The 144179-nt window shown below is 43.2% G+C and overlaps 2 protein-coding genes across 2 annotated transcripts in view; one reads left to right on the top strand and one right to left on the bottom strand.

The window, feature by feature from the left end:
- Nucleotides 1-579, top strand: part of LOC117750424 (sterile alpha motif domain-containing protein 9-like) — a 10573-nt gene extending 9994 nt beyond the window's left edge. Inside the window, exon 4 of the mRNA XM_034561646.1 lies at nucleotides 1-579. This exon is cut by the window's left edge and continues 4643 nt beyond it. The gene's annotated coding sequence lies outside the window, so the exon portion shown is untranslated.
- A 19227-nt stretch (nucleotides 580-19806) lies between these two features.
- Nucleotides 19807-81958, bottom strand: gli2a (GLI family zinc finger 2a). Its single transcript, XM_034562400.1, has 13 exons — nucleotides 81823-81958; nucleotides 53100-53205; nucleotides 45548-45753; nucleotides 41739-41930; nucleotides 33626-33827; nucleotides 32516-32714; nucleotides 30276-30386; nucleotides 29690-29830; nucleotides 27467-27616; nucleotides 25951-26115; nucleotides 25455-25736; nucleotides 24022-24388; nucleotides 19807-23816 (listed from the first exon to the last, which is right to left on the bottom strand). Exons 1-13 carry the CDS (start codon nucleotides 81935-81937, stop codon nucleotides 21520-21522), a joined length of 4533 nt encoding a protein of 1510 aa, XP_034418291.1. The 5' UTR covers nucleotides 81938-81958; the 3' UTR covers nucleotides 19807-21519.
- Between the last annotated feature and the right edge of the window lie 62221 nt (nucleotides 81959-144179).

The raw sequence follows: 144179 nt of genomic DNA on the forward strand, positions 1-144179 counted from the left end.
TTTTAGTGTATGTTTGTGCACGTGAGCAAGCTAGCTGATGCCCGCCACTCTGCACTGCTCTTATACGGAGCATACAGCTAGCTGTTAGCATTGCCAGCGCTGTTAGCACCATTAGCTGCGAGACACCGTCTCAGCTGTCGCCATGTTCAGAACGGTTAGGACGCAACAGAAATGCCGTTAATTTTTTATACAGAACTAAATCATAATTTAGATTTTCACTCAAATTATATTAACTACTTTTACCTTTTGTCATGTTCTCCAGTCACTAAATAAATGTGTACAGCAACTTCATAATATTGTTCCATGAAATTAAATATTCTGCATCATAACATTACATTTACTTAATGTGCTTTAACAACTACTGTATATTAGAATTTACAATGTTTTACATGTAGTATATTTGACTATTGATATTACAAATTTATTTTCTTTGTGTTTGAATTACCGTACAATAGTTGTTACCCTTTGTCATTATGTGTTATGATGTGATCATTGTGCTTAATTCTTTCATACCATGAAAAACCATGATGAACATTGCTTTTTGCATTACCTTTTTAATAAAGTTGAAGTGTAAAATGACCACGTAAGAAGTTATTTAAATTGCACTGCACTATGTGCTTAGTTGTAAAAGTACAACACACATTAATATGTATATTACAGTACTTCATTGTGTCAACTTACAGTATATTGTCCAGTTAAGGAGGTATTACCTGTATCACACACAGGGGGGCGCCACAACCTCAGAGATGATGTGTTTGACACAATGCCCATCATACAACTTAAGCTAAACAATAATTGACTCAGACCAATAAACAAGATGAAGATATCTAGAGGAAAAATATCTATTTCAACCTAACCTAAATTAATTTTGTATTTTGTTCCCCTATCGCATAAAATGTATCCCTATATTAAACAGCATACTTATGCAACTTATTTACATATATGGCATATGCCCCTTATATGAGTGTTATAGTTTCATGTTTTGAAGACCAACAAGTATGTTCAGACCAAAGGCTGAGGTGCAAAAAAGCAGTTCACAGGATGCCACTACATTATAAAATCCCCTCATTTAAGGTGCGTGGCAGCAACAGACAGATGGTGAGAGGTGAACTCGAGGGTGGGGGAGGAGGACGGTGCGTCCCTGTGGCCGGCGATGGACTCGCAGGGTCGCCAAACAGGAGAACTCCCACCTCCCTGGTTGATGGACAGTCTGACTTGCTGTGCCATCTGAGGCTCGAATGGTTATGAAGGGGCATCTTCTGTTTCTCACTCTGCCGTGGACAGACTAGCCTGCAGGATTGCCGCAGATGCCGTGTTGCCATGTGGGTCGTGATGATTAGCGGGGTGTGGAGCCTGTTACTGAATATGGATGTTGCTTTCTGGCCTGTGTGAGTGCAGGTTCTCCGCCTCAGGAGACGGGCCTAGTCTGTGTCACATTGATGTTATAGCAGCAGATGGCTCAACGAGGGACAAACATCTGTACGGAACCGTATTGAGAGAGAAAGCATCTATACTATATAGTTTTAATATCTTCTGTTACATCGAATTCCATGATATACAGCATGTTAGGATAATGGAGATACGTTTACACGTGCAAACATTGTTATTGCCTAAGTATCGCCGTAGTTTGGCAGGTTTACAAAATGGCAATAAAACAAGCTAATTTGGTCATTGCTATGCAGTGTGTCTGTCTGTCTGCTGTGTCAGTCAAGATAAACTGAGTCAGATGTTAGCCATTAGTATATGTGGCTGAAAGCAATCTTCTGAGGGTCATTTTTCTGGGGGTCAAAGGTCATTCCGCCAATACGTGTGTCCTTCCTTCAGCATATTGTAGTGAAAGGGAGCTGTGGATAATAAACAGGTGTAGATTCAGGAGAAGACTGGGATGCCATTTCAGTGCTCAAAGAAGGATGAAGGCTGACCACCTGGTTCGCTTATGAATGTACCGTATGGTCACCGTTTGGTCAAGTGACCGAAATAAACTTGATGCACCTGCTTACCCTGTCAGAGATGGGAATAATACAACATCTTCATTATGTTCGGGTTGGTAAAGTGAAGCAAGCATGCTATCCTGCTGTGTCTCTGCGGAGGCTAAATTCTAATTGTAGCACTTGTTGGAGAAGCAAGTCAAAGTTAAAGTCAAAGTTTTGGGAATATAAAAATAATCCAGTCACTGCAGTCAAACGAAAAGTGTACTCCACTTTTTTAATATTGTTATGCAATCAGCATTGAACCGCCGATCTCAGCTCACAGTCTCTCTCTCTCTCTCTGTCTATCTGTCTGTCCCTCTCTCTCTGTCTGTCTGTCTGTCTGTCTCTCTCTCTCCCTCTCTCTCTCAAGCATGTGTGTTCCTGCTGGTCAGTGTGGAGGAAAGTTATCCGGATTATCTTGCACCATTCTGCCATGAAGTGCAGCTGTTCACCGTACATTAACGCATCTGTGAAAAGCTGAGCCGGCTGAAAATTGGAAGAAAAACTCCGTCTGTTATGCCATCAGAGATTATGACTTCGGTAAACATTGTTCCCACTGCGATAATGCATCCCATTCATGGCACATTTTTACAGGGATCGTGGGCTGGACTTAGTGGATTGGAATAATTGTCTGTGAAATAATTTCAATGTTATACTTGCTTTATAGAATTTAATGCTTTTTCAGCTCGGTCATAGTAATCCAAAAGTTTAATAAATGGATCTGTCGGATAGTTTCCCACAATCCCCTGAGCAGTGGTTCTCATAGAGCCTAAAATACATGACCCTGATGACCTTCCTCCCAAAAGTCGACTACCACCCAACCCAACCTCCCAACTCTGTCTGCTAGCTTTGAATTATAACCTTTGCGCACTGGCGGGAGCACAATGTGACGATTGTGATTGTATTTTAATTCTGATGGCGGAGTGAAAAAAGATAGCTTCCTCTGAGAATGGGCTAGATTTATGGGCCCTGTCCTGGCCGCCGGCCCCACATCCTCTCTGATCTGCTTTTACTCCGACGACCCCTCGACCCTCGGGGGTCATTAGAGAGGCCCCAAATGGTCCGGCTGGCCACCAGCCCACCTCACGCTGCTTGTTTTCCAATCAAATCACTATATTTAACGGGGACACGAGCCCAGGGCCAAGTCCAAACAGACATCTGTTTGAAATTGTTCCTCGCAATTATTTCACACAGAAGTTCCTTCTCCGCACCCCTTCCGCTCTCCTCGCCCCCACTTTGGTCTTTTGTTTGTTGTTGTTTTGGGGTTTTTTCAGCAAAACCTCCCCCTCTGGATTGCTAATGGACAGAAATGAGAGGGTGGGAGGGGTTTTGGGGTTGAAAAGTGTGGTGGTGGCGAGGGTCTGGCTCCTGGATCCGCTGTCACCGAGACGCGCAGCCAGGAGGAGAATAGGAAAACCATTCAGCACAAAGCCGGCTGTTCCACAGCTTTTACACTCTGGGGCCCTGTGCTGCTGCCAGCTCCATGATGTCTCCATCGAGACCGCCAGGCAGTGTCTTTCATACCCCGATGGCAGCATGGATTCATCAACAAGGCTTATGTGAAAGAGGATAATTCAACTATTATTGTGATTATTGGTTAGGTTTGTTTTAATTTTTGGGCAAGGATAAGACTTCTAGGAAGTCCTTACAAAGATATCGTGTTTTGTGTGTGTGAAAAACATGCATTGCATTCTTATGCATTTAAAGGACTATCATCTTTATTACACCCCTCCGGATGGCTAAGGACCAAAAGGCCTCCCATCCTCTGAGACTTTGTTCAAACACTGACTGACAGGAAAAGGCCGTCAGCCACTCATAAGGCTGGTTTGCGGCTGTAGAACGATCTGAGGCCACAATAAGTGTTTTAAAAGGACGAAGAATCTAAAGCCATGCTAGTGGCTCTGTTAAACTTTACCCAGCTAAATATTAAAATGAGTTAATATCATAGTGAAAAGGTAACAAGTCACCAAATGTATTTCTTGTAGAAGCTTAAAAATGGAAACCAAGGTTCGTTAAAGTAGTACCTCCTGAGTACCTCCCACAAAAGTAAAAGCTTCTTTCTGGCTGGCAAGATGTAAAAAACACACCACACATTAATATCTTAAGATGGTGGCCAGGGTGGGAAAATGTTTTTGTGAAAATCAATTCTGTCATGTCTGCTTGATACAGAGTTTGTCGGTATTGTGAACACTTTAAGTACAACAGTGATACAAAAGAGGTCAGTTTGTCGATAAGAATACAGCACACTGTATAACGGTAAAGTACTTTGTACCACACAGCTTATGTTTTAGGAACTCAAGTTTTTTGTTTAAACATCAGAGTGTGGGGCAATGATTAGAAACTGATTACTATGATATCTGAGACACTTTAAATATAGAATATAATGGCAGATTTCAAAGCGGAATACATGGAACAACGTTATGTAATTGATACAAAAAGGTAACTGTATTCTGTTATGGTTACATGAAAAAATAAGTATCACATTACTGATACATTTAATACAAATTAAATGCCGGATTACGACCTTAAAATCACTTTTTAAATAAAGAGCAATATACTACCCATGGACGTATGACGACCTGGCCTTCACCTATAAAATGTTACTCCAAGAGACACAAACCATATCCCAACCAAGAAGAGACTCAGAATGACCACAAATAAACATATAACAAAAAGACAAAAAAGAGATGCAGAGTAGCTGCAAAGAGACTCTCAACGACTATAACAAGGGGCAAAACAACCGCAAAGAGACACAAAACAACCGCAAAGAGACACAAAACAACCGCAAAGTGACACAAAACAACCGCAAAGAGACACAAATCAACCGCAAAGAGACACAAAACAACAGCAACGATCACAAAATGAATAGAAAAAAGACTGGGATGGAAATCTGGCATTCTTTCATATGTAAAGCATGGAAGGGAACATCACAGTTCAAGTGTCTTCTATATGTGAATATGCTGTCATCATCCAGGGAATTCATGTCATTTAAAGAAACCTGTGCAGGTGAGCCCAACCGCTAACGTTAGCTAATCATAGTTAGCTGAAGCTAACAGTTAGCTAGCCAAGCTAACTACTAATACGACTACTGAAAAATATTGTGGCACTGTTGGTGGTCATGCTGGTGACCAAGATGCTGTATTAGGTATTGAGATAATCTGAAAGTAACGTTAATATTAGGATACTTACATTTTTTTTAACACATAGGCCTTATTAGTTTTTGTATTAGAACACATTCATAAAGTAGGTCTCCTTCCAACCCAGCTGGGATCAGAATGATCATGATGGGTTTACCATAAGTAGACAGCTAAATGCGTTTGCATTATTGTTTCATACTTAAATCATTGTTTTCTGTAATACATCTGTGATAATAGCTATCCAGCTGTGTGGGGTATGTCGGCGTATGAGCATATAGCAGGAGTGTCCTGCTGTCACTCAAAAGGATGCTCTTAGTCGCCCCCACCCATGCAGCCGCAGATTAGATGTGTGATAGTGCATTGTCACCTAAAATGGGACATTTTGACACTTTGGGGTGCTAAAAGCAGGAATCTCATCGAGGACTTTAACACTGTACCTGAGTTACACTAAAAGCCAAGTGAGTGGTTTTCCTTCAGTCATTTGGTAAGGATGCTACACACAACCAAATACATGTATGGTACTCATTTACACATTTGGGTTTTCTTATTTGATTCAATGAGTATATTTTATGGCACAAAGATGCCAAACAGCTGCTACAAAGATATTTTAACTGTGTGCACATGGATATCAAATTTGCATCAGAAAGGCATCTAATCTTTCCACATTTTTAACCCAATTACAGCACCAGATTATTGAGGTTCCATGTGTTATTGTGAGTTGACCACAAAATCCATTGTCACATAATATTATATTAAATACAGTGTTGCTCTACATAGACTCCTCATACAAACAAGTTAATAAATATGTTTTGATTATTATTGTTATTAATATTAATACTAATAATATAAATTTGTCCTGCAGCTCCAAGCTACTTCACTGGTGACTGCCATGTACGAGTTCATATTTCAGTTACATTATTATCTTTACACCCATTACTGTGTTGTCTATTGTATTTCCTGTTGGGTTTTGTGTAACATTCTTTTGTTGTGAAGCATCTCTCCACGATGATGAGTCTGTGTACAGACGGGAGGGAGAACAGCTGACCAGCTTACTCTGGTGTGGTCAGAACAACCCGGAGCTGAACAAGCTCCAAACTGTGGAGACGACAGTGGACCTAAGGAGGAGCCCCCCAACTCTGCCCCCCCTCACCATACTCAACAGCACTGTGTCCGCTGTAGAGACCTTCAGGTTTCTGGGATCCACAATCTCCCAGGACCTGAAGTGGGCCTCCAACATCGACACCATCAGGAAAAAGGCCCAGCAGAGGATGTACTTCCTGCTTCAGCTGAGGAAGTACAACCGGCCTCAGGAGCTGCTGATCCTGTTCTACTCCATCATCCAGTCTGTTCTCTGCTGTTCCATCACTGTGTGGCCATCCAACAGGACAGGACCAGACTGTCAGGTCTGCAGAGAAAGTAACTGGTGCCGGACTTGTACATCTCCAGAGTGAGGAAATGGGCTGGAAAGATCACTGCAGACCTTCACACCCCGGACACAAGCTGTTCCCACTCCTCCCCTCTGGTAGGCGCTACAGAGCACTGTACGCCAAAACCACCTGACACAGGAACACATCTGTCATACTGCCCTATTACCTCCATCTCATTGTCATTGTTGTCGTGTCTTTATGTTCATATATATACTTTTGTATATTTATATTTGTACATAGTCATTAAATATTTATAATTACTTCTGTTCTACTTTGTTGTTTTTAGTTTATTGCCTATTTCTGTGTATGTATGTTCAGTATATAGAGCAATAAAGCTGATTCTGATTCTGATCAATCTTTACTTACAGTTCTCCATTCCTTACGTTGGTCGCTGTGAGGAGAGTCATGTCCACAGTGCCAGAGAGCATCATGCTACAGCTGCAGTCCACAGTTTGCCAAGCGTTGCCGTGTCCATCGGGAGCACGATGCCACAGACATATACTCGTATCACAATAAGCACACATGATATTTACAGTACACTTTCCAGAACATCTGTGCGTTTCACAATTTTAAAACAGGAAGAACATTAAGCTAAGAACACCTCATGTGGTCTTGATTACATCATCAGAATCAACTGAGACGTCATCAAGGCGCATGAGGCCATGGACATTTGAAATGTTGGGAAAATAAATCCCAGTGGCACTGACCTTCATGTCTTTGACAGAAAGTTACATTTTCATAACAAAAATATATTTTCATTTGCAGTGTAGACCATAACAGTGCTGCCCTCATTTGCATTTACAATAAGAAACATTTATTAATATATTGCCATCTTTATCTGCAAACACAAAAACAGTATTCAATGACTAGATGAAATACTTTCTGGTCTCATGGGATATTTAAGGTGTAGCCATCACCTGGGAAATCTACTGACATGAAATCCGCAGTTGAAGAAGCATTTGTCACCCGTCCATCTTGGAGGGTGTGAGAGGTTTTTACTATGCTAACCAGTTTATCTATCAGGCAATGGTTAAGGTCCTTCCATTAGACAGTAATGAGCAACGTTCTATGCATTTCCAGATGTGGTTTGACCAAATTCCAGTGGTTCAAATTGATATAAGAAGATGACAGAATAAAAGAGAAAAGCAGTAGTTCCTCAAAATAGCGAACATCTCACGTGCTGGCATTATGTCCAGAAATATATGCTTGTTCCTTCCTTCTAACAGCGCCTCATTGGTTTGACATTCTACATAGACCTGCTGTGTTTGCTAAACAGAGGTACTTTATTTGGAAAGTGGACCATTGTGCATTGTATGGAAGGAAACAATCTGTGTGTTGTCTGGGCTGATGCTTTTGCTGCATCAGACTCTCTTTCCTGCCTCCAGCCCCTGGGGGTGTGGGGGGTGGGGGGAGGAATATATGATACTTGTGAGATGGTAAGGCCTCATGTTAAACTCAAGTGAACAGCTGGGTCTCTTGCTGCAGTTAAAAGTAACTGACCCCAGAGTAACATGTTGTGGTTAGTTTCTTTAAACCAACATCCTTTGATGGTGGTATGCAGATTATACCAGTGCTGAACGCTTGTATAGGATTGCAGCCCTGTATTATTAAGGAAAAAAACACATTAAAATATCTGTTTGCAAACTCTGCTTTTGTTTTTTGAAGCCCAGTCCTTCCACCGTCTCTCAGCTGTACTCAGATACTCAAACTGTAGTTACAGTCGGCATTTCTACGACATAATTACAGTGTTATGGATGTGAAAACACTAGTTCATCCACAAGAGCTTTTATGTAGCAACATCAGCCTCAGTCCGGGTCTCCCAACCCCTCTACAAGGTCAAGGGTTCAGGTTTAGGGTGGGAAACCTCCTTTGGCCTATGAGAGGCTGTGCTCCAGAAGAACTGCTACATTGGGAGTGTTTTCACAGTGTTGGGGAGGTGCTCGGGTCAGTGGCTCGGAGAAATATGTGAGTGAGCCAAACCAAAGGAACTGCCCATACTGCCTGTGGTCTTAACCCACTATAACAGTTCTATCTTTAATTTTTTTAATGCATCTTGGAATATAAAAGATTTTTTAAATGTTTTATTCCACTCGTATCGTATTCAGCAGACAAAAAGTAAATGATGCGTTTGTGTCAAAGGGAAAGTGCAGCAGTTGAGTGGGTGTACATTCCTTGTGCCAGCTACAACAGGAAAAGGAAAAGTTAAATAGAAGCTCAAAACGTTGCTGACAAAGAGCTAAGAGGAGGTCATCCCCTCACAACACTCACTCTTACTCACATAAGCCTTTAATCAGAAGATCCCTCTGACTTCAATCAAATGATGGCATTCCTCAACGGCCTACTCATGACGAAGCTCTCAGAGCATCTGACCTCCAGTCTGGTTGGCAATGGAGGATAACCTAAGAGAGGTCATCATCCGGGTTAAGGACTGACCCTGGACTCTCACTCCCCCGAGGAAGGCCACAATGCAGGCCTTCATCACAAACATCCCTGAGGCTCTGTGCGGGTTGATCATAATTCTTGCACTTCCAGAGTTTAGTGGGGCACGCTCTGCCCTTGGGCCAGCAGCAGCAGCGGGATGGGCAACTACTCTATTGGAGCAGTAGGTAACCCTGACTCGGACACGGGTCACGGCCCTCTGATCTCCGTGGGCACAGAGCTCGACGCAGGAAGCCTTTGATGAGAAACTGAGCCAAGACTGGAGAGAAAGGCACAACAGCCCCAGCCAGTGAATAGCTTTATTATGATGACCCGACCTCAAAGGTCAAAGAGCAAAATGCGACACACTCCGATACTTCTTCAAATACCCTCTGATACATTGAGGATACATTTCAAACCAAATTTTGCCACATTTCAATAAATAAAAGAAAAAAGTAGTGCCAATAGCAGCAGGTCTAATCAAACAATGAACTACTATTCACACTCCGCTGGCAACTGGTGAGCTGCTAAGAAACTAAATTATCTCTTAAGTGGTGAAGAATACTTTGGGGACCTGATGGATCTGGGTGATTAAAGAAATGGATGAACAAATGGAGTTACATTAAAACGAGAAAAAAAAGAAATGCGCTAAGTTTAGTACACAGGATCACTGATGGGGTTGTAATTTGTCAGTTGTGTCAGTATTTTTAGTTTTACACTAAAGTATTGGACAAGCTGAAGGTTTGACCTGATGATGGCACATGATGAAACGTAAGTGGATCACTAAAGCTATTACAATTCACCCTGGGTCTGTCAAACTGCTGGTGGGGCTATTTGAATAGACAGGTCCCCACCAAAGACCTCATCTGGGAACCATGAATGTCCTAACAGGATTATGTGCCTAATCCATCCAGTAGATGTTGAGATATTTTGCTGGGAAAACTTGACATGATGCCGCTACTTAAAAAAGTCAGAGGATCGCCCAAGTAATTATAATTAATTCTCGAGGGACCTCGGAAATACATACAACATTTCTTGGAAATCCATCCAATGTGGGAATAACCAAAGGTCAGTGGGGTCAAACCTCCAACAGCAACCTCTGGAGCTGAAATATGAAGAATGCTGAAATGCCAACAACCGAATGGCTCCAAAAGGGAGTCAATCCCAATAGACCCCCCTGTGTTTACAGTCTGGTTAAAAAAAGATGTTTGGTTTCTATGGTTAATATTCTTTTTAATCATTATTTTAAGTCTTAAAACTATGCATGATAAAGGGCCTGGCCACTTTGAGTAACATATCGGTGCCGGCACTGCTGCTAGCTGATTGCTAAGGTCACCTTGGTTAATTTAAGTTAGCCCGACCTCTCAACATGTGTTTGTGGTGTTGCTGCCATTTGGAGAATGATTCATGCAACATCGGACACAATGTGGCTTGCTGTGCGATGAGTTGTACTCAAGGCATCTTACTGGCCAATGTTGGATGATGGTCTGGATGATGTCCATTCTCTAGATTGCATTTCACTGGAGTTGTGCCTTGTCCAATGTCTCATGACTTTTTACCTTTCACTGTGACTACGTCCATATTCCAGACGGTCAATGGCTCCAACCAACATTGCCGTCCTTGAGTCATGCAGCTACTGTAGCTAAAGAGAGACGATTGTCATGTCCAGGAAACTGTAATGTTAAAGTTAATCAGTTTCATGTCTTGTATCGATGTTGTCTCGTGATTTCCTGTTTTTATTTTGAAAATCAACTATCCTCTTGTTTCAGGCAACTTGTTCATTCTTCTGTGTGTTTCCCCTCTGGTCTGATTGGCTGCCTCGCTCCTGATTGTTTCCACCTGTACCCTCACCCTGTGTATATATTGTCTGCGTCTCCCTTTGTCCTGGGCCAGTTCGTCTTGTCTTTTGTGCCAGAGAACCAGCCATTTTCATGGAATTCATCAGTCACCAGGTCACGATTTTATGTTACGTTGTTCATGTGGATTTTCTGTTTGTTTGTTTCCAGTTAATTAAAACTGAGATTTTTGTTGTTACTTTGCTTTGAGTCGTGCATTTGGGTTCTAGTCTTTGTTCGGTCATGACAGAACGAACTGGCCAGTAAGAACCCAGCCGACTCTGATCCCCTGACGATAACCATCATGGACTATTTTTCCCTCCTGTGTTCGGGTGGGCCTCATGGCCGAAGAAAGAGTTCATTGGAGTACAAGGTGGATCCAGCTCCGAACCCCTTTGAGGGGACCCGCCTGGCTCGGGGTGGTCCCCGGAGCCTCCAGAAGGGGTACTATCATCCCCATGGGGCAGGGGCACACGAGTCATTCGTGGGGAGCCGCCTGGCTTATGGGGGGCCTCGTAGCCTCCAGAAGGGGTACTATGATCCCCATGGGGCCGGGGCACACAAGTCATTCGTGGGGAGCCGCCTAGCTTATGGGGGGCCTCGTAGCCTCAGGGGCAAGGCCTTTCCAGCCCCGGACTTGGAGGTCCAGACCTCCGCACTGCGTCGGCGTCGGGCTGCTGCTTCTGGGCCGCGGCGGCGTACAGTTCCCGCTGCGGACTCCGCACCGCAGTCCACGCCTATTCCCGCTATCGCCAACACACCGCAGTCCACGCCAGTTTCCACTGCGGACTCCGCACCGCAGTCCACGCCGGTTCCCGCTATCGCTACCACGTCACAGTCCGCGCCAGTTCCCGCTGCGAACTCCTTCACGCCGCAGTCAACGCCAGTTCCCGCTGCGGACTCTGCACCGCAGTCCATGCCTGTTCCCGCTCCCGCCTCCGTGCCGCAGTCCATGCCAGATCCCGCTGCTGCTTCCGTGCCGCAGTCCATGCCAGATCTCACTGCTGACTCCCTGCCGCAGTCCATGCCAGTTCTGATTACCCGTGTCCTGTCGGCGCCCCGACCGATCCCAGCTCCACGTGTCCAGACTCGTGCTCCCCGTGTCTCGATTCGTGCTCCCTGTGTCCCGACTTGTGTTCCCCGTGTCTCGAGTTGTAATCTGCAACCTGACCGCTAAATTTTTTACCGCTTTTTCGTCCTGCACACACGCCTTGCCTTGAACGCATCGCTCTCTCTCTTCCGGTAAGCGTATTGCATCTCTTCCGGTTGCCAGCTTAGCAGCTCGCGATGTCTTTTTCTCCCCCTCCCGCTCCCTCTTGCTCAGTGTCTCATGTATAGCTATTCCTCTGCCTCCCTTAATGATAACGGTACATGGAACAAGTGTAGTTCATTTGCTAGGTTGGAGGCAGTTCTAAGTGGGTTAGATGCACGGCTCCGCACCATCGAAGCTCAGACAGTTACGCTAGTTAGCCCGCCTCCCCCCATAGCCGGTGCGGAGCCTTTAGCATTAGCCTCTGTTAGCTGTCCCCCGGCAGCCCCCGAGCAGCTGGGTGACTGTTCGAAGGGGTTTTAAGTCTAACCAGAAGCCCACTGAGCCCTGCCAACCTCTTCATGTTTCGAACCAGTTTTCCCCGTGGAGAAACCCACTCTGGTTATAGGTAGCTCCATAGTCAGAAACGTGAAGATAGGGAAGCCAGGGACTAAAGTCATATGGATCCCGGGGGCCAGAGCGGGCGACATTGAATCTTGTTTAAAACTGCTGGCTAAAGATGAGCGTAGTTACAGTAAGATTATAATACACGCCGGAGGTAATGACTCCCGACTGCGGCGGTCGGAGGTCACTAAAATTAATGTGGAATCGGTGTGTACTTATGCCAAGACAATGTCGGACACCGTAGTTTTCTCTGGCCCTCTCCCCAATCTGATCAATGATGACATGTATAGCCGCATGTCGTCATTCAACCGCTGGTTGTCCACGTGGTGCCCAGCAAACAATGTGGGCTACATAGATAACTGGCAGACTTTCTGGGGAAAGCCTGATCTGATGAGTCCAGACGGCATTCATCCCACTTGGGATGGAGCGCGTCTCATTTCTGCAAACATGGCCAAATTGATTAACGGACTTAATCCATGACCCAGAGTTCAGATCAGGAAGCAGAAACAGAGTTGTAGTCTTCCACCCTTCTCTGCACTTCCATTCGAGCAGTTACCAACCCTTAACCTTAACTCTATAGAGACTGTGTCTGTCCCACGGCCACTTAAATTAATTAAATCAAAAGTAACCAGAAGAGGAGTCATACAAAATAACCTCATACAGATTAACATCACTATTTCAAAAGTGCAACAAAACAAGAGAATTAAATGTGGACTCCTAAATATTAGATCTCTATCATCTAAAGCTGTATTAGTAAATTATTTAATATCAGACAATCCCATTGATTTATTGTGTCTTAATGAAACCTGGCTGAGCAATGAAGAATATGTCAGCCATAGTCATATTAATACACACATTCCTCGAGGCACCGGCTGAGGAGGTGGAATAGCAGCCATCTTTGACTCAAGCCTATTAATGAATCCTAAACCTAAACTACTACTCATTTGATAGCCTTGTTCTTAGTCTTTCACATCCAACCTGGAAAACATTACAGCCAATCCTATTTGTTATATTGTACCGGCCACCAGGTCCATATTCAGAATTTATATCTGAATTTTCAGAGTGTTTATCAAATTTAGTCCTTAAAACTGATAAGGTTATTATTGTAGGAGATTTTAATATTCATGTGGATATTGATAATGATTGCCTTAGTACTGCATTTATCTCATTGTTGGACTCGATTGGCTTCTGTCAGAGTACAGAAACCCACTCACTGCTTTGGCCACACCCTCGACCTTGTTCTTGCATATGGCATTGACAGAGCATTTGGAGGTCTTCCCACAGAACCCTCTTCTGTCAGACCATTACCTCATAACTTTTGAGTTTATACTCCCGGAGTGTACACCGTTAGTCAAAAGTTTCTACACCAGATGTCTAACTGACAGTGCTGTAGCTAAATTTAAAGAAGTGATTCCTTCTGCATTTGATTCAATACCACGTCTCAATGTGACAGAGGACTCCTGTGCTAACTTTAGTCCGTCCCAGATTGATCATCTTGTCGATAGTGCTACAGGCTCACTGAGAATGATACTAGACTCGATAGCCCCACTGAAGAAAAAGACAGTGAGGCAAAGGAGGTTTGCTCCCTGGTATAACCCTCAGACCCGCGACCTAAAGCAAACTTCACGAAAGCTCGAAAGTATATGGCGTTCCACCAATCTGGAAGAATCACGCTTAGTTTGGCGAGATAGCCTTAAAACATATAAAAAGGCTCTCCGTAATGCCAGAGCAGCCTATTACTCATCAGTAATAGAGAAAAATAAGAACAACCCCAGGGTTCTCTTTAGCATTGTAGCCAGGCTGACAGAGAGTCACAGCTCTGTGGAGCCGTGTATTCCTATAGACCTCAGTAGTAATGACTTCATGAACTTCTTCAATGAAAAGATTTTAACTATTAGAGGCAAGATTGATGATCTCTTGCCCTCAACTACTGCCGATCTGTCATCAAGAGGAGTGGCCTTGGAAACGGCTGTATGCCCTGGTGTATATTTGGATAGCTTTTCTCCCATTAACCTAGACCAATTGTCTTCAACGGTTTCTACTTCTAAACCATCTACCTGTCTCTTAGACCCCATCCCAACGAGGCTGCTTAAAGTCGTGTTGCCTTTAATTGGCACCTCTCTGCTGGATATTGTTAATGTGTCTTTGCTAACAGGGCATGTACCACATTCCTTCAAAGTAGCTGTAATTAAACCTCTCCTGAAAAAGCCCACTCTTAATCCAGAGGTGTTGGCTAACTACAGACCAATCTCTAACCTTCCCTTCCTCTCTAAGATCCTTGAGAAAGTAGTCACAAATCAGTTGTGCGACTTCCTACATCAGAATAGTTTATTTGAGGAGTTTCAGTCAGGATTTAGAAAACATCACAGCACAGAGACAGCACTGGTGAAAATTACAAATGACCTCCTAATTGCATCAGATAAAGGACTCTTCTCTGTACTGGTATTATTAGACCTTAGTGCTGCGTTCGACACCATTGATCATGACATCCTATTACAGAGACTGGATCAGTCGATTGGCATTTCAGGTACCGCACTAAGTTGGTTCAAATCCTATTTATCAGATCGAGCTCAATTTGTATTTGTAAACGATGAAGCCTCAATGACCACCAACGTTAATCACAGAGTTCCACAAGGTTCTGTGCTTGGACCAATTTCATTTACCTTTATATATGCTTCCTTTGGGCAATATTATCAGGAAACACTGCATAAACTTTCATTGCTATGCAGACGATACTCAATTATATCTATCGATCAAATCAGAGGAGACCAACCAGCTCGCTAAAATTCAAGAATGTCTTAAAGACATAAAAACATGGATGACCTGCAACTTCCTGATGTTAAACTCAGACAAAACTGAAGTTATTTTACTGGGCCCTGAACACCTCAGAGATCAATTATCTGGTGATGTGGTTTCTGTAGATGGCATTGCCCTGGCATCCAACACCACTGTAAAGAATCTATAGTTATCTTTGATTGAGACTTGTCCTTTAACTCCCACGTTAAGCAAATCTCAAGGATTGCATTTTTTCATCTACGTAACATTTCAAAAATCAGGCACATCTTGTCTAAAAAAGATGCAGAAAAGCCTGGTTCACGCGTTTGTTACTTCCAGACTAGATTACTGCAACTCCTTATTATCAGGCTGCTCTAATAAGTCTCTTAAACCCCTCCAGTTAATCCAGAATGCTGCAGCTCGTGTACTCACAAAAACTAAGAAAAGAGATCACATGACTCCTGTATTAGCTGCTCTGCACTGGCTCAAGAATCACATTTAAAATTCTTCTCCTCACCTACAAAGCCTTGATTGGTGATGCACCATCATATCTTAAGGAGCTTGTAGTACCATATTGCCCCACTAGAGAGCTGCGCTCACTAAATGTGGGGCTACTCGTGGTTCCTAGAGCCTTCAGTTATCAAGCTCCTCTTTTATGGAACCAGCTTCCACTTTCAGTCCGGGAGGCAGACACAGTCACCTCATTCAAGAATAGACTTAAGACTTTCCTGTTTGATAGTGCTTATAGTTAGGGCTGAATCAGGTTTGCCCTGGTCCAGCCCCTTGATATGCTGCTATAGGCTTATAGGCTGCTGGGGGATTTTTTAGGATACACTGAGCACCTATCTCCTCTTCTCTCTCTCCTTATGGATTAATTTACATCTCTCCATTGCACCTTATTCACTCTGCTTCCTCCCCGGAGTCGCTGTGACTTCACATCTCATAGGGTCCATTGGACCTGGAGGTGTCTGATGGCTGGTGAGCCGGCCTCCCGCGTTGGCCCTGCTGATGCCCCGCCCCCCCTCCTCTCTACCTCCTTCTGTTTCATGGATTGGAGTTCCATTCATACATTGTCATATTCATGTAATGTGTTTATGTAACTTTCTAATGCTGTTCATTCTGTACACATGACATCTATTGCTTCTGTCCATCCGGGGAGAGGGATCCTCCTCTGTTGCTCTCCTGAAGGTTTCTTCCCTTTTTTCCCTGTCAAAGGTTATTTTTGGGGAGTTTTTCCTGATCCGATGTGAGGTCCTGGGACAGGGATGTCGTATGTGTACAGATTGTAAAGCCCTCTGAGGAAAATTTGTGATTTTGGGCTATACAAAATAAACTGAATTGAATTGACTCCGGCTCCCCGTGTCCCGACTCAAGCTCTCCGTGCTCCCCGTGTTCCGTCGCTGCCTGGTGGCCGTCCTCCGGCCCGCCCCCCGGACTGCTTCTGCCATGCCCTTTGTGCCCGAGAACCAGCCATTTTCATGGAATTCATCAGTCACCAGGTCACGATTTTCTGTTACTTTGTTCATGTAGATTTTCTGTTTGTTTGTTTCCAGTTAATTAAACCTGAGATTTTTGTTGTTACTTTGCTTTGAGTCGTGCATTTGGGTTCTAGTCTTTGTTCGTTCATGACAACGATAAGATTATTATCAAAGCAGAGATCCATCACATACAACAGTAGTAATATCTATTTAATGATACATCAATACAAAGGTATTTTAAGAACATTACTATATTGCAGGATTGTAAACTTTAAAGCTATTTTTTTTTCAAGAAAAGTCAATGCTGCTCATCAATAACCTTTTTAACACTGCAGATTGTCTGGTACTGGGGGCCCATGGATCTTCTACTACTTTCACTCTCAAACTATGAGCGCATTACTGTTTATGAGAATCTATTTTGAAGCTTTGTGGCTTTGTAGTTTGCATTTGGGTCAGAGGGTCAGGGGTGTCGTGTGGATGAACGACTGCATTCCTTATAGCATATTGAATCGCTATTCATCAGGTTGCTAGATGTAAGAACAGGCAAATATGTACTTGTTAATAAGACCATTTTTATAAGGACATAGCATGTTGCTTGGAGCTTGTTGCAAAACATAATAATTGCTTGAGCACACAGATAAAGTTTGGGTGGAACACAGAGGGAGCCACCTCATTACCTGCTCTGGTAGACATTACTCCACGAAATATTCACTTATTCATAATAATGCTCTATGTCCCGTGTATAGAACTTTTTTAAAGTCTACATTTTGTGTTCAGCATTGTCAAGGAACCAGGGTGATTACGTATGGATACACTGCCCCGTATGTTACAGTATGAAGCTGTGCGCCTCAGAGCACACCATCTCTCCTCATCTGTGTGCTTTGTCTAATCATCCATTTCTGCCTCACTAACCTCTTGTTCTCTTCTCTGGAGACACTCCTTACCCTGGGGCTATTTTTCTCCCATCCTCTCTCTAAGAGAATAAGAAATTCCAGTGGCAAAAGCAATCAGTGGGCTCCACTTTGAACCAGTCCCCAGTTGCATTCGCTGTCAAATTAAAAGGGATTTGTTCTCTTTTCTTTTAGCGCTCTAGCATCTTCTCTGTTGCCCCCGTCCCCACTAGCTTTTTGCTCCGTTCAACTTGCAGCAGCTTTCTCTTTCTCAGATTGTTCCTCTCCTTTCCCTTTTCATTGTGCCACCTCTTCTCCTCTCTCTCCTGTTTTATGTTGCTATCAGGCTCATTTCTTCAGGGTCGGCCTGCCACTGTTAGTTTTGGACAACATGCCGTCTAACTGTAGGAACTGCTCTGTATGCATTTTGGGTCTAAGGAGTGTCCTTTTTCACATGCTCTCTTATGCAGAATCAAGAAAGAAAATGCACTACTAGGTAGTACATGACTTTTTCAATAGCAGAGCATCAAGAAAGATATGCAGATGTATGCAGAGGCGAGACAACAAATGTTGCTCCTCTATTTGAAACATATGCACTGCAGCAAAGAGCAATCTAAACAGACCTGACTGTGAAATGAGAGAAAGGCTTGTACAAAGAAATTGGTTTAATTCTGGTGTTATGTACTGTGTTTATGTTAAAGTTTTATTTACAGCAACAGTAAAATACAGCCCCGCAAACGGACAGTTTGAGGAATTATTTTTAAATCTTTCTTTCATTTATCCTCCAATAAAGCTGGAAACTTGTTTACATTCTGTCTGAATGATGTCACCTCTCATGATGCTGCTCCGCTCACTCAATTCATATCCTCAAAACTCTGCAGGAACATTTCTGAAGACCTGCCAACAAAACCTGAATTGTGCCAAAGTATGAGTAAGAAAATAAGATTCTTGATTTCAGTATCAGTGGAACATTCATGGTTTGGATGCAAGGAGGAACAGCACAGCGTCATTGATGCTGCTAATCAATACAGTTTTGAACCCGGCCCTCTATATGAAACATAGGTAGAGATAAAAAGTAACACTTATGGAAAAGAAAGCACAAAAAAAAAGAAAAGACACTTGAAAAAAACCTGAAAATAATTGCTCTAAGCTCCTTGTCCTCATAATGTAAATAAAGTATTACACCAATATAAAATGTAAGGCGTCATTGCCATTTGCCCCTAAATGTGGTCTAAATGCTCTCTTTGATGACTTGTTGTAGTCATTATACATCTTTAAAGGAATAGTCTAATTCAAGACTATTAGAGGACAAGATCAATAGTCTCCGTCTGTGTGTTAATGTGAAGCTAGAACAGAAGTGTAAAAAAGACTGAAGTGACTGATATGTACAGACTCCACGGTGTGATGACGTGCATTGATTCTTTCGCTGCAGCCCATCAGCAGCACTGCTTTGCTCTGACTGTCTGCCAGAAAGCACATTTCCAAAATGGTCTAACCTTAAAAGCCGCTATGCTTATTTTAGTAATAATAATAATAATAAATTACATTACATCAACTGATGCTTTTAAGCAATGTTAAAGGGGTCGCTCCTATTGATGAACCGAATTATTACCTGCATTTGAAGCTCCTCTACAGAGCTACCTGCTCCTCAGCAAACAGCTGACAGACTTGCTGTTGTTGAACATCGTGGAGCATCGATCAGCTAACGGATCCTCTTTCCCTCAGGCAGACCAAAGAGCAAAAAGAGACTTATCAGGGGGCTAGAACACGACTCCAAAGGAATAATAATGTTGCCCCATTGATTTTAATAATAAGTTTGCCATTTAAATGTAGTTATGTCAAGTGGCCAGCTATTTTTAGATGTTTAATGACGATACAAAACCAACAATTTTATTGATCAAAGTTATTGATCACACATAAGCCATAATTACTCGTCACCAAAGTGCTAGGAGATACCAATAATACTACTTCTTAAATATGGATTGGTTTGTGCAGCTCAGAATCCTCTTTATGTGTTCATATTGCTACAGTGAGTCTGCGGGTGTTTGCCCTTCCAGCCTTACTGACAGTGGTCTGAGAACATGAGGTTTCCCTTGTAACACACTGGCCCTACTGCCATGGCAACCACAGACTGCTCTATCAAAGAAGACACAACACAGGGATTTAAACAGAAAAAAGGAGATAGTTTATTTGAAATGTACAAAAGCTATATACACACACACACACACACACTCACACAAACGCGCACACACAGAGCATAGTACTAGTGAATGGTAGCATACACATAAACATTTTAAAGGCTACATAGAAATTCAGCATAACATAATACAACTGAGGGATTTACAGGCCAGGTTTGCCAATCCAGTCCGAAACAGGATTTCTTTATCAAAGTCCGTGTCCCTTCCTGGACTCTGCAGTTCATCCAGAGCCCATGGGAAGTATGTGGTGCAGCCAAGGGGGTGGTATGAATGTGTTAATTAGGATTGGATCACTACTGAGAACACACAGAGGTACTTGTATATTCTTTTAGAGAACACTATTCAGACACAGGGGTTCATAGGCCCTGATAGACTAACACAGAGACGTATCCTTGTCCTGTTCAATCATGTACCCTCGTGAGATGGGCCGTAGGGAGTTGATGCCTCTGATCCAGAGGGCAAAGAAGAAATCACATTTTACAGTGCCATCCCCGAGAGCTCAAACCATGATCAAAATGCACTTAATATCTGTGGACCATAATGTTGTACAACCACGTGTTCAAACTAAGGCTGTCAAATGCTTATTTCTGTGACTCAGTTCTAACTTCTTAGTTGAAGGGTATACATTACGTATTGAATTTCATGAAATGAAAGCAAAATGTGCTCAGAATCGCACGCCACCTTTATTCCTAAATCTATGTGTAATGGAAACTCTGCAATACAAAGACAGGCCACTGTTATGGCACTTATTTGTTTATTTGTTCTTCTGCAAGGTTGTATTAAGTGCATACATACATGTTTTTATGTATCAACTTCTACATGCATATTTTCTTTATGGTGCTGACAGTTCATTAACCTCAGTGCATTAAGTCCCTGCATGTATGGTGGTGAAGTGAACAGCGTAATAAACTGTCAGTTTGTCATAATTTACCTGCATAAAAATGACATGAATTGCTATGTTTGTCCTTCTGAGCCATGTGATAGTTATAAACCTCGTCACAAACAAAATGAAGCTTTCTCATTCATTTTCACAACATTTTGTGTTTTTTTTACACTGTTGTAAAGTCTTCACTTATCTCACATAACGTAACAAACTATAGTTCAATATTGTGAAAATATTATTTTGCAATCCACGGGGTTGGCACAAAGAAAAGAAAAATCTAGTTAAAAAATCATTAATATTTCATTGTGAATATATAGTAGGAGTCCATATGTTACTTTACCTTTGACAGCCCTAGTTTAAACATCAAAAGTCTATAGCATAATTTAAAGCAAATACCATACAGTATAATCTATACACATACAAGTCTTCATGAGAACATATGATCTGTTATCTACATGTCCATTTCCCGGTAACTCTGTTTTCATATCGTACTCAGATGTTAATGTGAACTGCTTCCAGTGCACCACTTTGTAAAAGGCTATTACACCAGCAAATACTGAATGGCAATCGTTTGTAAATGCATTTATATACCCATATATTTGTAGGTAAAATGTATGGCTTTTTAACACATGATAGAAATTGTCCTAAAGCCTAGCTATACTTACTATCATTTTGTCAAAGTAACATATTATATTCTGAAGCAAATATTACAGACAAGCATATTACTGTGGACAATGAAAAAAAAATCATGAAATAGCCAGTATTGCATTATTCAATCAGTGCTTTGTGTAGTCCATATATTCCTGATGTAGAAAGAGTTAAAACTGGATGGATGATGAGGTGTTTAATTGCTCTCAGCTTATCATGTTGAGGAACTTGCTTTCTTCAGCCAAGGCTGTGAGCATAGAGTTCATGTCACCGATGGCCATGTTGCCAATCCCTGCCGGTACAGACGGGAGGGTGACAGAGTTGCGGGGGGTTGTGAGACGTGAGGAACTCTGAGAGAGGCTCTGCAGGAGGCCGGGACTCAGGGTGCCTGACATTAGGCTGGAGTGGTCCCCATCATCTAGCATGGTGTCAAAATCAATCTGGGCATGCTCCGTGCCACCGGATCTGCTAGTGGAAGAATCCACAGTACTGCTGGAGACGTGGTTGACTCCTGGGGAGGCCATGTTGGCTGCAGCAGTGGTGTCGCTGGCAGGAGCCTGACTAGCACTGGGGGACATGGGGGCATCAGAGCTGGCTGAAGTTGGCTCAAAAATATGAATCTGACCCGTGTAGAGCACAGCAGAGTTTGGATTTGCAGAGTTGCTGTTGTGAGCTGCTGAGCCACTTGGCCTCTTTGGGCTCGCCTCTGAGGTGTCAGTACCACAACTAGGGTTCAAATCAGATGACTTGGGTATCCGGCTTGGTTGCATCATGCTAGAACCAGTCTGTTGTCTGGCAAAAGACTTGGGTTCTATGGGAGGCCTGGGTTGTAACATTCCTCTGCCTCCATTGTGGATACTGTGTTGCTGAGAGACAACACTGAAATGTTGCTGCTGATCATGAGAATACCCTTCATCCTGTGTCCTTGCTCTGCAACTTTGCAGTTCTGGAACTGCCATATTACTCCGGGTAGGTCTCACGCTCGTGCTCCCAGATATAGAATTTGGGATTGCCTCTTGGCCAAACCCTTGCTGAGGACTCATTTGCTCACTAAAGTTTGCAGTGGTGCATTGCCTCTGTTGCTGAGGCTGCTGGTGGGAGATGTTAATCGGCCTCTGGTTGATGTGGTTGTCATACCCCTGCATAGACATATTCTGACTCATAGGCACTACCTGCTGATTGCTGCCCAGGCCCTGACCTTGTCCCTGGAAGGAACCAAAATTATGCCTCTGCTGAACAACAGCTAGGTTCCCTCTCAGAGGATGCTGTTGTTGTTTGGAGAGCTTGTTAGTGGTATCCACAGTACCTGAGCTCACCTCGTTCCATTGCACCGGCATGTTGTTCTTGTTAATATTGCTGGGTGGTGCTGAGAAGGACGGATGGGAGCCACCGGGTCCCATCTGGCAAGATTGCATGTCCTGACCAGACATGGTGGCATCTGCCATGGCCATCCTCCTCTGAGCATAAAATGATGCCGGTGGGGCCATGCTTGTTTGATAGCCCTTAGTCTGATTGTTGGAATGGTAGTCCACTTGCCCCAAGTTGTGACCTGAAGGGCCAGAATTCTGGGACCTAAGGTACTGCACCACATCATCTGGAAGCACCATGTCCTCCTCTCCACCCTGCTCCCCCCCGATCATCATGCCATCCACTGCCATGTTTTCCATGGCTACATTCTCAGAAATGCTGGGTGGTCTGGGGGCAAATGGGTAGCGTTGCAGGCTGCCATCGGAGCGAGTGTAGCCCTGCATGGCCAGAGCCTGGTGGCGTTCAGCTGATGGACCATTCATGGGGTTCATGCTGTTCGTGCTGTGATAGCGCTGAACCCTAGGAAAAGACAGAGGGTCCAGAGTCGGACGACGCACTGGATCACTGGCACGACGTGGAAGGCTGCTGGGTACCTCATGGGGCATCATGCTCCGTGTGCCATATCCTACATCACTGCATCGCCGAGGCACAGTTCCAGGGTGTGGCTGATGGAATGGGTGCGACATGCCTTCCTGGGAGTCACTGTAGAGTGCCATGCGTGTCCTCAGGCTCATTCGATCCATATTGGGGAGAGGAGTAGGTGGAGCTCCACCAATGGCAGCAGCATACTTTGCCTTAAGTCGATAATGCTGAGCTGGTGTCAGACTAAGGATGCTGGGGAGACCTCCTCCGCCTCCTCCACTGACACCACCACCTCCACAGTGGCTGGCCTCGCTGGAGCGGCGAGACAGATCGGTGGAGATTGGGTCATAGGAGTCAGCCGAACTGATATTGTTGTGGCGGTTAGCACCAAACTGGGACGCCTCACTGGAGCGGCGGCTGGAGTAGCACGGTGAAATACCAGAGGAGCGGCGACTCATGGTGTAAGCTGAGCTCATGGTGCTGGTGGTGCTATCACGACGCTCATTCAGCTGGTTCAGCAGTGTTATCTCACATGAGGACAGGTCCCCCATGCGTTGGCCAGGGTACGGACCGCTTAGGTTGCTGATCACGTTGGAGTTCTCCAGCAGGGAACCTGGCAGATACAAAGGACATTATTACATGATGATAGCAACTCATTTTACAATTATTCAAATGTACAATATTTGACATACATGTGATTATAGACTGAGCATTACTGTATATGGCTAATGGATTCACTCTACATCTCGCCATCTTGCACCCTCATCACACTGTCAAGGACCTGAAATACAAACGGGTTCCCCTCCACCCACACTTACCGACTGCAGGTATGGGAGGCAGCTTCATGCTGTTTCGTTGACCCTGCAGTGGCTGTGGTGCCGAGTTGACCCAGGGGCAGGAGTCCCTCACTGTCTTCAGCCTTTCCTTTTTGATGTTCTCCAGCTTGATGGTGACCGCGCCGCCATGACCCACAGCTTTCCTCAACTGTAGCCCCACCCCAGCCTGCTGCCCCCCGGCGGTAACAGTGGAGTCAACCATGGGGCAGTCGTCCTGAGTGCTGAGGTCCCCGAAGCTGCCCCCGCTGTGCAGGGCCATCTCTACTCCACTGTCGTTGTTGTTGGCGCTGCTAAGAGGCGACGGCTCACTGCTACACGACGAGTGGCCACCAGGACTGGACTGATATGTCTGGTGGAGGATACCAGGGAGGAATTTGATGTAAGTGGAACAAATCAAACTATAGGAGCTACATTTTAAATGACAGAGCTACATTGTTAAATGTAAACAAGTAAATAAGTAATGTTCTGCCAAACTTTGGGAACACTGATAAAGATTTTCTAATCACAAAACAATTTAAAATAGAAAGTGAAATCATTAATTATATTGTGACATGCCAAGTTCAGAGAACTCCACTATGTATTCTTCAATATTAAATAATCACCACATTTAAGAGATTCTGATTGTAATGGCGTTTCAATAACTAATGTGTGTCTATCGTTCCATAATCTCATTAATCATAGATGAATTTGATTTATTTACAACAAGAAAACAAGTGGATAAAAGAAGAGTTCTGAGAGCAACAATCCAGCAGTGACATTAATTCAAACTGGACAAACATGAACTAGTCTTGATCACAGCTTGATGCTGGCACTATTTGTTCAACACACATGCTAAAACAGTCCCAGCCTCTGCATATTAATGTGACAATGACTTTTATCATCGACCGACCACAGAGGCTACTGCCAGAAAGCTTGTGGGCAGAAAAATATAGTTTTATGGTAATGTATGCGTCTCCAGACATGCATATATGGGCATCCCATATACAAAGGAGCATGTTTTACATTTGTGAAGATGGATAATCATGCAAAAAGAACTTTTTACATTGTGTCAGGATGCAGCGACGTAGCACGAAACATTCACACATCTTCCCATGCTGAGTTGTGAGACAGTTTGAGTGCTCACCTCAGTGAAGTCTGTCCATTAGAAAGGTTAACTTGAGAGAAGCAAGTTCAAGCAACAACCAGAGAGGTGAGTTAGGAAGGATGCAGGCAGTGAACCTCAGAGCAATGTTAGTAGTTGGTAAAACAGGAACACAGGTGACACTGATCAAAGTGGGACATTTCCTTCACAATGCAGTGCATCAAACTTCGAAGTCTAAATAAAAACAATCAATGTCCCGCATACAAATATTTTAAAGAATTAATAGAGAGATTTGTGTGGGATGGATTTCTTCATTGATGTGATGGGGACCCACCATAGAGTTCTCGGTCTTGATAGATTTGACTTGGAGGCAGTCTTCCACTCCTCGAGAGGTGCTGTTGGCCTCAATCCTGCCGTCCGCGCCTCTTGCACCAATCTTGGAATTTGCCTCGTTCTCGCCGTTTCCTTTGGGCGGCTGCGGTCTCGGTGGTGCGTCGCTTCGCTGTTTCTTGGTGACGTGGGCGTCGGGTCCGTGGACTGTCTTAACGTGCTTCCTGAGAGAGCTGGGGTCTGTGTAGCGCTTGGTACAGCCCGCAATCTTACACACATATGGTTTCTGCCAAAAAAAAGGATGAAATTAAATTCTATTTTTGGTTACAGCACACATAGCTGTGCAAAAAAAAAAGAAAGCATAATCATTTTTTGGTTTCATGATGGCACCCCATAGTTTTGCATAATTCCCACTAGACTAAGCACTAAGCAGACTGTGGGTCAAATGCATGACATTACGCTGAGTAAATCAGCTGATGGATGCATGTGTGTGAACATACCTCATTGGAGTGTGTGCGGTTCTGGTGCTTGGCCCGATCTGAGGCGTTGGAGAAGGCCTTGTTGCAGCCCTCGTGTTCACACACATACGGCTTCTCCCCGGTGTGAGACCTGAGGTGGGTCTTGAGGTTCTCCAAGCGGGAGTAGGCCTTTGCACAGCCCTCAAACTGCAGAGGGATGGAGACAGGCGGACAGACAGTGAGACAGGACGCCTGAGTGCTGTGCTGTTTTGTCTGCAGCTGGTTGGAGACATATTTCAGTTCTTAAAAGTAATCTACTGTTGGACTGGTGCCCGCCTACTGTGGCATGCCACACAAAAGCAAAGCAGTGCTAGTTTGGTAAAAAGGGCTGTTATGCGAAATATCTAAACTGAGTGTGAAGTGCGGTAGAGCTCTTTGGCTGGTGTGCTGTGTTGAGACAAAGAGAAGTCTGTGTTTAGCCTTTGTGTTCACTATTGCTGTACAAGCTATAATTTGGTATTCATTCTGAGCAGTCATTGTGAACATAATTGGCGTTGAAATTAAAAGAGAATCAAACAAGACTAGCTGAGAAATGGGATATGAAAGATTCTCCGCTAAAGCAGAGTTAGAGTGTTGTGAGAAGATGCTCGTAGGATTTGCACAGAGAATACACAGCCTGGTCTTATTAATAAGAACCCACGGCCCCCTGCTTGTCTGCAGATTTTAATTACACGTCCACGCTGTCAATCAGCTTTCTTCACAAGTCATCTGTTTTAATGCATTCACAAGAGAAAGCTTTGAAGCCGAGCAAACATGCCCTCAATTTGATCTTCACACAGCAAATGAAGGCTTCAAAAAAAAAACCTCTCATGATTTGGAAAATATCACTGATTCTAAGCACAAAGAAAACCACATGAACATGTTCTTTGGGCAAAGGGAGGCGTAGAGACTGGAGGGCTGCTATGAGATCTACTTCCAGTGGTTGGTCAACCATTAACCAGACGGCTAATCTTTAAATGCATGGTTGTTTTTTCAGACAATCTCTAATAACCCAGCATGTATTCTTTTTAAAGCACTTGTAAAAAGCCATATATCAAAATCATATCATTGGTAAAAACATTTAAAAAAAAAAATCATATTAACATAACAAGCACTCGAAAAGCTATTTTGTCAGGGATTTGTCAATATAGCCAGTTGTATAATGTCTATTGTTGCACTGGAGGAGCTTTGTCAAGTCTGGACAAAATAACCTTTATGATGTCATTGTGATGTCATCAGGGTCTGTCAGCGTGGGCTCAGAGACAAAAGCCTGCATTATAAATGGAGGCCGTGGGATTTGAAAGACAGGGAAGTTTAGGTAGGGAGCTTATATCAAAAGATGCAATGGGTTGCATTATGGGAAATGCAGGACCCAGTGCTTTTGAATAAAAGTTGGGATATTTCGGCCTCAGCTGCTTTGATTTTGACAATTCTCTTTTTTTTTTTATCCGCCCCCCAAAAGTTAATATTAAATTGCAGGTCAGTGAGTCAGATGATCAGTAGGTGAAGCAGTTCTTACGCTGCATTTATGCGGCTTCTCCCCCGTGTGACGCCTCATGTGGACCACCAGCATGTACTGGGCCTTGAAGGGCTTCTGCTCTCGTGAACACTCCTCCCAGCGGCACACAAACTCTTTCTTCTCACCGTGGATGTGGTCGTTGTTGATGTGCTGAGGAGACAATTCAAAAGTAAATCATCACAGTGATACAGACGTTGACATAAGTTGTCAGAATGGTGACAGGACACCAAGTGTGTGTGAGCATGTGTGCGTACTAATTCAAACGAGTCAGCAAATTCTTGTCTTTTTCCCACCAGAAGAGTCTCGCTCTTTTTACGTGTCCCCCCACCCACCCACACACACACACACACACACACACACACACACACACACACACACACACACACACACACACACACACACACACACACACACACACACACAGTGGGTGAAGATGCCATCCATTATGGCTGACAGTTATTATGCATCTGTCAACAGGAAACAAAAACCATAAAAGCTTGTTTTGTTTTTTCAGGCTGTGTGTGTCTCTCTTTCTATGTGTGTGTGTGTGTGTGTGTGTGTGTGTGTGTGTGTGTAACTTCCTCAGATCCCAGTAAAAGTGATCAGGAAGAGGATAACCGACTTGTTTTCCTTACTTTTAATGGATCAGGAAGTGAGGGACACACAGTTTCCTGTGCGACGCTTAAACTTAAAACTTTTTGGACCAGCTAGTGAAGTAGTTTCAGACAAATTACAATGCAAACCTTGCATCAATTGTAATTCTCATTTAAATGTTCCATCTACATTGCAAAATGACACACCTTTCTTTTTTGTCCTTTTAAAATGAATCATTAGACTGCTGGAGAAGGAGGCAGTCAGTTACTGCTACTGCAATGTGGCGACATACGAGAGAAAAACACGAGTGCCTTCACAGTTATCGTCCTCATTAAGCTCTCAGACACAACAGGTTTTTATCAAACTCAAAAGACTTACATTGCAGAGGAACCACTGTTACAGACATACACACACGGTTCTGAACAGACACACCAAAAAACCACACGCAAATATCCACACACCCAGAGGAACCACTTTGTTTCCTGAAGACATAGAGGCCCACAACGCTCCACTTATGTGGCCACTTCTCCACCAGCACAAAGGCTCAGTGGTTGTCGATTCCGCTGAGATCTATTTTGGGTGAAGGAGGAGAAATGGAAACGAGCAGAGGCCTCTATTTTCAGGTTGCACACTACTGTGAATCCATCATCTGGGGGCTCTCGACACAGGATTACTTTGGTTAAGCAGAAGCCAGAACAACCCGCAGGTGTGTGTGTTTGTCTTCTGATATTAACCTTGTGTGAAACCCTGGCTGCGCTTAGGGAGATGCTGTCAGGAGTTTTTGCAGAGAAAAAAAGCCTAGATTTCTTTTTTTAAGTTCATAGAAAGCAGAGGCCTTTAAATAAAAAACATCGTCCTGCGAGGAATTAAAAATGCGTTGGCCTCACATTGTCCACGATCAAACCGGCTCATCTGCTAGCCTACTCACTAATCCTGGCAAGCTCTCAAAGAGTTTTGGCTAGGGAGCTGGAGTTAGGGCAAAAGTTCTGAAAGGTAACTCTGGTCCTGACTTGCAGCCGCCCATGGCAACACGTTCCCCACCTCTCCACATCCGTCTGTGGGTCTGCGAACTTGACACTTGCCCGTCGCTCCGGCGTGATTGGAAAAGAGGGGGAGCGTGAGGTTCCGTAACTCCAGAGCTTCTGGCATGACGATGGATTTACGGCCGGCTCTGTGGGCTTCAGTGGTGGGGGTGGGGGTAGGTGGGTGTTGCTCGGAGTAAGAGGTTAGGGGTTAGGGGTCGTGGGGCTGAGGGTTTGGCGGGTGGGACGTGGGGGCACAGCTGCAGGGCTTGGGCTTGAATGTGGCGAGAGCCGACAGGCTCATTAACGTTGCGCGTGTCAACACAACAGGAAAGGATCAGTTAATGGACGACTTTCTGACTGGGGCTTAATCGCCATGGATTTAATGAGGAGCAGGAGAGCTGTTTGAACTTTTCACTTTTTACACAAACAAAACGCAATGTTTCTGATGGCACAGTTTGGAATTTACTTTCACCATGGAAACTCGTCATGTCGATGACGGCACCAAGAATAGCAAGATGAAACATCCCCGTGAAAGACTTGGCATTGGACCGTTTCCACTCCTCGCTGTTCGGTTCAAAGGGCTGTAATAAAACGGAGCACTCACATGAACAAGCTGGTCCTGGGTGTCATACTCCTTGGTACAGCCCTCCCAGTGGCAGTTGGTCTCGTATATAGCCTCGGGCTCCTGTTTGCACTCGTCTTTATCCAGGTCCTCACTCAGGTCCAAGATCCCCCCACAGTGGTCCTGGAGAAAGAGGACAGCACTTTGTCAGAACAACACTGATGTGTGCATCCAGTATGAATAACTCAAATATAAAGATACAGACACAGTCTGAAACTGTGTTCGATATGCCACAGAAGCATTCTGTAGTGTGTTGCATCTCTCTTATCTGGTGCTTGATCCTAATGAGTTGGTGCCTGATCTCGATGCGTGACAACACCTTTAGGCATTGATTAAAGCTGCATTCTTATTCGCTACCTATAATCAATAAGAGCTAAATTGCAGTTAGGAGGGGACTATTTTTGTCACTGTAAATGGCTGAAGGTGTGATAGAGATAGCTATTGTATCAACAAAAAAGAATCTACGCATATCAAGGACATGAAGTAAATTCTCCAAGAAAAGGAAATCAATCATGGTTTGGATTGTGCAACCTGGAAAAGTTATACTTAAGTTGTTTGATTGTCCTACCTGAGAGGATGGTGAGATGGGCAGCGGACCCTCTGCCTCCGTCTTAACCTTTGACCTCTTGGTGGTCAATGGGTTGACTGTGCTACTTACTGCTGGGTCTCCACTGGCATTCTGAAGGATGGACAAGATGGACTGGGTTTAATTGAAATTATTTTACTGTATTTTGAAGCAGGAAAGGAGGCAGAATAACATCATTTTCAACCATGTTCCTTTTGACATTCATGCATATAAATTGAAGGAAACCAAAAACAACCAATCACAGACACAACAACTCACTCATTCATACTCTATCAGTGAATCATTCCATTAATCATAATACATTAGCCCACCCACTCATTCTCCTATTAATTTGATCACTGCTTTAACGATCTCCACACCAGCGGCAGTTGGGAATCCGATAACAGAATCAACGAGATACCGCGCAATGGTTTTTTGGCTCACTAGCCACCACAATGAGATGTGTGGAGTCCTTGCTGCGCCAGGCACAGCGGTCCATAAGTCAGACTGGGACCCGCCGCCGAGACTAAACAGTTTAGACTGCTTTATGATCGCCAAAGCCACAAGGAAATATGAAAGAAGAGGAGTTATTGCCCTCGGTAGAGGGGGAAGGCGGCAGGGTCGGGGATTGTGGGGTGAGAGAGCTTTGATCTGCCAACAGATTCTAAGACGACAACATACAAGGCCTGTTAAAGCTCTAATGGACACGAAAAGAAAGGAAAGTTATCAGACGTAAAGCAGCTGAGAAATTATTCTGCGTGTGTGCGTGTGTCTGTGTATTAAGGTTCATTGGAGGGGGTCCAATACAAAAGGGGGGTCTCCTAATCCCACCCAGACGCTGCAGTGCAGTTCGGCAATTCTGGGGGCCTCCATGATTCATTCAGTTGGCTGAAAACCAAGAAGGAAACATGGTTCTGATCACCGCTGAAACGGAGCCGTGTGTTTGTGCACGTGTGTGAACCGGGCTGTGTGTGTCTTGTTTATGTGCGTGTGTGTCTTGTGTGTGTGTGTGTCTTGTGTGTGTGTGTGTGTTTGCATGTGTGTGTGAGAGTATGCAACAATGTGCAAACACACACTCCTGATACTCTTGTGTGTGTCAGTAGACTCCGTGCTGACACGGAGCTGGAGGCAGCAGATAGCAGTGTGAGGCAGAGTGATTCACTGAGTGGGAAGTTTACACTACGTTACGCTGTGGTGTACACAGAGGGCTGATAAAGAGACCGGGGAGACAGTAGGAAGTAAGACAGATGGCACTGGGTGGGAGCCTCATGCATATTTCTGACTTGAGACAATTTACAACAAATACTTCATTCACGACTACTTGTAAATTTAGGCTGCATATAATTCAGTTCCTTCGTCCTCAGTTCTGAATGAGTGCGAGGACAATTAGTCGATTTGTTGATTGACATAAAATGAACAATCAAAACCGTCATTTGATTACTTACGCCTGATTCCAATAGTAGTCAGTTCAATATATTGCTTTTAGGCCTATTTGTTGGAGAAAAGTATCCGTTTAAAGATGTCACCCGTTGGCTGTGAGCTTGTGATGGGCATTTTCTAATGAAGAAAATATATACATATATTTGTTGTCCTTGTCGTTCAACAATCCGTAATGTTTATTTTTTAATGTCTCATTGTTTTCCATTTGCAAACTTAGACAATATTGTCAAAACTACTGAATCGCTATACAAATCTCTTTAAATAAATCTCACTGACCACTGTTTCCCCGGTTGAAAAACACAGAGCCACTTGGAGTTGTACCGATACAATACCAGTATCAGAAAAGCCAGAGATACTAGAATGCTGGATCGGGTATTGCCGAGCACTTGAGTCTGTGCACCGATCCGATATCACGTTACCACATCATTTATCAGCTCATCTACGCTACCTCCCCCGATTGCTATTGCACATGTGCAGCTCTCACCAAAGATGAGAAAGAAGCAAGATGGCTCACTCCTTAGCTACTTTCAGCATTGATTTCTTCCCCCGAAGCTAACAATAGAGCCATCTTGCTTCTTCCCCATATCTGTTGAGGGATGCACATGTGGTACTTGGTATCAGCTGTTAGATCCGTTCAATGAAAGCCTCAATCTAACATTCACATTACTCATCCATATAAATGGGCTCTAAAGTGAGAAAGATTGAAAGTATATATGCCCTTGAATTTGTGCATATTATATTGGTGTGTAATGCACATTCTATACAAGTGTAACAGCCAAAGATTCAAACGCTCCCATTCCTACCTGGTTTGCTTCAGAGTTGGAGCTGTTGTGGGAGGTGGTCATAGGTGAAGCAGTGAGGGGGTGTTGGCGGGAAGAGAAAGAGGACGCTGACGGTTGAATGAGAGGAGGAGTGTGGCCGAAGGCGTTGAGACTCCTCTGCTGGGACAACAGGTGCTGGTACGCCACAGGGTTGATGGGATGAGGGAAGCTGAACGAGGGACTGAGCAAGAGAAAAAGAGAGAAGAAGTCATCCTATGGTAAATATGAATAGATCATTTTGTCTCGTGGCTAATAATCTAACATCAGTCTCACCATGTGCTAGGCTACTAGCATACTGATTGGCTGCAAATAGGATGCTTGGAGCATGTAGCATCACCTAGCAGTGTGAGCTATAGCATACTAGTTGTTATACTGGTAATTAAAACAAATCCCACTAAAAGACCAACACGTACCGTCTTCTCAGTACTTTCGGATTCTCCTACCAATTAGTTTTTACTGAACAGGAACATTTGAGCAATTTCCTTAAACAGCTGGGCGCTGTAGTTTTTATTATTCCTGACTCAAACAGGAGTAAAGAGCTCCTTTGTTGGCCGACGTCTGGTCATCGAGTCAGCGTGTAAAGTTCGGCCCTTTGGGTTAATGACAGTCCCACTCAAGTACCACTCACGGCGAGTGCCTGTACATATTCAGAGGAACCCGTAGTTTATTCAGCCATTGTTAAAAAACAAGCCAACAGAACTTGCTAGTGCGTTAGCTAACTTACAGAGAAGAAGAGAATTATTCTGCCTCCACCCACGAAAATACATCATCATGTCGACTAACACACGTGCCTGTCCACTTAAGGGTTTTGGCTTTACTGGATACACATACGGTTGTACTTCAAAAAGTAGAACTTGTTAAAGTACTACTAATTATTGTCAGTGGTTAAGTCTGCATCTTTGGATTCCAGTAAAAATAGTAATATAAGCTAGATATCGAGTTTTGTTTAATTGAATACTATGAACTAGTAATAAAAAGCTTTTTTTACCGGTATCTTTGATGGAAAGGGTACATTCCTGTAACTGTGCGTATATGCATGTTGGAGAATTGTTGGATATGTTGATATATATATATATATAATTGTCTAAATACCTGATCCCTCCGACTGAAAGGTGCCCATACGAGCTGCTGGCGGCCGAGCTGGAGCGGGAGTTGTTGATGTAGGCCACCAGGGAGTTGGGTGAGGTGCGGATCATGGTCTGCAGGTCAATGCTGGCGTCTGACAGCGGGGAGATAGACAGAGCCCTCTTCCTGCTCAGTCGGGGAGTCAGCCGGGGGCTGGAGAAACGGGAAACTGGACACAGACGCAAGGAGACACAATAGAGACAAGGTCAGCCATCTTGGCATTGCTACCTGGATGGACGGCTTCACAATGAATTGGACCACATGATGTCTAACATGCAGACAGGGCTGAGAGTCACCAGGTTGCAGAGCACACGTGTAGATTCCTCGTACTTCCACTAAACCTCTGCCTGGCCTCGATAGAGACCAGCAGTTACCCTGGACCGTGTTGGAAGAAACATTGTCGAGCCTTCTAGTAGAGGTCACATCCATGCTAAGCCACACTCTATCTCCTGCATCTCTCTCACACTGATCCCCTATTTAACATTTGCGTCCTCTTATGCATAATGAATCGCCCCCAATCATTCTCAGTAATTGCCGTGATAGCAATCTCTTTCAAACCGCTGTTCTTGGGCAAGTTAAATGGAGGCAATTTAAACAAATTGATCTCGGAATACCATTAAAAAAATAAAAGAACAAGGCTGACTCACAAAAGGTAGCGTTCACGGCCTTCCGCTGGACCTGGCTGGTGCACTATTTTCCCATTCTCATAGAAAAAGAGTACAAGAAAATGACGGGGGAGACTACATTCCCATGGACCTGGAGAGAAGGCTATTTGTTTTTCCATTCATACTGATAGTCCATAATTCATGTGTATTTATTTCTTTTGCATTTCTGGGGAATACGTCTCTCCCACTCCCACGGACACAGAGCTCTAGTTGGGACCAACAGGTGCTGCTTTGAAAGCAGGACCGGCATGTGTGTCTTTGTGGACGCGTGTAATTAGGTCTTACAGCAGACATCATCAGAGGCGCGAGAGGCAGGAAACTCCTAATGGGCCCATCACAACTCACCTACGCACACATTTGCTGCACGCCAGCTTCGCCGCTGTCAATGTGTAGTCCACACCCCGGCTTAGCTGGTGGAACTCACAAACCCTCCAGCAAAATGAGTCCAGGCACCGCCATAATCACCGCGCCAGACCTACAGCCATAAACCAGGATCTTACTTCCAAAACTATTATGTTTGGAGGTGGCGAGTTGTAAAGCAGAGGCATATGCACTTAGTTAAAAAGGCCCCCGGGACGACAGACGGCGGACGACAGTAGTTTGGGGCCTGGAAAAAGAAAAAAAGACTGGTGGAGATGATAGAGACGGGTATGAAAGAGTTGGCAGAAACAACAAACGTTCTTCAGGAATGTGCGTCTTTAGGGCTAATAAATAAATGTTCCTTCTTTGTTTAGCTACGTGGAAGAGTAGGTATGGAGTAAAGGAGGGAGATGGGAGGGGAGGAACAGAGGCAGGCGATCCTCCACTCGGCCCCGTCATGAACGAGGACTTCATTCTGATGAGCTACGCATGGCATACGGCGCAGCAGCAATAATTAGCAATTTATTTTGCAGTGAGGCGTGCTTGCCGTCTTGCCAACAGATTTAATGGGAGATACGTGTATTAATATTGCCCCTTTATTAAGCAGGAAACAGGCCTCATCGCCTGGCGGCGTGGTAGCCTGGCGCCTGCCTCACGCTTCTGGGCACCGTGCCCAAAACACCGCCCTCCGCCTCCGTCGTCAAAACCACCCCCTGAATCTATAAATCCACCTCAGCTCCTATGTGCCTATAATGTCCGTTCTTCTAAGAGTGTGAACAAGCTTGCTTTGTTTTCTCTCAGCGTTGTTGTTACTGGTCTAACCTACTTTTACCTGGAGCAAATGTTGACACAAATGTGCGCCCACAACTCTCACCACTTGGTAAAGGAGTTGTTTTATAGGTGGCGCTTATAATTGAAAGGGTGAGCAGGTTCCGGCAGGGAGTGAATAAACAGATGTTACACAGGCCATGGCGGCGCAGCTGTATGTGGTAACCTAGCATGTGTGTGTGTGTGTGTACGTGTAATATGGGAGTGTGTGTGTGTGTGTGTGTAGGACTGCATCATGGGCTGGTTGTAATTGTGGGATCTGGATTTATATAGAGAGTCATAATTACAGGCGGTCCAGTGCACATCGATACAGTCAAGTAAAAAAAAAAAAAAATCAAACAGGATGGGAGTGAAGAGAGTGTATATGTGTGTGTGACTATTTTAAGCATTTGCCCTTTGCCATTTTAACTGAAATGGCTTTGTGGAAAATGAAAACCCTTTAATTGGAGGGCTAGCTGTCGGTGTCATCCCGGCCCGAGCACACGGAGCAGCTCCTTGCAGGCAACGCAACTGCTCCCCTAATACGCTGTGGGGACTGTATGGTTATTTCTCAGAATAAAGAGTTAATACAATTCAAATGTAAATCTTTTAAATGCAGCAAATTCCAGTATTTACTGTATATAAACATTGAATTGAATGGGATCCCGATCTATTTGAGTCAGTGGTACTGATCCTGATATCAGTAAGCACTGATATCGGGCACTGATGGTTTTGCACAGGTTTGTGTGCACACAGTTCAGTAAACCCTCTGACCAAGACACCACTGAACCACTGGGGGAGTTCAAGTTAGTAACATCACACAGGTGATCATGAATCAATCATGATAAAATTTCTTCACAAAAAAATGGATACCAAGATATGTCAAATCCTTACGCGAGCAGAAAGCTTGCAGGTGAAGCAGGCATCACCAAAGTGAATGAATAGGAGAACCCCCCCCGCCCACCACCTCACTGCAGCTTGAGTCCGTGCCAGCAGGGCCCCAGGCCTCCACATCTTGAGCCAGCCTAGCCACCCCACAGGCCGGCCGCACTGGGACAAATGTTTATTTTCCCTGCTAAAGCTCACTAATAATAACACTGTGAATTTTATTAGCGAAGCGGCTCGCGCTGAATCCTCTATGAGCCCGTGTCCAGCCCAAAGCCGCCGTTGTGTTTGCCAGTGTGTTTAAGCACACACTTCCAGCCATGTGCTCATGAACCAACATATAGTTAAGTGCTTGTGTGTGCAGTCTGCCCCCCCCCCCCTCCCCCCACCTCCGGACCCCCTCACCACCACATCAGTACACAGATCTATCTCCCTCACTCCCTCCACTGCATCAACACTAAAGCCTTTTTCCTCGGGATGGCACACATTTACTTTGGCTGCTGCTTTTGTCGCGGGAGCTTCAGCGTTTTCCCGCAAGCCGCTCTGATATTTCTCTGCCCACCCACCCCTTCCATATACAAACAGTCTTTTGAATGCCTCCCAATGTGAAATACCATAATGGGACTTTATTGATACTTACAGTAGTGGTGGTGTACCAATGCTAATGCTAACCATGTTAACCTTTTCATTCATATGGGTTCAGACACCAGAATATTAATATGCATTAATTGAAGGTGAGAAGACTTCTCTGACAGAAACTAATGGAATCTATAAAAGTCAACTCTTCTCCGATTTAGTCTTAAAAGGGAACTACGCCCATTTTCAAAATTAAAAATTCATACAAGTATTCCTATGGTCTAACAGTATTAGAAAACATCAACAGCTTTCTCCCAAACTAGAGTGCTAATGCTGCGATCCATTGCCACAAATCAACTGGATGGAAATGACAGCTTTCGTTTTGTCCCAGCACTTTTCACTTCACAAACCCCGACATAAAACACTACAAAAAGTCAAAATTCATGAAAACATAATTATGCTAACAGTTCACTGTATGCACAGGCATTTTGCTGTCACTTCAAGTGTATCAAAGTCGGCTAACTCAGACTATACGGGTCTTGCACAAGTTTCCGATTTTAATGACCGTTCTATTTAACTTTTCCATGGCGGAGGTTGTTTTTGTTCCAAGTTTTGATAACAAAGCACTATTACAACTTACATTAGTGATGACATCAAGTATAAAGTGTGAAACTGCTCCATACTCGATGAATTGTGAAATATGTTCTCGATGATACTGAGAGCACACAGGGGGATGTAAATTATAGAGCATTAGCAATAGAATGAAGCACTTTTGGGCATAAACAAGAAAAGCGTCACCATAGACTTCCTTTTTGAGAGAGTAACTCATGTTCACAGATACTGGTCGGACATTCTAAGGTCATGGAACTAACATTTAGGACATCTTTATTTAGGAGGTGTCCCCCTTTAGAATGTTACTTTTTGGCCTCAAATGGCATTGAGAGCAAATGATCAGTGGAACATTGAAGTCATTGCAGGAATTCCATGTGGGATCCTGGACTTAATCCTCCAATTGTTACAACAAAGATCTTCCACAAATGAACATTTAGTTTTTCAAGTCCAAAGGAAATCAGCTTGTTTTTAACTCATTTGAAACAAGGCTCACACATGTGTGATTTAAGAACATTTTAACCAACATTTTCTTTTTTCTTTATCAAGACAAGATGACAGTACTTGATTTAGTGACGTGTTGCTCTTTGGAACAAAATGTATTGTTGTTGCTTTAGTCCAGTTTGCTCATCTCAGACTCCATTTTCATCAGATAAGAACAGGACATGATTGATGTGTGAAAAACACAATCCAACAGCGGCTTACAGAGGCAGCTAAGCGTTTCAGCGAGGCCTTTCGGGTGCTGGCCAACGCCATGTTTGCCTAGCAGTCCTGTCCATCACTTCTGTGGGAGCAAAACCCAGCAAGGGGAGTGTGGATCTTGAAACAGTCAGACTCAAACAACCATTCTGCTGCGTAGGTTTGTGTTATTACTGGGAACATGAAAAGAAATTCCACCAAAGTCTGTGGCAGTAGTAGTTGTGGCACTTCAAACAACATCTTCCTCATATAACGAAGAGGAGAGAAATTCCTACGTTTAAGTGTCTGACTTAAGGCAAACCCAACAGTAAATCCTAAAAATTCAAAAGTGGGACCTGTAGCTCTCACAACCACCATCCCCCAACCCACCCTGACACATGTGTCCACAACATTTCCACAAGCACACAGCAGCACTCAGTGTTTCATGGCTCAACCGTAAGCCTCAATTCACTTATCCAGAGGTAGAAGGGGGAGGCGGGAGGAGCCATATGGGTTCACTGAGGGCTCCCAGTTTTTGCGGTGGGTCTGCTGAATATTATTGCATAAATTGATTTTTAATATGGGTTTTAACTGCGCTGCTTTCCAAAACTAACGCTGAGGGATGAAGCGCATATTTGCCACCTCTGCCACTACTCCTCCTCCCACACTCTGGCAGTAAATGAGGGCTTTGATTCAGGCTGGGGCTGCCCGCGGTGACCATTAGCTGGCCGCCCTGGTCAATACGGGCCTTGTGTCTCGAGGCCGCAATGGAAGAGCCTCCAGGCTGGCAGAGTGGCCTAAACCTGACCACATGACTCCTAGCACGGTCCAACACTAAATAAAAGCTGCCGGGACGGCGGCAGCAAGTGTGGACGCTGCGTAGAGCGGAGGGGGTTGCGGCTATTTGAGCAAACAGCCTCGCCAAACAAGTGCGGGCGAGTCAGGACAGCGGCGGTCACTGAGGTGGCTGGAGCTCGAGAAGCAAAAGCTGGAGGAGGTCGGAGAGGTGGTCTACCGTTTCTGCAAGGCCCGTAGCCCGTCCATTTCAGCGGCAGTGTGGTTAACAAAGTGATTGAGCTCATTTTAAAGATGCATTGCAACCGCGCTTCCGCATCGGAATCAGTTCCTTCCCTCTCCGTTGTGTTTTCCTACCTGTGCTTGAGGACGGCTGTCTTTGCGGTGTCAGGCATTGACTTTGTGACATTGTAGCGGACCGATTTGTTTTTCTTTCTTTCTCTGGGTTGGTGGTTGGACGGGACGAAAGAAAGAGCGAGCCGGGTGGGCGTTGGTGCCAAGTGGAGCATCGAAATGGCTGACTTTCACGGACAGATTTCCACTCTGTGTGCTTTCTGTTCCCCATTCATGAGGGCTGAAGGTTTCTTGGATGCGTTTCGGTGTTGAGATCAAACGCCTGTTCTGGTGCCGGATCGTCATCTTGATAGAGGGCCCGGGTTCTAACCGGCATGAGCGAACAGGCTGGCCTCTGTGAGCTTGTGTGCAAACACGTTTGAGCATTGGCCTGCCTTATTTGCCTGGCTGTTCAATTTTTGTGTGCACCCCTGTGTGTGTGTGTAAGCTGCCTCATCCCCGTCGTTCAGTGGACAGCCGTGCAGCCCACGAGGTTAATCTCTGCCTTAACTGCCCGACAAAAGAAAGTGCAGACAAAAAGGTCTCAGAGCAACACCCCTCCGCCTTGAATGGACAAATTCTCCTCATGCTGTTCTTTTTTTGCAGTTACCCTGGATTTGTTTTGTAGGATGTTACTCAGTGGGAATCACACCTGAAACACCATCAGAATGAGAGACTCTTAGTGAACACTTGTATTTACGAGCTCTTGGGCTTTTAGTGTTTATGCACGTTCACTCTCAACTAGCCGCGGCCCATACGTGCAAGTCTAAAGAGCTCCACCAGCTTTGATGTGGTGAACTCTTCCATGAAAAAGCCTCAGGAGGAAGAACCAGAGGATGTATCAACATGCCTGGTGCTGAGAATAAAAGACAAGATAGCTGTTAAGTCTGGCTGTTACTCTTGTACCAGGTATAAAAGGCTTTGGTGTTACTGGGATGGCAGGTATTAGAGATAAGTAAATCAGTTTTTCCTAACTCTACTTGCTCCCTGGAGTCTTTGTGACCATAGGGTCCATTGGACCTGGCTGTGTCTAAAGCTGGTCCTGGGTCCTGACTCCTTGCCCCTGCTTCCTGCATCCAGTCTCTGGCCTGGACCTGGCCTCCTTCCCAATGGCCCTGCCTCCTTCTCTGTGCCTCCTGCCTCAAAGGCCGACCTCATTGGTCTGGCCTCTTTCGCGATGCCTCCTGCCTTGTGGACCGGCCTCCTGCCATGGCCCCGCTGATGCACACATTTTTCCTGTTCCGATGTGAGGTCCTGGGACAGGGATGTCGTATGTGTACAGATTGTAAAGCCCTTTGGAGGCAAATGTGTAATTTGTAATTATGGGCTATACAAAATAAACTGAATTTGATTGAAAAAAATGCCCAAAGGAATAAAACTCAAGGACACATCGACATGGACTAACAGAGCAGGGGATTGAACCGCCTACCCTGTGATTGAAGGACGACCCTGCTCACCACTGAGCCACAGACTCCTTTCTCAAATTAAATTAGGCAGATCATATCAGATGAAGTTATTTAACATTGATACAGTAAATTGCTTGCCAAAATGCCAGAATAAAACAGCTTATGTGGAGTACAGCCCAAACTGTGTAAAAGCCATTGCCTATTTTCCAAAGATTGTTAAGTAGAAGAAGAAGCACAACTCAAAAACACCACTGGACAATTGTGAGTGCGCTGTGGGTTTTTGCCTTTCAGCAGGACCACCAGAGCAGTCTGGTCTCACGCGTGGGCAGTGCCCCGCGTCGGATGTCCACGCACAAGGCTAGTTATTAGTAGACGCGCAGAGCAACTGCACTAGTAGTAAGAGCAGAAGAAGTCCAATATGGGTGGGAGGACGGGTCAGACACGGGACACTCAGTCGGGGGACCGGCACACACATTTGTTGATTAAACCCACCACAACCGCTTCACATCATTAAGCACATGTTAAAAGGATAACTGTAGGCTTTTCCACAATGTTAACCATGTATTATAATGTTCACTGTGACTTTTTTGCAACATTTCAGAATGTTAACCGTGACGTTTTCACAATGTTAACCTTGTGTTATAGCGTTAACCGCCACCAGTACACAACATTAACCCTTAGCTTCAAGATACTATGCAAAACGCTGCCCAAGCAGCAATATATGAAGAGTAGGGAGAAAACATTGAACAGTGTTAAGTCTCATAGTAAAACTATCTAGTCAATTTCAGAATGTTGCGTTTCACCTGGAGCAAAATGTGGGTTTTAGAATAAAGGATTAGAATTAGATGGATTTGTTCCTAGATGAAGATTTGATAAACTGACAGTTTTATAATCTGATGTGCAATTGATGTATAATTCTCATTTTATGAATAGCAAATTGTAAATGACATCACAGTTTATCCTTACCATCCACGGGGCTGATGTATTCTGGGAGATGAGCTGCTGCTGCCGCCGCTGCACTGCTCTGCATCAGCAGGTCCCCGTAGGGGCTTCGCTGGCTGGCACTGGCCATCAGGTGGTAGTACTCTGTTGGGTTGGCCCCTGGTGGTGGAGGAGGGAGACTAAAAAGGGCGCGTTCTTTCAGGTGTTCGTGAGTCACTGCAGCAGAAATAGGAGGAACAAATTGAAGATGTAGAAAAGGTTTATTTTTTTTGTATTTGTCTTCATGGACGGATGGTCAATTTACCATCTAGGTGTGTATGCCCACTTGTAATTTTAGTATGTGTTATCATTTTTAAACATTCATCATCTCGTGAAAAAAAGTTTCACCATGTTAAGTAAAAAAAACAGAGTATGGGATTGGATTAGATACAATATTTTAGAATGAATTAATCAGGAGGTAAGTTCTGTCAAGCATTTCTGTTCCACAGCACAGCGGTCATAACCCATGTAGTGATGCCAAACACATTTTGACAAGTCAAATCATTTGACAAACCCCTCGAAAAAATGACAGAGACAAGAACAGAAGACGACTGCAAGAAGGACTCAGAGGAGACGAGGGATCTGCTTTACAGATTTGAGGATTCATGCTTGCGTGCATGCCGCGGGGCATGAGCCTTTTGATAAAAGATGTCTGATGTCTTTGAGGCTCACTGGGCTAAGGGGAAATATCTCGAGGGAGTAAAGGAAGCAGAGGGAGAGCTGGAGCAGGGCAGAAAGGGGGGCTACCGAGGGAAAGAAGACCACATTCCTGCACTTCTCTGCTGTTGTGTATGCACTAAGTTGGACAGGCTGAAGTCCTACACCGCAGGTGCAAACAGACGCATGCTGCATGTGCAGAGGTAATATTGATGTCAAATGTGTTAACACCTGCTCCTAGTAAAGCCACATTTAAAAGTGTCAGGAACTCTACGAGTGAGAGATGGATTGATTTTCCTTTTTCCAACATCTAACTGTGCCTGTGTCCCCCGTTCCTCCATTTCCTGCTCCCCCATAACCTCCCTCTGTGGACTGGGGTGTGGACCAATGGTGGATTAATATGCATGCTGGTGGAAAGAGGGGGTTGGGATCACTGGGTGGGGGCCAAGTGGGATATTGGGGGAGCAAAACCACAGCCTCCCCTACCCTCTGACACATAAGCACACATTTAAACCAAAGAAATCTGGATCCATCAGAACGTATTAGACCATGGCTGTGGTAACAGTGCACAGGGCAGTGTGTCCGTGCTCCAGTAGCAGCGACCCAGGCATATACCTCTGTTCCTCCATGGCTGCCAGATCAGTTACCAACTCAAGACTGAGCGTGTTACTTATGAACACAGATGATGAGAGATAGCAGCACCACTGGTCCAAATTAAATCATACAAAAGTAATAAACACGACATCTAGTTGGAGTGAAACAATACTGAGGCTGTGTCTGAATTCCCTCTCTTTTGGGGTTACAGTACCCCAAATACAAGAACAGCTGGGCAGCTTACACTATAGGAGAAGCAAATTGACATTTTGGACTATGTATTATAGTGCATAACTTTAATAAATAGAGGGTACATGTTGTGTGTTATAACAAATAGGACAGGATTTCAGATGCAGCTGAAGATAATGTGTGCTTTGAGCTGTATGCTAAGTGATCATGCTAACATGCTAGTGGCTCTGTGGGACTGTACGGCCGAGTGGACTGGTTATAGTGGGACAGAGGCTGAGTGGACTGGTTATAGTGGGACGGTGAGAGGCTGAGTGGACTGGTTATAGTGGGACGGTGAGAGGCTGAGTGGACTGGTTATAGTGGGACGGAGAGAGGCTGAGTGGACTGGTTATAGTGGGACGGAGAGCGGCCGAGTGGACTGGTTATAGTGGGACGGAGAGAGGCCGAGTGGACTGGTTATAGTGGGACGGAGAGAGGCCGAGTGGACTGGTTATAGTGGGACGGAGAGAGGCTGAGTGGACTGGTTATAGTGGGACGGAGAGAGGCTGAGTGGACTGGTTACAGTGGGACAGAGAGGCTGAGTGGACTGGTTATAGTGGGACGGAGAGAGGCCGAGTGGACTGGTTATAGTGGGACAGAGAGGCTGAATGGACTGGTTATAGTGGGACAGAGAGGCTGAGTGGACTGGTTACAGTGGGACAGAGAGGCTGAATGGACTGGTTATAGTGGGACAGAGAGGCTGAGTGGACTGGTTATAGTGGGACAGAGTGGTTATGTTAATTAGCTTTGAGCCAGCAGAGATGCTGTGCAAAATGTGTGTTTGTGGCTGTGGAGTTTTTGGTGTTGTATTATACGACTCCCTCTTGTTGCCTAATCTTTAAATATTACCGTTAACGTTTAATCAGAGCACATTTTAACTGACCTCCTTTTTATTTTTATTTAAGCACTGTTATACTTTTACTATAATATTTATATGCTAATACTCTCTCTACTTCTGAGTATACCTTAAGCGGTTAGGGTTCACAAAGAACCTTCAACAGCTGCCTGACACCCGGGTATCCCTATCACAGGGTCTACACATGCTCCGTGGCTCCAGACTTGTTTCATGTTCTGCAGAGCTATAGAGGGCCATCCATTTGGTGCCATACTTCCCTGCCACTTTATCAGTGACAGCATCTCTTCCGCACTGCTTCTCTTGAAAAGCTGCGATGCATTACTTGCCAGCAGCGTGTGCCTGGTGATTAACAGATGCCTGTGGCTCCTCCCTTCTCCTGTTGTTTGAGCAAGGGTATAGCGAGGACAGCTCTGTCATTGTGTGAACTCAATAGTTCACGGGCGACGCATGTTTAATTTTTTTTTACTCTACTCATTTCCATGGTTTCTCCAGCCCGAACATATATAGAGACACGTACCGCAAAGCATAACCAAATCACCAGCATGCACACACTTGCAAAAACACCATAACACGCTTAATTTAAGGTGTACCTCAGTACCTTTTGTAGAGGAGTGTATAAGGTGTGAGACTAATTATCACCGCTGGTTAAATAGTCAACTGTGTAAACTAAAGCATGCATGCTGTGAGCTGCAGCCAAGCAGACACTGTTGCTTTATAGAGAACAGGATACATAAATTCTGAACCTGCTCAACTGTAATCCCACCTACTTAATGCTAACTGGTCAAAGCAGTTGCAGAATAACCAAATGTGAAAGATATTCTTCCTACGGTGTACATTGCATACATCATACGGACAATGAGACGGAGTGTTTCCACTTTGCAAATGCATGATGGTTTTGCAACCTAACAGGTATGAGAGTGTTTATGGATGGAAGGCGTGTGCCTGGGCACTGCCAGTTGTTCCCACATCTATACGATGTTCCAGCGCTTTCCCATTGGTAAGCCATTTTAATTAGCACACAAGTGTGTGTGTTTATACTTTTATTTGCACAATCTGCAGAAGAAAATGTGCGTAAAGTGATTCTGAGAAAGTGATTCTCCAAATTTACCAGAATACACATTAACTGCAAACCACCAGTAAGAAAATAAAAAGAGGAATTTGTTCGACAGCTGCAGTTTGTGTTTATGAAGCCATCCATAGTAAGTGGTGCAAAGGTAACGTAGAGCAAAGAGCTAAAATACAAAGAGTGAAAAACACATTGAAGCAGTGTCAAAACCTAACAAGGAGGAGTCAAACTTATCTCGAGCCCTGTGACACATGCTGTTCATGTTTTCAGTGGTTGAGGTTGTTAAACAGTATTGTGATGTGTTGTACCCCCTGTGGTATGAGCAACATATAACTGCAGACATAAGATCGGTATCATAGCCAATATCTTGGTGGTACATGGGGTAAATCTTACCTTCAGCAGGGCTCAGTCCTCTGGCCGCTGAGATCATAGAAAGGGTGGGGCTGCCGTGTACCGAGCGTAGGTAGTGCTCCATGTGGGGGCTGACGTAAGGATGTGGAGGGCTGAACGGTGACTCACCCGTCCCGGGCACCGCATGGGGAGATAGACGGATCAGGGAAATGTCTGAGATGACTGGACTGCCCGTCAGTCCAGGATGTCTGCAAAGAGGAATTCCAAATTAGAGACAAATCTAAATAAATGACACAGAGGTGTGGAGGCAGGAAGGAATGGAGGACACTGGTCATAGATATATAGAAAGACAAAAAGCAGATAGTGGGAAATGGAGGGGGGAAAAGACCTCCTGTACTAATGTGATTACTTGTATTGTGCTCCCGTTATCATTGTGAGTGATCTTCATTGGTATGTTCAGAGACAAGCCTTAAGTTCTGTTGCTCCACCAAAGTGCAGTCTCAATCCACTTCCATCCTTTCCAGACCCACAGCTAATACATAATAATCCCCTCTTTTTCACCTTCTCCTATTAAGCCCTAGAGCTACAGACAAGTCGAGACTAAGGGCTTTCCACTGCGAGGCTCCCAGGAAGTGTATTCTCTATCTGTTTGGGTGGGCAGGGTCTCTCACATTAGCTATTACATGTTGTATGATAAGAGAGCGCAACTGGATTCTCAAAGCCTTAAGTAGCTGCCGATAGCCACCTTTGGCAAAAACAGTCAGAAGTTGTCCAACAGCCTGTTGGTCACATCAGGCTATACAATAAATGTGTCATCTCTGACAGGTAATTGGCAGCTCTGCTTGCAGAAACACAGACAAGTGGGTGTTGTAGTTCTCAACAGACCAGAGGGGCTGAACTGCAGATACAAATGTCTGCTGGCAGCTGGCAGTGGCACAACACTTTGAAGGGGCATTAGTACTTATGTAGAACCTAGTGTGCTTCAGCTCTGATAAGAGGCTCCATCAGTATGTGGTAAGAACACCTGGTACAAATTCAAGACAATGGTTAAGGGTAATGAACCTGAGGGAAAGAGCAGACTCGTGACTCACTGTGCAGTAACAGATGAGTAAAACTTTAGGCATCGTAGCCTCCTTTCAAAATGGAATTCAGGTTGGAGGTCACTTTAGTCAGTTCAACATTTCTATTCAAAATGTTTCTATTCTTTGGTCATGTCGCTCCGATGTTCATCCCAACCTCGTGTTTTGAATTAAGAAAAGTGAGGTCCCTGTTCTTACTCCGAACTCATCAAATACTGATGCTTAGTCAGTGGCCCACGATGTCTGATACTGACACACTAGAGCACCCTTAAACGTCTGCGGGGGCTTTTCAACTAACTCCAATGTACATCATTGGAGTCATTACCAGACGTTCAGAGTAAATGATGTAGTAGGAAGTGGGAGAAAGTTAGAGTCGGGTGGTAGGAGTGAAGGTTACATGGGTCAAACAAACAAAAGCTCACTTCCTGTACTTTACAAACGCCAGTTACGTAACAAACATACTTATTTTAACCCAAAACACCATCTTTTAATACGCCTACCCAAGTTAAAAATTCCGTAAACCTAAAAACTAAGTAGCCCTACATTCATTTTGAAAAGAGACAAGTAGAATCTGTATGTTTCCTTTGAACACGGAAGATTATTTTAAAAAGACACTGCATGCAACGAATGGAAACAGACACGCCATCCCTGACACTTCTAAAACTGACGCTAGAGCGGAACTTAGAGCGTCTCAGTCTGGGCCTCTGACCAAACGGAGCAGCAGCGATTCATTTGTATCAAACACAACAATAAAACGTACTGGAAACAACAGAATAGCTGTCTTTATGAGGGCCTGAGAACAAACACTGTTTAATCTGACAGTTAAGTAGCCTGTTGGCTGCAGTGAACACACAAGTGTTTATATGTGTGGTTTTGATGCTTTTAATTCTTGGCAGCAACAACTGCATGCTTAAGAGTAGGGTGTAAGGAATGGTTCATCTTAAAGGTTGCCCGAATTCACTCTAACTGGCAACATGATTCAATGTTATTGAGTGTTATTCAATTAAATATGGAGATTAGTCTTGGGCCTTCTGAGGTACTATGTTACATCTAAGTGTTGTATCTATGTGCGGACTGATATGCCTTAAGGCCAGTAAATAGTAATTTTGTTCATAATTCTGGAGAAGCTTGAATATTTTATAAAAAAACATCATTCAGGGGTTTTAAATGACTTGACTCAGATGAAATGAGTGTGACTGGTCCCGGTTGCAGTTATATTGCTGTTGCTATGAAAGGTGGGCCTCAGACCTAGCATGCATGCTTGGCAGAACCCCCTCCCCCCTCCCTTCAGAGTTACCATGCTCAGTCTCTCATACACTGTCTCTGTGCGGATGCCAGCCTGCACCCGGGGCCCGGTCCTGCCCCAACTCAGGCCCGAGCCAACCAACCCAGAGCCCTCACTCCATTTCCAGTAAGCGCCTGCAGACTGCTGGCCTTGTCCGAGGGCCAACTTTCTGCCGTCAAGCCCAGTCTTCCCCTACAAACAACCATAAAGAGCCCTCTGTTCTGGGCGGGAGGAGAGAAGTGAGAAGAAACAGACGCTCCATACACAAAAACACGCTTCCCTCGGTCCGCCTCGATGCAGCATACAGAGAGCTTGGCAGTGCCGCCTCAGATTAGTGCCCGGGTGCTTCACTGAAGGACTACCTGGGCAAGCTGGCACTACTGGCTCTCTTTCTTATCAGACTGGGTGACTCAAGGGTCATCAAAGCAATCATACACTGGGATTCCCAGCATTTAGCTAACGACCAAAGCTATAATGCAATATCGTTGAATATGTTTCTAGAATGGACAGAAAATCAGAAATGGCTCCCTGCATAATACAGGTCCCGTTTAAACACTTCATCAATTACCTCCATCTCTGATTGACCACCACAGGAAGCAAACAAACGTTGAGGCTTTATGCAGCAATAGTAGCAATATCGAACACATATGCAAATCTGCTCTTGTTAGGCAACTCCTTTTAGTGTAGTCTCACCAACAAAATAAGCAAATTTAAACATGATGACAATGATGATATGAGCCACCATATTGTGATATATATATATATATATATATATATATATATATATATATATATATATATATATCCTCAGCGTGTTTTATGTGTTTGCTAAAAGAAAAATATAATCAGAAATGCAAGTGTGAACTAGCTTTGAAAAATAAATCTGTTATAATCAACACGCCCCCTCTCCATGTTCCACCTACCAAAAGCATTTTGCAACATTTCACTTTAAACCTGCATCCGCCAACAATAGTTATTTGTTTTAGCCGATAGCGAACCAGCGTGTCCACACACATCCCTCTAGCTGCAGTAAATCATTCAAACGACCAAGTGTGTGTGTGAGATCTTGATAATAAGGTGAAATTTACTGCTGTTGCCTGTCAGGAGGCTGCAAATAATAGTCCAGTCTGGCAGGTACCATTATTGAAGCCATGTCGATCCACCCTTTTTCTGACAAGATGTTACTTGAACTCTGTGTGTTTTCCAGAGGCGTCAGTCAGAGGTTGAATGGAATGGGAAGCTCTTTGAGGGCCTCGGAGCACTGGGAGAGCCCTGTCTCTTAATTAGTGGGTGCCATTTAAAGTAACTTCCATCATACCTGAACACGATGGGTGGCTGGCCTGGTGGAAACACACTCAAATCTAAATTATTCATTGCTGCCAAACAAAAGTGTCAGGAATCCGTCCTCGTGAGGACTTGAGGAGGACCAGGGAGAGGGAGAGGAAGATGACATGCTTTCGACTAGGTAATTGCTATTTGTCCCTGTGTGATTCCCTGCTATCTGTTGTACCATTGTTACGACGCTGCTGTGAGAAAACGTGATTTGGACATGGTGCAGACTAACCCTGCGAGTAAGTACGTACCAGAGTGCACATACAGTGAAGTCTGGCCATTTGAAACAGGTAGAAACACTTACCTGCAGAAAGGGTCGACGAACTCTTCATACGAACTGGTTCACCTCATGAAGGACGACTCAAGGTATTTTTGCAAAGGCAAATTACACCAATGTACTTTCACCATAGCGTGAATGTTTGAATGGGTGTTTTTGCAACCTAACTTAACCAATTTGAACCAGTTTAAAACTGACTGTTCGGTCACAACAAAAATACGTTTCCCTCAAAACATATGAACGAAACTTGTTGTCGGCGACATCTTCACTGCCACAAGATGCTGCCAATGCAACCTGTTTTCAAGGTGAGGTGTTAAAGCCACACTTTCAACTTCAAGTTCCCTTTCTGCCGGGCCACCTGCCTCCCTGCCCTCCTGGTTGACCAACAAGTTGGCATTTTCCCTACCGTCTCGGGTTGGGCTGAATCATGGTGTGATACACTCCCTTCTGTACTTCTGGGCAGCCAAGGAGATCAAGATAAATCACCACGCTGGCCCACAGGGGACATGCTAAGATCCTGCCTTAGTTGTTTTGGGGGCCCTAAACAGGATCCAGAGGATTTGGACACAACTTGATACTGTACTACCTAAGAAGAGAGGACTGTGTACAAAGGAGGGGCCCAGTAGAACTATGTCAGTCAATGGGATAATGCACTTAATTGAGAAGGCGTTTTACAGAGGGGTAATTATCTATTATTGGGCTCCGCTGCTGTCACATACCATTTAGTCTTTAGTGAGCGCGAGAAAATTATGCTGGGAGTGTGTGATTAGCGGTGGAAATTTCAGACTATTGATTTGCAACGTCTGTGCTGCCCTTGTCTTTTCAGCAGCACATTCCTGGCTGTAACTCAGGGGAGCATCCAAATTCAAACATTAGCCGTGACGATGAGCCGGTGCTGGAGCCAATAAGCAACAACGTCCCAACCACTGACAGCCAGGCTCCAAAGTGTGTCTCCTTCCCTTCACCTCCCGCTCATCTCCCCACACCTCCATGTTAATTAACCAACCAAAACAAAGAAGGAAAAAAACATACGGGCCCGAATGGCTGATCTGTAAACTGTATTTGATCAACACATTCCACGCTGTGGGCCTTGAGCAGGATGATTGCCTGGTGAGTTGGACCACATCTGTTTGTGTACAGGGGCGGTGCAGGCCTCAGCCCTGCCACACAAAAACCTTGGGCATATTTCAACTTTTCAGCGCTGCAATTTGGCCCCGACTGCTTCCCAAAAAGCATAAATATGGGCTGTGGAATGAACGGGGGATCTGATTTTCTCATCCCTTGCGTTGTCGTTGAGGTTCCGGGAACGGAAGGCTGGATTTCGGATTGCTAATTACCCGGTCAAACGTACTGGCACGATGGCTGGCTTTCCTGGATTGTGGGTTTGCACAGAAGATGCCTGACTACGAGATATTATAAAGAGCGGTCTCTACTGTAGGTTCATGTTCTACTGTCACCCCATGAGACAGTTTGGATGTAGCATGTTTCTTCTCTCTGTGAAAGGCAGTGGGACCACAGCTCGAAGGTTGCTACTTTAAAATCCTGTATCATGTACTTGTGAAATGTGAAAGAAAGATGGCACATCAAGGACACTGTAACCGTCAGTAATGTGAATACATTTGTCCAACCACACAAGTGTCGAATCTTTTCGAATAGAGAAGGCTTGAAAGGGCCTTAGACAACCCAACAAACACATCAATTAAAACATACCAATAGCTTCATGGCAGAAGAGTATAGATATAAAAAAGACAGGGTTCCTGGTTCCGCTGCATTTCGATCATTTTCTTTAAACTGTCCAACGTGACTCGGACAATGTGCACAGCTAAATTGGTGGATTGCTTTTTAAACATCACCAATGACAAACACATCCAACTTTTGTATTCCAGATACATGACTTAGCATATGTTGATGAGAAACATAAAAGATAGTCAGGAGATGATGAGTTGCACTTGGGCTTGAAGCTGCTGTACACATGGGGTACGAGCATTGGCCCTCTGAGTGACATCGAAACCCAGTCTTTTCCTTTGCAGTGTCAGCCAGGGAGCAAAGCAGGTACCAAAGCAGTGAGCACTGCGGCATCTGCCCCATGACAGCTGTGACACTGTGACCCGCAGCCCTCATTATGTTACATGCAAACAGTGATGAAGTTAGCGCGGTCCCTCAGATGGGAAGTACAACCCTGACACACAGCGCCCCGCCCCGACACCCTGCTCCATTTCGCCGGGACAACAGTAATTAGGTGAGTTTGGTGCGTGCCGGGGAAAAGACAGCCAGATCAAGGTCTTGATGAATTAGTGGGAGCACTCTGTCAGAGTCCCATCACATTAATCAAAACAAAACCGGGTGCACAGCCACAATGTTCCCTCGTCCCTTACCCTCCCTTTGCAGGTGATGAATAGCTCTGCCTACACTGTGTATCACCTGATCTCGATGAATTTAAATGTAACAGCACAGTGCTCACTAAACCTATATTGATCTTACTCCTGGGTTTCCTTCCTGGATTCGAATATCTCAGATAAGCAAAAGGAGGCCTGGCCAGACTTTTATGGTAATAAAGTCAGACAATAAGTTGGTGTTTCTTTGTAGGTCAGGTTAGGATACCAATTTCCTAATCCAAGCAACTGGACTATTTATGCTCTCCAATAAACTCTTACTTCTGTTCTAAAATGGAATGCTTTTTAGAAATGAAATAGGTTTTATAGAGTGACTCTATCAATATATATATATATATATATATATATATATATATATATATATATATATATATATGGAAACACTACCGCGACCACAGGGAGTGCCAGAATCAAGGGACAGTGAAATGCTAGTACTTCTTCCAACATTGTCTTTCACTGGATGTTATCTCAGCACAGCTTTCCTCCTGGAGACTGCTAGAAGTTCTTTAGGAGAGGAGACAGAGGAGGACCAAATTATCGTCTGATTTTAGTATTGATGTTCATATCTTTTCAACAGTGCTATGAAATGAATTAGCTTTGGTTCCAAATTTTTCTTTCATTAACCACTAAACACAGTTGGAAATGTCTTACAGTATCATATGAATCCACTTGCCTCAGCTCTGCATTCAAGCTGTATGATTTGAACACTAAGTGAATTATTCAAACCAAGGACTCCAAATATTCTAGGCGTCTCGTGCATCATTTAACGCACATTTCCCCCACGGTCAACGGTGTGTTTGGACACTTTGGGATTTGAACAATGTTTGGTTACACAACAGGATTCGTTATTGACCACCCGATTTGAATGAGCCCAACTGGTGTTATGGGCCTCATAGACATGAGTGAGAAGAGACCCCCGAGTAGGTTCAGAAGGCTGTTCCCATCTATTCACAAGGTTGATCGACGATGCGAATAACGTTTCGTAACGTACCTTCATGTGGCTTAACATGGAGAACATTATGCGTCACGTAACTAACATGATTACTTTAATGCTGGGAGGTGGTTAGGGCCGTCTATAGCGTTACTATGTTTATGTTAACAACTGAGAGCGGTTATTCAAATCAGCTGATATTTGGCCGGTGGGTCACTGTTTGTTATGGAAGACATACGGTGGATGTCACCTTGATTATTAATTTCACAATGGCCGGCGACATCTAATGATACTTACCCATGCATGGCGTGGAGTGGGTGTGGCTCGTAATGGTATCGCCCTTCGTGGTGTCTCATGTCGATGGGGATGGGCGTGTGAAACGTGGGGAAGAGGTGGTGTGGACCTGTGAGTGATAGTAAGAGAGAAAACGGTCACACATCAAAAATAATGATAATAATACAGTGAAACAAATGCAGCAGGCATTCGACATTACATAAGAAGAGTAGTACTGAAGAAATATTAGGCTGATGTACAGGTCCTGACTAATGCCTGCAACGCAGCGTGAGATGCAACTGTATCCTTCTACAGTTCCTGTAATCCAGCAGTAATTGAAACCTTCTCCACTGTCTGAGGCTTTTGCCCCGACAACTGTGTGTTCATTAATGGCTCTCTCTATTCACTGAGACCAAAGCAGGGTTTACTCAACAATGAATGAGTTTTTATGTGTCAGACAAAGAATGCACACATCCACCATTTCCTGCTATAAAGGGTCTGATGGCTCGAGGGTAGTCTCGTTAGGATAACACAGACGATCTTCATTAATTACTGTGATTACAACGGCTGAGTAGGAAACATGATTGTCTTGATTGGAGGAGAGCTGTAATCATAGACAAAAGTCAACTCATTCTGTCCAGTATGTTAAAGTTCCACATGTTTGATGGTGTGTTGTGTGTGTGTGTGTGTGTGTGTGTGTGTGAGCATAATGAAATGCAGCTCCCTTGAGATAATCTCCAGTTGCTATTAGGATTCTTTGGCTGTACGGTCCAGTAAACCTGGGATGACCTGGGAGCAGAGACCACCAGGGTTAAAGGTCAAAGAGCAGATCATTATCTCTACCGGAGAGAGGAAAACTGACACTGAAGTATGGGTGCGTCTTTTCACACCAATGTGATGCCAATATGCCAACCTATTGAGGACGTTGCTGCCAGAATTAAAAAGACAAAAAGCAAAATCCACATTTTCCTTCTTGCTTATTCTTCACATTAAAGGTCTGCCAGGGAAGAAATGGAATATTCCCAGTCAGCCACCAAATGGCTTTTAATGTGAAACAGGAAATGGGCGGGAATTGTTTCATTAATGGTATTTCAAATGATTATGAACAAATTAAAAAGTGGAAGCGAATTAAAACAATTAGTAAATAAAAACAGCAATACTGTAAACAAAATAATGAGCGGTGAGTATGTGGACCGTGACCTTATTAAGACAGCAGTTAAATATGGAGGACGTTTTGAGTATATATTATTGGAAAAGAGGAGACATTTGATCCAAAGATCACTCTAATATAAGCTTGATTCAGATAAATATCTTGTTCCTATGACATTGATTTTTGTTTACTGCATGAAACTTCATGTTTTGGACACACGGAATTTGCCTCTGGAGCTCAGTGTTTACAAGTCCAGCACTTATAACATTCTGAGGATTTTCTTGTCAAGATCTGCATATTCTAAACACCTCCCCGTTTGAGCTGTGCCTCAGGGGCCCCAACGCGCTGCAGCCAGCGTGGCGAAGACGAGGTGTAACAGGAATCTGTGCCTCCAGGCTACCAGAATGCTCAATGTTGTTTTTATGTGATGACAATTACAAAGACAGACATTACTGCTGCTTAAACCTTGATTGAGCCTTTTGTTAATGTGACTGAGGTAGTCATCATGACGTTGTACCGTCTTGTTCTTTGTTAATTCTGATGGGATTACACGCAAATGGGAGAGGAGTTTCCCTGAGGGCGTCCTGAACCCGGGAACCATTTGATTGGTGTGGAACAATTATGTTTTTTTCCTTTGGAAACACTGCCATTATGACATTTGCTGAAGATGTATTTGACTAAGATAAGATTTTAGTACTAAAGGTGTGCCAAAATAGTCAAAACTGTCAGAAATGACAGGCAGGCAGGTATGCACAGCAGCACTGGATGCACGCAAGTAGAATACGTTTCAAACTCAAAATGTTCCACTGCACTCCCACAGAAGGTGTGAACAGGTGTGAGGTCCTGGGACAGGGATGTCGTATGTGTACAGATTGTAAAGCCCTCTGAGGATAATTTGTAATTTGTGATTATGGGGTATACAAAATAAACTGAATTGAATTGAACATGGCCCGGGAAGGTAAAAGTCTATCTGGTGCCCTGCGTTCCTCGTCTCCTCTCTTTGAGCTCAGAAGGCCAAGGGATGTGTGTTTCTATCAAGATCTACACCGCTGGACCTCAGCCAGCGACCCTCCCTGGCCTTTGTGCGCGGGACGGGCGGCCAATTCCAAGTCAACTTGTGCGTTACAAAGCCAAAAGAGGCACCGGTAAATGAGCGGGAGGCAGTGGGAGCTGGGAAAAGGAGTTGGAGCTTTGTTTCACAAGTGGAGCCCGAAGTTCGGGCTTTGTCTGAGAGGTGCCCACTGCTTGTGCTGCCTGGCACATCTCTGGTGGAGAGGGGCGGGGGGCGGGGGGCACGGGACGAGGAGACTAGACTAAACTAAGACAAAGACAGCACGCCTCGTAGCTTCTTCTACACGTATTGGAAAGCTGATCAATTAAACTGTTGACCTGCAGGACACTATTCTTTTCTTCTTTGATTTATTACTTTGCATTGCACTTTTGTTGTGATCTTCTTTTTTTCCCTTTGCTACAGGTTCTGAACCCTTTTGCAGCTGTAAGTATATCCTGACACCTGTCTAGCATCAGATATTTAGAATAGCACATGAGAATGACTGTCGTCAATGAAAACTGTTTAATGGAGCATGGCGAGATGATTTTAGTTTTTACTTCACAGTAAGAAATGATGTCCATCATTGAACCACATGCACAAACACACAAAAAGAACCAAGCAGAATCCCCAGAGGCTGCTGTCCTCCCCAGCTTGGGGCTGCTGAATGTGGGGGCGATAAGGGCTGAACAGGCCCTTCCATCACCCAGACAGCTGCATTGTTTCCCGGACTGCAGGGACAGCTACCGGCAGGTACGTGGCCTGGACGATGCGCGCGGCTCGGCTTCTTGATTTACCGCCCGTCCGTCCCCTCTGGGGGTGCTGGCATGCAGGGTTACTTCACCCTGGGCCTCATGCGGTCTATCCCAAACAGTGCAGAGGACCGTTCCGACCGACGTTAGCGCAACACACAACACAAAGTGACATTTGAGACGGAGGATGAAATGGTCCCAGTGAAGCTGTCCAGAGTTGTGTTCCCTGTGCAGTGTTTTGGCATCAGATACGGGTATGAAACTGTGGATCTAGTGCTCAAACCAGACTTCCTCAAACATATTTCATCATCTCACGATGAAACCGCACTCCTTCCCCGATGGAGCCCTTTTCAAGGCAGAGCTATTTCGGAGCCGAAAAACTGCTCAGCATAAGCTTGATATTAATATATATTATATAACCTCAATAATTAACTTAGACAGGTAAAACTTTTACTTAACGTCCACTGGTGTTTCGTACTTTTCGGATATGGGGCTCTGTCTTGCTGTATGGGGCCAATTTGATCAAATATGGAAAGCTCTCAAAATGCAAAATATTGGGTTAAAACTTGGGTCTGTAAAATTGGAGAAACCAGCAAGAGCAAGCTGGATTTTAAAGTTTTTTTAAACTGAAACCCCACAGCAAAAGCTGTCGAGATATTAAGAGAATTTCAACAAATATAACAACACATGTTTGTAAAATACATTACAAACCATTAAGTGCACACTTTTAGTGACGTAAACTTAAATCATAAATCAATCCGGGCCACAGGGACTTTTAACTGGCGGTTGGTTTCCGCCACTATATATCTGCTCCGATGTCTCATAACTTGTAGACTGAACATGTCTCTGCCCCCCCCAACCCAAACATCCTGCCACATCTCCTCCTTTTCAGTGTCTCATCTCAAAGCCCCGGTTTGATCTCTCAATAAAGACAATGCCAGGTGTTCGATGTTAACAAAGGCCCAGTCGAGTCTCATGACTCAGAGACAGAAGAAGGAAAAGCACTCTGTCATTACGTCCAAATGAAGCCCCAGATCAGGACCAAGAGTGGAGAGTGGAGTGGGCTCATGTCATGGTGGAAGTACTCAACGATAATAATAATAATGCCCTGAGAGGCCGGGCCAGGAATAATTTTGGGAGAAGAAAAAAAAAAAAGCCTTTGTCGTGCTTAGAGAGAGAGAGAGAGAGAGAGAGAGAGAGAGAGAGAGAGAGAGAGAGAGAGAGAGAGAGAGAGAGAGAGAGAGAGAGAGAGAGAGAGAGGAGCAGGAGAGGTGGGGGTGCTCAATTCAGACAGGAAATTCCAGCAGAAAAAGTTGGCCTGGGTCCTAACTACACAGCGCCGTGCCAACGGCTATACACAAACACTCATGTGCATGCTCACACACTCACACACTCACGATTACACACACATATACTGATTTGTTCTGCAGTTCACTCTCAGTAAGCAACCATTACGAGTGACGGAGACAAACACAAATGTGTTTCTTTGAGGTTCAACAGACATGCCTTTCTGAAACACACAGACACACGCAAACAAAACACACTGCAGCAAGTGTTATGCCCAAAGTTAATAAAAAGTGTATGTTTAGCCTAATCCGGGAATCCTGCACTGCACACACAACATGAAACCTACAGGTTTAGTTCGCAAGACGTCGCTTCCTCTAGGGCAGTGCATGGGCGAGTGATGGCGACAGAGGGATTAGAGGCTTACAGGAGAGCACGGAACCACCGCCATCTATGAAAGGAAGTCTTAACAGAGTGGCTCTTTACTTTTAACAGCCCTCGGGAGGGTAAAATGATATCTTTTTTATTGATAGGGGGATTTGGGGCAGAAGGTAAGTGGATTAGGCCAGTGGTCCCTGTAATGACATGAGATGGTTTGAGCGGAAATTCATTAGTCCCTGTGAACCCGTGCAAAGTCTGTTTATGTTGTGATGTAAACATCAAACACTCTCCCTGGGAAGACTTACGCTGTTGTTCTCCAGAGCTTCTGAGTCAGTGCTGGGAAGAGAGCACGGTGCTGGAAGCTTGTAACTGTTTTATAGCACATCATGACATTAGATGTTTATGTTTCAAATATAGCACGTGTCCATTAGTCAGTAGTTGTGGGTCGGGCTGGGTATTGAAGCTCAACACTTAAGGAACAGACCACAATGTGTCCACATTACATGGTATTCCAAAGTGATATTGAATTCATGCTCAGATCACGGTGCAGCTCGGACCAGGGTCAGACAAGTATCCGGATTTGCTTTTCAGACTCTCGTGCTATAATTTATATAATGTATAAGCATGCTGCTTTTGCTTTTGAATGATTGTAACAGTGAATGAAGACCTACCCGGCTTCACAGGAACATCTTATTGTCTTGATCACCTTTAGCTTCCATCTTTATCATTGGAACCTGTTTTCACTGCTGAATCAGTTTGACATCATGAATATATCCTTGAAACCCATATGTTCAACCCTTATTTATTCAAGGAGTGCATTTAGTGACCGTGTGGGCTCCAAGCTAGTTCTGAAAGCTAGTGAGTCGTAGCGGGGGTCGGGGCTTTTGTTAAGGCAAGGTTCTTGGGTTTAAATGACTATGAATGAATACTTGAGAAGTTTTGTTTGTGCTCTTTCATCTGCAGAAAGAGGTTTCTAATAAGAGCATGTTTGCATTCCTTAGTTAGGTACTAAAACACAGGTACTGTTCAGAGTTGGTAATACGGCAACATTAATCACTTTTTTGACCTACATTTGGCACACATTTCCCATTATGGATTGACCCTATATACACTTTAAATAGAGAATTTGGAGTTTTGTTTCTGGGGACCTAACGAAGGTAAATACAATATTAATCTCTGTTTTGGTCTCCACCAACTCCCGAGAAATATAACAGGCTCTTTAGCTGCTAGATGCTCCACTGTGTGAGCGTATCTGAGCAAGTTAGAGATTCAAATCTGAGCAAGTGAGCTACTATGATGGGCTTGTGCACGTGTTTATATCGCGTTGCCATGACGCCCTCATCCTCACCCCAGATGGGTTGGACACCTCATAGGGGCTGTTGTGTAGCTGCCCGGGCCCTTGCTCCCTCTGCTCCCATCCCAGCGTGTTTACAGATCCCACTCAGACCCAGCTGGCCTCTCTCCTCTGCGATCAGTCTCTGCCAAATCTGCAAGCCGGCCTCGGCCAAGCCCCGGGCTCAGCGTCAACCCCACAAACCCACCACCAGTATGATCCATCACCTTGGCTACAAGGTGCTGCACCGCCACTCCTAATTGTTCTAAAGACTGAGACCATATCTCTCCTGGGTCGCTTCGGCTGGTGGTACTAAAGTCCATTCAGTGGGAAAGAGGTACCAAGGGGAGTAGACACAAAGAGACGCTTGCACCTTTCTTTTCCTTTACATTTATTTATTTAAAGGTCTTTTTGGCTCACCAAATGTGTATGATCGCATCCCCCTGAGACCTATTAGTCAACCACAAAAAAAAAACCTAAAATCTGAGTTCTAAGGATTTCATCTTTGAAGTGGTGCTATAACCTCCAGCCGCAGCACTTGGGGATCATTGCCTTACGACGGCCATGCATCACCCTGCCAGAGTGGTAGGCATTTAGCAGTGCTGGGTGTACCCTTCATGTATGTGTATGAGTATATGATAGCTAGCGTACGGGTAGCCGGGCCTAGCCTCTCCTTGTGGCAGGCAGCGGCCTCTCTGTGAAGACAGATGAGGTGTCGGGACAATCAGCTTCCCGTGCAGACTTCTGATTTATCGCCCGGCCCCTTTAGAGCACAGGTGTAGGGCCGATCAAGTAATTAATGCATTGGGTTTGTTACTGTTGCGACGCTGGTCATTTCAATTCAGGAGGATGCAAGTTAAAACAAGATAAAAACCTTGGTCCCAGTTGGAGGGGGTCCATCGGGCTGCAGAGAGTGGAGTAATACTTGAAATACAGAGTTGTCACTGTCATATGCTATTCCCATTCATCAAAACAACACATACAACATCAGTGTATGTGTGACTTCATCAATATGTTACTCATTCTCTCAGAAAGAGCATTTTCTTGCCAGTTTTTGGCAAGTGTAAATGTGCCAATCAAGCCAAGTCACTTCAAACGGCGGGAACTCAGAGCCCTCCTCTGTCTTCCGTGTGCCCTTTGACCTCTGAGACACAGCTGACGGAGAAGCTGCCAGTTCACACAAAGAGCGTCCTCAGCGCCCTGTGACGGCATCGTCAGCATTAGCTTAGCGTTCCCAATCCGCGACTTGTGAACGGGGCTTTTTTCTTGAGGAAGGCAGAGGAAATACCCTCAAACAACACACAATGTGAGGGAGAGGGAGGCAGAGCACATCAATCTAAAAGAGGTCTCAGCTGGGGGTCACCGTGAGGTGAGGCCGACCCCTCCTCCCCGGGAGACTGCTCTCCAAGCCCAAGCAGGAGGCGGGGAGTATCCTGGATGGACCTGGCCTGGTCTCCATCAAACCGTTTCTTACAGAATGATGCACAACACTTTCCTATTTTGAACACCGAAGACACCAAATGTATATTTAAGAAACAGAGGTGAATTCTTCTTGAGGGAAAAATCATTCATGTTTAAAATGATTCATGCCCCTAAGAATGTTTACACTCGTCAGCACTGAGGTTTTTATTAAATAAACGACTGATAGCCATTAGTTCAGCGGTGACTTTAATAGCTCTAAAAACATGTGGCCCATTTCAGACTTAACTGTAGGACACGGCGAACACCCCTCCACTTTCTCTTCATGTCTGTTTGCATTACAAAGCGGACCAATTATAAGGATTTTAAAAGTCCGGCGACAGGTCAGAATAAACATTTGGAAGCATCCGTTTGTGCCGTCTTATGCGTTTGTATTTGGCAACAGTGGAATTAAAAGGTTGACTCTCACTACATAACTGTAAACTGTGTTACTGAAGCTCAGTTAAGGGTTGATACTTTTAAAGTTGGAAACAGATTTTGAGGAGATCAAGACCAAGACTGTTCAGGCGTTCAGAACACAGGGCAGAGCATCTTCAGAGCAGGCCCCGGCTCTCAGGTCTTCTATCCCGATAAGATAAAACATTTAGACTGAGCTGTTTACACACACACACACACACACACACACACAGCAGCGGGGTCTTATAAACCCCCTTCTTGTCTGGCCTCTTTCTTCAGGGCAGGGTTGAACGTGGAAACCATCTCGCTCTGGGAATTTGTTTTAAAGCACTAACAAGAAACAGCTGTGAAGCAGGTCAGAGGGCCTCCGACCAACTGGATTGGCTGTCAGGTGATCCCCCTCCTGGTCTGAGAGTGCTTCCCTGCTCTTTCTTTGTTTTGTGAAGTGGCCAGCATTTTAGAGTTCATGTTTTGCAATGAAAATATTAAGTTGATAGTGGTTGTTATATGTAATATTGTATATTCTCAAAAGCCCTCTTATGGTGGTCATTCTATCGTTAAAGCAAAGTGTTCTTGCTCGCTCTCTGTAAGTTGCCTTGATTATTATGGAAATGGAACACCTCATATCAAAAGGTGTCTGGAATGACCTGTTCCTTAACATTATGGTCTTTAAACACAGAACGTTAGTATATTGGTCAATATATTGGAATGACCCACTATGGACGACAGTCCGCAGAGCCCAAAAGCCCTGTCCCTGTGCTGCACAAGATTACTACCCCTTATTTATTCAACGTTTATTAAAATTAAAAGGTGTCGTGAGGCCAAATTGCACCTGCCATGTGTGAAGTAGATCGGCTGGATGGTTCTAGAGATATGTGAAGGACACACATACGTACATACAGTCAGAGATTCCTTGTTTTGTGGCATGACACGGACCCACAGAATGACAACAATATTCTTTCAGCAGCATTTTGTAAAAAAAAAACACAAACAAAAGTTTTTGGGTGTATGATTCGAGAGAAAGAAATACAAACTCATACTTGTTATGAATGTAAATGAAATTGGTGGTTAAAGCAGACAAAGTCTAAGCCGACCCGACACTCCTGCAGTCCGGAGCAGTAAACTATGCTAAGCTTGCTGACTTCTTTTCCATCTGTTGTTGTTTCAGCTCGCTGGACTCTGTTGTCAGAGCAACCCGAAAAAGGACAACTCTTAACCTATCACAGTGACGACAGAGGACTGATTTATGAGCCGACTAACGGAACTTTAACTGCACAGCCCTGCGTCGCTGGCTTTAAACCCTGCGCGGCCACTCTGATGAAGAACTGTGGAGAGACATTTCCTTTTCAGCACGCTCTTTTTTAAAGCATCTGGGTTGTCTTTATACAGAATCAGTGAAATAAATCAGTCCCATGGTTCAGCGTAGAAAGCCTGACGTTCTGAACAAGTGCAGAGACGGGGGACAGGCGAGCTACATGAAGTCAGAGCTGTGTGGGCAGAAAGTCGCGCTACTGGTTATTGGTCCATTTAAACAGCATCGGTTGTCCTACCTGTGGTTCAAATAGACAAACAAGACGTCCTTGCTTCAGACAAGAGTTGGTAGAAGAAATGAGGAGTCATAGATACGCAAAGAGGAAAGGAAATAAGAATTCTTAGAGGCCACAACCTCCGGGATCTACCAGGTCACGAAACATGTGAATTGATTGTTTCTCCGCCACGGGGTGCTAGGAATACAACAAATATTTAAAAAAAATATTTCACTCTTGATTTCGTGTGACGACATACTGTATCTCGTCAAGTGTCCAGACTCAAAGGCGTATGATTCTGGAATAAGAAGCTTCACCCTCATCGCTGAATGGCATTAATCAGCGGTTGAGATCTCCAGGTGAGATGTCACCCTCCTCAATGCAGCTCCCTCTGGCAGGAGGGGTGGCTCTGTGAGAGGGATCGGAACACTTGCATTTCTCTGGCTGCTCTACCTGCAGCGTGGAGGGCAGTTGATGTGTAAACCGGGCCTTAATGCAAGTCAAATAAACAAGGGGCCCTACGAGGAACACATGCTGCTTTCATCAGTCCCTCGCTGGCCATAGGGTCGAACCGTTTATAAAGGAGAGGGACTCGGGACATTGACAGAAAAAAGGGGGCTTGCTCCGTGTTAGTCGACATGTCTGTCTTCATTAGATAATATACGGGCAAATGGAAAGGCCATCGAGCTGAGTGGTGGAAAGCTTAAGTCAGAGAAGAAATGACAAACAGAAAACAAACTGTGACGCTCTAGGTCAGGGACGACGTGTCACTTTCCGCTGGTCACGTGCATACCGTCTCTTTGAACACTTTGTTTGAAAAAAAACTTGAAAGTTTACTTACGCACTAAAACTACTGGGTTAGGTTGAGGAAAATATTGTGTTTTTTGTTTAAAATAACTTTAAAATAAGTGCACGTTGACTTGGTTTCACGCAGGACACAAGCAGCGGTCTCCTGGGAAGAAGTCCACGTTTGTTAGACCCATCCAACCTCTCCATTACCCGTCCCGTGAGGCCTTTCTCACTCTTTACTCTAGGTCGATGCTTTGACCGTCTCATGCAGACGCTAAAGGGTGCCTCAGTGCGCCGGTTATCAGGTGGCGAAGGCCACTGACCGAGCGTTGGTATGTAACGAGTGGGGAGTGAGAACGGGTTGACCTACGCGGGTAAACCACACTTGAGTCTGTGTTCAAAGAAACCTTTGCTTTCCCGCAGAGCTGAAATTGAAATCCCTTCGTCTTCGGTCGCGTGTGCTCAGATGAGGACGCGTGCACACACGACTGTAACGCGAGTGTGGCCCCTGACAGTTGACAGCGGGGCAGCTGAAGCCCCCGAAGCCCCTGAAGGCTCCAGAGACAGCAGCGAGCGGCCAGGACATTACTCAGCAACAACAAACAACAGCCCTCAAGATAAGGAATCATTCGTCACCGGAGCTGCGCTGACAAACGGCATGCATTGTGTGATAAAATTAGCCAACACGCCGCTTCCCTTGTGCGACACTGAGAGAGTCGGGTCACCTCGGGGTAAGCCTGTGGGGGAATCTCCTTTATCTGACAAACACTCTGGTGGATATGGTGGGGAAGGGCTCTCAATCATCAGGAAGTTGCTCTGGGTTTGGTAATCTAACTTTTATTCATGAGGGCTTGGTCCGAGCTGGTAAATAATGATACTGCTTTAAAATTAGATTACAATGGAATGTAGGAATAATGTTTGACAAAATTTAACAAACTAGAGGAGAAATTTAAAAAAAGAAAGAAAATTAATCAGTTTAATTTTATTAGTTGGTTTTTTTTGTATCATGCATCTTCATCAATTTGGCACTGTACATGTCAATGTAACATCTATCTACTAAAGAGGATTAAATATATCCGTTTTGTCTCTTGCCTCACGTTTGCTGCTGCCTTTGACCTGCAGCGGCTCTTTTTCCGGCCAGGAGCAGAGCTTTGCACCTCAGTATAATGAGAGGTTTTCTAAAAGGGACTTTAGTGCTTGAAAACACTACCGTTTTTGTCCACAGGGACCGCCAAAATCTAAATCTGAAACCTTTATGTCCTGCTACTTTATACCCCTACTCCACTACGACTGTCATTCTACTCCATTCATTTGACAGCTATCCAGTAGTTTCTAGTTACACTTCAGATTTCTGTGCCACAATAGAAGCATATTAGCTTAGTTATAAAAGTCATAATGAATCATCATTATGACTTTTATAACTAAGCTAATATGCTGATCAATAGGTCAGGGCATTGTGGTATAGACCATGTTTATATCAAGTTTCTGAAGAAGATTATAGAAAGAATATACGTTTTTCATATTGCTCAATAGGCTAAGCTAAGCAAGGCCATTAGTGATCACAAAATATATATTTGTCAAACAGGGTACTTTCATTAGGTTATTGAAAAATATTGAAATTACTCCTATGTATTATGTCAATGGGGACTTCAACTTAAGGGTTACATTGGTCTTCAAAGCTTCGCATGTTCATATGGAACAAGTACAAAGGGACTGTTTCATATATTAAAACCATTGGATTCCCTTTGACTCACAGTATACTTTCTCTCTGCATCTGGACTGCATTTTGTGTTCATTTGCTCTAAACTACTCAGATATACCCGAACAATGTTTCAGCGAACATGTCAAAACATGAAAATCTCAAAATACAAGAATCCAATTCCACATTGAGGCATATGATCAAAACGTTTTAAGGCCGCTTCGGGGAGGTTCAAGCAAATGAAAAAGAGAATGGAAATGGCGATGACAGCGATACAATCAAGTAGTTGAAAACGTAGCTAAAGCATGCAGGTTCTGATTAAAGCCTGAACTCCCTGTATCGCTGGTCCTCATGCAACCTGAAACTAAGAGAGAAGTAGGCGACTGAGCTGTAATTACAGAGACGAGGGCCTCATTGTATAAGAGTTGAAAGCACAATTTTTGTGCTACTTCTTGGAAGACTTAACTCATTCTCAGTCAGTGAGTGACAGATGTGTAACTTCCAGTATAAAGGCCTTCACACACTGGGGAGTGTCATGAATAAATGACACAACATGCCAAATATAGCCTGCCAATAAAGGCTTTTATTGTGGAGGGCAAGGTTGATAGGAGTAATTAAGTTTGCCGCCTTGATTAGCACTACAACTAACTTCCTTGTTAGTATATGATCCTTTTAAAGTGGCACAATTCAAGTTATTCCGCACACCGTGATTGGCTGTTGCCTTTGTTGCAGTGCAAAAGAATGTGCGTCGAATTGATTTTCCGCCACGTAATATCTGCATGAGAGCATTCATGAAAAAAACAACTGTTCAAAAACTATATTGACAAAAATGTATTTTAAATACTATTCTTGAACTATTCAAGTATCATTTGTTTTTATTAAAAGGGCACCTCACAATTTTTTGCAGCTTAGCCCATATAAGAAATTATATTCTCCTGCATGATTGACTATTCCCTTTTCTTTGTTTCATTTTCCTTTTGTGAGTACTCGACCTTTAATCAATGCAAACCCCTGGTGGATGCCTTTAAGCCTGTTTATATGAATAATGTGAATGTGTGACGTCATACCATAGACAATCAAAACTAAACATTTCATATTCTAATTATACAATCTGTCCTGTATTATAATAACATACCCAGGTTTGGTGACACATACTTAAGAATTATGACTAAAGGCCATCTTACTCTGTCATTGAGTCCATTTCTAGACTGAATTACTTCCAGAGAGTTTCTATCAACATACAAAGTGAGTTAAGAATGTATTTCTTTGACTACAACGGCAATAATAAAAGTGGGATTTCTTCAAACCTGGAGATTTTTGAGGTCTGAAATATGAAAACCAAAAATGTTAGTTCCATATGATATCTGAGTCTTAGTGACGCCGCTATTGAGCAGTGACATGGTGAAGCAATTACAGATTGGAGTCGAGCCAAACTCCAGGCTCCAGAGCAAATCCTGGGTATAGACATGTACGCTTATCTTGATTCGATTCAATGAGGAAAAAAAACCTACAACAAAAAACATGGGAAACTCTCTTTACTGTCTGTTTCCAGTGCAAACTTCCATTTACTAAACCTAGAAAATGTTGTTGTTTTATACATCTTAAAGAATCCCCAAAGGGATATTTTGCTCATCCTATATGTACTAAACAGACAAATGACTAAAGTCTGACTTATCATTCTTCCACTATTTAGTTTGGTTTTTCCTTCAATAGAAACAAACAAACAAACAGAAACCATCTGGCTCCTCAGGTTGGAGATGGTCGTCTTACAGTTTAGGCATTGTGGCTTTTGTTTTTGCAAGGCCTTGATTAGAAAGCATTCTTTCCTTTGCCCTGCTTCAAAGCCCCAATCTAAGAGCACATTGAAGTTTTAACTGTTGCTGCCTGGCTCTTGATAATGATCCACATGTGGCACAGTCGTGACCTTCATCAACCAACTCTTGTTCTTTCCGTGGGGAAAGGGTGCCACATGCTGCCACTGTATTATTCTTAATCTTCACTTCAAATGAACCACATTAAGCAGTTACAGCACACGTCATGCAAAGTCACACTGTATGCTGTGGTTTGGGGGGAATCATGGCTCCAAATGGCGTTCAAATCTGTTGTGATTTTTGGTGGTTTCAGCTGTCTTTCGCGAGGAGAAAATCCACCGGTCTGGTTTCCACCAACCTATGCCCACCAAGACTTGCATGTCTCAGCCCATGAGATCTTTTCCATCATCCACTCAAAGTTTGTACTAGCAAAAAGTCTGTGTTATACTTCAAGTGAAACACACCAGCTGTGTAAGGCGTAGCCTACTTTTGGTACATACTGCTGTTTTCAATGTAGTCAAGAAACGCCACTGTCCTATTTTCTTGCCATTAATACCAGTTGACACTCCAGAAAAACTGTGATTCTTTCACATTCCCCCATGGGCTGGTGATAGCATGACTTCTTGTGTGGTGTTGTAAGTGTCACAGTGGGCGAGGAGAAACATTGATCTTCTTTGAGTTCTGCTGACGTTGACGAGCCACAGTCCCAACAACATAAAGATAAAAGTTATTCACAAAGATGCTCCTGGGGTGAATAACTGTTAGGAGTAGTGGGGAGGACCTTCAGGATTCTTAAGAGCTTCTGAAGCAGAGGAGAAAATGGTGGAAAGACAAGGAGGGAGGAGAAATATGGACTGTGAATTTGACACAGTACTAGCATTGGAAATAAATGCAGGCAAAACAGGTCAAACATCCCGGATACGGGTGCTGCCATTCTGTATGGACGGTCTATAAAACTGTTATCTGCTGTATATAAAGATACAGTCTATGGTTGAAACAGAGAGTTGTGCAAAGTTCCGTCCGCTAACAGAGAGAAGGTAAAACAAGGGTTGTGTGAGCTAAACTACAGGCAGCCACTAGGGGGCTTTTGGGGAGATGTCATGTCGTCCATCTTTGTCTACAGTCTACGATTGCAACGCATTTGTTGTGCACGGCACGGTCATGACTTCCCTCTTGTCAAAACTTGATGCCTACATTACCCACAATCGAACTAGACTCATTTCAAGAAGCTATGTGGAGTTTTTGTGTAAACAAACAAAAATTATGTTTATGTTCATTCTTAAACCTTGTGATCTAACAAATTCGAAGAGTATGTTTCCTTCCAAGTCCATAAAGGTTGACGGTTCCATCCCCGTCACCGACTGTCTGCATGTCGGAGAGCCCTTGAGCGAGACACTGAACCCTTAACTGCTCCCGAATGCTTCACAGCAGCACACTGCTTCTAAAAATGCTAATCATGGGTCAAATGCAGAGACCTGTATGTATATGAAGACTGTAGCTTCCAGTCTGTCTTTTGGGGCATTGCATGTTGGCACAATACAGTGGAGTAGGGTGAAATAAAATGGCTGGTCTGTGGAACGTATGAATTCCAACAAGCTAGTTTAGCTTCAGAATGATGCCGAGACCAAGGCGGCTGAGGAGCCATGAGTGAGTGTTTCTTCTGTACAAAGACGCTATTTGAAGAAAACCACGCTAGGCGATAGGCCAGTCCGAGCCATCTGATCTCCCCCTGTCAGACCGCCACATGTCCGCTCCCATTAGGGCCAGCGGTTGCTGCCGCTTGCATGTGGTACCCATCACCCCAGACCATGAGGTAGCAATCCTGTTTGGCTGCCGCAGTGCCTCGCCCCCGGGGACGCTCGGTTCACTCAATCCTGGAATCACCTCAGGTTATATGTGCCGTGTTATGACAGCCTAATGGTGCTAGTAACTGTGTGGAAGTAGAGTGCGAGGAGGGAGGAGGGAGGGAGGGAGAGAAAGTTAGTGGAAGAGAAAGACAGAGGTTAGTAAGCATACAGATTCTTGTCTTTCACAAAGATCAGAGGAGCAGCGACGTCCGTATTAAGCATGGATGGAGGTCGGATAGTGTTGCTTAAGTAGCTATTAAAGACACTAGGATTTATTAGCATTAAATGCTCTGCAAAGGTTTTATAAATAGGCTCCAAGAATATCTTATAGTACCATCAAGATTGGGCAACACAGGCCTCTAAACCCTAAAAGTGTTTTGGCAGTGAAGTCCAAATATGACTTGGAGCGCTGAATAGCAATATTCTGCAATCATTTTTTGAAGGAAAAATATTTATCAGACAATCTTTGCTGAACATGAGCCTACCAAACTTCCCCTGTACACAAACTACCAGAGTGTAAAAAGTATTGGGCTACCAATGTGCAACAAAGGTAAGATTTGAGCCTTAATCTACATATACTCCTTCACAAACTCTTTGCCATATAAATCGACAAATATCGTAAAAAATATGAAAACATATTCACAACAAGGCCAGTTTTATTAGCTGTCCTGGTTGTGAGGAGAGGTGAGTCACACTAAATGAATAGCTTGTATTATTGTGTCCAAGTTCTGGGGCATGAACCCTCTCTACAGATTTGACAAGCTGCTGAAGCTCTACACTAACCAGTGAGGATCACACACATGAATACGTACACACACACACACACACACACACACACACACACACACACACATACAATATAGACATAATACAAACGCGGAATATATGCACAAGGCTCATTCCACCAAATCACAAGTTGTCCAGTATTGACTTTACTTAATGTACACATGGAAAAATAGCATCAGTTAGTCCGTTTATTCCAAAAATGCAATCAGACGCCTTACGAGCCACGCAATAAAGCTTTCACAAAAACCTTCTCCTTACCTTGTGCTGTGCCATCAAGAACATCAATTGTCCTTGATGGCTTCATGTTCTGAATAAATTGGCTGGTCTCTTGGGATGGTCCCATTTGTAGCTAACGATTATCTTCATCAGTCTGCAGAATAATTTCTTGGTTCACAGTGCGGTCCCAAAAATATTCCTAATGGCACTATGAGGAGGCAGAGGAACCTCCATTTTTCAAAGTGAGTATTTGGGCAAATATGAGTTATTTTAAAGTAACCAGCTAAAACTGACATTTCCCAAAAAATGTGAAAATGAACTTCCATTAAGCATTAAATGTTACAAAAGTCGGTGTGGTTGTGTAAAGTGATTTCCAGTCTGTAGAGGGTAAGGTTCCGACCCCCCTCCACCCCCCCACCCTTGCCCCTCATCCTTCGGGCCCAGACGCCTAGAAGTCTCCACCAGTAGAGCTGCTCTGGCCTCACGGAAGGAAATATTACTTGGAGCAGAGCACTAATTGGCAAGCGCCCAGACACCCCACAAGTGCTAATGAACAGGCAAAATGGCCACAGCAAAGAGGGAGTGAGAAATTCAAATTGAGGCTGGAGAAGTGGGGGTCCAAAACTCACTGAGGCTCTCTGTGAGCCCTCGCCCTCTGTCCGGGGCTTAAGGCCACTTCCTCCTCTATAATTAAGGCATTATCCCCCCGCACAATGGAGAAATTAAACTATAAAACCTCGCTAGGTAAATTACTGCTTTTCCTGGGAGTTAGAGGAAGCGTCTTGATATGTAAACAATATCCCCTCTTCAGCTGAGTACCCTCTCCCTTTCTTCCTCTCCGTCAACCCCCTGCCTGCCCCCCACCCCCACCTCCTTTGTTCCGTGGGAATTTTGGATGGGCCAGATTCTCTCTGAGACTACAACTCGGCTGAATAAAGAGGATTTACAGTAGCTTTATCGCTTAAGCATCTCAAACCTGTTTTGCCAAAGCTAACACTCAGAGAATGTGCGCTCATGGATAAAGCATACCCAGAAACACACACACACACACACACACTGCCAGTACACATGTTTATACAATGTGTCCTTTCACTTGTTCAAGCTGAGCACATGCTAAAACACCTGGCATTTATTGTTAAGTCAAGACGGTGACAAATAAATATGCAAAATGTACAAATGCTCTATCAATGGGTCCACTAAGTATGGAAACTTTTGGAAAAAAGTACCCTGACGAGCTCAGATATGATACGCTGTGTGATTGCTGAAAAAGCACCTTGCCACAACATGTCAGACAGTAAAATCTTTTTACCAGGACAGTTTACTTTATAATCTCTGATAAGATTACAATCTGGAGACCGGCTGCTTTGCCTTTGGGGTCCAGTGGTGATTGTGAGACAAAATATCCACAATAAGCTGAAAGATAAAAGATGCCTTCCAAGCCGACATTCTTTGGGTTGTTTTTATTAAGCTCCTTGTCCAGACTGAATGGCCTGGACAATATGAAGACAATGAAATCTCTTTTTCTGTCTTCGGTCAGCAAACTTTGTGAACCATCTAAACTTCGTTACACCTGGTAAGTTGTTGTAACTCTGTAACACTGTTCATCTATTGCTTCTGTCCATCCGGGGAGAGGGATCCTCCTCTGTTGCTCACCTGAAGGTTTCTTCACTTTTTTTCCCTGTGAAAGGTTATTTTTCTATTTTTTAACACCTGTGACGTTGTGGAACAGTCGGGGTGAACATCGTAACACCTGGGATGTTGTAGAATAGTCATGTAACGTTATACGTACATATGTTATAGTGAGATGTTTGCGGTTAACATCACACCTGTCTAACATTGTGAAATGGTCAATGTAAACGTTGTTACACCAGGTTAACGTTGTGAAAATGGTCGAGGTTAACCTAACACCTGGTGAACATTTAGAAAACATCCAAAGTTAACGCAACACCTGGCTAGCGGTATTTGGTCAGAGTTTACGGTTAACGTCATAACACCTGGTTAACGTTGTGAACGGTTGAGGTTAACATTGCACCGTTATATAGAGAAGGCTATTAAGATACTCATATTCAAAAAGAGACACTGCATCACAAACAAACAACAACTAGAAGGACACTCGGAGAGTGCAGACCTCTGCCATAGCAGTTTCCATAAGTAAAAGACAATGTGTGGATCTTCCTTGTGATTTGGATCCTCTCCAAAATGTATGCAACACCCTTCAATCAAGTTTCAGGGAAATCCGCCAGTAGTTTATCGGGAACCTTGCTGACAAAAAAAAACGTAAGTGAAAACCTGGCGAAGGTGATGAAAGAATAGACACCCAGTTACTGTGTGGAGTACAATCAAAGCACAATTCGGCTGGATGACATCCATTCAGTCCTGCGGCGGTGCTATCAACTCAACAAATTATAAATTAACACCTACACAGGAGGTGTCTGAGGTAGTCCCGGAGTTAACTCCTTGCGTAGTAGTGTGGATGCACTCTTGGAGGATATTACCTTGCACAATATGAATGTGTGTGAATGTAAGTATAGGGCTGACACTAATGATAGTTTTCCTCATAGAGTGATCTGTTCTGAAAACTGCCCATCTGAAGGTCTAATCTGAAAATTACCAACACAATTTCCCAGAGCCAAGGTGTCCTCATATTGCCTTTTTTGTTTTGAGTCTAAAACAAAAAAGTATTCAATTTACACCAATAAAAGAACAGCTTTTCTGTCACTTGACTAATAGTTGTGTGAAAATAAAGATTGAGTGTGGAATAATGGATGGTTTCCATTTCTACTGAAGTGTGAGTCTCTTTGTGAAACTTGCTCTTCAAATCCTTAGACAAACTTCAAAATGTAGGATGATGGTGGTCAAGCTGTAGACAGTCTGCCTGCAGTACTGTGCATGTCAGCTCCACGTCTGCCGTGAACATGTCTGTATTCGCCGCTGCCAGGGGATGACCCCGCTGCTCTTTGAAGCCAGCGCCAAAAATTCTCAAGCTTAGCTAACACCGTCGGGGAAATCACCTGGCAAACAAAACACAACAGGCTTACACGCTATACTAACACACAGGCTCTCATTCAATGAACCCTTTTCATCTGCAGACTGTTTAAGAGACAGCCGCCTCCTTCCACTTACGTAATGGTGCTGAAGCAGAGCGATGAGCCTCGTCGCAGTAATTGCAAAATAATTATATCTTCACAGAACAAAACTTGAAATTAACATTTACTGAAGTTTACAGAAAAGAGTTTGGGTGTATTTTCATTGTTGGTATTGTATGAATGGATGATTTGAACACCATAGGCTTGACAGGACTGTTTTTGTTCATCTGTAGCTGGACCAAAACATTACATGATGCCTTGTGAAGAGGCTTCTCCTCCTGCTTTTTATAGCACACTACCTTTTATCTAAGTAACATTTAATGCTTTGCGTCATGCATGATTTCATGAGTTTCTATTTCTATAAATCCTAACATATCCTAACAGTGGTTTCCAGTGTAATATCCCCAAAAAACTAGAATCACAATGAAACTGCTTTAATTAAAACTTCAAAATATATTTAAAAAACGGACTTCTTTGCTACTGTGATATATTTTACGATACAAAGAAGATTGTGTATATTATAAAAATACTTTTTTTCAAGCAATTTTTTTGTAGTAAATTTGTAATCATAAACACAATGGTTGTATAGATATGAATGGTGATGACATGGTAAAAAAACAAAAACGTATCGGTCAATGCTGAAACTATATCTAGAGCAGTCCTAGTTAATATTCCATAAAATCTACTTTGCTGCGCCACAACCATGCACTGAGGCCATTGAGAAAGGAAAAAAAAAAGCACAAGAAGCACTTTGGGTAAAAGTAGCGTCCAAAGGGCACATGTAATGTTTGGGTAAGAATTTCAGATTTAAATCTCAGACATCCTGTTTCTGGACTTGTATTGGCTTCTGTCATACCAAAAAAAGCTACAATGCCAACCACAGTCAGGGTTAGCACTCAATCATCTGTTGCTACCCAGCTGTTACAGAATAACTGTCTTTATTCCTTCCTGCAGCTGTATGATGAATGGCATACACATCAGTTTTCCATATGGGAGCATTTTGTTTCCTTTTTAATTTTTTTAAAGGACCATGACAACCATACAATGGCCTTATGACAGGCTTTGCTGTGATTACAGAGCAGTGTAACTAATGGTAGCCCAGTCCGGAATGACTTTCTCACAAACAATATGACACTGTAGCTCATGGCAGGCAGTCACAGTAAAGAATGGCAGGAAAACCAGCCTCCATTTGGAATCCTTCTTTATTCCATTGTGATCAAATAAGCTCTATCCAATGTCCACTTACAAGCTTATCAGAGATCCAACCACATCTCAGTCTTCATTAGGGGTCATAAAGGTGTTGTCAGTCATGTGATAACAATTAGGTATTTGTATTACCATTTAATATATATATTAAATAATATGAGTATTTGTCTTTACTTTTGTATGCAATCAAAGCAGTGGCGTTACATTTCCTTGATCCCTGTAACATTCATAAACATCATAAAGTAGCACTGCTTTTTGTGCCATCTGAGCCACTGTGTGTCCCAAATTATTGCATGTAAATTATCGATGAAAATGATATAATGGTTTTCAGAATCGATACAGTATCGTATAGCAAAATATCGCAACACACGTGTATACACTAGTGTATTAATTTTTTTCTTACACGCCCAATAACAAGTGCACACCAATGACCATGACACCAGATCTGGCTCCAGTCAGTGACGTAGGCCATGAGAGATGGTGGAAAGATCCTGAAAAGCGAGTAACCAGACTGTATTATTATTTTCTCACACCCTAAAGATACACATGGAGGTGTATCTTTTTTTAAACTTTGGTTAGCGTTAGGCTAGCTGTTTCCCCCAGCATACAGGGATTATTCTAAGATGATCACTTCCTGTCTCTAGTTTCATACTGAACACACAGACATCATTCAGACAGATATCGAATAAGCTCATTTCCCATTTAAATATTCCTTTCATCCTTTCGCTGTAAATATGGTCTTCGATGGCCAGTTGTTATGTCATGTGACCAACATTCCACTGAGGTCACGTGATAAAAAATGAGCCGACTCCATTTGAAGAAGACAGTGAGATGCAATTGAAATGTCTCTGTTGACCCTTGAAATAAGATTTTATCATACATACTGCTCTTGTAAAACATATCAAATCGTATAATCTATAACAAATTACAGAAAGCAAAAACAAGCCTCTCAGTATTTCCCCTCTGATCCAGTTTTTAGGACGATGTTCCCAGTGCCAATGAATTGTGGGAAGGGACAGCAGTCCACTGTATTTACTGAGGCAACCTCATCTGCTTATTTTGCTGGTTGCACAGTTTACTGTGATTTGTCCACGTCTCCTCCTCAGAATGAGTCCATTGGGGATGACCGGTGTCACAGCCGCACACTCCATCTGGAGAAAGACTCCCCCTCCTGGGGCTGTGACCACGAACATACATTGTAAAAGTTTATTTTTTCATAAATGTTTATGAATTCCTCCGCCTCCGCTGCAAACGTAGCCGCTGACTGTGCAGGATGGTTTGCTATTGTTTCTAGCAACGACCCTTTTATTTCACAGTTTGGGACCCAGCTCATTCTACTTCGTTGACCCGTTGGCTTGCAGGTGATACGTGTGAACAAGTCTGGCTCGAGCCGTGCCCGGGACTCTGTCAGTTGGCTGATTGCTAAATGCTAGCAGATGCCGGAGAGCAGCAGCAGTGACAACGTAGATCTGGAATTACAAGAAGCAGCGCTTCTCTCAGGAGGAATTTCACTGAGAGCAAAAATCTATTTCCTCCTCTTGCTTTCTTGGGAAGCTACAGTACAATTACAGCAGATATTAATTGTAAAGACACCCATTACCCACTGTCTGGAAGTCTTGAACATCAACGTAATAAAACATTCTCCCTGGAGAGACGTATGTTGATGTAAACATTTAAGGTGTTTATTGTTTTATATATTCTCGGCTGATGCCTCAGCAATTGCAGACATGCACTTTTCCTCATGGGTGAGTGGGCTTTTCTTTGCTCCGTGCAGTGCTGTGATTGATTCTTTTACTCCAGCAGCGTTCCGACGAGGGCGGACCACAGCTGTGTCCTCAGGCGATGCGAGGCGAGAGGGGGGGGCTAGTGGTGTGTGTGTGTGTGTGGGGGGGGGGGGGGGGGGGGGGGTACGAACCGGAAGAGCCCGACCACAAACTGTCTGCCTCTAGACCTACTCAGCCGTAGGAACCAGGCCTGTTTACACAAGCGCCTCCCGTCCGTGTTTACAGCTAGCACACATTTTTGTTTTACCACGTCTAAACTCCTCGGACGTTTATTTTGCTTCACTTGAACTGTGAGTGTTGGGGCTACATTAGTGGATGAAAGTAACCAAGTCTGGTGGCTCAAGTCTGACGGACACAGAGGGTCCCACCGGGTCGGGGAGACAACGGTGTAGAAATGCGTGGGCATGGACCTTGAACCAACAAGTTCTTTGATAACCTGTCAAAAGAAAGCAGCTGCCTGAGGCGACACCTCAGAGAAGAGGAGAGAGACGTAACCTTATTGGGCTGATTCCCTTCAAGCTGACAAACAAAACAGGCAGGAAGTGTCTTAGAGGCAGGGGCATGGATTACACTCCGCATGCTGGGAAAGAGCTTTCTGTTTAAGAGCGGATGAAGTACAAAAAGAAAAAGGGAAGTATGAGCGAGGGACAAGGAAGAGACTCAAGGGATGGGGAGCGAAAGCTGGCGGAGGAGTGTTGGTTAATCCCCTAAAGCATCCATATATTGCCTCTACTTCCTCTCCCACTACTTGTAAACGGCGAGGAATCTAACATGTTGTCTTTGGGCCCTGTGTATTTGTGTGTGTGTGTGTGTGTGTGTGTGTGTGTGTGTGTGTGTGTGTGTGTGTGTGTGTGTGTGTGTGTGTGGACGCCTCAGACGTACAGAGAGATTTATATTCTCAGACATTGCCCAAAGCATACCACGTTGCTTTCTTGGCTGCTTTGAAGCGGAGGCGGAGCGTTCAAAAGAAACAACCAATATAAGAAATGTCCTCTCATTTGAGCCTGATTTATGTTTCATAACCATATTATAGAGCTTCGAAAGGCTGTCAGTGGTCCATTCAGATAGCATACCAAAAAGGCATTTGCTCAGAAAACAGGCTTCCTAATATTTGATTTTATGACATTTGTCTTGAGATATTCTTTTTAAAAAATAGGAAACTGAGTCTCGATAGTGCTTAAAACTTGTTAATAATTCCTTTGAACCCCATGGTTGGATTAATGTTGTGGTTTCTTTGCCTTCTTAGTGCAACATGACATACGTATACATAAAAAATAATCTAGGAAACATATGAATAATTTAGCTTTATATTAAATGTAAAAAATTAAGTAATAATAAAACGTGTATGTACGTAAGTAAGTAAGGCTTCAAACCCCTTGTGAACAATTGCTAACAATCCATGGATAGGTTCACCAATCTACAGCAGTTCCCTTCTCTTAGTAGGTCGTCCAGAAACTCTGCGATGGGTGATGATAAAAGACACAACTAGGACTCAAAACCCTGTTTTAGGCTTTTACCAGGAAGCAACATGTGGTTCTGAAGTGAAGCCAGTGCTGAACTTCCTGCTCTGGTTGCAAAGAAAAGTCAGATTGTATAGAAGTCTATGATACACTTCTCTTGATGTATTCCCTCAGTAAACATTGTAAACATGAGTTTATGGTCTCAATCTCTAGTTTCAAGTCTTCTTCAATACAGCGTGATGTTCATTTAGTCCATTATGGTCCATTGAGAGTCAAATAGACCATGAAGCAGGGTATGCTTTAGGGCGGGGCTACAAGGTGATTGACAGGTCGCTGCCACGGGGTTCCGTGTTTTTGTCTAAGAACTTTAACCCTTTCACAGTATGTTTTCAGTTCATGAAAAAAACTAAGATGGCGATGGCCGTAATGCTGAACTTAAGGATTCAAACGCAGTCCACAAACCAATAGGTGACATCATGATGCGGTCAAAAAAACATATCTTAACATATCTAATCTTTAAATACAGTCTTGGCAAGCGAGTAAACAAAATGAGAGACAGAAATGTGAGCATGGAAGCCTGGAGGGGGTTGAGGAGTGACTAAAGACCAAGTTAACTTTTTACAATAAGAGCCACATGAAGTAATCTGTTACCCAGATTGTCAGTCAGCTATTCAAGTATTGCAGCAGGGTTTTTTACCCCATGCAGACTTGTGTGCAGTCCCAAGTAAGGGCACATGCAGTACATATCAGGCACATCATGTAAACTGACTCTGCAGATGATGAAGGCCATAAATTGAAGTCATTCCGGGACAGAAACAATATCGGTCTCTCATTCTTGAAGGACAGCGGTGAGTTCCTGATAGTGTGTGGCTATAGACCCTAACAGGAAAATAAACAACACTGGGACTTGGTCAATAGGCCTTCCTGTAAGCTTGTTGCTTGCAGGTCATCTCAAGTATCAGGAGAGGCATTATTGATGCTGTTACAAATGTTACTGTAGATGACACCTGATAGAGCTGATTCTTTCTCAAGACTGATGCAAATATGGACTTTGGCTGCTAAAAAGAAAATCCATGACATGTTTGGAGGCCTTCAGGGCCAGGGGAAGTGTTTCTTGTATGTACAGTCTTGTAACTCGATCTGCAGTATTTCTTTAAATAGCAAGGATTAGAGTTGAGAGAACATATACTTTGATGCCACAACTCTGAAACCGCAGGTATCAGGGATCCAGGCTTGAGCGGCGTTCCATCAACCCAGGGACGATAGAACAGTACCCTCATAATGCTACATTCATGAACAACAAATCTGTGTTAAAATCAAATGGAGGAGAGCTAGCTAATGTTAGCTGTTAGCAGCCGTTGGGCCAGAACAGTTCTGCTTGGCGAAATATTAAAAAACAAAACAGCTAGCAAACAGAGGTTACATTGAGTTACATTATGGTGCGTTCAAGCTCTCTTCAGCATAAATTAAAGTTAAGACAGATCGTCAGTGATTCATAATACATTTGCAAAAACAGTATGCACACAATAATAAAGGATTCTATGTTGAAGGACACACGATTGATAGTGTATGTATGTAGTGTAGTGTAGTATAGTTTTGTTTTTTATGATGGTTTTATGGTTACTGGTGTCAAATTGAGTATTGAGTACCGTGGAATTTCACTGGTCATGGTGCCAACTTCTAAATTGCTGGTATTGACATCCCCAGAAAAGATTTCACTGAACACTTAACCCACAGATGTGTTCCTTGGTCAAAAAGGAATAATGAACTGGTTCGGATGTTAGAGCATCATGGTCATTGTCAACAACTGCATTTTTCTTTTTCTCTTTGCTAAGTAGAATACTTTAGGCATCAGGAGATGGATCCTCTGATTCTTTCAACTAAGGTGGAGGGCCAAGGAGTTAAACCAAAGGGGACAAGGGGTCTGGCTTGAATGCGTTCATCTCTGCATAACCCTGGCCACTGAATCCCCTGCCAACCCCCTCGCCACCTCTCACCCGGTCTGTGGAACCACAGCAGCGTAAGAGCCTCATTTAGGAGCAGAGAAAGAAAGGCAGAAATCTCTTTCTCAGGAAGATTAGTGGCTGTCCCTTTGGAGTAGGCCTGTGGATGGGGAGGGAGCTGGGGGAGGAGGGGGTCTATTTTGCTCTGGGACTATTCTCTGGGGGGGGGGGGTGACCCGTTCCAGAGAACCCTCCAGAGAAAGCCCTTGCGGTCAGTGCGGAGACCCCGGTGGAGACCCTTCAGACTCTTGCTTCATCTAAGACCCCCCCATGATTAACACACAGCTCCTTATCGCAAAGCCAGTGCACTACTCCCAGCAAGACTAATTACACCAGACTTCTCTTCTGCATCCATCTGTGCTTTAGTAAATACTACGAGTCAGACTTGGTCGATTCATTTTCATGCAGAACAACTGAAGGTCGGGTGATTTAATGCTGTATTCTTGTTTGAGTACAAGTAATACGGCAAGTTGACAAAGGTGAGGACATTTCTTTTCTTTTTTGTGCCGCCTCTCATTGGCATCCTCCTTACATACATCAAAGCTGTGAATAATTATCTGTGGACAATGTGTTTCTTATGCTGAAGAACATCAATCTCTGTCAAGCGTTCGCAAGCTACGGCTGAACTCCAAGAAAGATGAATATATCATACTGTTTAGGCAGAAATAATCAGTGTTAGCGAGCTTGTCTGCTCCACTGGCCTCGTACAGTCAACACACAAGTGAGGGATGATGGAAAAATTCTCTTCGGCAAACTTTCTCGGGATATAACAAGGAACAATGGCTGTAAAACAACAAGTTGGCAGATCTGCGTTGCAGACGGAGGGTCATCCTCGGCACACAGTGCGTCCGAGCGTCCATATGCCCGTCTCATTTTGTGAAGTAGGGTGGGTGCATCCATCACTGGTATTCCTTTGAAACCATAAGATGTTTTACAGTCCTGGTACCTAATCTGGACACATGTTACTCTGAAATGTTGGAGCACAAGCCGACACAGACTCGTAAATCCTGGAGGCCTGGGAGTCAGGTTGCAAGTGGCGTTGCCTGTGGAAGCACGCCCTGTAGCTGCGAGACGGATGCAGGCTGTCACACGAAATGTGGGTGCCCATTTAAAACCATTAACAAGGCCCAGAGAAAGAAGCCTGACTCCTATCATGAGGACTGAACCCGATCTGCACTCTAGTGCCAGCATCCCAGGCCTCTTATTGTCTTTCCTTTGCTTCCCCTTGGACCCTGACTCTGTGGCCAGATACACTTGTCTTCACACTCACAGACATGTCTAACAGGGCAAGGCATGTCTCTATGAAACACGAGCAAAGCGAGCTCTCATCAAACAAGTTATGAGATTTGTTGTGAACAAGATGTTCTCAGGATGTTTCTGCTTAAGTTACACTATTGTATTGTGCAGTTTCACATTTCAGTTTACAGAGACCTATAATGTAGTTCGCATGGTTTGGAGTACTTTGCAATTCCGTTTCAAATATGAGTAAGCTGCCTGAAAGAGGACCTTTTAAGTAAGCCAGTTTGTGACGTCTTACAAAAAATGTTTCCAAGCTACTATATTCACATTTGCCCCACATTTTGGTGTCCACATGCATGCTAATTTGAGAACCAATTCAAATACAAAAATAAAAGAATAATCCAATTGGAAACAAAAGCAGAGCCGTAAAACTATTTAATGACACACTAACGTCCTACTTTTACCGCTCCCCCGTGTGACGTGGTGAGCTTTGTGATGGCAGGCCACCAGGCCCTTCATTAAACAGTAAAGCAGTGTGTCTTCCTGAGGGGTTTCAGTGTCCACCAGCAGGCGTTAGTAATTCATAACACTGGTACCTCAGAGGCCCGAACAAGGTCCTCAGACCTCGTTAGGAGGAGTTTTCATCACACATCCACTAATGAAAACATGAGCTCTCATCTTTTAATTATGACCGCTTTATAATGGGAATCTTGCACACCCTGCAACCTCTGTGGTACCACACAAGCACAAAAAGCCCTGATGGGTGCAGCAGACTCCTTTATTTATTTTTTCACTGGTGCAAGGTTATCACAATTCAACCACCGCAGTCTAAATAATACACAATGATCATAACAGCGTAATTGACTAAATAATTCATATCATAGCAACCGCACTACTTTTTTCTTCTTTGCTGGTATGAAAAACTTGTGTCCTCTTTGTGGAGGTGCCAGGGAGGGCAACGCTGAAACGTCCTAGTTTCTCACCCCACATCCCTAAACAATTAATGGCTCCTCTCGTGGCAGGCCACCGAGCCCATCATTAAGCAGAAATAACGCCACAATGTCATCCGATATCTCTTTAGCATTTCAAAGGTGCTTCCCTCCGCCCGGCCTTTATCCGAAGACTCTGGTACACCATGCTGTCCACTATTTTGCCAGCCTTCTTTAGTAATTCATGACATTTACACTTGGGAGGTGAGAAGAAGGTCTTTCGACCTCATTATAACTCTTTTTCATCACCCATTCTCTGACATCTCTGAAACATGCGTGCCTCATCTCTTGGTCTTCCTCATTTCATGTGCAACCAGCTACTTACGTGACGCCATCATGTTGGAATTCACAGCACTGTATGAGAACATGATGTTACCGCAAACAAAAGGATACTAGAGTGCTATATTAGAAAAGCTGAGGTGCTATTGGTTTATCAACAAAAGACCTAGTATAAACGGTAAATGATTTATTAAAAAGCTGTACCTCTGGTCAGAATGGTGGGCGAGGGCTTCTTTGGGATCTCTGAGAAGCTGCTCGCGTCCAGACCTGAACCCTTACACTCCTTCTTCTCAGTGGCTGTTGGCGCTGAAGTCTCCATGCTGCCCTTCGAGTTCCGTCACTACCTGGAAAGCAAGAGGCACAAGTGTGAGGTTCAAACATTTGCTCTTGGATGTGACCGTGCAACAGGAAGTAGGTAATGCATTGAGAAAAAAGGTTTATGGGAGCTGTTGTTTTGTTGTCCTTGTTTGGCTTGTTAATGGTTTTCAGCAAGGTGTAACATACTCATTCACCCATGAAAACATGTTAAATAATCGTATTGATCGTTTCTAGTAAATTTTATTGTTCAAAAAGTAGCTTTACATAAAAAACATCACAAAAACATAAGATTTTTTGAAAAGTTCTCTATATATTTAAGCTAAATATAGTAACATTTTCGAATACCAGACCATCAAGGAATCAAGTATTTTGTTTCCAATGTAGTAACACAAGCTGAGGTTTTGTACACTGTGTACACTCTGCTTTATGTATTTATTCTGTGAGTGTAACTTATGTCAGGTCAGGCCCTAAACACACAGATGGATTTCTCAGTTAGATGTAATGACTCCACAGTCCTCTTCTGTTCCAATTGTAAATGTGAGTGGCCCTTTAGTGCTGAGCACTGTGTCAATACCTCCTCATGTCAGTGTGAATGGCCCGATGACTTGGCAACGCGCCACTTGTTTGACTTGGTGGGACCTACAAGATCATCCTCTGCCGAGAACAAACAAGACTGCGGCTCCCGGCCGGGCAGGGAGAGGTCATTCCACACCCTCCAGCTCGCCTGTGGTCATCGCTTCTTCCACCTGCTCTCGAGACGCGTGCGAGAACATGTCGGCGCGCTTTGACAGAGCGCTGAGACAACTTTACGAGCAACGTGGATGTGATCAGAGGGGGGTGACTTCATGTTTCACAGGTGCAGAGCAGAAGGACTTCTTTCCATGTTTGGAAGAGTGGAAAACATTTTCAGCATGCATCTGAATGCTCTGGGGCGATGCGTTTTTAGTTCAGCTCTTCACACCTGTTGGCAGCTACGGGAAGCCGGCTGATTAAAACATTTTTTACACAAAATCATTTTTGCAGTCTCCAGTCTTGAAAAACAAAAGTGTTTACGACTTGACTCGTGTCCAAAAGACACAAACAACACCCTGAAACAGCAACAAACAAATGTGATTTTTGGCTGAGAGAAAGACCATAAAAAAGGATCAAAAGACATTAAGAACACAGTCTTTGTACACTAGAGGGTATGAGAACATGGAAACTCAAATACATCATTATGAGCGCTAAGATTGATGCGATCATTTGAAAGGAAAAGTCATTGTTCAGTGATCTGGTTACCGCTAGCCGAACGTGTGCTGTTGTCGGTTTCATGTGGATATCCAACATGTCATCCTTCATTGTGACGTGTGTGTATTAGCAGCCGTGTCTGTGACCCTTCGGAGGTGCCAGTCGCCTGTCACCGGGCCAGTGTAAGCCGATTAGAGGTGGGTGACTAACAGGTTGGGGCTGCATCTGTTTCTTTTTTTTTTTCTTGGTGCCAAAACGTCCTCAAGTCTCGTCTTTGGAGAGAACTCCGTCACTGACGTCCCCTTTGTGCTAGAATTTAATGTTTTCTTTCATGGGCTTTTATGGTATTCAGTTGGCCAGAAAGCGGGCTCCTTTTCCGCGGTGGACCCTCTTGGCAGAGATAAGACGTGCCCGTGAACACAGCAGTGCTCGCAGCAACAGAGTTTGCCTTTCAAGCAGCCTGCCCCTTAAAAATAACTGAGAATCCTCCCCATAACATCTCCGTCTGATGAACATCTGGCAACGCATTAATAGCTCTTTCTGCGCTTTTACAGCATGCCAACTATTTGCTTTCCAATTGCCTTTTAAACCTCAAGCCAATTTTGATGAGGAGAGGTTTGGGGTACAAGCACCTGTAAAGGTCATTTACTTAGAAATAAAAAGAAGATCTAAAACCCCTGGCCCTGGGGCAGATTTTGGTTAACATTCACTCCTCCAAACAATAAGGATATTCCCAATTCGGGGCTGGTCCGAAAAAATGATCTGCCCGAGGGATCCTTCAGTGTGAGAGGTTTACGGATACAATCTCAAAAGGTCACATTTGGGTTCTGTGAGTCCCTGGATTCTCCACACTGAAATGGTTTCGTATAAAAAAGTGTGTGCTCCTGTGTCTTGACTGTGTCGCCTTGTGTGTGCATTCTCACGATTCAAATAAGAACATTGGTTTAGTCAGTCCATCTCCTTTAAAAAAAAATCAGTTAAGATTGGAAAATGGTGTGGTGTGCTCCAAGCTTAAATTAAACCGCTAGACTTAAATTCATTTCTCAAAAGGTGGCCCCAACTTCACCCTGATCCCTCCCACCTCCTTCCTTAATTCTGTGGAGCTGTTACATTAACCCCCCCCCCCCAACCACCATGGTGTCTCCCTACTGGACTAACAGGGAAGCCCAGCTCTGACAGGCTGGTACAGGTGTCAGGAACCAGGCAGACAGATGGCAGGGGCCAAAGGCAAACACACAACAAGGGTGCACTTCTTTTCTCATCTTCTGGTTGGCTGGGCAGCACTCCCCCCCGCTACACACCCCACACACACACACCTTCTCCTTTCCCCACACTATACCCATGCGACCACAGGCCAGGGCCTTCAGACAGCAGGGCAGGAAAACCTCCACTCCCAACTTTTCGAATAAACGTTAAAGAGATAAATCTTCCATTTTATGTGCCGTCTGATTTACATATAACCTCTTTACATCATGCAAACGTCTGCATTGTGGTGGCTTGAGCAGCCGTCATAGGAAGTGATGCTAAACGGACCTCAAAACATTTACAAATTGTGGAAAAAAGATGCCCCAAGGATGGACTGTCTGGGAAATGCCAAAAGCATCCATAGCAGTGTCTGTCTCGCAGCCAATTCCCAAAACAAGAATGTACAGCTTATTACAGCTCAAAGTGATTTATTTCATTCATTTCAAAGCTGCTTTTTTTCTTTTTTTCAAGGCTAGACTAACCATATCCGAAACCTTAACCCTAAGTCTTACAGTGAGGCTGCTTTGTTCTTGTTCCTTCCTGCCACACAACTGGATGGCTTGAACTGTCTCTGCTTCTGTGAATTATCTTACGAGCATTCAAAGGTTTGATGAAGAATCTGTCTGTTTTTTCTTTTCCAAGTGCTTGGCAAATGCCAAGAAATATGTCTTGTATTTAAGTCCACCCTCACTACCAAGGTTATGAATATGTTCTGGCTTATATTTTATGAATCATAAATAAAAAGGGTAACAGAAAACGTCAGTTATTTGAGCGGGGTAAGTGCACAGAATGGCAAATATTAAACAGAGAAAAGTAGTTTATAGCAGATGCTTTATGTCTCCATTTCCCTCCAGCAGCCCTCGCTCTGATGCACCATCCAGACATGCCACTTAACCACAGCACAGGAAAAGACTGAGGTAATGGGGAAAGGGACTGTTGTTTGCTTCTGCCAAGGTCAGCCTTGGAATCAAAGGGGTTCAGGTTCCCTTGGTTCCAGTGCAGAATCACTGCTTTATGTATCTTATAAAAAGAGAGAGAATGCCCATATCTGAAACAAGAAAGTCTGAATAATCACTTCAATAGTACATTTACAACTCAGGTCCGCAATTATCTTGCTCCATTTGCAGATTCAATTTTGTGATTTTCATCCCAAAACTTTGTCTATTTGCGTGTGTAGATTTCTCCTGAATTTACCAAACGCTGACATTAGATAACGCTTAATTTGCATATATATTAATAAAATTTCAGAAAGCAAATGTCTTAATGTGAGTAATTAACTGAGGAGGTGTCATGGTGATATATATTAGTTATTTTCTTTTACCATATTCACCTGTAGTTCCTTTAGGCGGTGGTGAATTTTACAAAACATATTTTTCAAGGACATTAATTTGTAATAAATTCTCAGAATCTGACCCAGAAATCTCCACTTCAGTAGAACTATCAGACAAACTTTCAATTTTCATTCCTCTCCATATTCTGAAGCTTACAGAGGGGTTTGTTCATATATCATTCATAGCCTGATTCATACATTGTGTTCCATAAAACATGGAGAAAAGGATTTATTTTGGCAATATTTTCTGTTTTGTTGAGTAATACAACAAGTATGCAAAGGACCTCATTTGCCGCATATTTGAACGTAACATTTCAGAAAACTTGTAATACAAAAAAAGAATGATCTTAATTATACAAAATAAGAATTGTCTTAATGAAAGTAATCAACTGGAGAAGTTTCATGGTGATATATCTTAGTTCCTTTCTCTCTCTGGTGTGTGTTGTTCTTCGTGCCTCGGTCAGTTTCAAGTGTTCCTCTCCTCCACTACCGTTCAACAGCTCCTCTTTCACCAACACTGAAAGGAATGCAAACATACATCAAAAGAGGCCCTCTGGTTTTGAAGATCTCCAGGCTTTGCTCTTCTTACTTTCTTCCTTCCTATCTTACAGTCATTGTTATCCGTATGCTGGTAGGATCTCTTTTCTCACACACACACACACACACACACACACACACACACACACACGCACACACACAGGGGGGACTAGGTGAGGTCTCCTTCCCCCACGCCACCTGCAGTCCTCTCTACTCAGGTTTCTGATGGAGGAAAGCATGCAGTGTAACATAACAACCATCAAAAGCCGAAATATGATTTGATTTCACGTGTCTCGTGATATTGACCTGGTATTTTTGAGAACTGATTCGGAATTTATCGGGCTGCTTTTAGTATTCTGAGGGATTGTCTTAAAGAAGGACAGAATGATTCCATAATTCATACTACTGCTGTTTTGCCCTCTAACCACCTTGGCTGGACTCTCTCTGGTACTCTGCGATGGTTTCATGAGAAACCTTTCATTTAAGTCACCAACTGTTCTCACTTTTTTGGCACCTAACTTCAACACCGTTTACTGTAGAAACTTTCTTCAAACTCTCAAACCGTTCAGCTCTTTTCAGTTCAAAATATTGAATATACCCCCCCCCACACACACACACTTAAATTAATGGTAAGCTTAACATTATGTTTTCCTGAAAACACAAAAAAGAATGAAAGAAAAAGCCAATTAAGTAACACATTTTGCTCCATGAGCATCGACGTGACAGGATTGTCATCATCCAACTGCCCCATTGACTCATCCATGATGTTAACTGTCACCCTATTACTAGAGGGGAAGCAAACATTGGCTTTTCTATCAAGCTTTATTTCCCACACTATAAAACACGTACTTTACAATAACGTTTTCACATCTCTCTACGGATATTCAAATCTAGACAATAGGAAGAGCAATCGTGGAGTAATAAGCCGAATGAGAGGTTCATCATCATCAATATACCCTTAAGTAATGAGCTTTACAATTATTGCAACTAAATACCACTTCAGCTGCTCCTTCATAGAAAGTTAAGTCAGCAAAGCTGTTCAGCTCCAGCTAAACATGAAGCAATGTAGTCAGCAACTTTGGTTTACAAACCACAAAAAATTGACTTTTGGTTGACCACATTTTAAACTATATTCCTGCCAACTCCATTTGTTTCAACTGCTTGATTTCTGCTTTTTTTTTTGGCCAGTATAAAGAGAGAAAATAATAACACACTCTTCATGGTAAGGTGAACTTAAGTAGAGCTTATAGTTAAGGTCAAATTGGTCTGCATTTTCTATTAGCCTTTATACATTATAATTTATGTTATAGTGTTCATACATTAGGCTTAATCCCAGAAATGTCCTAAATGTGCTTTGTAGAACCGTTGGCTTTTCTTGCCAAAATACAGTTTTTGAAGAAATAATAAACCTTTAGATATAATCAATACTTTGTGATAGTTAAAAACAATTTAAATCAAATGAAACTCACCCAACTTTGCAGTTCCTCTAAGATCTACGGAACGTTTAAGCATCTTTCTGCCGTGTTGGGGTTTTTTACGTCCCACAAGGCAGCTGTTGTCCCAGAAAAGGCCCTTGAAACCCACAGTGCACAACCTACCCAGCACCAAATGGCAGACATGTGAACATAGAGAAGCATTTTGCAGCTTCAGAGCCACATATTTTACTTAGAAGTCATCGAGAATAAAACAGACCTAAAAGTAAAATAATAAGCCGACTTAACATTTTCAGATGGAAAATGATGCTACGTATACATTGGGCTTGTAAATAGGCATTGACCCCTTTGCTAAATCCCGACAAAACGCAGACTGGACAATCAGACAAGAGATCTACATTTCTAGAGTGTTACGTTTCTACGTAAAAACTTGTGGAGCTCGTATTAACAGAGTATGTTGGGGCTCTGTGGTGACAGACAGCTTGACGGAGGAGCAGCAGGAGGCGGGGTTTAGCAAAGGTTAAGTTGAATGCTTAAAAGTTAAAAGGTAATAAGAAGTAGTAGCTTGTTCCCGCCACCCCCAAGTGGTCAAGTAGTGATTGTGGGTTTTTAAAACTAAATATTAATTAAATATTTGAGAAAAATACAACAAAGAAAACACCAAGAATTCTACCTATATTTGACGCTCTTCCTGAAAACACAAAATGTCCCGTATTTCCTTCGTACTTTCAAAAAACATTTAAAATGTAAAAATCCAGCAACATTTTTATGACACAATCCCAAAGCAATTGTTATCAGACTGAGAATCTTGATGTTGACAGATAATACACCGCAATGGACAGCAACTTTTCAGAGACTTCTGGGGGAAGACAAGTTTAGACTGGGACCGAGCACATTCTCCACGAGTGAATCACTCTTTAGAGAACCGTCTCCCTGTGAGGAGGTCTTAAAGGTCATGAAGTAGATGAGGTCTGACAGCAACACATTAGCCATTAGTCTGATTCAGAGGTTGAAACAACATCACTACAGACTGTTGCACACATATTTATTCAGGTCACTCAAGCGGGAAGGAAAGTATTGCCACAATGTGCTTTTTTCAAACCAGGGTGCAGGTTTTCTATAGGCGGGCTGGTTAACACGGCTCAGTAACTGAGGACATTAGAAGGGAAACTTTCATGATTCAAATACGAAAGCAAAAGGGTTCATCATATTGACCTAGAGCAGGATTGTTCATACATGTCAATCCTGTTTTTGATCATTTAAATTAGGGCCTTTAAAAAATGGATCTTCTCCATTGACCGTTCCAAACCAACTCAAATCCCTAACCAAATCCCAATCATCCAGTGAATTGCAGAAGATAGTGAGTAATGAGCAACTTACAACTGAGGTAATATAAAAAGGCATCTAAAACATAAAACAGCAGAGAAAAGCCCTGTGGATGAGTTCTTACAACCCCCCCCCCCCCCGTACCTGACCTTTCCTGCTAGTAAAGGCAATATCCTGTTGTTGATCTCTTCGTCTCCCTCAACCAACAGAAAGCAGATGTGGAGCACAGTCCCAGACAGGGTGGAATCTATATGAATGACATTTTGTTTTGTCTTCCAAGTATAAAAAATGGAAAACAGAATTTATTTTTAAAAAAATGCTCGCTTTTTTTTCTTTATCTACTAACACTTTATATTGTGAACTATTTATCAAAGTTTAAAACGGAGATGTTTTTATTGCTGACATGTCACAGCTGAATGGACACTAAACTGACAGACACATGTAATGAAGGTGTGTGTGTGTTAAAGTCACAGCTGTCACTGGTGCCACATTGCACGCTGCTGAGTCAAGCCAGCTTCCTCTCTGAAGCATTTGGACCGGCCATTCAACCTAAATGTGTTGTTAGCACTCACTCTTTGACTGCTTCAGCTGTCAATAACCTTGCAACTACTTAATTAAGCAAAACTGTCTTTGATTCTGTGTGTGTGTGTGTGTGTGTGTGTGTGTGTGTGTGTTCCACCACAGAACCACAGCAGATATACCTACAAGTCAGCGAGTAAAGATTTGGCCAACTCAAAGTTGGCATTTGTTGCTCTCAGGTTTCGCTGCGGTGCGACTTCCACATTGTTGCGGTGGATTCAGCACTCCAGGAGAAGTGCTTGTGATAGTTAACCGTCTGTGGCTGTGCATTGCTGAGCCCACACAAGCCAGCTGCTGCTACGTCCAAGTCAGATCTCAGGCCCGTGATCCCAGGAAGGGTGTCAGTGTGTGTGTGTGTGTGTGTGTGTGTGTGTGTGTGTGTGTGTGTGTGTGTTTGACCAGGACCTGCCAGTAGCAGCTGTCAGAGCACGTCACCAGGTGAGATCCTGTGCTAATTACTAACTGTGTCCCTTCTTCTCACCATTTCCGCCCTTTGCGACCACTTCATGGTCCTGTTGTAAATGAGAACATCTCAATCCAGAGTTTGGATCTGTTAGCGCTTCATCGCGATCAAGAAAAGCAAGAGGAGACAGAAGTGAGGTTTTACCCAGCTGAGATTTAACTAAAGTAAAAAGTGTCTGTCCCACTCCTTGACCGCTGAACCGACTGCAGGAAGACAAAGAAAAGGAGGTCTAACCCCGTTTGTATTGTTAGTGAGGATGGAGCACAGTCGTTTCACATATTATAGGGGAACTTCATTGCATTATTGCTATCATGATGTCACGAGAACCGCAATGGCAACATTCTGAACGAGAGGCGTTTCTCGTTGTTCTATAGCATCGAGACTAACGCCATCCTGGGGATAATGAGTGTTTCCCTGATGACGCTACAGATCTGTGTTAGAATTGGCAGAAGGAGAACTACCCAATGTTAGCTGTTAGCAGTTGGTGGGCTGAACACTCCTGCTTGGCTAAATAATGGAGCTAATGTTAACGGCCGTTGCATTGAATTACATTATTCAAGCTCAAGCTCCGTATTGGGCGAAGATGAATTCAAAACGGTTATCATATGTTCAAATGTTGTCTTGTAAAATGTAGTTTTGGTTGATAAACTTGAGGCAGATCATCAACAAATTAGCAAAAAACAGTAATAAAGGAGTCAAGTACATGGGATTTATTGTTTTGTTTGTTTTCTACAGTGGTATTGAATTGGGTAACGAGTATAATGAAATTTAATTGGTAACAGTACCAAGTACGACATTTCTGGTACCGTGACATCCCAATTACTATTGCACTCTCAAGACAGAGAGAGCCGAAAAGGAAAAAGAACGGTCAAAATCGAAGCAGCTGAGACATCCTGACGTCTAGTCAATGTTCCATAAAAGTAACAGTTTGTTTTCATTATGTCACCCATTGGTTTGGACGAGAGTTTTGAAGCCTTGAGTTCCGCATTTTGTCTGTAACCGTCTTGTTTTTCGTTTAACTAGATGTGACACGAGCGGGTGGAGCTAAGTCCAACCGAATGATGAACGAGCGGCCAAATTGTTACTTTCATGATGTGACAAAACACACTGAAAGGGTTAAAGTTCTAAGACGAAAACACGGACTGCGCTGAGGCAGCGACCTGTCAATCACCTTGTAGTCCCTCCCCGAAGCATACTCTGCGTTATGGTCTGTTTGACTCTAAATGGACCATAATTTACTAAATGAACATCACGCTGTATTGAAGAAGACTTGAAACTAGAGATTGAGACCAAAAACTAATGTTTACAATGTTTACTGAGGGAATAAAGTTATTTTCTCATAGACTTCTATACAACCAGACTTTCTCCCCCTGATGGCAAGTAGTAAGAAAGGAAGTTTAAGGCACTTCTGCTGTGGCTTCACTTTTTACAACTGGAGGCTGGTCAAATGAGCAGAGCACCCCCTTAATTGCGTGTTTTGATTGATCTGGTTTAGTGGAAGTGTTGCTGGTGAGAGGGAAGCCTGGGTCAGCCTGCTGGGTCTGCTGCCACCGAGACCCCACCCCGGACTAAGCAGGTGAAAATGGATGGATAGTTTAGAGAGTCACGATTCACATGAACACCATTTTCACATTGTTGCCGTCCTAAATGTGGAACTTTCAAACTTCCCTTCTGTTTGACCAGTAATGTGTGCTTTACTGCTATGCAGCCTTCCACACTGACAAACGGAATGATATCATGTAGAGTTGCTGCTGTTGTTCAAGTCACCTTTCCTTTTCCTGGAATGCTTTTTTAAGCTACGACCACCTGTTGACGCCGCTGAGTTCAGTCTGAGAGCAGCCTCACATTACGGGGTCTCGCATGTGAAACGGCCAAGCGCAAAAAGACGACCCAGCACGTAGCCAGTGAGGTCTGTATCCCTCTTTCCCTCTAATGAGCTGATTACAAAACATGAGCAAACCTCCTTTTGGCCCGCAGCCTGAGAAAGAGGCCGAGGGAGAGGAGATGATGATGGCAGCAACAGTGTAGAGACGGGGGGGGGGGGAGGTTGTGGAGCTCGTTGCTAAAGACAACCACATGTCTCTATATCCAAGCTCAACTCCGTCTCTTGTCTCCGACTTCTATCTGAGAGGAGACTGTGGCCTGGCACTGAGTCAGCACATTTTTGGAATCTAATATCTCCCATCATGTGGAAATGTAAGAACGGGAGCCCAGCCGCCGTTGCCCTTTAGGCTGCGTTGACTTTGTAGCTATGGGAGGGTCTAGTGTAAATCATAGCTGCTTACCCTCTCCCCTCCCAACACAAACCCCAGAGTTAGGAGCACAAACAGATCCCGCCTCCCTCGCATGTCTCCTTTCTCTGTGTGCTCGCTGCATGTTGTTTTCAGCGGCCTCTGCCCAGAGCCGGCCTCTGCATCAGATTAAGGCCTGCGGCAAACACCGCAGACAATACACCATTGTCTGCGGGCCTGTGTCACTCTATGGCCAAAGCTCACAGTCGCATAGTAGAGCCTGTTGGGGTGTTTGATGAGGAAGGGTTAATGATACAGTGGGGGGGGGGGGGGGGGGGGGGGGGGGGGGACTCGGGATCCTTCTCCTCACAGTCTGCAAACAGCTGATCAGCTTTTTACAACCGCCAGCCCCGGCCATCAGTTTGAGTCACTTTCATTCATTTTGATAAAGAGCGTGAGACATTCAAACTCACAGGATGCTCGGCAACCAACTACATGTAAGGCGAATCATGTACGCCGGCTGCAAAGTAAAAGATGCCCACCTGAAGGAGTCAATACAAACAAAGATGGCTTCGTGACAGGAGCACACCCTGTTTTCTGTGTTTAGCTTCTCACCTGACTGGAATTTGTTTTCCCTACTTGAAAGTAATTTAGAAGATGAGTCAGAGCCAAGTTACGTCTGAAAGACTGAAATGTTCCGTTTGATCCTGCGCATGCTGATCCCGGACCATCGACAAGTTAAAATCGGTATCAAAAGCAAGCCGTAATTAACAGATTCCAAACTAATAGTCAACAAAAAAAAGATTTTAATTTAGGACAGAACAGAGTCATAATGTTTCTATGTTATTTATTAATATCATTTATATTAGTTATTTATTAGTTATGATTTATAATTACCTTGGCCGTGATAATTGTGACATGAAACTTTCGTAAAGCAAAATATTAAATTGTGTAAGGCTGCAACTGGCTCTCGTCTCCATTATCAATAAATCTGTCAATTATTTTCTTGACTAATCAATTATTAGTTTGGTCTATTAAATAAAAGAAAAGGGAGAAAAGTAGACGATCGTGGAGGATGGAATATCAGCAAAGATTGTTAAAATAATTGCAACATGAATCGACTAATTATTGAAGCTCTACAGCTGTGAGAAGTGATGTGTAAAAAGATGAAAAAACAACCTGTCCCTTTCCATTGTCTGTGGAGTTTATCTTGTGTTGAGATAATGAAATTAGCTTCACCACCCCCTCCCCCTCCCTCCTACAAATGAAGTGACCTCCCGTGACCTGGGTAGGGTTCCCCCTGAAGACCCCAGAGCCACCACCGCCATTGTTCCTTTTGTAAGCCGATAGACAATGATGAGGTTCCTGCTGAAATGCTTTTGGGAAACTGGGTTTCCGATGAGTCCGTATGCGAGTCGAGGAGTGTGTGAAGAGTTCGGCCAGGATGCGATGGGAAGATCTCTGTGTGGCGTGCTGGTGATGACACATCATGCATCACTCGGAGTACACTGTATACAAGACTCAATCTGCTTAAGCTCTCCTCCCTTCTGGAGATATTGGAGCCGGCTGAGGTCCTTGTGCTTCCTCACCTTCCACAGTGAGAGAGCCACAGAGGCTCCGGCATAAGAGCAGTTTGGGTTGTTACGACCCCGCTGCACGACTTGGAAATACAGCGTTCCTGAGACAACCTGTTTCCGCTGCAATTCCGCAGTGATTGATGAGGTCAATCGGCCTGTAATGAGCTTGTCAGTTATTTTACCGTACAACCATTAAAATAGCTTGTTAAATGCACATCGGGCTCGGCGCCTGTCACATGTGTTTTTAGGGGCGCAGACGTGTTCTTTTGACGGCAGCGTGACCTCACTTTCTGTTCTGGGATTTGGAGTGCCCACTCATAGCTGTAGTGTAAAGAGGGGGGGCAAGTAGGAGTTGGAAAAGTGCAACCCCAACCCAGATATGATGTGAGCCTATTTAACCTCACACACTTGAGGGAGAATGAACAGGATGCCTCGAGGGGAGTGAAACAACGGGCGCTAAAACAAGCGGGGATTGTCCGGCGCCGTCCTCTGTGCCAAAGGCAAAGGAGATTCAGTGAAGGGCTCTACAGATGAGTGTGAGCGGCCATCGCTCCCTCTCTCTCTCTCCAGCTCTCCCACTCCTCCTTCTGTCTGAAGTGGAGGCTGTGAGAGATGGCTGTGGCATCGCATCGCCCGACACATAGCTGCCTTTTACAGCCCCCTAAATGGCCATTAAAGTCTCATCAATTCATCCCTGCACATGGGTAACTTTCAGTCCACGACGCCCCTCCTCCATGTGGAGGAGACGCCACGACGGAACACAAAGTCTTGCTTAGATCACGGATTCTCAAATGATATTCAGAACCGTTGCTTATTATTTGTTAAAGTAAATTATTAAGTAAGAAACATCAAACATTTGCTGCTCATAGATTCTCAGTTGTGAATACTGATATTACTGCGCAGAAAATATCTTTCCTGTTTCCTGCAAGATGTCCTTGATAGAACTGAAGCAGAATGACACCGTTTTATTCATCCATATTTGATCAATCCAAATCAAAGAGCAACATTCGCCATTTCACACCTGCATGTGTTCCCCGCATGGCTTTCTCACTCCCAACTGGTCAAAGAGTGACGCTTCAAACCATCACGCTCTACTTACCGCTCTAGTTCTGGACGGGTCAGGGGCGGCGCAGCAAGTTGTTGTAGACTGTCTTTTCAAAATAAATGTACAACTTAAGTAGTTTTTAGGTTTACTTTTCCAACAAAACTACGTGATTTGGGTTCAAATGTGCGCTAGTTGCGTAAAATAACTGCATTTGTTACTTAACGTAAGAAAAGTCTGGAAGTAACGTCACAAAACGGGGGTAAAGTAAAGCATTGACTGGGTTCCACACGGGAAACCAACAGCAGTCTGCTGGGTGAAAGACCCTGTGTTGGTTTGACCCATCCATCCTAAGGACAAAGATGGGTTTACATTGGAGTTGGCTGGAGCTAAAGGGTGAGTGGTTCATCCTTACAGCCACAAGACATGTTGAAACCTTTTATGTCAGATTTTTTTTAAAATGTAACTAAACTTCTCCACCACCTAGGGATCTGTGGGATTTGTATAAAGTCACTCCATTATTATTATATTATTATTATTACCATAGGAAATCATCTAATTAAAACAAATGAGACAAAATGAGAAGAAGGGTGGTGCACCAACACAACCGACTGTCACCAAATATCCCCAGAAACACATGACGGAAGACATTGATGACAAGACTTCACTATTAGATGAATAATGACTGTTAACTACAGTATGTTGAGGGGCAGGTTCACACAGTGATATCAAGGGGAAAGGCCACAGCTCCTCTTCAACCACAGCCAGTAAACTGCAGCGCAAACATTTTGGGGAATGTGCTGGCCATCTCCACACGGGATGCGTTTTCTTACGGCTGCCACCATGAGGGGACGGGCTGCCGAACGGCTTCATCGGTACAGGACACGGAGACATTCTCTCTTTCTTTTTACTCCAACTTTTCTGGGTTTACTCAGTGGATGGTTGAGGTGGAGGAGGAGGAGGAGGGTGGGGGTGGGGGTGGTGTGTGCTCCTCCCCCTCCTCAGAGTCACTCAGACTTCACCCTCTTCACCCGCTCCTCCAACCCTCCTCTCTGTCCCTGTACGCTAGACTTCATCGGTATTTGCTTTCAAAAAAAGAGCTGTACCCCCCCCACCCCAACCCCCCTCAACTCCTCCTCCTTGGCCTATACCCCTCCTACACACACACATACATACACACACACACACAGTCACTCCTTTTCCAGTATTCGGTTCATTCAATGTTCTGCGGAGTTCCAGAAAAGAAGCACAAAAAGGGAAGCCGATCAATAAAGTGGGGCCTGTGCGATGTGTGAAAACGGGGCTAACGCAGCGGACATACAACAGAGCACACAGGGGCTGGGCTGTGGAGATGAAAGTGACATGGCCACTATGGGTCTCCCCCTGAACTGAGGCTGAATGAGCTGAATAGGCTCATCCATTCTTCGCTCCTTTCACTCTCCGTCGGCCCTAACTGTTGGAACTCTTCATTCCTCACAATGGCCAAATGCACTAAAACTTTTTCTTTTTTTTTTCTCATGCAAATCAACTCGGCCTCGACCGGGGTTGTCATCATGTGAAGCGGAAAACACACATGCAGCGTATTTTGGGTGGATATATATATATATATATCCACCCAAAATACACTGGATATGTGTGCTTCACATGATGACAACCCCGGTCGAGGCCGAGTTGATGTGTGTGTGTGTATATATATATATATATATATATATATATATATATATATATATATATATATATATATATATATATATGTGTATATATATATATATATATATATATATGTATATATATATATATATATATTATTTAAACTTTTGCACAACAATTAATAACTTGAATTTGTTTAATTAAAGAATGCTCGTCTGAGTCTTAAACCCAAATCCTATTCTAAGTTGTTCTCATCAGTAGGAAAAGCAATCCAAGGAAAGAATTATTGGGGAAAAACTGTAAGAAAACACTTTCTTTTTCATTTATATGCAGGCCAAGAGAACTCACAGAAACAAGTGGGACACACATGAGTTTGGAGATCATTAGCAGGGCCTTTTAGATGGGAGGAAAAGCCAACAGCAAATATGGCTGCTTAAGGGCCCCACAAAGGCGTCAAGTGTTTGTTGACTGCTCAGGCTGCAGAGCAAACAGTCAACTTCCAATCTTTCAACAAGAAGTACACATCTCCCACAGCCCGGTGCCCACGCTGCCACTGCATTCCTCACACGTGACACCTGGTCGCTGTGCTCCTCTGCTTTGTGGCATTAAGAGATTTAAAAAAAATAAAGGGCTCCAAAAGCACAATTGTTTCATTAGTTGTCCATTCAAGTCTCACAAAAGGTGGAATGATAGAAACAAACAACCTTCTTCATTCCTATGTGAGTGGGGTGTTCATCTTTAGATGGAACCCGAACAGCAGCGGCTGTTTGGAGACTTACAAAAGTGTTGAACTAGAACCATAACTAGAACTATATAACTGTATGCGGGGGGGATCACATCTCCTCCCGTGATGAATCAGGTTGCAGGAAGAAACATTTCTTGGATTCCTGCGTCAGATCAGTTCAAAGTGCACATGAGATGTGGAGCTGCCACATTGAGCCCCGTCCTCCGCTGACACACAGCAAGAAGAAGGAGAAGAAGAAAGAGAGAGAGAGAGAGGGGGAAAGGAGGGGAAGCGCAGCGGTAAAACACACTCAAAGTGACGGTAAGAGCAGGCAGAGAAACGCGCTGCTGTCAGCAAAGTGGCCTTCACGTTACCTCTCTCTCTCTCTCTCTCTCTCTTCCACTCCCACACAGCGCGAGCTCCTCTTGTTGTCGATGTATTTGTGTCCGAGGACAACTTCGCCCGGCAGTCTGCTCCCCGTAAACTAGCACCGGGCGGGCAGCAGCGAGGACTCCATGAACCGAGTTAGAAAGAACCACTCAAAGTTGTGTGCGCGGCATGAGCACCGCTCTCTGTCCCGGGGAAGCGACTTCAGTGCGCGGCGCAAGTCGAGTCCAACTTTTTCTTACAATCCATCTTCTCCCAGAAGGTGCGCTCGCGCTTCTCAGCAAACTAAACGTGGTGCGTTCAAGCTTTGTTTTGGATGTCGGGCTTTCTCGCTCTCTCGCGTAGAAGTTTGGAAGTAGAAAGCGGCTTGGCTTCTTCGCTCGACAGTTGTTGCAGAGACATGCGGTGGTGTCGAGCTCTCCGGGCCCCTTCTCTCTCCTCCCCCCTCTTTACCGTCTCCCCCTCTCTCTCACTCCCCTTGCTCCCTGGTGAGTTGGGCCATTTGCTGCACCAGATGGGCCGGGCTAACTCTATCCAGCAGTTGTAGACGGGTGGGGGTAAAACAAAAAATAAAAAGTGGAAGTTAGATAAAGTTTCATTTATTATTCGATATTTTTCTTCTTTACACGAGTGGACTCACACAATTCACGGTAATGATCCCGCTTTGCTTTTTCATCCGTTGCGTCGCTCCAGAAAGGAGACCGAAAAAAGAGCTCTCTAATTGTGTTGTTTCTCCTGAGTGATTGAGTGGGTGGACGGATCATCAGAACCAACCCGCACATTCCCCAACAAGCACATCCAGACCTTGTAGTTACAGCCGGTTGATTTAAAAAAGGAGGCAGCAAACAATCTTCATAATTCACGCTGTTTATTCCCATGCTTTCTCATCTCGGCCTGCAGCCCTTTCATTGAGTGTTCACAGTGATGCGCTGTGGACAAACAGCATTTATGATGCATTCATGGTGATTTCATCCAAAGCAACCCTGTTGGTGCACGCAGTGCATTTAAAAGCGCGTTTGGAGTTTTATTTTTTTATTTCTTTGTTATTTTAAAGGAAAGTGGAGTTAAGAGAGGACCGACAATGAGCCTCGTTTTCTGTCTCTGCTTAAAAAATGAAATACAAATGAAAGTGAATGTCTTACATTTTACTTTGATTATAAAGTATAGGAAATGTATGAATACCATTTTTTTTTCTTAATTCTTTTTTTTTTCACACCCGTGTGATATTGAAATAGTCCATTTCACATGACACACAATAATAGCAGACTTCTGCCAGTCAATGTTCTGAAGAAAGATGAATCATTGCTGAATAAAGCACACTAAACATCATCTGTGTGGCAAAGCCAAGGCAGCAATACATCACGTGTGTGTGTATACATTCTATAAACTAGCTGCAGTAGACAACACGCTTTTCCTGACAGGCCACGTTAAGATATTCTGACCAAGCAAACGTCTTTGAGTTGATTCCATATCTTAAAAAGTCATCATGTTGAGTTCTACTGATCACCCCATGAATATATTGTCACATGAGGACAATAAAAAAGATTTAACTCACATAACTTACAAAGTCTACATTTTTAAGTTGTTGTATGAATGAGCACATATCACATTTTATTATACTGGATTATTGTCAACATGTTCATATACTGGTGGAAAAGCACTTTCTGATACCAGCGTTTCCTTCATGAATTATGTCTCAGTATGGGAAATGAACGGGACATTCTTCTTTTAGGCTTGACTTATACATTACTTTCCTAACTTTGTAAAACGAAATGTAAATAATAAATAAATATATATACATTAAGTAAATTGGTATTTTTAATTAAGATTACGAAAATTGTCAGGAATTACTTGTGAAATGTGAACATCTTTAATGCAGCAACACAGTGGTCAATTTAAATTCCAGTATATAATAAAGTATATAAACATATAACTGAATTGAATAGATCAGCCCCGTTGTCATATCCGACCCAGCTATTTGAGTCAGTATCGGCCTAATATCAATATTGATATCATTATCAGTGTATCCTTGTTTAAATCATAACTGATAAACAGTATATTTTGTGTGATGAATGTTTTGGAGTGAAAAGTAAAACACATGGAGTTTAGTGGAGTGGGAGTTTAATGTAGAATGAAATGGAGGGAAAAAAACGTGATTAAATTAAAAGTACCTTACAATATGTAGTTATGTTATGAAAGGAGGTCCTGCACACTGGATGGAGAGGAGGAAAAAGAGACAGGAGGATTGTTGGGCTGGTCGGGCCCCAGGTGCTGCCACCTACTGTCCCTCCGTGCACTTGCATGAGCAGGAATTTTAATGAGATTTTCTGATTGGAATAGAAGAATGTGAATAAAATGTGCTGATATTCAAATAAAAGGTCCACAGGGGGAGGAGGAGGAGGAAAAAGGGATTTCAAGTTGAGGAGTTTGATAGGGAGGCCATAAGATTATGGTTTGATTACATTACCTCGTGCATTCCTCTGTGATAACATATGCAGACTGGGATGGTGCAACTCATTACTTACCCAAATGTTTATGGGGTACATGATGTTTGAACTCATCGCCCGTTTTACTGGATAATCTAAAACAAATCTGAATACGATCATTATGAGTCATGTTGATATGAATGTATCAGCGCATTTGTAACCAAGACGAGTCTCTTGGCTCATTTAGTTGTTTAGTATGACTAAGTGTATGTATTTATTCATTTTGTTTCTGGGGTCAATATCTTTCTAATTTTATTGTTTAAATTTCATGATCCAAATGTTTTTTTCTGAGGTTTTTCTACATTCAATGCAAAATAGTGTAATGCTTAATAAAGGTCCATCAATTAAATGTTGCTTTTTTTTATGTGAACAGAGGTATTAACACAATTTTACTGACTACAAATATATTTTAAAAAACGTTTTCATAATTTCACAAAAGTACAGGATAAAGTAATATTATTACTATTTTTAAGGTACTTTAGCTTACAAATGTATTTTACTGTTAGATGTAACACCAAATACTCTACTGTGATCTCCACTATTACTGTAGTGTATCATACATGGTACATAATAAATGGACTGTACTTGTTGAGATCTTTTCTAGTCTTCTGACCACTCAAAGCCCTTTAACACTACAGGTCATCATTCAACCCGTTCACACACTGAAGGCAGTGGCTATCATACAAGGTGCCTCCTGACCAACTAACTAAACATATCAATTCATACTCAAAACAACGTGTGATATGTGGTGACTATGTTATTATGAGTTGTTCTCCATGGAGTACTAAAACTAAGACAGGTCAGTTTTAGTCATGAAGACCTAAATCACAAATTTGCCTCAGAGGGTTTTACAATCTGCGTGACATTAAATGACTCTCATTCTTTAGACTTGATAAATAAAGTTGACTTCACTCACATCCATGTAGAGTGGATAAGTGAGGCCGTCCTCTGGAGCACAGTAGTGACTTTGTCCTCTTATCGGCCCATCACTGAGCCCCCGACAGCCCATTCAACCAGACTCACTGTGGCCCCGACAGCACGCCACTGCTTTCTCATCAGGGCAGCAAACGGGCCCACTCCCATCCGTGAGTGTCTAGGCAGGAGCTTAACGTATATTAAACAGTACATTTGACATGTAATTAAGATATATTCTTAATTACTTTCTTTGTGGACATTTCTTCAAGTTTACTGCATGGGTCAGTATGTTATACATATTAAAATATGGCTCATAACCTTTTTTGACTTGTAAGCCCTTAGAATAAATTCATGTCTACTTATCAGAGGTGAGAACAAGTCATTTTTGTAAATCCAAGTTAAGTCTGAAGTCTTTGAGCTAGAGTCCACATTGAGTCTCAAGTCTTTGAGCTAGAGTCCACATCGAGTCTCAAGTCTTGAGCTAGAGTCCACATCGAGTCTCAAGTCTTGAGCTAGAGTCCACATCGAGTCTCAAGTCTTTGAGCTAGAGTCCACATCGAGTCTCAAGTCTTTGAGCTAGAGTCCACATCGAGTCTCAAGTCTTTGAGCTAGAGTCCAAGTTAAGTCTGAAGTCTTTGAGCTAGAGTCCACATTGAGTCTGAAGTCTTTGAGCTAGAGTCCACATTGAGTCTCAAGTCTTTGAGCTAGAGTCCAAGTTAAGACTCAAGTATTTGAGCTAGAGTCCACATCGAGTCTCAAGTCTTTGAGCTAGAGTCCAAGTTAAGTCTCAAGTATTTGAGCTAGAGTCCACATCGAGTCTCAAGTCTTTGAGCTAGAGTCCAAGTTAAGTCTGAAGTATTTGAGCTAGAGTCCACATCAAGTCTCAAGTCTTTGAGCTAGAGTCCAAGTCTAGTCTCAAGTCTTTGAGCTAGAGTCTGAGGCAAGTCTAAAGTGTTTGAGCTAGAGTCCAAGTTAAGTCTAAAGTCTTTGAGCTAGAGTCCAAGTTAAGTCTCAAGTCGTTGAGCTAGAGTCCAAGTTAAGTCTAAAATCTTTGAGCTAGTGTCTACATTGAGTCTCAAGTCTTTGAGCTAGAGTCCATGTCAAGTCTCAAGTCTTTGAGTTATAGTCCAAGTTAAGTCTCAAGTCTTTGAGCTAGAGTCCAAGTCTAGTCTCAAGTCTTTGAGCTAGAGTCCAAGTCTAGTCTCAAGTCTTTGAGCTAGAGTCCATGTTAAGTCTCAAGTCTTTGAGTTATAGTCCAAGTTAAGTCTCAAGTCTTTGAGCTAGAGTCCAAGTTAAGTCTCAAGTCTTTGAGCTAGAGTCCAAGTTAAGTCTGAAGTTTTTGAGCTAGAGTCCACATCGAGTCTCAAGTCTTTGAGCTAGAGTCCAAGTCTAGTCTCAAGTCTTTGAGCTAGAGTCCACATCGAGTCTCAAGTCTTTGAGCTAGAGTCCAAGTCAAGTCTCAAGTCTTTGAGCTAGAGTCCAAGTCAAGTCTCAAGTCTTTGAGCTAGAGTCCAAGTCAAGTCTCAAGTCTTTGAGCTAGAGTCCATGTCAAGTATTAAGTGTTTGAGCTAGACTCCAAGTCTAGTCTCAAATCTGAGCTAGAGTCCAAGTCAAGTCTCAAGTCTTTAAGCTAGAGTCTGAGGCAAGTCTCAAGTGTTTGAGCTAGAGTCCGAGTCTAGTCTCAAGTCTTTGAGCTAGAGTCCAAGTCTAGTCTCAAGTCTTTGAGCTAGAGTCCAAGTCTAACTCAAGTCTTTGAGCTAGAGTCTGAGGCAAGTCTCAAGTCTTTGAGCTAGAGTCCAAGTCTAACTCAAGTCTTTGAGCTAGAGTCTGAGGCAAGTCTCAAGTCTTTGAGCTAGAGTCCAAGTCTAACTCAAGTCTTTGAGCTAGAGTCCAAGTCTAACTCAAGTCTTTGAGCTAGAGTCTGAGGCAAGTCTCAAGCATTCTTTGGTTGTAATGAGCGTTCCATCTTCTGCTGCATGCCATCCGGTCTGGAATTGATCACTGCCTAGTCATATCTGGGGAATTCAAAGCATGTATTGTGTCCTCACACCTTTATCTATAGTAAACAGTATCAGCATTGATGAACGTTTTGGTTTATGATCACTTCAAACCGATTATTGCAACACAATATGAAAAAACAACAACACACACAATAGAAACTTTCCTTTAAAGTCAATAATTGTACTTTTAGGGTAATAATTAGGCATGCAACAATTGCATAACAGTTAGAGTACAACCGTATTGTATAATTACACAGCGTCTCCAACTAATGTTTATTGTATTGTAGTCACATCCTTTTAGATCTCAAACAAAGAGATACCCACAAATTATTTTCTGAAAGTCATTGTGGGTGCGACTAATGTGTGATTTCATTCTAAGTCCTTATCTCTGCTACTTCTCACAGCTTTTAACTTTAGTGTGGACATGAGCTGTGAGAAGTTCAACCACAGAGTGAAAGTGAAAGTATTCAGCTGTTTACCAAAATTAGGGCAAAGTAACCATTATTTTGTCTTGATCCCCAGGTTAGAAACCACAGTACTATATTATACTATAGGGCTATATTTGAAATAGTACTTAGGACAAATATCTTAGAAAAGGAATACATTTAGCCAGTGTCACAGAACATGTTAGCTATAGCTAGTCCGTGCTGATGTGTCCTTGAGCAAGACACAACCCAAAGTTGCTCCAGTGTTCCTGCGGTGTATGAATGATTAGTTCCTCTTGAGCAGGTGACATCTTGTATGGTAGCCACTGCCATCAGTGTGTGAATGGGTGAATAATCACATGTTTGTATTAAAGCGCTTTGAGTGGTCTGAAGAATAGAAAAGAGCTAAAGAAGTCCATTTACCATTGAGATGAATCCTCGGTATGGATTTCTTATATGATGCTGCCCTCTAGTGACTACTTGAAATATTACAGCTTGTCAGGCTGAATCCTAAAAATATATTATGTTATATTATTATAATATAAATGACACATTTATTCACAATTTAAATATTTAAAGGGGTTTGCTTATATAAATATATGATAATTATATGAGATAAAAATGATGCCTGTTTGCTACTGTGTTTACAAACCTCTTTAATTTAGTCTGACCCTAAATATATAGAATGTAAAGGCCCAACACAGCCATAGTCTGCCCACACATAAATAGACTCTCCCCTCTCCAGGCTGAGTAAACGAGGGGCCTTTAGACCCCTCCCACAGGAGATGCAAGAGAGGATGCAAGGATGCGACACGAGGAGAGAGGAGTCCAGGCAACTGACATTTAATAAAAAGACAAATGACAAGAGCCCGGTGTGTTTGATTGACATCTCTCTGACCTATTGGTTATGTTGCTGCTCTGGTTGGAGAATCATTGTTTGAGTTTTTTGTGGTTTGGTGACCTCACGTTGCTCCAGCAGAGCTCCACCCTGACGGGTAAACCCCAGTGTGGCTGTGCAGGACCTTTGATGTTGATAGTGATGGAGGACTTTAAGTGGGAGTGACTTCACCCTTTGGTTTACGTTTGGTTTGGATGTCAGAAAACAATATTTGTGCAACAACCCTGTAACACCAAATCATCTCACTGTACATATCATTTCTATTTGATGTAGTAGAACAGATCAGTGTGTGGATGCAAAACAATTTTCTCCAGCTAAACTCAGACAAAACTGAAATGATTGTCTGTGGCCCACAGAAACAAAGAGAAAGTGTTATCAGTCACCTTGAGACTCTCTCTCTAAAACCTAAAAATCAGGTTAGAAATCTAGGGGTAATATTGGACTCAGAAATGAACTTTAACATCCACATTAAATCAATAACATCGAGAGCTTTTTACCATCTAAAAAACATTGCCAAAATCAAAGGAATAGTGTCTAAACCAGACTTGGAGAGACTAATCCATGCGTTTGTCTCCAGCAGGTTCAACTCCTGTAACGGCCTGCTCACTGGGCTCTAAACGAGCTGTAAGACAGCTGCAGAACATCCAGAACGCTGCTGCTCCAGTCCTAACTAGAACCAAGAAATACCACCATATTAGTCCAGTGCTCAGGTCTTTGCACTGGCTTCCTGTTGCTCCGAGAATAGACTTTAAAACAGCTCTGCTTGTGTACAAATCTCTTCATGGTCTAGCACCAACGTACATGTGTGACATGTTAGAGCCATAGGAACCATCTCGGGCTCTGAGAAGCTCAGGGAGTGGTTCACATGTTAGAGCCATATGAACCATCTCAGGCTCTGAGAAGCTCAGGGAGTGGTTCACATGTTAGAGCCATAGGAACCATCTCAGGCTCTGAGAAGCTCAGGGAGTGGTTCACATGTTAGAGCCATATGAACCATCTCAGGCTCTGAGAAGATCAGGGAGTGGTTCACATGTTATAGCCATATGAACCATCTCGGGCTCTGAGAAGCTCAGGGAGTGGTTCACATGTTAGAGCCATATGAACCATCTCGGGCTCTGAGAAGATCAGGGAGTGGTTCACATGTTAGAGCCATATGAACCATCTCAGGCTCTGAGAAGCTCAGGGAGTGGTTCACATGTTAGAGCCATATGAACCATCTCAGGCTCTGAGAAGCTCAGGGAGTGGTTCACATGTTAGAGCCATATGAACCATCTCGGGCTCTGAGAAGATCAGGGAGTGGTTCACATGTTAGAGCCATATGAACCATCTCGGGCTCTGAGAAGCTCAGGGAGTGGTTCACATGTTAGAGCCATATGAACCATCTTGGGCTCTGAGAAGATCAGGGAGTGGTCTCCTGCTGGTCCAGAGTCAGGACTCAACACTTTTATGCTACTAAAATCTGGAACAGTCTTCCAGAAGATGTGAGACAGGCCTCAACTCTGACAATGTTTAAATCCAGGCTGAAAACGGTTCTATTTGACAACTGAAAGTATTTCATCTGCACTCTTCGCTTTTAATATAATTAATTAATGATTATTTTTATGTTTTTATGGAATTTTATGTAGCTGTAAAGCACTTTGAATTGCCTTGTGTACGAATTGTGCTCTATAAGTAAACTTGTCTTGCCTTGCCTTAGATACTTTGGAAGTTTTAGGTACACTTATAAAACCTAAAGCAATCCAAGGTCAGTTGTAGTACGAGACTGCATTACACTGAAAAGTGTTTCTAATATAAATGTATGTTCATCTGGCGGGAAATATTAGAGCAAGCAAAGCTACAACAACTTGTTATAGTTGGGCGACTGTGGCTCAGTGGAGAGCAGGGTCGTCCTACAATCAGAGAATCGGTGGTTTGATCCCCGGCTGCGCTTGCCCATGTCGATGTGTCCTTGGGCAAGACACTTAAGACACTTAACCCCAAAATTGCTTCTGTACCTGTGCCTACGGTGTGAATAGTTAGTCCTGATGGGCAGGTGGCTACTCCCATCAGTGTGTGAATGGGTGAATGATGTCATGTACACAATCACCTCATTTAAGACTAGACTTAAGACTTTCCTCTTTAATAGAGCTTATAGTTAGGGCTGAATCAGGTTTGCCCTGGTCCAACCCCTTGATATGCTGCTATAGGCTTATAGGCTGCTGGGGGGTGTTTTAGGATATACTGAGCACCTATCTCATCTTCTCTCTCTCCTTATGGATTAATTTACATCTCTCCATTGCACCTTATTAACTCTGCTTCCTCCCTGGAGTCGTTGTGACTTCACGTCTCATAGGGTCCATTGGACCTGGAGGTGTCTGATGCCTGGTGAGCCGGCCTTGCGTTGGCCCTGCTGATGCGCCTTGCCCCCCCTCCTCTCTACCTCCTTCTGTTTCATGGATTGGAGTTCCATTCATACATTGTCATATTCATGTAATGTGTTTATGTAACTTTGTAATGCTGTTCATTCTGTACACATGACATCTATTGCTTCTGTCCATCCGGGGAGAGGGATCCTCCTCTGTTGCTCTCCTGAAGGTTTCTTCCCTTTTTTCCCAAAGGTTATTTTTGGGGAGTTTTTCCTGATCCGATGTGAGGTCCTGGGACAGGGATGTCGTATGTGTACAGATTGTAAAGCCCTCTGAGGAAAATTTGTAATTTGTGATATTGGGCTATACAAAATAAACTGAATTGAATTGAATGTAGTGTCAAAGCACTTTGAGTGGTCAGAAGACTAGAAAAGATCTCTACAAGTACAGGTCCATGTAAGACTGAAGCGGAAAGTAAAATATATCCCTCTGAAATAGGATAGCACTAAACAAAAGTACTCGTGGAAAGTACAAATACCATAACAGTTGTAATTGAGTAGGGGAATACTCTTTCTAGTGTTATGAATATCACAAAAAGAACTGTGTATGTGTCTGTTTTACAAAGTTAGTGTTGGTGTAATTAACATGCTCTCCGTAAATATTAATATGTATATAGTATGCATATATAAGAACAAAATAAATCAAATTCTAATTCATGAGATTTGAATATCTGCATCCTTCAATAGGACTTCAGACTTCAGGATTTCAGTTTCAGCACCATTTGTAGTTGATTCAAAATATGTGCAATAACCAACTGTCCAATGTTACTGTTGGATAACAGGTAAAGTGTGAGTTTAGTTTGGACTAAATTGTCTGGTAAGCCTCTGTGAGGCGCCTGGACAGACATTTGTTCAGGCTCCGCTTTGAGAATCCTCATTTCCAGCATTCTCAAAGTGGCCGTCACAAAAGAGCGTCCGTCCGGAGGCACGAAGGCTACAAAACAGCCCTATAAACTGAATGGAACTGTCTTACTGGTCATTTCCTTGCCTTGGGTGGTAAATCACAGCGTTTGTCGCGGGGAACCTTTATGTTGTTTGTGCACAATCTGCCACCACTTCAAAGCTGTGGGAGGGGACCGAAAGAGAGGGGAGGGAGGGAGGGAGGGTGTTGTCCCCTTTCAGTGACTCATGGTCAACCTCAAAGGATCCAGTCTATAACATCCGGTCCAGGCACTTTGTTGGCCTAACTGGAAAAAGTGGTGAAGAAGTTGTCATTGTTTGAGGTTTTAAGGATCCAGTAGGTGGGAATGACTCATTTTGAAGTTCTAAGACTTAGGTTGCTTCTCTCGGGTATGACTCAGTTTGGGACTTTCCTTCATCTACCCTCCGAGGACCACGAGAACTTAGTTCTGCTCACTTAAGGTCCAGACTGCTGACAGCAGATGGCTGCAGATACAATAGATGTCCCGCTATCTGCAGCCAAAAGCCTTGTGGTGTCCTGCCCTCTCTGACTCACGGCCCAGTCTGGCTTTTCGGAGTCACGGTAGCCTATGGGAGAGCACCAGACGTCAACATGCTCCCCAACCACTAATCACACATTAACAGTCTCTCTCACGGGAGGAATCAGTGAGAGAGTTCTGAGAGGTCTCCAAATGACACAGTCAAAAGTTTCCCCCGCTGTTATGGTAAAAGAGGAGAAATAAAATCACACGTTAGTAAAAGCACATTTATTACTTCTATAAAGAAAACAGTGGCTCCAGCTGTAAACCTCTCAGTTTGAGTTCAGACTCTCACCCAGAGTTGTATGAAGTGTCAGATGGAGTACCTGTAGGGAACACTAGGAGGAACCAGTGGTCTGTTTTTGCTTTTTTTAACTTTTAAGAATGGAAATTCTTAACCGCATATAGCTTTGATCATTTAGCAGCGATATTTATTTGTTTTCAACCAGTAGAGACAGACTAAATGCACTCATTCATTTTGCCCAGAGGCAGCATGAAGAACAGACATTATACTTCCTAATGAAGTACAGAAAACCTTGCATTGGATTCCAATAGGCCAGACATATTAATACAAATGTGTGAGTCTGAGAATAATAAAATAAACAGAAACTTAAATGTAATTTTAAAATCCTCAAAATCAATAATTAGTATGCTCTCTCCCTGTGACTTGATATGTGACCGATTCCATCAGCATTTATTCACTTGACGAGATCATCATTGAAGAAATGGGTCCACTAATGGAGGTGATTGGTTAAGGTCATTCAGTTTGAATTATGTTCACAAGTCCTTAAAATTCGATGAGACTTTATAATGTTTTTAATTAAATTGTGTCTGTGACATCCTTTAAGGACACAATTTCAGTCTTTGCTGATGATGGTGTGTGAATTGCCGGGGCCGGATTAGCCTGCATATTGGACCCAGTTGGTTCTACTGTCGGTGAGGTGTAGTGTTGTCTTTTAGTATGCATTAAGTGCTACACGTGGCAGCTTCCCTTCATTCTGCCTACAGGCCCTAGAAACCAACCTGTATGCTGTCAATAATACTATTTGATGTATGGTCCTGGGAGATCTTCACATCTGATCCCTCTCTAGGGGTCCTGCCTCACAAAATGTCAGATGCTAAATTACCTCAAATAGACACCAAAATTAAAATAGACACAAACAACCAAAAACACACACATGACTACAAACTGATTCCAAAGGAAGCCACAAAGAAATGAAAAACAAATTGATGAAAAACAACTACAAAGAGATGCAAATCGACAAGAAAAACACAAGGTGCAAAATAACTAAAAATAGATGTGGAACAACCACAAAGAGACACAAATCAATCACAATGAAACATTTACAAATAGATGCAAAACAACTACAAAGAGACACAAATCAACCACAATGAAACATTTACAAATATATGCAAAACAACTACAAAGAGACACAAATCAACCACAATGAAACATTTACAAATAGATGCAAAAAAACTACAAGGAGACACAAATCAACCACAATGAAACATTTACAAATAGATGCAAAACAACTACAAGGAGACACAAAAGAACACAGAGGGATGTAGAATTGTCTAAACTGCTGCAAAAAAAAGATAGAAAAACAACAAAAACAGATGTCTGATGAGACTACAAAGGGATGACATATGCATGAACATGAAATAACTAAAAGTACTAGATCTTGTGGAGACAGGGTGGGGGCTTTTTACATGCCTGGGTTCAAGAGCCCATTGTGTCATAATCCATCAATGCCTTTAGAGGTGCATATTCCCAAACAAAATCTCAATCAATCAGTGACAATAAAACAAGTGGCACTCAGAAAACCTGGTGTCTCTGAGTATGGGGACTCTGGGCCGCATTGCCCCATTGGTAAACCATCCTTGTTAAACACATCCTCAGGTAAACAACCGTACACTGCGTGTATGGCCTGCATTCATTTGGAAACACAGCCAACATGTGCACAGACATCAAACCAGCATACTCCCAAAACTAAACTACACTTCCTGTCCTTGAGAGCCCCTGTGAAATCATCCACTGTGGGATTAAAACTAATCCATCTGTATTTCTAAACACTTCTTTGGTCACATTCAACAAGAAAGACTCTCAAAGTAAAGCAAATCTAATTAAAGGTGGTATTTTTGTCTAGACCCAATCGTTATTTATCAAAACTGCAGCATGTGGAGCATCGACCTGCCTTGTATGTGAAGTACCTCGCAGCAATCTCCAGCGATCTGAGGCGCTGATAGGAACGAGGAAGAGTTAGACACACGTCTTCACCAAAGGCCCCTCTGGCAACATCCCCTCAGTTTGCGGTGGGTTTCGTTTGCCAGTTTTCCTGACAGCAATGCAGGAAAGCACCCTGGTAGGTCTGAAGCACAACATACATCCTGTTGTTCTCTGCCTAGAACAAGCTGTTTAAAATTAGACCAACCGCTTTGGCACATTGACATAATTAAGTTATCAGCTGACTGGCCCTCGAGACCTTCTGCAAGAGTTAACGATTTGGAGTTTGTCTCTCTGCGGCTTACAGGAGGTCTAACAGAGATTCAGGTGATGAAGTTTCAAGACCTTCGATGCATCTCTTCAGGTGACACCAGGTTGCACCCTGTGGTGTATTGTTATTGCGTGGTACTTCACTGTCTCATAAATCACCAAGCAACTGGCCTATGAAGCGCCTCTCGTCTTGCATCTGGGCCCGCCGCTGTAAAAGACGAGGGTGACAAGCATTTGAGCCACGCTCCCAGCGGCCGATGTCGAGATTAAACCCAGCAACTGCGTGCGTCACTTGCTTGTCGTGGTACTTTGAATACTATCAGCTCTCTTTCAAGCGCAGTTTGAGGAACCCCGGGGAGGATCGCTCCAAGATATGCAGGCCAGATCTAGATACAGGAGAAGAAAAGGACACCAGATGAGGGGGAAGGAATAAACTCTACCTCATCTCTCAATCTCGCTCCCACGTTGCCTGCATTCAGACTACCTTTATGTAACTATTTCACTTCCTCGTGACTCCTCCTCCTAGACATTCTTCATTCCGCTTCATTCTTTATGCGTTGCAAAAAAAATTACTTTAGGCCTGCAACTAATCATTATTTTTGATACAGAAGAATTTTTCAATTAATTCCTTCTTTGTTTGATCTACATAAAAACAGTAAGTTCCGGTGACCTCACAGTTTAGGACACAGGCCTTGTTGTCAGGTACCCAGTTCAGGTCCAACTGGGGACCTCATCTCTCGATGGTGTCTACTTTCTGTCTCTTCAACAAAGGTAAACCTGTCCAAAAAAAGGTAAAACTTTTGACATCAAACTGATTGTTAGGTTCAACAACCAATCCTAAAACCAAAGAATCTCAATTTAAAATAATATAAAACATAAATGTAAAATCAAAGAAATATTTTGTCTTTTTGCTGGAAAAGTTACTTAATGTGTGTTTATTGTTTGAAAAAACACTGAATATACCAGTATTCACCCCGAAAAAGCCAAGGCTGCGGTCGAATAGTCAAAAAATGACCTCCTCTATTCCTAACCACTTTTCCTTGATCTCTGAGGAAAATGTCACAGGGTCAAGGAAAGATGGGAAGGAGAATTTATGAGGAATTAGGAAAAGACAACCGCTAACCGCTGTTTAGAGAATCCTGTTGTCTCATGCAGATGACATGAACAACCCGGTTCAAAGTATTACTTTATTAACAACATGAAAAACCTGGTTCAATTACTTTATTAACGAGGTTGGAATATAAATGAAAGGAGAATATAAATGAAAGGAGAATATAAATGAAAGGAGAATATAAAAGTGAAACCAAGAACAAAGCTACTAAACTGTCTCATTGTTCAGTTTCAAAGATGCTAAATCCGATCACCCATTAACAATGTCTCATATCACTCTTTGTTGTTATGGTTAATATGCATATTATAATCTGATCATAAGATTATGCAGACAAAACACCTTATTTACATGATCTGCGTTTGTCGATCATGATCGTTTGTTCTCCTGAGTGGCCGAATGGTGCGCCACAAAGAATTGTGGAGCGGCATTATCTCCTTTCTATTCATAAAAGAAGGTCCAGTGTTTCCTATGCTAAAGGAGCTAATAAAGGAAGCATTTAAGCTCCTTTCCTTTGCATTTAGAGAATTCGACCAGCACTTATCATGGCGGCCACTTGGATACTTCCGGGTCATTTCACTCAGTTAATTCAATTCAGTTTATTTTGTATAGCCCAATATCACAAATTACAAATTATCCTCAGAGGGCTTTACAATCTGTACACATACGACATCCCTGACCTTTGACCTCACATCGGATCAGGAAAAACTCCCCAAAAATAACCTTTCACAGGGGAAAAAAGGGAAGAAACCTTCAGGAGAGCAACAGAGGAGGATCCCTCTCCCCAGATGGACAGAAGCAATAAATGTCATGTGTACAGAATGAACAGTTTTACAGAGTTACATAAACACATTACATAAATATGACAATGTATGAATGGAACTCCAATCCATGAAACAGAAGGAGGTAGAGAGGGGGGGGGGGGGGGGGGGCGGGGCATCAGCAGGGCCAAGGCAGGAGGCCGGTTCATCAGGCATCAGACACCTCCAGGTCCAATGGACCCTATGAGACGTGAAGTCACAAATATACACCAGGGCATACAGCCGTTTCCAAGGCCACTCCACTTGAGGACAGATCGGCACTGGATGAGGGCAAGAGATCATCAATCCTGCCTTGAATATTTAGAATATTTTCATTGAAGAAGTTCATGAAGTCATTACTACTGAGGTCTATAGGAATACACGGCTCCACAGAGCTGTGACTCTCTGTCAGCCTGGCTACAGTGCTAAAGAGAACCCTGGGGTTGTTCTTATTTTTCTCTATTACTGATGAGTAATAGGCTGCTCTGGCATTACGGAGAGCCTTCTTAAGACCATCTCGCCAAATTAGGTGTGATTCTTCCAGATTGGTGGAACGCCATATACTTTCGAGCTTTCGTGAAGTTTGCTTTAGTTTGCGGGTCTGAGGGTTATACCAGGGAGCAAACCTCCTTTGCCTCACTGTCTTTTTCTTCAGTGGGGCTATCGAGTCTAGCGTCACTCAGTGAGCCTGTAGCACTATCGACAATATGATCAATCTGGGACGGACTAAAGTTAGCACAGGAGTCCTCCGTCACATTGAGACGTGGTATTGAATCAAATGCAGAAGGAATCGCTTCTTTAAATTTAGCTACAGCACTGTCAGTTAGACATCTGGTGTAGAAACTTTTGACTAACGGTGTATACTCCGGGCGTATAAACTCAAAAGTTATGAGGTAATGGTCTGACAGAAGAGGGTTCTGTGGGAAGACCTCCAAATGCTCAATGTCAATGCCATATGTAAGAACAAGGTCGAGGGTGTGGCCAAAGCAGTGAGTGGGTTTCTGTACTCTGACAGAAGCCAATCGAGTCCAACAATGAGATAAATGCAGCACTAAGGCAATCATTATCAATATCCACATGAATATTAAAATCTCCTATAATAATAACCTTATCAGTTTTAAGGACTAAACTTGATAAAAACTCTGAAAATTCAGATATAAATTCTGAATATGGACCTGGTGGCCAGTACAGTATAACAAATAGAATTGGCTGTAATGTTTTCCAGGTTGGATGTGAAAGACTAAGAACAAGGCTTTCAAATGAGTTGTAGTTTAGTTTAGGTTTAGGATTTATTAATAGGTTTGAGTCAAAGATGGCTGCTACTCCACCTCCTTGGCCGGTGCCTCGAGGAATGTGAGTATTAATATGACTTAGTATTGTCTGATATTAAATCATTTACTAATACAGCTTTAGATGACAGAGATCTAATATTTAGGAGTCCACATTTAATTCTCTTCTTTTGTTGCACTGTGGCAGTAGTGATGTTAACCTTTATGAGATTATTTTGTATGACTCCTCTTCTGGTTACTTTAGATTTAATTAATTTAAGTGGCCGTGGGACAGACACAGTCTCTATAGAGTTAAGGTTAAGGGTGGGTAACTGCTCAGATGGAAGTGCAGAGAAGGGTGGAAGACTACAACTCTGCTTCTGCTTCCTGATCTGAACTCTGGGTCATGGATTATGTCCTTGACTTGGTCATATTTGCAGAAATGAGACGCGCTCCATCCAAAGTGGGACGAATGCCAGATCGGGTTTTCCCCAGAAAGTCTTCCAGTTATCTATGTAGCCCACATTGTTTGCTGGGCACCACCTGGACAACCAGCGGTTGAATGACGACATGCAGCTATACATGTCATCATTGATCAGATTGGGGAGAGGGACAGAGAAAACTATGGATTCCGACATTGTCTTGGCGTATGTACATCTCGATTCCACATTAACTTTAGTGAACTCCGAGCGGCGGAGTCGGGAGTCATTACCGCCGGCGTGTATTATAATCTTACTGTATTTACATTTATCTTTAGCCAGCAGTTTTAAATAAGATTCAATGTCGCCCGCTCTGGCCCCCGGAATGCATCTATGGTCCCTGGCAGTGTCGGAAATACACAAAGGCAAAGGGCAACACTGCCCCTAAGGAGTATAATTTTGCCCCTGATATCACTAGGAGAGGGGCAAAAAATGAGTCACCATCTCAGATTCAAAAGAAAAAATCCACACGAAAAATGGAAAATAGATTGGCTTAGGGTGGAGGAAGACGATGAGGAAAAAAGACACATATTTTTTGCAAGGCATGTCAAACTTGTGGACAACGAGTTGCCAAAGCCGTTGTCAATCCAGCACAGGCGAATTCTTCTGCAGACTTCGTCAAGGGGAGCGAAAACATCAAGAAATACGTGGCCTTTCGTCACCAGACAACCAAGCAACACGCCATCGCCTATGGTGAGTGATAACTAGTAATAATTATTTCGAAATGATTTACTTCGCTTTAGCTAGCTAACGTTATCATTTCCGCCATCCACCATGGAAGAAATAACAACTATTTCTGCTTTATACTTGTTGTGGACATCCCATAAACGTCAGAACATCTAACGCCCTGGTGTTTGGGTTCATAACATCACCCGTAGGCTCACACAGCTCGGGGAATTTCACAGACTCCGTCTGGATAACTGCCGCTTGGTAAATATTTTTGCTTCGCTCTATTCACATCATTCGCGACGTTAATAGAACTACTGGCTACTTCAATAATTATGGCACTAAATCAGAGCACAAGTTAAACATTATTGTGATGTTCTGAACATGTATTAAATACCCTTGCTCTGGATATTCAAATGTATGTGCACAGTGAAAAAGTTAGTTTTTTTTGTATATGTCCCCTTTACAAAATACATCCATGATCAAAATTGTTAATTTTTAGTTGACCTAATAATGGACTAATTGTTCTAGGCACTCAGATTGTACACTTAAGGAAGCATAATGATACCTCAATGTATAGATACTTTGTATAAGTACAAGTCATCTTGCATTGAACATGTACAAAATGTACTTAAATGTACAAAACCACAATATTCATCAGTATGAAAAGTAACGGTGCTCATAATAAAAAAAGTGGCCCCTGACAGAATGTTGTACTATATTTTACATTATTTTGATTATTATTATTATTATTTTGATTATTTAATTATTTACATTTTAATTTGTAACTGGTTGAGGTGGAAATAATTGTTAAATATAATGCAGGTTAAGAACATTATTTACCACTGAAATTTAAATGTAGCATACAATGGAAATAAACTGTCTCTAAATTGTACATTGCTTCAGTAAATGTATCCAGTAACCTCCCACCACTGTTCCCAGCTCTCGTTTATGATTAGCATACAGCAGTAAAACCTTGCTGCTTCCTTTACTCTGTGGATTATTATAGCACTGCATTCCCGTTAGTGTCTACCTTTACTGCCTGAACTTCATCTGAGAGTTTTAACACACCTGTCATAATGGTGTTGCCCAAACGCTCTGCAGATGTACGAGATCAAGGCCATTCTTTTCTGACATGCCCTCCTCCCTCTGTTTTTATTATAGTCCGCCTGCGGTATATTACGCAGTAACCTAGATGATTGGCCGGCTTGATGCTTCCTCTCAACTGAAGGACCTGGCTGTTTTTTCCCCCCCTCATGACCAACCGTCTGGGAACCTCGGGCGTTGAGACAGACACGGAAACTGAACTTAAGACTCTCTGCCTCCCACTTCTCTGCATATTGTATTCTCCAGAGGATCCACTTGTTCTCCCTCAGATATGATTCAGTAACTGACCTCACCGCGGATCCTCTGCTGCTCTACAGCTACAGTTAAATGCACCCAAAGCTCACGGGGCAGGAGGGGGGATGGGCACTGGAATAAGGGGGTTCATGTGTGCCACATCTGAGCGCTTTGATTCCTCACGGGAAGTCTTGTGAGGGAAAAAAAGGTCAGAGGTTGTGGAGTTTCCCCACTGTTTCTCGCTTTTGTTGTGTTCTCTGGCTGCAGCTTTGGTGATTAAGTTAAGGTGCTTTGATGTACCATTAGAAGAGCTTGCGAGTGACGTTGGGGGGGGGTTCTCTCATACAGGTGGGTGATGATGACAGACAACAGCCATTGTGTTGTCGACAGTCTCAGACCTACTGTAAAAACACCTTTTAGTATCTGAGCATGTCACAAAGGAGATTTGCTTCAAGAGCGCACTTAAGACCACTAAAGTCAGAGTCCCAAATTACCACGCGTTGTGTCACTCAGTGTCCTCGACACTGACTTTTTACATGCAGTTTTTAAGTGTGAAAAACATCTTGAGGGCCCGCTGTGATTGACAGCTAAAAGGGATCAGCCTGCAATGACTGAAGCCGTCCTGACTGGCATGTGACACATATCGACAGAGCAAACACAAGCCTCCTATCACATTACCTATAGGCCCACATAGGCTGTGTGTGTGTGTGTGTGTGTGTGTGTGTATTTTAAAGACAAAAGATCTGTTATTGTCGCAAAGCGTTTACTTTGGAAGGCAAAGTCTCGTTGTTCCCCTTAAAGCACAAAGCCAGAGCTCTTGAGAGTGCGTTAAACAGCACAGCATGGCATGTCATCTCTGAGGTGAGTCAGCAAGACACTGATCTGGGACTTCACGTTATTGCCCAAGTGAGCGTCTCGACTGTCTTAAGCCCTGGTTACCTCATCTCTGCAGCGCTAGACAGGCAGTCCATGCAGGGGGGGACATGGGAAGCTGGATGTCCTCTTTTAAGAATCTTATCTCCTTCACCTCAAGTCGCCCACCTGAGCGTCATGTGTGCCTGTGTAAGTGATGTGATGGCACCTTTTGGCTCAACGTGGACATTGAGATTATTAAATTCAAAGAATCCAACAATCTGTCTTTTCAAATACCAATTTCTAAAAGTTAGTCTGGTCAGTTCTTAAAGGGACTATTTCCTATGACTATGTGCACAGTAAGGTCTGTGGATCATCCAGAGTAGCATGAACTGTTTAATTTTTTTAACATTTATAACATGATGTATTTTTTACTGAATTCCCTAAAGATTCTCTTGATTCTCCAGAGCGAATTTCTGTTGATTGCTTGAAAGACTTCAGCTTTGGAGGACCTGACAGCGAGTGGAAAGGGGTCAAAGGCAGACAAACAACACATCTTCAAGGGAAACTGAGTTCATGTCATCTTCTGTGTGATTTCTGCAGGCAAGAACGTTTCATTGTAATTCTTTTTGTTGAATGGCGTGCATATATTCATCAAAATACTATAGATGATAAAGTAATTGTACCCGGTAAACAGGTGCCCCATGGAGATATGCTCAGCATATTAAAAGGATGTATTCAATAGCGCGGTTGGTTATTACATTCAACAGTGCATGTTAGTTCTTTATCAACATTTTGAAGGTGTGACCTAATACACTCAAAGGGCCACAAATATTCAATGCTAAATTGTAGTGCAGCCAAATTTGGGAATTTTGTACATACAGCCACATTGCATGAATGTATAACGTCTCATACATTTGTACCCACAGAGGGCACTATAGTAACATTAAACATTATATTTCATCAGCCATACCAAACTGTTGGACAAAACATAATTAGTCAGAAACAAAGCTTACTATGACTTTATGCACCCAGTTTTTTTAAGGCCATTAAGGAATGGAACAAACTTATTTTTCCCCTTGATGTCAAAATTAGTTTTGTGAGAAACCAGTCTTGTCTATATTAATTTGACACCACATGCACAACAGATGGAATGCGTAGACCTCGGCCAAGGCCATGCCTTATCTCTCATCTGTCTTGCCGTTAATGAAAACTGATTTGTGTATCCGCTCCATAATGTATTGGATTCTTCCTTAGCCCCATGATATCCATTTCCACCAGGTTTCATAATAATTGGGTCTCTAGGTTTTCTGTAATACTGCTGACAATCAAACCAAACCAAAAACACGGGGGTAATGGGGCTTGCAGCTAAATCTGGTACAATGCAACTATTCTCCTTATGTGAGAATAACGTTGTTGTATCTGGTCCCTGACCAATAAATGTAATATATTAAACTAGTTTAAACCTGTGATCTTTGCTGGTATCTCAAATTGTCGCTTTTTAGAAAAGACAAAATCCTCCCTGCATGTAGTATGGGTCTGAGCCATTGAGGAATTCAACCTTGCACATCCGTGAATGAAACCGAAGCCTTCTGGCTGCCCAGAGAACTGCCACGTATTACAACTGCAAGTGTAATCACAGTAATCTGGCTTAATCCCATTATAGCACTACCAGAGTCTAGACGGCGTGATCTCTGCAGTGCTCGAAACTCTCTACCCATAAATGAAATCAGTGAATTTTATACCATTACATATTGCTACACATACACACACACACAGAGGTTGCCTCCACCACATACACACACACACACACACACACACACACACACACACACACACACAACTATCCAATAATCCACCTAAAACAAACCCCAGCATAACCCTGCATGATATGACAGACAGGGACAGAGGATTTGTGGTCTTTTTAAAAATACAGCATAAGAGACTAATGAGTGGAATCCGTCGCACTAAGCTACATTATACATTTGAGTATGCACACTGCTCATTTACCAACTTTCACCCTCCATCAGTTAATCAGTATGTCCTCTGGTTTCTGAGCAAAGTAGATGCTTAGTAGTCTGCTTCATGAGGCGGGACATGTTCCAGACAAACACGTGGATTACAGGGAGCACGGGGACACATTGTAACCCGAGCACAGGCAGATGAAAATGTTTTTCTGGATTTTATCTGCACAGCTGGAGTTAAAACTGTCCGTATGAACACGAGACCACGTGTCCTTTTGCATTTTCACTCATGGCGATGATGCTGCTGTCCTTAAATGGAGGACATCGGCACCTTGACGATGAAACAGTGAGAGCAATAACACTGACGGTGTCCTCCTTCCCACTGCTTGGAGAATTGTTTATGGGGTGGAAGTTTTGCCCTGCTGGTGGTGGGAGGATTGTCTGGTGACTTTGGTCCAGGGGACGACATCTCCGCAGATACTGGCCACATTTGTGTGTTGACAGTCCGTAGAGACAATTCTTAATATGTTGGTGGCTCCTTAAATACCACCAGGTTAAAATGTCAATATAAAACTAGTCGTATGACCTTTGGTGTCAGGGATGGGTACCAATACCTGGTATTAAGCAAACCCCAGGGCTAAATGATTAAAGACGGCAGCATTGACAAGCTCCAATGTTAAAGGTTCTTTCAAACGATTCGATTTGATGTATATGACTCTGCAGCTGCATTATCTCCTCTGCTCTGTGTTGAGCTCCGAACCCTCATTGATGCAGTCGGCGACCTCTTTGATACAAAATGCCATTTGAAAATGTTCCACTTAATAAGTTTGCCATACTCAACAGTATGGTTAACATTACGTTTTAGATATGACACTGCATCAAAATGTTTATCCCCAATGGATCTGCCATTTAATTCTAGCCGTATAAGCGACATGTAACTTTCTCAAAAAATATTTTTGTGGACATTGTGATTACCGGTATGTATGAAAGCACTATTCAAGAAGTATGCCATCTTCATGAAACCTTCATTAACCTACGAACCTTCCCAAACTCAACAATCAGCAATAAACATACAATTCTACGAAGAAGGCAAAGAGTGCTAACCAATTAGAGAAAGAGTCATGTGGGACTTCAAGGAAAACATCATCTAACTCCTTTAAATAACAGGCAACTGTCAATGACTGTGGAAGAGGTCCTTTAACATGTGGATAAGAGCTGCTTTATGTTTCTAGGACGTTTCAGCTTTGCCTAGTTTAACACATTTGTTATAAAAGTGATAATGTAATATATATATATCAAATTATTTTTTATTACAATATATATATATATATATATATATATATAATGTAATCAAAGTTACATTATTTTTGATGAAGTATTTAAATTGTTCCATTACCATTACTTACTTTTAAATAGAGTAACTAATAATGTTAAAAAAATATTCATACAAGAAAATCTGATGATGCAATGCAAACATACCATAGATGTATAACAATAAGCCATCCTCTAACAACTGCTCGCGAGTGAGAAGGGGGAGACACGCTTGCTGTTACCAATGTATCACCAACAGCAGTGATGACAGAAGAATTGTAACATTGACATATTACAATTCTGATACGTCATTTGAATAATGTCATTTAAAATCACACAATGAAGATCTGACATATCCTACCATACCAACATATAGGACCACCAAAGGACATTGTTAAAGATCTCTTAACATCAAAAAGCTTACCTATGATGACCTATTATGGCCACGCAACACAATGTTGCACTTTCCACAAAATTTAAACCAGGTTATAATTCTGCCAAGAACAGACTTGTTTTGTTTAGTGAGACGGTTGTATTGTTCAATGCCACGTCTGTAAGCACAGTCAAGGTAAGAGGTCTCTTAAGTCCCTCCAGTTGATCCAGAATGCTGCAGCTCGTGTACTCACAAAAACTAAGAAAAGAGATCACATGACTCCTGTATTAGCTGCTCTGCACTGGCTCCCTGTAAAATCAAGAATCACGTTTAAAATTATTCTCCTCACCTTCAAAGCCTTGACGCATCAAAACTTACTCCAGAAACGCAACTAGGGAAGCTTGGCTGGTTTTTTTTGGTTTTTTTCGTCATGTTTTATTGTAAATAAATGTGCCTGTGATGCGCGTATTTATGGGTCTGCACTCTGCAGTTAGTGTATTTGTAGGTAACATTTTATTTCACTTGTCAAATATGAGGTGTTTACATGAAACAAATAATAACCTGTAGCTGTGGCGTCATAATGAGGTGATTAGGGTGTTCAGCTCTAGTAGAGACGGCACAGAAGGCCTGGGTCCGAAATGCACGGCCTGCCACTGATACATATACATATATATATATATATATATATATATATATATATATATATATATATATATATATATATATGTGTGTGTGTGTGTATATATATATACACAAAAAAATATGTGTATATATATGTATATATACAAGTATATATTGAATGTGTTTATGTAATTATTTTTCTATTATTTGGGAGTTATTCCTGATCTGATGTGAGGTCAAAGGTCAGGGATGTCGTATATGTACAGATATGTATATGTGTATATATGTATATATACATATATGAGTATATATATATGTGTATATATGTGTATATATACATGTGTGTGTGTATATCTGTATGTATCTGTGTGTGTGTATATATATATATATCTGTGTATATATATGTATATGTGTATATATATATATATATGTGTGTGTGTGTATATACTGTATATATATGCATGCATAAGCCTACATGTACTGTATGCATGGGCTCATACCTACTTTCAGGTTGGGATTATAGTCTGGTTTAAACGGAAATTTCCATCTGGGTTTTAAAAGGCTGCACTCTGGTAGATTAAAATGAGTTATAAATAATAATAAAAAGCTATTTTCAGCAGATCAAATTATTTTTAACTTCATTATTTTATAAATGAATAAACAACAGATTTACAGCCGACCAGCAGGAATGTCCATACGCCCATATTCATCTGATTTCCGAAAATAGAACAAATCCTCAAACTCTTGTAGCGCCTGCAATTATATTATACACACAACTATCAGGCCCAGTGAAATACAGTATATTGACATATTACAATTCTGATGCGTTCACATTCAAAGACTATCAAGGTACTGTAGGTAGGCATGAAATGATCAGTTGGACTTATTATTATCCAGCAAAGACCACACATATCTTTTCTTTTTTGTCAGAGCATTTGATTTATTGATTACTGTCAGATGTAATTAGACATTCAACAAATATAACACAAAACATTTCTGAAGAAGCTGACCAATCCTATCTTATTACGCGCCCACCCGACCCGTTATGCCAGTCCGCATTGCCCAACACGCAAAAATGTGCGTTAACCACCCGAACCAAACTGGAGAGAGGCCGGATAAGGACATAGAGCAGGCCTGTGGCGCTGATTCCAGGAGCAACTACGTTTAGAGATGTTCAGAGAGTTCTTTCTCTTCCACCCACAATAGTGGGAAGATGTTGGCAAAATAAACAGACAGAATGTTCCAAAAGGTGTTGGTTATTGTTGAACAGCAACAAATCATGTAACGCTTTATAAAAGACATGAACTGTCTCTCTCTCACACACACACACACACACACACACACACACACACGACCCATCACTGAAATAAATTGGATTAAGAAGTGCTTTTACTTGTGAAAGTAACAGCAGCAATTGTCCGACCAATGAGAATTGGGTCAGACAAGAGCATATCAACCAACCGACCGGCCAAAACGACTAGAAAGAAGATGGAGAGATCCCACGGGGGGCTGATGGTCCACCTCTTCTGGCCTCTTATCGTTTTCATGAGGTCTTCTAAAAGGTTGTTTAAAATTTATTTCAGCAGCGCAATTTATCCTGTGATACTTGTCGTTTCCCTCCAAACATCTGAGGTGAAATAAGTCTAAGCAGCAGTCATACTGCAGAAGGGGGCAGGAGGAGGGGCGAGGGGGGATTAGCTCATGTGCTGTGCAGGCTAAGCCAAAGAGCCCTCTACTGCCCGTTCCTTAATGCTTATTAAGCGGTCTCTGCCTCTAGTCAGCTCCTCCTCATAACACACGCACACACGCACACAAATAATTATGCATTAGCACAAGTAGGATTTTGACAAGACCCTTTTTGCTATGTGTGCACCAAGTCAACACATTTGAATTGGTTTTAAGTGTATTTTAGTGCGGGATAGTAACAGCTACTCAGATTGGTTAAACGTGTCCAGCAGTAATGTAATACTTTTAATGTGCATAGAACATACGTTGTACACAGTATACATCACGCACATTAACATTTGTGGGGAGATGTGCTTCCTGAATTGATTTTATTCAAAGGGAAGTGTTTCCAAACTCGCTCACCATGCCTTTGTCCTGAAGTCAAGGTGGTTAAATAATAATCCAGCCTTGCGAGGAGTGAGAGTACGAGCGTTGCGTGACGTCTGGACAGCATCCTTGCGACTGCCGGCTCTGCACGGCAGGTCCAGACAGACCTAGAGGGGATTTGGTCACGCAGGAGTAGGAAACTGGGGCACACTTGGATCTGTGGTCGTCGGAGTTGAGTCCTGGGCCGATCCCGGTAACAGTTGTCGCCACATCCCATTGGTCCAGCTGCAACTGGTGGAAAGGCAGATATTGGGTGTCAGCTGTTGTGCTGGCAGCTGTCAGTCAGTTGCCACCTGCCTTGTGGGCTGGATTGGCTTCTAGACTGACTGTGTGGTCAGGTCTTTGGACTGCGTGTATGACTGGGACACTAAACAAGGAGGGTTTTGGACGTTTTTTTCAACTTCCATGGATTAGGAGAATCTTTGGAGCAGCTGCATGTGCATGTCTCGTAACTGGGGTGAGTGTGCTTCATGTCCAGCCTGCGCCAAACTCGTCCAATCTGAAAGCCATTAGGGTGAAAGTATCCCAGTAGATTGTCTCATAGTCTTACCTGACACGACTCGCCAGACTGAGGATTTGTACTTCATTTGTTGTGTATACTTGCTGTGGCATTCAATAGAAGTCAATGTTTTGATACCCGGGCTTCAGTGTGTTTGCATGGGTAAGTGCTCACAGAGCCTGCAGGGAACACACAGGAATGAGAGGCTAAATAATCACATGGGCAATATAAACTGGTTACAGAGATGCCATCCCTCCAGACCGTGATGCTGCTCTGTAAGAAAGAAGATGGAAACATGGAAAATACTTTTTTAATGCTGATGTTCATGCATTTTTTTGTAATCCTTTACTTATATCCTGAGGCTCTGGGACGATGTGCTTGTTTTCCACCATTGACACAGCAGGTGCTGCACACCCCCTTATTACCTAGCCTTGGTTGATTGCTTGTTATGCCTGAGTGCGTTTGGCTGAAGGCGCACGCTGTTGTCAGTGGAGAATGTCCTCCTAATGGGGGCAGCAATCATGCAGCCGACGTCGCCAAGCCAAAGGAAAACATGCTAGAAACATGCAGCATGTCAGAAGCTCATTAAGGAGTGCTGTAGCGTTTATCAGAGGAACAGTGAATCACTGTGCTCCCCCAGAGCGGAGTCCTGCCCAGTTAAACGCACTCGTCATCAATCTGCACACACCGTGTGTGTGAGCTGAGGCACGCGTTCCAACTGTTCCTATGTTTAAAGGTCTCCAAAGATGAGGGCTTACAAACTATTAATGTGTGCCAATAAGTTTGTTATATGTGTGTGAGTGTTGAGCTTCAGAGGATCACCTCTATTTAAGACATTTCAGGTCATTGTTTTACTCCTTTTTTCCAAACCTCAAGATAAAATACTTCCCAAATAAAATACCGCCGACAATGGAGGATACAATTCGTGAGAGCATTTTGACTGTTAAATCCATTGTAACTTCATATTTAACAGTCAGATATAGATAGTTGTCTAGATCTTGTCTCATCCATCTCTTCGCAAGAATTAGCATCAAATGTTAAACTATTCCCTTAATGTCTAAAAAAAAAGTCTAACCAGAATTGTGAACAAAATTATTGAAATATTGTTTTGTACAAGTTCAGGTCTATTGGAATTGAAAATCTTGCTGATCAACTAAAAAAAATCATTCATATCACAATTCCGTTGTTTCTGCAAAAGATTTGCTCAGGTATTGAATGCATCAGCTTTGTTATAGAAAAAGCAAACTAAGGAATTGTCTCCACATGGCTCTCAACATGTCGACGGCAGAACGCAGCTAACGATGCTAACGTTATGCTTAGTGGCTGTAACCGGCGTATGAGCGCAGTGCGGAGCGGAGGCTGTACGCTAACCAGGGGAAGAGAGGGAGAGCTACTTCATTCTCTGTTTTGGTAGACGTTACTCGTCTACGTCTTTACTTAGTTAATAGTTGTATGCTGCTCTGAATTTAAAACATGTAAAACGACTAGTTATGCCACATAAATCTCACCCATCTGCCTGTGCTCTGTTGAATTCTTCACATGAAGCCTTACCGGCCGAAACACAGTCTAGACCAGGGGGTCACTAACAGGGTCCGGACCCAGACGCCGTTGTCTCTGGACCCTGGACCAATTATCGGCCAAACCGATAGATAATTGAGAATTAGCGAATTGTTATGGATTGCTTCTATTTTCCCAGCGCAGCTTTTCTAGCCTTTACGGCTCTCGTTCATGGGTCCAGCAAACACCGACCAATTACTCGCGTTGTAAATCATCTCACGTGATCCTACTCGGCCAATCACATATGTGTATTCCCGTCCTTGACTCGAGTGCCATATTCACACACAAGGGAGTGACAGGAGAGACCTGATAGATGGAAAAAGTATGTGAGTCAGAAGTTATTTCACTTGGCGCTCAAAAAAGAGAAACGTGGACAGCTTAACCAGAGCCTTTAACCACAAATGGACAGACTCTTATGTTTATTATTGTCACAACAGTTCAAAAGCAGTATGTCTCATACGTTCAGCAATATTAAAAGCAGTGATGTGAAGTGCCACTACAAGGCAAAGCTCAGATCTTTTAAACACACGAACCGACTCACATCCGAAATGAAGTCACAGAAAAATTAACCTAAGAGTCCAATATGATCAGAATCCTGACACATGAATTAACTTCAACAATGATGTTAAAAGAGAGCAGGAATTTCCTGAAAAAAAGTGGTTTAATAACCACAGATAAAGCACACACATTTCTCTTTTTAGGTGACAAGAATATAATATCTTCGCTCTTTTGATTGATAGATAGATTGATTAATAAACTTTTCTAAAAGCTTTTTGATTTAGTTCCAGCCTTTATTTTACTTGAAATAAAAGATGATAATATATTTATTATTAGAGCATGTATTATTTATAATTAATCCAGGTACATTGGAAATCTGTAATAATAAATATTGTTTTCTTTCTTTATTTAATTTGACACTCAGTTATTCACAACATACTTTATCAACTCAGTGGAAGCTTTAACTCAAAGCTCCAGTATTGGTAAATGTCATTGTACACCAGTAAATGAAGATCAACGATGCTTCTCTATTCAGGAAGTCTCTGAATCTACTGTCACCAGAGTTCTAGGCTCACTCAAGAATTCTAGGGCCAAAGATGTTTATGGAATTGACAATATTTTTCTGAAGAAACACAAAGGGACACTCGCTCACCCTATCACAAGTATTGTCAACAAATCTCTCAGGCAATGTGTGTTTCCGATAGGATGGAAATGGAGGCCATTGTAACACCCGTTTTTAAGTCGGGAGATTCAACCGATGTCTCCAATTATCGGCCAATCAGTATTCTCCCTGTTTCCAAAATTACTGAGAAATGTGTTGCAGAGGAACTTATTAAACACCTCAACAGCTCTACATATCAGCTACATCCTATGCAGTTTAGTTACAGGGCTAATAATTCCACTGAAACAGCCAATTGTATTGTAGTGGTTTTTCTTGACCTCAAGAAGGCGTTTGACACAGTTAATCACAATGTCCTGATTAATAAACTGTCAAATTTGAACTTTTCCAGAGGCTCTTGCCTTGCTATAAATCCTACCTTGAAGGAAGTACTCAGTGTGTCAGAATGTTGCATCATCTACTCAGATCTCATGTGGGAGTACCCCATGGTTCAGTTTATACATTAATGAGTTGCCGGGTTTCTGCAATGGGTGGGATATTCAAATGTATGCTGATGATACAGTGCACACAAAGAACAAAGAGCAAGGTGTTACGATATGTTGTGGCGGACCCAAACGCAGACCAGGGAGTAGAAGGGGGAAATAGTTTATTGTCAGGGAAACAACTACGGAGGAGCAGTCAGGGAATGTCAGGGAAATCCAGGTGGGAGAGTCCAGGCATGGAACAGCAGGTAGACTGGGGAACCAGGAGGACGGATGACTGTGAGATCAAGAAAAACAGGATCAGAGGCAAGACAAACACAATTATGTTGAACACTCAAGGGGACAATCCTGTAGCAGCACTAGACAATGAGTTGTGGGCATACTCAATCCAGGGGAGATGCTCACACCAGGGATTTGGTGACACACCAAGTGTTGCTCCGAGGTACTGGTTGGCTTGCTCCGCTTGTCCATTAGTCTGTGGATGATATCCTGACGAGAGACTGACAGACGCCCCAATAGCTCAACAGAAAGCCTTCCATACCTGTGAAGTAAATTGTGGTGCACGGTCGGAGACGATGTCAGATGGGATGAAGCTGGACCACGTTGTTAACCAGGAGGTCGGCAATATCAACAGCTGTACAGAGTTTAGGTAGGGGCACACAATGTACAGCTTTGGAAAACCTGTCGACTATGGTAAGAATGGTAGTCTTACCCCGAGAAGGAGGAAGTCCGGTAACAAAGTCTAGACCAATGTGGCTTCGAGGATGCCGCGGAATCGGAAGGGGGCCGAGTAGGCCCGTAGAAGGCTGGTGAGAGGACTTACTGCAAGCACACACAGTGCAAGCAAGGACAAAGGCGCGTGTGTCTGTGTCCATGGACGGCCACCAGAATCGTCTCTTCCGGAGAGACAATTGCTGCCAGGCGAAACGTGCGGTGTGAACCCACTAGAGAACCTGTGAGTGGACTGGCTCTGGTACAAAAAGGCAGTTTTTAGGGCCCCCTCTTGGATCTGGGAAGGCTCCCTGGGCCTCGTTAACCAGGGATTCAATCTCCTAACTCACCGCTGCCACCACACATGACAAAGGGAGAATGGACTCAGGATCTGTAGTGTGGTGGTCAGTCCTGAATCTTCTGGAAAGAGCATCAGGCTTGAGGTTTCTTTGAAACCGGGTCATTACATGAGCATAAAGTTGAAACGACCGAAGAACAAGGCCCACCGTGCCTGATGGGAGTTGAGGTGTTTAGCGGTCTGGATACAGGACAGGTTCTTGTGATCCGTCGAAACAATGAATGGTTGTGTCGTTCCTTCCAGCCATTGTCTCCACTCCTCCAGAGTAAGTTTAACTGCCAACAGTTCTCGGTTGCCAACATCGTAATTACACTCAGCAGGGGATAAACACCGGGAGAAGAAGGCACAAGGATGGAGCTTTTGGTCCGTGGCTGAGCGCTGGTACAGAATGGCCCCCACTCCAGTGTCAGAAACATCCACCTCTACGGTAAACTGACACATGGGATCCCGATGTACGAGCACAGGCCCCTTCTCCTGAGGTCCAGGAGAAGGGGTTAGCGGGAGAAGTGAGTTGGGTGAGAGGTGCCGCCACTCTGCTGTAGTCACAGATGAACCTCCTGTAAAAGTTTGCGAACCCCAGAAACCGTTGGAGTTGCTTTAAGGAAGTGGGTGTCTGCCAATCAGCCAACGCCTGCGTCTTCTTTGGGTCCGTCCTCACCTGCCCGCTCTCGATGATGTACCCCAGGAACTCCACCAAAGCCACATGAAAATTACACTTCTCCGCATTAATGTAGAGTTTGCTCTCCAGTAGCTGCTGGAGGACCTGCCTCACATGTCCGATGTGTTCCTCAGGGAGAAGATCAAGATGTCATCTAAATAAACAAAAACGGATCGATCCAGGAAGACTGCTGCTACAGATTTTGGAAAATCTGTAGCAGCATTGGTAAGCCCAAAAGGCATGACCAAACACTCAAAGTGACCTAGGGGGGTCCGGAAGGCAGTCTTCCACTCATCCCCCTCCCTGATGCGGACAAGGTGGTATGCATTCCAGGGTCTAGCTTTGAAAAAAATGGTTGCTTCATGTAGGGGTTTGAAGGCTGAGTTGATAAGGGGAAGAGGATACTTGTTCTTAATAGTAATGTTATTTAACCCTTGGTAGTCAATACAGGGCGTAATGAACGGTCCTTTTTTGGACCAAAAAAAATTAAGCCCCCACAGGGGAGGACGACGACCTAATTATCCCTGCAACGAGAGAGTCTCGTATGTAAGTCTCCATGGACTCTCGCTCAGGGTGGGACAGGTTGAATAACTGACTGGAGGGTCGTGGAGCAGCAGGTTGATGGCACAATCATAGGGCCGGTGTGAGGGTAGGAGAAGAGCCTGCTTCTTGCTAAAGGCCTCACAAAGATCCTGATACACCGCATGGATAGCTGACAGCTCAGGGGGTTACGAGTCAACTGATTGGGTAGCGCCCTCTGCAGGCGCTTGGGCAGATTTTAGGCAAGAAGAATGACAGAAAGAGCTCCAGCTCTGAACCCTATTCTTTAAACAGTCAATGTGTGGATTGTGGAGTCTTAACCATGTCTGACTAAGAACTATGGGGGTTTGAGGAGAGGGTATAATATTAAACTGAATGACTTCATGGTGATTACCCGACAATACCAGGTGCAGTGGTTTTGTGATGTGGGTCACATGACCGAGAAGTCCTCCGTTTAGAGCATGAGCCCGGAGAGGAGTGTTGAGCAGCTGGCAGGAGATTCCGGTTTGGGAAACGAGTTCCGAACAAGAGTGGCCTTGAGCTGCATTCTGATCTGGGGGGCAGTACAGGAAGTAGTCTCCTCTTTTGGCCACCGGGGACAGGAGGCCAGAAAATTACCAGTTTGGCCACAATAAATACACAATCCGGCTCTGATCTTACAGCGCCGCTCCACTGCCCAGTAGCATGGGTGCCTCTGCTGAGGTATGGGGAGCCGGGAAGCCAGAAGGGGTCTGGGAACTTGAAACAGGGCTGTGGCTGGTACTCACAGATGTGGGGGGGAAAGCAACAGAAGGGGGTGGTAAACTAAAAGGGAAGCTAGGTCACTCCTTCCTAAACTCATCAAGGCGACCCTCCAGTCTGACAGCAAGAGCAATAATGGCCTCAATACTTTCAGAGTCATCCCTCACTACCAGTTCCTCTTTTACAGGGTTATTAAGCCCTCTGAGGAAGACCCCCTGTAGGAATACATCGCTCCACCCTGAACCATGTGCAACAGTCCGAAACTCCACTGAATAATCTGCTACCCTATGGGAGCCCTGACGTAGGGAAAGCAAGCGTGAGGAAATGTCTTTACTGCTAAGGGGGTGATCAAAAACCCTTCGCATCTCATCACAAAAGTCCTGGTATGAGGAGTTAGCTAACGACTGACTCTCCCATAAACCTGTTGCCCAAGCTAGCGCCCTCCCAGTAAGCGACCCCATAACTTTTTTTTCAATTCAATTCAGTTTATTTTGTATAGCCCAATATCACAAATTACAAATTTGCCTCAGAGGGCTTTACAATCTGTACACATACGACATCCCTGTCCCAGGACCTCTCATCGGATCAGGAAAAACAAAGTTACATAAACACATTACATGAATATGACAATGTATGAATGGAACTCCAATCCATGAAACAGAAGGAGGTAGAGAGGAGGGGGGGCGGGGCATCAGCAGGGCCAACGCGGGAGGCCGGTTCACCAGGCATCAGACACATGAGACGTGAAGTCACAACGACTCCGGGGAGGAAGCAGAGTTAATAAGGTGCAATGGACTGATGTAAATTCATCCATAAGGAGAGAGAGAATAACACAGGCAATCTTGGCTCTCTCTATGACATATCTGGAAGGTTGCTGATCAAATACTAGGGAGCACTGCATTAAAAAAGACCTGCAAGTTCCCAGGTCTCCAGCACAGCGCTCCGGCGCAGGAACGTGCGGCTCCTGAGGGCAGGCGGCGGGCTGGGTAGGGTGTTGAGGAGCTGAGGACGCTACAGCAGCTTCCGGAGCAACAGGGGAGGAAAGCTGTGTGGAAACCTGATTGAGCCGCCGTCCCATCTGGCTCACGTCAGTTGCGAGGGATCGAAGTGACTCCATGAGGTCCCTGAGGAGTTGGTCGTGCTGGCCAACGAGAGCACCCTGTGATGAGAGAGCCTGACGGAGGGAACCTGAGTCTGCTGGGTCCATTCTGGCCATATCGTTCTGTTACGATATGTTGTGGCGGAGCAAAACGCAGTCCAGGGAGTAGAAATTGGTTATTGTCAGGGAAACAACTACAGAGGAGCAGTCGGGGAATGTCAGGGAAATCCAGGCGGGGGAGTCCAGGTAGGGAACAGCAGGCAGACTGGGGAACCAGGAGGACGGATGACTGTGAGAACAAGAAAGACAGGGTCAGAGGCAAGACAACCACAGTTAGGTTAAAAACTCTTCCACGTAAGAGCAGCCACTACCAGGTCAGCTGAGACAACGATCTGGCGATGAGTGCATGAGGATCCAGGGTAGATGAACAGCAGGGTGATTAGTTAGCTTGGTTGCTTGAGCAGGTGAGGTTGGTCTAATTAAGGAGCCAGGAGGAGATCAGTCTGGAACCACGCCCCTACCACACAGTACAGGCAGGAGGCACGGCTTGACCGTGACACAAGGTGCACTTAATCTCACATCCAAATGTAACTAAATGGCTTTCAGATTCCTGCCTTCACCTGAATGTTAAAAAGACTTTATGTTCTTCACAAAGAGGGCTTGCAAAGTATCGGAGCGTGTGTCCTGTTTATCACTTTCCCATTACCCGGCTAATCTGGCCCTGAAACCTGTCTAAGTGGGCGAGACCTGGCCCTCTAGAACAGATTATCTTTGTCGGTCCTTCCCCACACCACAGAAACATGATGTAGGGTTGACGTCTGGCCTGGAGCTGGGTGTTGCATACCAGCTAATATGGAGGTAGCCTCCTTTTTCACTGTTCTGTATTTATCAGCAGAGGCCGGTTGGGAGATGAACTGTAAAGGTGAAGAGGAAACACCATGAGGTCATGAGGCCACTGTCAGTGTCAGGGACTTCTTAATGAGGCGAGGTTGTTTTGACTGCGCTGAGAAGTGGAAGTGATGGGATTTGGACTCAAGGCAGGAAAAAAAAATAATGTCGTGGGTCAGTGATTTGACAACCTGGAGCACACAAAAAAGTTCATTATGAAAAAATATCCTACTTTAAATTAACAATAACCTTTAAATATCTTCAAATAAACCATCTCAAATGTATCAATGAACACAGATTTTGGAAATGCGAGTAACATTTTTAAAATGTTCATCCTCTGAGCCAGTGTGATATGATAATAAGCCTGCTCACACAGTTGAGTAGGCAGTGCATACAGTTGGCTCGTTGTTGTTTTGGTGTTTTGTGTGGGTGGGCTGGGGCCAGGGTGCCTGCCGAGGTGCTGGTGTGGACAGCTGGCCCGTCTGATCCCTCTAGTCTGCTTTTAAATCGGTTTTAGCGGCAGCACTAATAAAGCTGATTATGTGAGTGGCTCAAGGCCCCACTAACTCTCTGACACTCCTGGCAGCTGGTGGGGCCGGCGGCTCGGAAGCCATCCGCACTGCAAAAAAAGAGGCATATTAATTAGTTATTTGGTCATGTAGATTTCACGTTTCCAGTCGAAATAAGCAGATAATGGAAACAACACTGGCACTCACAGCTGGTATTATACACATGGCTATTTTACTAATCTATTTTTTATTTTCATCGCAGTCAATTTGTTTTCACAAAAATATGCATAGAGGTAATTAAACTCCCTCTTCATCTGCTTTTCTCCATTGAAGTGCGTCTCTTCTCCTTCCTTCCTTCCTGCTGTTCCAGCCTTGGGTTTCCCTCTCTCCATCCTCCCTCTCTCACTCTTTATTCATCCACCTTCCTCTCCTACGGTCCTCACTCTGCTGCTTAACCCTATTTACTGCTCTGACCGTGCCCCCCACCATCACTGTTCCCACTTTACATTTAATGTACACACTTAGGGGCGTAGATAAAGACAGTGCAGGTAGTTTGGCTGCATTGGAGCCTGTGTGGTTGCGAGGGGCCAAATGACATCAGGTAGATGGTCAACCTGATTTTATTATATATTAGATTATATATATATTACACGGAGGGGGGCGGGGTGGCCCTTTCAGTCTAATTGTTTAATGCGCTAATCTTGTGCTAAAGGCACTAGAAGTTAAGCTTTGGACTTTTCCCCATTATGCAGAAAGAGCACACACACACACACACACACACACACACAGATAATGGTGTCTTAATATTCCTATTGATTAGTGTGTGATGTTGTGTTGGGAGGGCGGGTCGGGAAGCGGGGTTATTTCAGGCAAATATAAGACTTGAGGGCAATTTTCACAAATAATTTTCACAAACAACTCGATTACTGTGAAAATCCAGATTCTGGTAATTATTAGATTAAGACATTTACATGATTTGCCATAACCCCCATGATAGTTCAGTTATGATCCAGAGGGATGCATGGAGGCAAGAAATAGGATCGTAATAGAAACATTGAGGGGAATGTCTTTCTTTTCTTTTTCATCCCTGATTGGCATCCCTGCTTAGAGACCTGTATGCCATTAACTCCAGTGAACACATCAAATAACACACTGAAATCTTAAAAGGACCCTATTGCACTTTATAGTACCATTAGTACTGATGTGGAGCCGATCTCCGTTTTCAGCACAAGAATAAGCATGACCTTCCCTGCTAACCATTTCCCAACAGTCCACTGATGGTAAAAGTCTGTACCAAATGTTTTGGTAATGCATCTAATAGTTCCCCAGTATCAGATATTTCTATTCAATTCAGTTTATTTTATATAGCCCAAAATCACAAATTACAAATTTGCCTCAGAGGGTCTTTACAATCTGTACTCATTCGACATCCCTGTCCCAGGACCTCACATCGGATCAGGAACAACTCCCAAAAAAACAGAAAAAACCCTTTCATGGGGAAAAAAGGGTACCAAAATCTGTATCTTTGGTTTCTCTCCCACAGTTTTAAAGATATTTCACTTTGAACCATCAATATCAACCTCATGGAGGTACTCGAGGAAAAGTCACAGGTCCCCACAGCTTTTAGAATACATCCTGTAAAAAACGTCATGGCAATCCATCTAACAGTTGTCAAGATGTTTCCGTTTGAACCAAAGCTGTGGACTGACATTGAAATCCCTAAACTTGAACGTGTGGATCTTTAATGAGCAATATAATTAATTAATCATTATTTTATCCTCCAGGTTGTTGGTTGAGAAACACTGAGCATAAACATGGCACAAAAATACAAGATTTTAGGATTATGACTTTAGTGCAAGCTTTATTGACATATTCGATGTAACTTTATCTTTCTACACTGAAAAATGCTATACACATAAATATGTAATTTATACACAAATGGAAAGCTCTAATAATTGAGTCATACTCAATGGTTATGTAATACTGTGAGTATACAGAAAGAATAGACTCTGTCTTTACTTACTGATGTGTCCTGCTGTAACCTTAAGTACTATTCTAAAAAGTGCAATCTACGATATTCGGTAAATGAATACAGCAGCAAACAACTACAATCTGTGTAAAGATATAGTGGAGTTATGTCTACCTGAGCAGAGAATTTATGAAACAAACTCTCAAAAGGCAATAAGGTCAAAGATGGTGTCAACAATTTAGTGCACATGCCTTAATGATCAATTTATGATATAATATAATAACTCTATTTAGGGGACAACAGAGAGTGTGTGATCCTTGTGTAGTTCTGCTTGTAGAGCATACACCCCCGGGAAGAGTGTTTGACTGGTGAATGGGTGTCTTTGAGTCACTATCCCTGCTCCCGTGAGCATTGCCATTTCTCTGGTTTCACTGGCTGAGAGCAGCTTGCTTGAATTGGTCGGGGGCCCGGGGTTTCCCACAGGCCCTAAACTCAACAAAGCCTTTATGACAGGCAGTTTCAGTCGCTGCACAGAGAGCGTGTTTGTTTCAGTAACAGATCCACTTGAAAGATGCATTTTCTTTTCCAGTTACTGTGCTGCTCATCAGTTGGGAAATGTTGAGTGTTTCTGTTTTGATTTCAAGGGCTGTTTTTGATTTCAAGGGCTTCTCAGTATTTACCAGGCGGCAACCTTCTGCCAAGTGAAGCCAATACGGAAGTGTCTTCAAACGTGCATTCTCTCTAATGACCAGCTGGGGTCAGCAACTCCGGATTCAAAAAGAAGTCAGATTGTATGGAAGTCTATGAGAAAGGGACTCTACTTCTCTCTTGATTTATTCCCTCAGTAAACATTGTAAACAAGTTTATGGTCTCAATCTCTAGTTTCAAGTCTTCTTCAATACAGTGATGTTCATTTAGTAAAGTATACTCCATTTTGAGTCAAATAGACCATAAAGCAGGGTATGCTTTAGGGTGGGCTTATTGTGATTGACAGGTTGCTGCCGCTACCAGAGACGTCACTCCCAATTTTTGTTCATTGTTTTTTGTAAAAAACAAGATGGCAACGTCCGTAAGCCAAAGAGGCCGAACTCAAGGCTTAAAAATGGCAGTTCACAAACCACTGGATGACGGCACGATGAAAACAAGTTCTCATTCATCAAAAATGAAATGAAAATATACTTTCTCAACAGTATTAAAGCTAGGGTGGGTAATCTTGCGAAACCAGCAAGAGTAAACTGGATATCTAAATTATTCAACTGAAAAACCCAGCCCAGATAGCTAGCAGCACTAGCTCCAAATATGGCTAAATCTAGCAATAAAGTCCCTGAGTACCGCCTTCCCCTTTAGGTCTCCCTACAAAGCCACCCTTCCAAATATTATCATTATGAACTAAGACAACGAACATGGCTATTGTTAGTTCTCATAGTTAGGCTAGCAGTTTGTGGAAGACTGCGATGGTAGCCATCCAATTTCAGTGCTTATTACAGTCCTGCGACAGCCAAATCTACTCTTTTGTTGTCTAAGCATTTGATTTATTGATTTCTGTTAAACCATGTGTTTGAAGAAGATTACAAACTGTATAGCTTTAAAGTAAATCTGAACATTAAGAAAAAATTCTCATTTGGAAGTAAAAGTGTGTCACCATTATTTTATCCTTCTGTTAAGTGGACAAAGTGGAGACTGTTAGTTAGTTGGAACCGAGTTGGTAACATCTGTAACTGAACACATTACTCATGCCTACTTTCTTCCCCTCGGATAGAAATAGAAGCCCCTCGAACACAAGGAACTGACTTCAAAAGGCTCAGAGGCTTCTGAACATTTCAAAAGGTAAACAAAAAAGTGAAGCAGGCGGCTGCACTGTAATTGCCTGGCTCCTTTCACTGTTGCCTGGACTTTAAGCTGGAATGTGCAGTGGAGAAGAACTGTGTTGACATTCAGCTTGGCCTGGTTTGAGTCTTCATGGCACTCCACTACAGTCCTCTGCAATGGCCGGCTGCTTTGATTAGTTTCTTAATTGCTTCAATAATGGATAGGTAGACTGCTGGGTGGCTAAATGGTTGAATGTTTGGTCGGTTACTTGTTTTCACATGTGTCACGTGACCACATCTGCGACCAATAACACCATTCTAATACAGAACACACGTGTGCCTATGGCCAGCGTCACTGTACCTGAAGTAGGATTACTCAGTAACACTACAGTGACAGTAGTACAGTAACACTCAATAAATGGAATGTGTGGTAGTGTTGGGCCATGCATTCCTGTTACTAATCCAAGCAGTGCATTGTGACTCAGTATTTCGGCAAATAACCTTGTTTGCTCCTCCTGGGAGGTAATGGAAAATGTTGACCTGTTGGCAGCTGGTTTCTCACAATATCCCAAGATCATGCGAGAATCAAGGGCTCTTGAGATCACATGTAAATCCACACTTTTAGTAATGCGGTTTTGACCGGAACCGCTCAGCACCTTAGGTTGGGAAAAAACGTAGCTCGATGAGATGATCATTTGAGAGGTCTCGGACATGCTTAGCTTAGCATTGCCTTAGAACAAAGACTTGAAGTGGCGGAAAACAGCTACTCTCCGACAATGGAGACAAATGTGCATTCCAAGAAGTCTACTATTATTTTTAAGTTGTATTTTGTTAGTTTGTTATCTAGCCGCAAGAACATCGGAGAACCACCGGGGGTTTTGACCACTGATAGGTTAGCGTGTGAAGACAGCAACTTGTCAAGACAAGTTTTAAAGCCAGTTATTTTGAAGAAAAAGCACGTGGAATTATTGCCCCAACTGTTCATTGTCAACATCGGACCAACTCCCTGGTGCACCTCTGACTTTTTATATTTCAGGTTCCCTCACTTTTATCTCCAAATAAAGTAGTTTTGATAATGTGGTTAAACTTCTTGTTTGTTTTAAATGGTTTCTTGCGAAGTCAGACTTTGTTAGTGATGTCATCATGTTCCTATATACACTCTATATATAAATTGCATACCACTGGAAATGAAAGGGTAAAACTATGCATACCAAAGGGGGGTCAAGCAGGACATCATAAAAGCAGTTGCTACTGGAAAACATGTGGCATGCAGGCTGTTTCTTTCAAAAAGTGCATTGTATTCAGGAGTTTAAAAGTAGGTATATTTCTTCGTAATCACTGTATACATCTGCAGTACTTTGTCGGAGAATATATCTCTTCCCAGAATATTACTCCTGAAACCAACAAAGTTGCCAAAGAATGTTCCGGTTTACACGTTTCATCACTTAGGAATGATGGATCATGTAAACAAGCGAACATTCTTTGGCACCGTGACCAGAGCGAGATTTTAAGATGATGAAGAGAGATGCAGAACTTTTTTTCTCATACCATGTAACCCGAGTTCAGACGAATGACACATCTGCAGTTACCGTGTTCCCTGCGTCTAATTTCACGTCATCTTAACCCTATATAGTGTGGTTTATAAAACATGTAGAAGCTGTCAGAGGCAGGAGCGGGCTTTTTATGAGCGCAGTAAAAATGTTATATTGAATGGCTAAACGCCAACAAAACAGACGCGATAAAACATATTGGGAATTTCTATCTTTTTTCAATACATTTTGGCTTAGACAATTACAGAGATGTTGCTGTGTTGTGAGGAGGAGGGGATAAGGTGGATGGAAGTTAATAATAATAATAATAATAATTATAATGGTAACAGTATGAAGCTTCAAAATATTTGGTACAGTGGACTTAAAGTCAGCATCTCGGCCTTTGCTGCTTGGATTTTAACAATTAGTTTTGTTCCATTCAATGTTACAGAAGTTGAATATTAAAACTGTTGGTATACCCTTTTAGGGATTGTCAGAATGTATGGATGTCTGCATTGTTTGATCATTCCATGTTATTGATAATTCACATTGTTATATTATTGATAATGACCCCAAGAGGCAGCCTCGAGTTCTAAATTGTGAAGCCAATGAAGAAGTGCCTTGAACCCAAATTATATTTAATCACCAGCAGGGGGCGACTCCTGCGGTTGCAAAAAGAAGTCTGATTGATGGTCTATGAGAAAATGACTCTACTTCCCTCTTGATTTATTCCCTCAGTAAACATTGTAAACATGAGTTTATGGTCTCAATCTCTAGTTTTAAGTCTTCTTCAATACAGCGTGATGTTGATTTAGTAAATTATGGTCCATTTAGAGTCAGATACAACATAAAGCAGGATATGCTTTAGGGTGGGGCTACAAGGTGATTGACAGGTTGCAAGCACAACATTGTCCAGTCTGGGAATTATCAATGGTTTCGTCAAAGAACGTTAACCCTTTCACAGTGTGTTTTCAGTTCATAAACTTCAATTTGGGATTAAAAAAAAACAAAAAATGACAACGACCAAAAAACTAAATGACAATGGCCAAAACCACAGTCCACAAACCAACTGGTGACATCACAGTGACAACGTCCACTTGTTATATAGAGTGTGTGATTTAGGGTTGATTTACATTGTTTGTCAGTGCTGTTATCTTTAACTCATATTACATTCAGAATAATTGAGAACTGGTCCATAAAACTATGCTTGTATGAAGTATATAGTGACCAGCAGTTGAAGAACCAGGGATTAGTGCCTTGCTCAAGGGGCATCAAATGGGATGAATGAGAGCATTCCCCATCGTCTGGAGATTGTCTGACCTCTGGGAAACCTCAGCACAGACATGCACAGTTTGTTCTATTTTACAAACAGAGGTAATGCAGCAAACTACCTCACTCTCCTCAGAGCACTATAAAACTGTTGGGTGCAGCTTCAATATATGGTGTGCTTCCATAACCCCAGTACTTGCATAACAGCTGGAAATGGGACAGTGAAAACCGGACAACCACGTTACTGAGCTATGGTGACAGACAGCACCCAAGCTGTTTACATTGGATTGAGTCTGCCATAAACACATACACTCGCTCCGTGTTATCCCCTCTTTCTCCCCCTCTCTCAGCCTGTGTGCCTCTCTCCCTTTTGGAGCAAACACGGTGGCTTCTCCTGGCAGACCTCTCAGCAGCGGTGCTCGGGTCAAAGGTTAAATATGTGACCTGACCATTTCAGGATCTTCTGTGGGTATATCATGACTAAAGATAAGACTCTGCCGGCTGCTGTAATACAAAAGAAACATGTATAGAACCTGGCCTGTGTAGGATGTGCACGTATTTATACAGATAACTCCCACACTATTCCTCTATATAGTGGATATATAGATAGTGTGAGTATGGGTGTGTGTCAGAAAGTGTGCATGTGAGATCCCTGGCATGATGAGGTAGTGTATGTCAATTTGTGTAAACAGCAGTTGAAATGCTTCATGGTTCACAGTCCAAACTCGTATTCATAAGGTGGGGGATATTCAATTCAGTTTATTTTATATAGCCCAATATCACAAATTACAAATTTGCCTCAGAGGGCTTTACAATCTGTACACATACGACATCCCTGACCTTTGACCTCACATCGGATCAGGAAAAACTCCCCAAAAATAACCTTTCACAGGGAAAAAAGGGAAGAAACCTTCAGGAGAGCAACAGAGGAGGATCCCTCTCCCCGGATGGACAGATGAATAGATGTCATGTGTACAGAATGAACAGAGTTACAGAGTTACAACACATTCAATGAATATGACAGAATGTATGAATGGACCTCCAAAATTCATGAAACAGAAGGAGGTAGAGAGGAGGGGGGGCGGGGCGATCAGCAGGGCCAAGGCAGGAGGCCGGCTCACCAGGCAGGAAGCATCAGACACAGCCAGGTCCAATGGATATGCATGTTGACTGGCTATTAGCAGCCAGTCAAGGGACTCCGAGCAGATTCCCTTGAGAACATCTTTTATTTTACTGCAGCAGAGTCTGACAGTCTGACAAGCGCAGTCCTGGTTCTGATTCTACTGTGCCTCCCTTCCTTTCAGTGCGGCCTGGGCCTCCAGCAGCGAGGTGTCGGTGTTGGCTCCCAGGAAGTGGGGGGTGAGCCTCAGGTCATGTAGCTGCAGGTGGACCCCGCTTCCTCTCTCGTCTGCCTCACGGATTGGGAGTCGATGCACAGGTTGACCGAGACCACGTGGAAGATCCTCCTGACCTACCACCTTGTATAAGATAAGATAAGATAAGATAATCCTTTATTAGTCCCTCAGTGGGGAAATTACAGGATTACAGCAGCATTGCTCACAGTAATAAGTAAAACAAGTAGTATAATAACAGAAATAAGATAAAAGAGTATTTGTCTGGTTGTGAAGGGGTTCTATTTTAAACTCCTTAAAAATTGGAAAAACACAGGCGTAGTATGATGTGTGATTTATTATGCTGGCCTCCTGGGGTGCAAATGGTGAGAATATCTCCACAAAGTGGAAAAAAAAAAGATAATATCTTATATACAAGATTACAATATATGAAAAAGGAGTTTCTTAATAATTCTAATGTTGTTTGTAATGATAACCTTTATATATAAAACAATGATTGGCTATATTTTCTATCTTTGACCTAAACAAATCATAATTTGCAACAAAGCATATGCAACACTCTTCTAAGTGAATCATGCTTGTATGAATGCATGCGTAAATGGACACAGAACTACAGAGTGTGCGCTACTTAGACGCCGCTTCCTTCTTGTTTTCTACAGCGTTGAGGGGCTCAGCCACTTCCCTGTGTTGTTAGCAGCGCTAGCCTTGACCTTGATAACCGAGCAGCCTGCCATCACACCTCATTAACGTTAACAACAGTCTGCCTGGTGTGAACTGCTGGATATGGGAACCTTCTGGACTTTTATGGCTCCAATTGGCTGTCAAGTTCTAACATGTGGAAAGAGGAAGTTGTATTATCTTCACTGCTAGGCTAATAGCAGGCTGCATTCATGTTAGAAATGCCTCACAGTGTGCAGTGGTTAACACCCACACCTCAGAGCAGTGCTGTATCAAGTTCTGCTGGGGCATTGTTGAAACTATTGTCCGCACTTGCACTCTTAACACCCTTTATACTCTTACTAATTGTTCTCTTTATCATAACTAGGCTGGAAATGTAATAAGGATCATGGTGGATAAAACCTGGCAATGACTCTGTAACCAGTGACAACTGCCTTATAAATATATATGTGTGTATAACGGTGTGATATGGAGCAATTTACCTTGCCAACTGTGTCTCTACATCTTCTCTGGTTGTTTTTCCTTTTCTGAAGGGATTAAAAGTCACATTCCATGTACCTTCAAAGCATGCTGCAAAACACAACCCCTGGCTCACAGGTGCACAGAGTGTGACAGAATACGGAGATGATCCTAAAGCTGTTTTTTGAACAAATAGTTTCAGAAACTAAGGAGCACCAGGTAACCAAATAACTAAGAGTTCCATTTGTGCATTTCGGCTTGAACTCAACCATTACATTTAGTATAACTTTCTTTACATTTATTGTGCATTTGAGCAATATTTACATCCTTAAATCGTGGGCCCAAATTGCTGGGTAAAGGAATGTCCAATCCTTTACCTGATAATGTCAAATACATGCTAAGGCCTGGTGATAATTTCGAAGGTCAAACATTCATTTGCACTGTTGAGTTTGATTTCAAATTGTATTCATAATGTTCAATATTTTAAGTCCAAGCAAAACCCCATAGTTAGTATTTTAAAGTCGTAAACATAATTTATTAACTGTGTTTTCGAGTCTTGTTTCTGGTTTTATTTTCAACAAGCTGTATTGTACTCATGTTAAAGAAAGCATTTTAAGAAACACGCAAACATTATCCCTTGCAAATGCTAATTTTAGCAAAATTCTAGTGTTTGCAAACATTTTTGGTTATATTTGTTGAAATTCTCTTTATAGCAATCAATAAATCAAATGCTCTGACAACATTTTTTTTTGTTTTGTTGTTCTTTTTAGCTCTCTAATGTTAAAATGGATGCATGCAGACAGTGAGAGTGAACTCTAAAACACCATAAAAGTTGTTGTACAGTCATTTATTCCTGCTTTACTGTGTGACCACATTGAAAGGTTTACCAAACTCCACCACAATAGTTCCTGGGCTAATGGAACATTGTACCCCCAAAGCTAGGAACAAAATCTATATCCTGGCTCCTTTGGTCAAAGTGCAGCTAAGGTTCCTTGGATCCTAAAAAAGGATTCTTGGGTTTTTGGGAAAGTTCTGGCAGTGTAAGTGAGCTCTAAATTGTCCAGAGCTGACTGGGGTTACGAGACGAGGCCTGCTTGAGGGGCTTAGTGCTATAACAGTTCTTCTCTCCTGGGTCCTAACTGTCCGCATGGCAGAGCGTACGGTCATGAGAGTTTTCGCATGATGTTGGTCATGTGGGTGTGGAGGGAGGAATCAAAGGAGAAAACATAGGAAAGAAGGAAAGTAGAAAAGAAGGGAGGATTGTACTGGAGCACATCTAATATAAAAAAGACAGAAACCAAGCATGGGAATTAAATTTGGAAAAAAAGGACGGAATAAAGAAAAGGAAGGGCATTGAACCAGGGAAAGAATAGCAAAACGGGGCAGGCAGAGAGGGGGAAGAAGGTTTGGGAAGGGAGATACTCAAGGCCTGTCATCCTTCTCGTATGTCAAAAAAGAACCCCCTTAAAGGCTAGTTCTAGTCATCAAACAAGCTGCTTCTTCTCTTGTGTTATCTCCTTGTGGTTTCTGTAGCTAGGGGTAAAGCAAGGGTGACAATACGTGAAGGCAGAGAACAGAACAAAAAAAACTAGAACTTGACTTGGATGGATCCTGCAGAGTACAGGGGGAATGCATGGTAGTCAGCCCAATTTTTACTGCCTGATGAGGAAATGTAAAATATTTTATTGCTGTTTAAAAGAAGATACGGGGAATGAAGGCCTATTGTAAGCAGCTCTGCGGAGGGGGGTTTTGCTGGGCAGAGGATTGTGCAGAGCTCAAGACGCTTTGAAACACAGGGGTTCAGTCTCCTCTGCTGTAAAACAACATGAAGGCTTGAGTATAAGTGAGCAAGCTTTTTTTTATGACTTTGCACATAAAAAACAAAGGGAAAGGCAAAGAAAAGGAAAAATGTTGCCTGCGCAGAAAGTATTTGGTATATAAATGTACTTGCATTTATCTAGAGACCACTCAAAGCACTGTGCATTGCATGTCAACAATCACCCATCCATTCATATACTGATGGCAGGGGCTACCACGCAAATGACCTGCCCATCAGATCCCAAGCTAAATGCTCATTCACACGTTGCCCAATGGCACTTTGCAATGCGGACTGGGGGAGCCAGGGATTGAACCGATGATCCTCCTTCAGTGGTCGCCCCATTTTCCAAAGTGTTAGCATGTGGTGACCTTGTCACCTCTCAGAGTTGCCAAGAAGAGAACTTGCATATGCAGATGAATAAAGTGAACTAGAGAGAGGAGGTCAAACCATGACTCCTTCCTTACCTCCGCGCAGCTGACCAATCACAGTGTGAA

The sequence above is a fragment of the Cyclopterus lumpus genome, chromosome 21, assembly GCF_009769545.1.
Source record: "Cyclopterus lumpus isolate fCycLum1 chromosome 21, fCycLum1.pri, whole genome shotgun sequence".
Taxonomy (NCBI): domain Eukaryota; kingdom Metazoa; phylum Chordata; class Actinopteri; order Perciformes; family Cyclopteridae; genus Cyclopterus; species Cyclopterus lumpus.

What these genes read in the sequence shown, in the direction of transcription:
- gli2a (XM_034562400.1), bottom strand. Translation starts at nt 81,937, where the DNA reads ATGGAGACTTCAGCGCCAACAGCCACTGAGAAGAAGGAGTGTAAGGGT. An exon ending in GCCCACCATTCTGACCAGAG is followed by an intron (nt 53,206 to 81,822) that starts GTACAGCTTTTT and finishes TATCACTCACAG; the next exon opens with GTCCACACCACCTCTTCCCC. An exon ending in CCAACTCTGAAGCAAACCAG is followed by an intron (nt 30,387 to 32,515) that starts GTAGGAATGGGA and finishes TCCATCCTTCAG; the next exon opens with AATGCCAGTGGAGACCCAGC.